Source organism: Neofelis nebulosa, chromosome 13 (assembly GCF_028018385.1).
Source record: "Neofelis nebulosa isolate mNeoNeb1 chromosome 13, mNeoNeb1.pri, whole genome shotgun sequence".
In the NCBI taxonomy this organism is placed as follows: domain Eukaryota; kingdom Metazoa; phylum Chordata; class Mammalia; order Carnivora; family Felidae; genus Neofelis; species Neofelis nebulosa.
This window is the reverse complement of record NC_080794.1, coordinates 13,169,234-13,313,412: the sequence shown is the minus strand read 5'-3', so window position 1 is coordinate 13,313,412 and position 144,179 is coordinate 13,169,234. Positions and strand designations below refer to the sequence as shown.

General features: G+C 43.1%; 2 protein-coding genes and 1 non-coding gene across 5 annotated transcripts in view; 2 read left to right on the top strand and 1 right to left on the bottom strand.

Moving 5' to 3' along the window:
* Positions 1–25,513: 25,513 nt before the first annotated feature.
* A1CF (APOBEC1 complementation factor) lies at positions 25,514–103,289 on the top strand. 2 transcript variants are annotated; one of them, XM_058696317.1, is made up of 12 exons: positions 25,514–25,621; positions 52,004–52,147; positions 67,881–68,015; positions 69,905–70,035; positions 75,366–75,604; positions 80,718–80,882; positions 88,313–88,410; positions 93,773–94,046; positions 96,016–96,197; positions 98,571–98,707; positions 99,709–99,851; positions 103,059–103,289. In XM_058696317.1, the coding sequence occupies exons 2-12, from the start codon at positions 52,049–52,051 to the stop codon at positions 103,208–103,210; spliced, it is 1,755 nt and encodes a 584-aa protein (XP_058552300.1). In that variant the 5' UTR covers positions 25,514–25,621; positions 52,004–52,048; the 3' UTR covers positions 103,211–103,289. The 2 variants fall into 2 exon arrangements, with proteins under 2 accessions (XP_058552300.1, XP_058552299.1); XM_058696316.1 differs by having other exon boundaries at positions 95,992–96,197.
* LOC131494207 (U6 spliceosomal RNA) lies at positions 93,330–93,436 on the top strand. The gene has a single exon (XR_009253254.1). It is a non-coding gene; the product is annotated as a U6 spliceosomal RNA (small nuclear RNA).
* Positions 103,290–138,861: 35,572 nt separating the features above from the next.
* ASAH2 (N-acylsphingosine amidohydrolase 2) overlaps positions 138,862–144,179 on the bottom strand; it is an 86,046-nt gene continuing 80,728 nt past the window's right edge. For both annotated transcript variants that reach the window (XM_058696320.1, XM_058696319.1), the window contains 2 exons: positions 142,712–142,800; positions 138,862–141,363 (listed from right to left, as the gene is read on the bottom strand). In XM_058696320.1, the coding sequence (XP_058552303.1) occupies positions 141,174–141,363; positions 142,712–142,800 (279 nt within the window). In that variant the 3' untranslated portion in view covers positions 138,862–141,173. The remainder of the gene's footprint in view (positions 141,364–142,711; positions 142,801–144,179) is intronic.

Genomic DNA, 144,179 nt, shown 5'->3' with positions numbered 1-144,179 from the left:
AGTGCTTTCAACAGTAGCTAAATTATGGAAAGAGCCTAAATGTCCATCAACTGATGAATGGATAAAGAAATTGTGGTTTATATACACAATGGACTACTACATGGCAATGAGAAAGAATGAAATATGGCCTTTTGTAGCAACGTGGATGGAACTGGAGAGTGTTATGCTAAGTGAAGTAAGGCAGTCAGAGAAAGACAGATACCATATGTTTTCACTCTTAATGTGGATCCCGAGAAACTTAACAGAAGACCAGGGGGGAGGGGAAGAGGGGGGAAAAAGTTACAGAGAGGGAAGGAGGCAAACCATAAGAGACTCTTAAATACTGAGAACAAAATGAGGGTGGATGGGGTGTGGGGGAGAAGGGAAAGTGGGTGATGGGCATTGAGGAGGGCACCTCTTGGGATCAGCACTGGGTGCTGTATGGAAACCAATTTGACAATAAATTTCATATTAAAAAATAAATAAATAACAGCACACTATACACACCATTCTGCCCTTGGCTTTTCTCACCTAATAGTGTCTTAGAGATTGTGCTCTATCAATACATATAGACAGATCACCTTTGTCGTTTTCAGCAGCTGGAGAATATTGCATTATAAAATTTATCGTCATTTCTTTAGCCAGCACTCCAATAAACAATTTGATTAGTGCAGTCTTTTGCTATGAACAGTTGTGCTAATGAACACACCCAGCTCTAAGCCGAGGCATGTTTACAATGAAGCTAATGAAACTCCAGTGTCCGTGTCCCTCCCCTGCCTGGGTCCTTCTGGTGTCGTTTTCTACCCCCCATAAAGAGGGAACCACAAAATCACACATGCTTCAAGACCCACAAGGCCCGGAGCAGCACCCGGGTAGTACACACCGTCTAGGAGACGCGAGTCTAAGGGCATGTTTTACATTTTGCAGAGTGTTGCTGAATTCCACAATCAAGCCTGTAATTCATGTGCTCTCACCACCTCCCTACAAAGCCCCGGCTTCTGCTGACACTTTGGGTCGGATACAACCCTTTGTACCTTTCATCAGGTGCCTGGCTTTTCTTCTTCCTGGGGCTACAAGCACTTGAAGTCAACCCTTAAGTCTTATGTCTCCTCTGCCCAGTGCCCAGCACCCACCAGAGTATCTTTACACGGCACTCAAGTATTTGTTCAATCTGCCAGAGCCCTTTCAGATGTGATGGATATACAATCAGTCGATAAAGTTCTTATTAGGTGAATATTATTATTCCACAGAACCTTAAGTGCAATGTGATTTTAGATTCTGTCCATGAGATACCAGCTCTGCTGACTTTAGAGATTTAATGACTGTGCTCTCCTTCTCATCATTAAAGTCGTGTAAAAATAGTATGTAGCCATGGCCCACGGCCAAAGACCTACAAAATATTAATTACATGTTCCTTTCTCCTCTTCAATATTAATAGTAAGCCATCGATATTGCAGTCTAAATAGAACCTTGCAAAGAAATTTAATTTGCAAATATGAAAAAGAAAAGCTCATTGAAGCTAAAGCACAAGCTGGTTATCTCGTTCTCAACATCTTCAATAAGGGCCCTATGACTTCGCCACAGATGCAAATTCCATTTGTTAAACAGAGTCTGTCCTTCACAAAACAGTGCCAGGTGTTAGAACACTCTCCCACTTGTTTGCAGAATTTGCCAATAAGTTCAGAGGAATTTGGGTTAAGGTGACCGGAAATATGCAGGCATTAAATTGGATGGGATATATAATTCCTCATTTTAAGCAATCCAAAGTTTAGCCAGGTTGGAATCTGCTGAAGGCATCATTTTGTTCTCAGTCTAATAAGAACTTATATGAGAGGATCCCAGAATTCCAGTTAAGCATTATTGTACATTAATCTTGGCCTCTTTGACTTGAGTCCAACCCAGCTGGTCCCTCTGGACTTCCTAAAATCTCTATCTTTCCTCTTTCATTAATCCCAGCATATTCTATAACTTTGATATGCCTCATAAGCATCTGGGAGGCTTACTAAAAATACAGCCCCCTGATTCCATCCCTATAGTGTCTGACTGAATAATTTCTCTAGAGCTTGACACGCAGAGTCTAGTCCCTACAGCGTAGCCTTGACATCACCAGGAAGTTTGTCAGAAATTCAGACTCTGAGGCCCCACCTCAGCCCCACTGAGTTAGCATCTGCCCTGTTGACAAGATTCCTACAACCCACACTTGTACGCACACTAAATTCACAAAAACACTGAGATACACCCCTCTTCCTTCCAGTCTTTTCCGTTTGTCTCCTTGAGTCCATCCCCTCTCGCCTATTCAGAACATTATACCTGGGCTGCCTGGGGGCTCAGTCAGTTAAGCGTCCAGCTTCTGGTGAAGTCATGATCTCACAGTTCACAAGTTCAAGCCCCCCGTCGGGCTCTGTGCTGACAGCTCAGAGCCTGGAGCCTGCTTTAGATTCTGTGTCTCCCTCTCCCTCTCTGCCCCTCCCCCACTAAAGCTCTCTCTCTCTCTCTCTCTCTCTCTCTCTCTCTCTCTCTCTCCAAAATAAATAAAACATTTAAAGAAAAAATTTTAAAAAGAAGTGAATTGAAACCCAAGTCTAACACCAGAGTCTACTGTCTTGAGGACTCTGTCAATATGTCTTCCTGGAAAACCAGGTGGGATTCATTCACATCCCCTTTTGGGTCACCAGTGAGATTTTGCTCTTATTTTCCTGGCATTTCTGATACCTCTGCTCCCAACTCTACAGTGGGGAACAAAAACGTCTAACCCATCACCCAGACCCCAGAAGTTCCAACTGTCCCTTCCAGGGATGAATAAGGAAATTGACCATTTTGTCCACAAATTTAAGATTCTATCGTCTCGGGGGCGGGAAAAAAAACCTGCTTCTCTCTACCTACAAATCACCAACAGTGTCTCCTTGAATCATTTTCCAGAAGTAAAACAGATAATAAGTGAAAACACACACCTCAGGTATAGAAGAGATCCCATCTCTTTTCTCCAATCCAGAAAATGGCAACTCTTCTCTCTCCCAGGTTAGAAAAACACTTGTCTGAGACCAGTCAACTTTAAGCAAACACCTTCCTAAAGAGCAGTGTTTCATTTTCCCAGGTACTAAGCTAAAATATCCTCACCCAACTCTGATTCTCTGAAATGCTGGTATCATTTGTGACACTATGGGAACATTCACATACTGGAATATTTTAAGAAACAAATCACAAATACCCTACGTGTTTGCTCCAAGAAAGCATTTTACAACTTTGCCGCTATTTAAACATGGTGACTACAAATAGACTTCATTGTGTACAGATACTTACCAGAATATTTGATGCTTGTTAAATCAGGTAATGGGAAGAGATTTTGGTTTCCACAATAGTATTTAACTTTAAAAGTGCACCTTGACAAAAAAAAAAAAAAAAGTGCGTCAGTGCTGTTGGTTTAACACAACTTGAAAGAAAACCTTGCAGTGGACGCCATAGCTGGCTTTCTACATTTTTCCACCTTTCCCCCATTGTGAGTGGTCCCATGTGGTTTTCAGATGCCCTGATTGCTCTTAAGTGAGAATGTAATTCTCCTTTGCCAATAATTGGCTTATGAAGCCAGACTTAAGCCAAGCATGGCTTTTCCCTACAGACAACGGTTGACTGAAGAATAGACCTATGAAGATCTTTCTCCCTCTGGATTTTGCTCTGTAGGGATGTGAGGCCTGAGTCAACCTTACAATAATGAGGCTGATGTAATATACCTGGAGTGTGGGCTGAAAAATGGAGCCAGAAGTTCTAAAACAAACCAAAAGCCTATGCTACCTGAGGACATCCAGCTGCCATATTTTATCAAACCTAATACACCAGCCATTGTAAGATATGCCACTATTTTATGCACTGTTAAGAAAAACCTCTATCCCCATGATATAATGCTTTCTTACATTTGGATTTAAGTTTCTTTACTTGAGAGAGAGAGAGAGAGAGAGAGAGAGAGAGAGAGCATAGGCAGGGGAGTGGCAGAGAAAGAGAGGGAGAGAATGAGAATCTCAAACAGGCTCCACACTGTCAGTGCAGAGCCCAATGCGGGGCTCAATCTGATAACCCCAATGGTGAGATCATGACCTGAACTGAGATCAAGAGTCGGATGCTTAACCGACTGAGCAACTCAGGGGCCTCACGTTTAGATTTTTTTGAAACTCTGTTATTGAAATAGGTCTTTTAGACTTATTTGGGCATAGATTTTTATTATATATCTTTTTTATACATAATAAAAGGGTTCAGGGAAGACAATTCAAGGTCATCTCAAAACTTCACCCTTAGTCTGGCTTTCCTTGGATCTAGTTTTTTCCATATATTATCTTCTACTGTAACATTAAGGCCACTGGTGATGGTGTTTTGTTTTGTTTTTTTTTTTAAAGGAATGGTCCACGACTACCTTCAGGACTTTCCTCCAGCCCCGTGACACCATTCTTCAAATACTGATACGTATGTACAGGCAATGACCACATCACCCTTACTGCCTGGCCAACAGTGATTGTTTAAGGCATGTTGAAGTATTAAAATGTAGAGAACAGGCATCTTAGAATCGCTGCAATACAGTGTATGGGCCGACACATGTCCCTATTGTTACAGTGCACCGTCCCAGCATCAACGTGTGAACATGACCGTGGGGAGGCCACCCTCCCTCCTGCTGTCACAGAATCATGTCAAACAACTGGAGAGGTAGGGCCAAGAACAGGATTCTGTAAGGCAACCGTGATTTGCTGCTTGAATGATGGATCATTGGTGACACTTTACACAGTACCAGAAAGCAATTCTTTTTTTTTTTTTTTTTAATTCTTTTTTTTTTTTTTCAACGTTTTTTTTTTAATTTATTTTTGGGACAGAGAGAGACAGAGCATGAACAGGGGAGGGGCAGAGAGAGAGGGAGACACAGAATCGGAAACAGGCTCCAGGCTCCGAGCCATCAGCCCAGAGCCTGATGCGGGGCTCGAACTCACGGACCGCGAGATCGTGACCTGGCTGAAGTCGGACGCTTAACCGACTGCGCCACCCAGGCGCCCCCAGAAAGCAATTCTTGAAGGACACAGAAACTGGTGGCAACAGGCATTATAGTCACATTATAATTCCCTCTCCAACACACCCAACCTGACTGAAGAGCATTTTCATTATCTGCCACCATACAAAGAGGAGTTTGATATCACTGGTTTAAAATACATGTTCTTCTCCCCCCCACCAAAACACTTATTTTCTTATATTTTTTTCCTTTCAAATTTTTATTTAAACTCTAGTTAGTTAACATACAGTGCCATATTGGTTTCAGGAGTTCAGTGGTTCACCACTAACACACAACGCCCAGTGCTCATCCCGACAGGTGTCCTCCTTAATACCGATCACCCATCTAGTCCATCCCCCATCACATCCTTCCATCAACCCTCCGTTTGTTCTCTGTCCCTTAGAAGGATTTTTATGGTTTTCTTCCCTCTTTTTCCCCCCTCCCTTGTGTTCATTCTGTTTTTTTTCCCTTGAATTCCTGGCTGGTTCAGTTGGTAGAGCATAAGACTCTTGATCTCAGGGTTGTGAGTTCAAGCCCCCCCCACCTTGAGTATAGAATACAATGTTCTCAAGTAAGTGCAGTAAAGGATGGTCTATGTTCAGGGTCACTTAAAAAGGCATGGGATGTGTTTATCACATAGTGTGAGGGGTGCCAGTTGAACAGAGCCTAGAAGCAATCTTTATAATTCAGATTACAATTTGAGAATAAATATATTCAAGCTAACAATATATTTTCAAGAAAAATAGAGGCTTATCTTGAAATTACACATCCTCCAAAATCAGTTGTGTGCAGTTAATGAGTCCTCAGCTTGTCTCTCTATATTCCCTACCAGTCCTCCATTAAAATAAAACACTTAAAAAAAACCACCCAAATATACTCTGATCTCCTGAGAAGAAAGAGAACAATAATGACAAAACAAAAAAACAAAAAAACAAAAAAATAGTGATCATGTGCTGAGTTCCCTGTGACAGGCACTGTATTATGCCCTTAATACCCAATGCCCCACTTAATCTTCACTTATGAGGTGACTACTTTAAATATCATTGGTTTATGAAAGGGAAAACTAAGGCTTGCAAGTGTTAGGGAACTTACATGAGGTCTCTGGCGGGACGATGGCAGAGCCATGTGTCAAACCTGGTCTTTCCATCCCCGAAGCCTATTTACTTTCCGTGATGCCTCACTGCCCACTGTCACTAACTTACAAAGTGACAAAATAAAGCCCGGGTCCCAACTGAGCCTTTCCGTGAAGGTCAGAAGGGTGCTTTATTCAACTCTCACCAGTATATCAGAGTCACTGGCATTGATTTACATATGTCGCTTAGTCAAAATTTGGAATTTCTCGGGGCGCCTGGGTGGCTCAGTCGGTTAAGCGGCCGACTTCGGCTCAGGTCATGATCTTGCGGTCCGTGAGTTCGAGCCCCGCGTCTGGCTCTGTGCTGACAGCTCAGAGCCTGGAGCCTGTTTCAGATTCTGTGTCTCCCTCTCTCTGACCCTCCCCCGTTCATGCTCTGTCTCTCTCTGTCTCAAAAATAAAATAAATAAATAAACGTTAAAAAAAAATTTGGAATTTTTCATGCAGACTGGGATATGTGAGAAATGGTTGGAGGATGCATCGTTTACACACTGAAGCAAGGATTGAAAAAATTTAAATACTTTCTTGAGATTTATACCAATTCTTTGGGTTCCATTGACAACAACAGACAGTACCTGGTTGTATATAAATATAAAGGAAGAGAAAGAGACAAGGAAAGAAATAATGATAATGGTAACAGACACATGAATATAACCTTGTAATTTGACTTTTTGGAGAGCCTTGACATTTTTCTCAGCAGCAATATTCAGGGCTGCCTATGTAAATAAAATGAGACAATCTTGGGTTCAAGCTCTTGCTTATGCGACCTTGGGCGTACTTATAAAATAGGGAATAATGCCTTCTCTTCAGAATTACTTTGAAGTTTAGGAATGGTGCATGTGATGTGCCTTGCACAGTGTCTGACACATTCTTTGACCCATTCATCGTTGTATCTCTCCACTCCATATCCATTGAGCACACACTATATTTCAGAAACATAGTATTCCTCTAAGTCCTAGGTATATAGCGGTAAACAATCAAAATTAGACACATACCCTGCCCTCATCAAGTTTCTAGTTTTGTGCGGAAAACTACATTAGATTAAAGAATTAACTGTGAAAACTATGCTTCGAAAGAGCAACTGACTCTTTGGAAAGGGTTTCCAACAGCCAAACCTGGAACAATTATGAGCAAGAAAATAGTATCAGATGATAACCCAAAGTTTAAATAAATATTCACGAGTCCATACGGATATAAATGAATGAATAAGTGAAAAGGGGAGCAGAGACAAATCTCCCATGCAGGATTCCAAACAAAGTAACCCTGAAGGAGAGGGAACATAATTCCTGATCCTTGAGTGTGGACTGTGTGTGGAGACCCTTCCCGAGAGTGCAATTTACAAAGGAGAAAATAAAGAGTAATTTACAGGGACCCCTGGGGGGCTCAGTCAGTAAGCGTCTGAACTCTTGATTTCCACTCAGTCATGATCTCCTGGTTCATGAGTTTGAGCCCCTCATTAGTTTCTGAGCTGACCTCAGGAGCCTGCTTGGGATTCTCTCTCTCTCTGCCCCTCGCCCTGCTCGTGCTATCTGTCTGTCTGTCTCTCTTAAAATAAATTAAAACAAAAAGAGTAACTTTACAGTACAGAAAACCTGTTGAACACACTTCAGCCAGGGAACCAACGTTAACACCTACAGTTGGAAATCATGCCGACAGCATGTATTCCTGAAACAATGCAATTCAAACAGCACGGTACCTCTGAGATCTTCCCCAAATCCATCACCCCGGTCTAATCATGAGAAAAACTTGAGATAAATTTTAACAAAAAGACATTCTACAAAATTCTTGATCCATACGCCTCAAGACTACCAAGGTCATCAAAAAACAAGGGAAGTCTGAGAAAACGTCCTAGCCAAGCACTGTAGGAGACATAATGAGTAAACGCAATATAGTATCCCCTGATGGGCCCCTGGGACGGACAGAACATTGGGTAAAATTTAAGGTCCGAATGAAGTACTGATTTTCATTAGAAACAACCTATCAATACTGGTTCATTAATTGTAATACATGTGCTAGATGAATAGATGTTAATAATAAGAAAACTGGGTGCCGGATATCTAGGAACATACTGTCTTCACAACCTTTCTGTACCTTTAAAACTGTTCTAAAAATAAAGTTTAAGGACACGTTTGTAAAAAAAAAAATCTGGAATGCACCCATTCTAAACTTTAATAAGTGTTCTTTTAAAAGCGTTTTATTTTCTTTTTTAATTTTTTTTTTAACGTTTATTTACTTTTGAGACAGAGAGACAGAGCATGAACAGGGGAGGGGCAGAGAGAGAGGGAGACACAGAATCTGAAACAGGCTCCAGGCTCTGAGCTGTCAGCACAGAGCCTGAGGCGGGGCTCGAACTCACGGACCATGAGATCATGACCTGAGCCAAAGTCGGACACTTAACCGACCGAGCCACCCAGGCACCCCTTAAAAGCGTTTTAAACAGGGCTCCTGAAGAGAGGTTGTATGGAAGTGGGTAGAGCAGGAAATTGCTCAATTTGACTTCTGACTTCTGTTTTTGCACATTTATAAATGGTTCTCCTGAGGCAGCATTGGAAGAGCTGAATCTGGGCTCATTAAAGAGCAGCTAATGCTTTAATTCTAAGATGTACTTTTCTTTTTTTTTCTTTTTTTTTTTAATTTTTTAACGTTTGTTTATTTTTGAGACAGAGAGAGACAGAGCATGAGCAGGGGAGGGTCAGAGAGAGAGGGAGACACAGAATCTGAAACGGGCTCCAGGCTCTGAGCCGTCAGCACAGAGCCCGACGCGGGGCTCGAACTCACGGACCGCGAGATCGTGACCTGAGCTGAAGTCGGCCGCTTAACCGACTGAGCCACCCAGGCGCCCCTCTTTTTTTTTTTTTTTTTTTTTTTTAAAGGATCTCCTTCCTTAGCGAAAAATCTGTACCACTCATTACTGGAGCCACTCATCTGAGTCAGGCTTGCCAAGGGCCATTGCCTGGGGGAGGGGATCATGTCCCACCCTGAGCATGACTGCTTCCTCCAAAATGCCACCCTTAGCGCATCAGCCTATGAAAGAAACTCACATGCATTAAATGCTAGTGTGTGCAGCGTGGCGGTAAGGTCCTCAGACAAAATCCTTACACCTTATAGCACTTCTGAAGGTAAGTACGCAAACTCCCACTTTACATATGAAGAAACTAAGGTTCAAAGATTCTGGAGCACACCTGCCAGAGCTGGCTCCCTGCTTTTTCTATCTAACCTAGAATCATTGTTTATTTTCTATGACACAGGATATTTCCTAACGGGTTGGAATCATTTTTAAAGGCCTCTACCGACACCTGCCTAAATAACCCAGAAAACCACCAGAAGACTAGCAGAACAGAGTCTCCGGAGCCAAGCGCAGACGAGAGGCCCACGGAAGAGGGGAGGAAGGGCGGCGAGGCAGTGCGCGCTCCACGGACTGGCGGGAGGGAGCCGGGACAGAGGGGCGGCCCGCCGGCCAAGCAGAGCCCCCGAGTCTGGCTGGCAAAAGCTGAGGGGCCGGACGGACTGTGTCCCGACAGCAAGCGCGACTTAGCATCTGGGAGGTCATAAGTGAACAGCTTTGCTAGGCAAGCAGGAAGGCTGGAGGACAAAAAGGGAGGGACAGTCGTTGAGCCCGGACGGCAGAGCTCAGCTTGGCGGGGAACAAAGGCGCTCGCCAGTGCCATCTCCCTCGCCCATCCCCCAGCCAGAATCCCAAAGGGAACTGGTTCCTGCCAGGGAACTTGCTTGCACTGTGCAAACACCCAACGCTGTGCTTCTGCGGATCCATCAATCCGATGGCGGATCTGACTCCCTGCTGCTGCCACAGGGCCCCTCCCAAAGCGGATTACCGAAGGAGAAGGGAGCTAAACCTGCCCCTGCTGACTCCGTGCACCTTGCCTATCCACCCCAGCTAATACACCAGATCCCCAGCACCACAAGCCTGGCAGTGTGCAAGTAGCCCAGACGGGCCACGCCACCCCACAGTGAATCCCAACCCTAGGAGAGGGGAAGAGAAGGCACACACCAGTCTGACTGTGGCCCCAGCGGTGGGCTGGGGGCAGACATCAGGTCTGACTATGGCCCTGCCCACCAACTCCAGTTATACACCACAGCACAGGGGAAGTGCCCTGCAGTCCCGCACCACTCCAGGGACTATCCAAAATGATGAAATGGAAGAATTCCCCTCAAAAGAACCTCCAGGAAATAACAACAGCTAATGAACTGATCAAAAAGGATTTAAACAATATAACACAAAGTGAATTTAGAATAATAGTCATAAAATTAATCGCTGGGCTTGAAAACAGTATAAAGGACAGCAGAGAATCTATTGCTACAGAGATCCAGGGACTAAGGAACAGCCAGGAGGAGCTTAAAAAATGCTATTAATGAGCTGCAAAATAACATGGAGATGACTACGGCTCGAATTGAAGAGGCAGAGAAGAGAATATGTGAACTAGAAGATAAAATTATGGAAAAAGAAGAAGCTGAGAAAAAGAGAGATAAAAAAATCCAGGAGTATGAGGGGAAAATTAGAGAACTAAGTGATGCACTAAAGAGAAATAATCTACGCATAATTGGTATTCCAGAGGAGGAAGAGAGAGGGAAAGGTACTGAAGGTGTACTTGAAGAAATAATAGCTGAGAACTTCCCTGAACTGGGGAAGGAAACAGGTATTGAAATCCAAGAGGCACAGAGAACTCCCTTCAGACGTAACTTGAATCGATCTTCTGCACCACATATCATAGTGAAACTGGCAAAATACAAGGATAAAGAGAAAATTCTGAAAGCAGCCAGGGATAAACGTGCTCTAACATATAAAGGGAGACCTATAAGACTCGTGATGGATCTCTCTACTGAAACTTGACAGGCCAGAAAGGAATGGCAGGAAATCTTCAATGTGATGAACAGAAAAAAATATGCAGCCGAGAATCCTCTATCCAGCAAATCTGTCATTTAGAATAGAAGGAGAGATAAAAGTCTTCCCACACAAACAAAAACTGAAAGAATTCACCACCACTAAACCAGCCCTACAAGAGATCCTAAGGGGGATCCTGTGAGACAAAGTACCAGAGACATCGCTACAAGCATGAAACCTACAGACATCACAATGACTCTAAACCATATCTTCTATAATAACACTGAATGGAAATGGACTAAATGCACCAACCAAAAGACATAGGGTATCATAATGGATAAAAAAACAAGACCCATCTATTTGCTATCTACAAGAGACTCATTTTAGACCTGCGGACACTTTCAGACTGAAAGTGAGGGGATGGAGAAGTACCTATCATGCTACTGGAAGTCAAAAGAAAGTTGGAATAGCCATACTTATATCAGACACACTAGACTTTAAATTAAAGGCTGTAACAAGAGATAAAGAAGGGCATTATATAATAATTACAGGGTCTATCCATCAAGAAGAACTAACAATTATAAATGTCTATGCACCGAATACAGAAGCACCCAGATATATAAAACAATTCATCACAAACATTAGCAACCTTATTGACAAGAATGTGGTAATTGCAGGGGACTTGAATACCCCACTTACAACAATGTGATCATCTAGACACATGGTCAATAAAGAAACAAGGGCCCTGAATGATACATTGGATCAGATGGATTTGACAGATATATTTAGAACTCTGCATCCCAAAGCAACAGAATATACTTTCTTCTCGAGTGCACACGGAACATTCTCCAAGATAGATCACATACTGGGTCACAAAACAGCCCTTCATAAGTATACAATAATTGAGATCATACCATGCATACTTTCAGAACACAACGCTATGAAGCTTGAAATCAACCACAGAACAAGTCTGGAAAACCTCCAAAAGCACGGAGGGAATACCCTACTGAAGAATGAATGGGTCAACCAGGCAATCAGAGAAGAAATTAAAAAATATATGGAAACAAATGAAAATGAAAATACAATAATCCAAATGCTTTGGGATGCAGTGAAGGCACTCCCGAGAGGAAAATACATTGCAATCCAGGCCTATCTCAAGAAATCAGAAAAATCCCAAATACAAAATCTAACAGCATACCTAAAGGAAATAGAATCAGAGCAGCAAAGACACCCCAAACCCAGCAGAAGAAGAGAAATAATAAAGATCAGAGCAGAAATAAACAATATAGAATCTAAAAAAACTGTAGAGCAGATCAATGAAACCAAGAGTTGGTTTTTGAAAAATAAACAAAATTGATAAACCTCTAGCCAGGCTTCTCAAATAGAAAAGGGAGATGACCCAAAAAGATAAAACCATGAATGAAAATGGAATTATTACAACCAATCCCTCAGAAATACAAACAATTATCAGGGAATACTATGAAAAATTATATGCCAAAAAACTGGACAACCTGGAAGAAATGGGCAAATTCCTAAGCATCCACACACTTCCAAAAGTCAAACAGGAGGAAATAGAAAGCTTGAACAGACCCATAACCAGCGAAGAAATTGAATCAGTTATCAAAAATCTCCCAACAAATAAGAGTCCAGGACCAGATGGCTTCCCAGGGGAAATCTACCAGATATTTAAAGCAGAGATAATACCTATCCTTCTCAAGCTATTCCAAAAAATAGAAAGGGAAGGAAAACTTCCAGACTCATTCTATGAAGCCAGCATTACTTTGATTCCTAAACCAGACAGAGACCCAGCAAAGAAAGAGACCTACAGGCCAATATCCCTGATGAATATGGATGCAAAAATTCTCAATAAGATACTAGCAAATTGAATTCAACAGCTTATAAAAAGAATTATTCACCATGATCAAGTGGGATTCATTCCTGGGATGCAGGGCTGGTTCAACATTTGCAAATCAATCAACGTGATACATCACATTAATAAAAGAAAAGAAAAGAACCATATGATCCTGTCAATCGATGCAGAAAAAGCATTTGACAAAATTCAGCATCCTTTCTTAATAAAAACCCTCGAGAAAGTCGGGATAGAAGGAACATACTTAAACATCATAAAAGCCATTTATGAAAAGCCCACAGCTAATATCATCCTCAATGGGGAAAAACTGAGAGCTTTCTCCCTGAGATCAGGAACACGACAGAGATGTCCACTCTCACCACTGTTGTTTAACATAGTGTGGGAAGTGCTAGCATCAGCAATCAGACAACAAAAAGAAATCAAAGGCATCAAAATTGGCAATGAGGAAGTCAGGCTTTCACTTTTTGCAGATGACATGATATACATGGGAAACCCGACAGACTCCACCAAAAGTCTGCTAGAACTGATCCATGAATTCAGCAAAGTCTCAGGATACAAAATTAATGTAGAGAAATCAGTTGCATTCTTATACACTAATAATGAAGCAACAGAAAGACAAATAAAGAAACTGATCCCATTCACAATTGCACCAAGAAGCATAAAATACCTAGGAATAAACCTAACCAAAGATGTAAGAGATCTGTATGCTGAAAACTATAGAAAGCTTATGAAGGAAATTGAAGAAGATACAAAGAAATGGAAAAACATTCCATGCTCATGGGTTGGAAGAATAAATATTGTCAAAATGTTAATACTACCCAAAGCTATCTGCACATTCAATGCAATCCCAATCAAAATTGCACCAGCATTCTTCTCGAAGCTAGAATAAGCAATCCTAAAATTCATATGGAACCACAAAAGGCCCCGAATAGCCAAAGTAATTTTGAAGAAGAAGACCAAAACAGGAGGCATCACAATCCCAGACTTTAGCCTCTACTACAAAGCTGTAATCATCAAGACAGCATGGTATTGGCACAAAAACAGACACATAGACCAATGGAATAGACTAGAAACCCCAGAACTAGACCCACAAAAGTATGGCCAACTAATCTTTGACAAAGCAGGAAAGAATACCCAATGGAAAAAAGACAGTCTCTTTATTTTTTTTATTTTTTTTTTTAACGTTTATTTATCCTTGAGACAGAGAGAGACAGAGCATGAACAGGGGAGGGGCAGAGAGAGAGGGAGACACAGAATCTGAAACAGGCTCCAGGCTCTGAGCTGTCAGCACAGAGCCTGACGCGGGGCTCGAACTCACGGACCGTGAGATCGTGACCTGAGCCGAAGTCAGACGCTTAACCAACCGAGCCACCCAGGCGCCCCAAAGACACTCTCTTTAACAAATGGTGCTGGGAGAACTGGACAGCAACATGCAGAAGGATGAAACTAGACCACTTTCTTACACCATTCACAAAAATAAACTCAAAATGGATAAAGGACCTGAATGTGAGACAGGAAACCATCAAAACACTAGAGGAGAAAGCAGGAAAAGACCTCTCTGACCTCAGCCGGAGCAATTTCTTACTTGACACATCCCCAAAGGCAAGAGAATTAAAAACAAAAATGAACTGTTGGGTCCTCATGAAGATAAAAAGCTTCTGCACTGCAAAGGAAACAATCAACAAAACTAAAAGGCAACCAACGGAATGGGAAAAGATATTTGCAAATGACATATCAGACAAAGGGCTAGTATCCAAAATCTATAAAGAACTCACCAAACTCCACACCCGAGAAACAATCCAGTCAAGAAATGGGCAGAAAACATGAATAGACACTTCTCTAAAGAAGACATCTGGATGGCTAACAGGCACATGAAAAGATGCTCAATGTCCCTCCTCATCAGGGAAATTCAAATCAAAACCACACTGAGTTATCACCTCACACCAGTCAGAGTGGTTAAAATGAACAAATCAGAAGACTACAGATGCTGGCGAGGATGTGGAGAAATGGGAACCCTCTTGCACTGCTGGCGGGAATGCAAACTGGTGCAGCCACTCTGGAAAACACTGTGGAAGTTCCTCAAAAAAATTAAAAATAGACCTACCCTATGACCCAGCAATAGCACTGCTAGGAATTTACCCAAGGGATACAGGAGTGCTGGTGCATAGGAACACTTTTACCCCAATGTTTATAGCAGCACTCTCAACAATAGCCAAATTGTGGGAAAAGCCTAAATGTCCATCAACTGATGAATGGATAAAGAAATTGTGGTTTATATACACAATGGAGTACTACGTGGCCATGAGAAAGAATGAAATATGGCCCTTTGTAGCAACGTGGATGGAACTGGAGAGTGTGATGCTAAGTGAAATAAGCCATACAGAGAAAGACAGATGCCATATGGTTTCACTCTTATGTGGATCCTGAGAAACTTAACAGAAACCTCTGGGGGAGGGGAAGGAAAAAATAAAAGAGGTTAGAGTGGGAGAGAGCCAAAGCATGAGAGGCTCTTAAAAACTGAGAACAAACTGAGGGTTGACAGGGGGTGGGAGGGAGGGTAGGGTAGGCGATGGGCATTGAAGAGGGCATCTTTTGGGATGAGCACTGGGTGTTGTATGGAAACTAATTTCACAATAAATTTCATATATTAAAAAAAATCTTAATAAAGGCCTGTACTAGCCAGTTATAGGAGAATGTAAAAAGTTCACAGGATGGTAAAAATCTCAATCTACTTTCCTTCTAAAAATTAAGAAAGAAAGAAAAAAAGAAAGAAGGAAGGAAGGAGAAAGGAAGGAGAAAGAAAAGAAAGGAAAAGAAAGGAAAGGATGAGAAATAAAAGAAAGAAGGGACATAGGGTGGGAAAGAAGGAAGGAAAGGAAAGGAAAGGAAAGGAAAGGAAAGGAAAGGAAAGGAAAGGAAAGGAAAGGAAAGGAAAGGAAGAAAAAATTAAAACAACTCTCAGGCACAGTTAGCAGTCAGATGTTTGAACTCAAAGGAACTCAGCAAAGTAGGTCTTGCCAAATTAAATGTGCCTTTAACTGGTGTTTTGGTTGAATGTCTCTTTTGCAGCAAACAAATCCAAAGTAACTGCCATTAACATGGAGCTCGTTTTCCAACTGAGTGAACAGTATTGGGGGAGGTTGTAAAATTTGGTCGTTCTATTTTCAGTGGTGCTCTGATGTGTGAAGTTAATGGGTTAGAAGTAATTTGTGTGGACAGGCCAAAATTTTTCCAGCAACAAAATCCCAAAATATTCTCACTGGCCAAAGCAAACACAACCTGTTCTGCATTTTATATCACAAGGCGCCTTCTCTCACGCCAGGGCTCAGGCATAATAGCACCTTCCTGAACACCAGGCACACTCTGTGTTTTGACACAAACTGTATATACCATGAGCCCTGACAGTGTCTCTTTTATATTTCTGTCAAACAACAGTATAAAGGAACCCTTCCCTTCCCACTTCACTAGTAAACCTTTCTGGAGGGTGAATTAAATCAATGGAGCTCACGTTTTACTTCAATGATCTAAAGCTAACATCCACTGAATACTTCAGAGTATGCCCGACGACGGTTAAACACTTCATATAATTTTTCTCAAAATGCCCCATTTCAGAGAGAAGGAAATTAAGCATCAAGAACTTATGTAATTTCACCAAGATTTCACAGCTAGCGAGTGAGAGAGCTCGATTTTATGGAGGCAGGACATCTGGCTCAGGAACTAGACCACCCTACCAGACATCAACAGTCCGCCATGTCATTCCCATGAGTCCCACCCAGACCCCCCAGCTGAAACCCAGAACCCGCTAGGTTCCGAAATAGGAATTCAAGTGTGGGAGTCGTTTTTCCTCCTACCAGCCTCCCCAGTCACCTCTTTCTCAATTTCCTCAGTTGTAAAAGGAGAGGTTCAGATTAAAGACTCTCCAGATTTCATGGCCTCTTTCGTCTTCCCGTGGATGGGGGCTTCTGACTCTGAGCTCCACCTGGAAGCCTACTCAGAGCTCCCCACTTGCCATGGCTTCAGCCCCACCTGCACGCTTGGCCTTCAGGAACTCAGATTACGGAAGAATCACAGAGTTCTGCTGCTGGAAGGGAAGTTACCAGTTTAATGGTATGATGACCACCCAGGTGGTAAAGGGGAATACCCTTCTTCCAGGCTCAGTAGAGACACTACCATTCCTGGGACCGGAACAAAATTTAAAGTAAGCACGACTGGGTGGTTCAGTCGGTCAAGTGTCTGACTCTTGATTTGGGCCCAGATCATGATCCCAGAGTCGTGGGATGGAGCCTTCCTCAGGCTCTGTACAGAGCGTGGAGTCTCCTTAGGATTCCCTCTCTCCCTCTCCCTCTGCCCCTCCCCTACTCATATTCTCTCTCTCTCACCCTCTCTCTCTCTCTCTCTCTCTCTCTCTCTTCCCTCCCCCCGCTCTCTTTCTCTCTCTCTCTCAAAAAATAAATACATAAAATAAGCACTCCTGTCCTTCTCTTTTCTTGACCCCATTCCATTCCAACACAACAAGTTCACTTTTAGTATTTCTTCAGCAATCTGTTTAGTGAACACTTTACCCAGAGCAGTATGTAGATTTTGCTTTAAAACTAATTACTATTATAAGTAATGCCTAAATACATTCTTATTATCAGAATGCAAGCAGTACTGAAATATTTCTAGCTGCCCATCATTTCTTTTTTTCATGGGAACCTATTTTCTCTGGTGAGTGCTAATTTCTATCAAGTACGTCTGAGGGTAATAATTCTTGGAAATTCTATATTCAAAATGTGGCTGCTTCAGCACGGAGTTGTCGCTTTTCAGATGCTTTTGGACCTCAGTTGTTTAATTTTTAACTTTATCATCTCTGTTTTATTATGATCAAATTTCTAAGGTAAGTTTCATATTAACCTGCCTCTGGTGTGTGTGTGTATGTGCATGAGTGTGGACATGTGAGCGTGTGGGTGTGCATGCACACGAGCGGGGGCGTTGTGTGAGGACGGGCTGGTGGTGCTTACCTAGCTTGTCCCCTGGATGCTGGGTTTCCTCACTCTCTAGTAATAAGGTGCCTGGCCCAGTTCCCTACTTTTCCAGTGCCTGCTCGCACTTGGTGAGGCTTCAGAGAACAGCGTGCATAGCTTTATCACTTCACCTTCTCTACCTCCGTACAACAGGATCTAGACCTCCTCTCACCTTGTGTATTCCATGATCTATAAAACTGTATCAGTCATGGTTCTGTTTCAGAGCCAATAAGATTGTGTGTGTGTGTGTGTGTGTGTGTGTATAAACATAATTAGAATTACATGTATATAATATACGTGTATACATGTATGTGTGTGTGCCCAAATATACATATACACAGAGAGAGAGATTTTAAGGAATTGGCTCATGTGATCTTGGAGCCATGGCAAGCCCATAGTCTGCAGGGGAAACCAGCAGGCAGGAGCCCCAGGGAGGAGCCTGAGGGAGGAGCCCCAGTGGGAGCCCACAAGCAGGCTGCATTATGGAGAGTGATCTGCTTTCCTCAAAGTCTACTGATTCAAATGCTCCTCTCACCTAAAAATATCCTCACAGTGACATCTAGAATAACGTTTGACCAAATACCTGGGGACCATAGCCTAGCCAAGTTGACATACGAAATTAACCATCACAACAGTCCCTAGGTGGATGCAGAGAAGAAAATGGAGACTCAGAGACATGAAATGTCTCCCTAGAGATGAAGTTATTATGTGTATGACAATATATCCCTTGGGATTAAAGTCCCACGAGAGCGGAGACCACGCCCGCCAGCTCCAATGACCCCAGTATCAAGTGTGATATAAGTATTCAATGAAAATCGTTCCTAGAGCCACAATCCTGTAGGCTAGACATCTTGAGAAACTTCTCATTATGGAAAAGACTGGTTGTCCACCTCGACTCGGTCCTCGTCGTAAAAGAACCTTATCTTACTTGGGGCAGCCTCGGAAGAAGAGTCCCCCCATATACAATCTGGGAGACCAGAAGACCAAATTTTGACCAGTGGGACGTGGCCAGAATTGTCAAGTGGGACTTTGAGGAGAGTCTCCCTTAAGAGAAGGACACGACCTCTAACCCCTCTCTTGACCCTACCCTCTGGATTTCATCTGTCCTGATGAGCTCAAGCAGGACCCCAGTGTATGAAAATGAGGGTCACATTGCAGCTGAGGACAGGAAGGAGTCCCTGATAAAATCCCATAGGCCCCCTGCTACCTCTCATTGCCTCCTTTGACTTATTTTACATAATGGGGCACCTGGGTGTCTCAGTTTGTTAAGCTTCTGACTCCTGATTTTGGCCCAGGTCATGATCTCATGAGTTTGAGTCCAGCACTGGGCTCTGTGCTGATGGTGTAGAGCCTGCTTGAGATTCTCTGTCTCCCTCTCTCTCTGCCTCTCCCCCATTCTCTCTCTCTCTCAAAATAAACATTTTTAAAAAATATATGTATATGGGGCACCTAGGTGGCTTAGTCGGTTAAGAATCTGACTTTGGCTCAGGTCATGATCTCACAGCTCAGGAGTTCGAGACCCGTGTCAGCTCTGTGCTGACAGCTCAGAGGCTGGAACCTGCTTCAGATGCTGTGTCTCCCTCTCTCTCCCTCTGCTCCTCCCCTACCTGCACTCTGTCTCTCCATCTCAAAAGTAAACAAACATTTTAGAAAAGAAATAAACTTTTATCCTGTTTATGTCACTGCTATTTGGGGCTTCCTATATAAGAATCAAAACTTAATTCAAATTAATTAATATATTCAAATTAATATAATTTCCACTAAAAGATGTGGAGATGCGGATAGAAAATAGAATGTTCACGTAAATGCCTAGCTGAACTCACAGGAAGGAATGTAAATTTAAGGAGTGTTAAAAAAAAAAAAATGTAAGGGAGCCAGGACTCTTAAATGAGCTGTACCACCCAAAATGAAATGTAAACTGGAAAATGTTTGCCCCCTGGCAAAGGGAAATGAAAATGGAATTTGTCTGTCTCATTCTTCCCTCTGAATGAGATCAAATTTCTCCTGTTTTTAACCACTGCCCTTTCCTTATGCCCATCTTAAGATAGCTATAAGGTGTATCTACATCTCTTTATAAAATATATATACTTACACACGAACACACACACACATCCACATGTCTCATCTATACCCTGCAGTCTCAGAAATCCCGAGGTAAGAAAGTCAAGACAGCAATGTGTCCCAGAGAAAGCCCACGTAGAGCCTCTCTGGAGTGACGCTCCCTCACCACCCAGCTGGCAAACTCAGATCCAGGATTCCCACATATAAAAAGCTTCTATTGCACATAACCCCACGACCTAAAGTGGCAAACTATGTGGACATGTGGCATCTTCAGAGAGGGTCCACAGAAACAACAAAGAGAAGAATTCGACTGCTAATCACTTCCTAGACTGTAATGATCACATACGGGCTATGAAAGAAATATGATCATCATGTTTATGAAATAAAAGATGGAACTTAAGACGAAGAAAAGTAACAAAACGGAAACAAAACGGAACTTCTATGGAGCGAAGGGTGGCTCAGTCAGTTGAGCATTCGACTTCGGCTCAGGTCATGATCTCACAGCTCGTGGGTTCAAGCCCCGCGTTGGGCTCTGTGCTGACAGCTCAGAGCCTGGAACCTGCTTCAGATTCTGTGTCTCCCTCTCTCTCTGCCTCTCCCCTGCTCACTCGTGTCTGAGCCAATCACCAATGATTGGTGTTTTCTGATATTAATAAAGAAAATCACCAGATTGGTGATCAAATTGTTTCTAAAATTGTTCTTTTACAAAAATTAATATTTGCTTTTGCTTTGGGGATGAACTCAACATTGCGTTAAAAAAAAACACAATGAGACATTTGGAAACTCTAATTTCAAGATCATTCATGAAACCTAAGACTGACTATGAGAAGAAACAGGGACTGACATAAGGAGGATACTCATGTTTATTTATTTTTTTAATGTTTATTTATTTATTTGGGGGGGGAGGGGCTGAGAGAGAGAGAGAGAGATGGAGAGAGAAAAACCCAAGCAGTCTCTGCACTGTCAGCACAGAGCCCAACACAGGGCTCAAACCCACGAACCATGAGATCATGACCTAAACTGAAATCAAGAGCCATCGCTTACCTGACTGGGCTGCCCAGGCGCCCCTCCACTCACGTGGAAAAGACAGAGTATGGAATATCCCACTTGCTTCCATGATTTTTAGAGGGAACCTAGACTTCAGATACTTTCTCGAGTCATTTCATCCTACAACTAGGGCACAGTGAAAATACCATTCAAAGGTGTCAGGAGAACCAAAAGCAATTTCCTAGAGCCCAAAACAAAGGAGTGTGAGTGTGTGTGTGTGTGTGTGTGTGTGTGTGTGTGTGTGTGTGCGCGCGCGTGCACCTCCATTCATGTGTGTGTATGTCCGCGAGCATGTGCATGTTTTAATCAATCAACACTAGATGGCTGTAGTTACAAAACCAATACGTTTCACAAGGTCTAAAATCCTGAGATGGGACGCTAGAGAACAGATGGATTCTAACCTTGTGAATTCAGTGCCACCCTCTTCCCGTCTTGCAGGCAGTAAGAATAAGCACCGAGCTTTTAGGTTCAAAGTGCCGTGCATCTCTGAAGGAGCAGGCTTACATTCTAGAAGTCCTTATTTCACAGATGAAGACGTTCCCCTGACACAGCCTTGAGGATGCAGGTTTAATTTTCTCCGTAATGATTCCACTCTGCTCTGACGGCACCCTGTTATTTTCAAATCAGTTTCACGCATGCCAACTCATCTGACCCTCTCCATAATCCTGAGGGAGATGCTGTCCTCATCAAAGGCGAGGACACGGAGACCCACACAAGGGGCAGAAGCTTGCTCAAGGTGACACAGCTCCCGAGGGATGACGTTAGCACTGGTTTCCCCAAGTACCAGCTCCTTGCTCAGAGCTCTTCCCACACATCGGACCAGGAAAGAGAATAAGACGCTTGCCCTGTGTAGTGTGTCTGGCATGGCCCTTTCATTTTCTAGAACACTCCATCCCAGTTCATTAAATACCCCCTTCCAAAATGTACTTGGAGTTCCTAGAAAGTTGACAACAGTAAAGAAATCTTTCACTGAGGTAGGAGAGGGAGGGGTTGTGGCCAGAAGGGAAACTTCTAGGTCTTGGTAATCTTTGGCTTTGAAGTTTTTGACAATTTTATGTTTTACCTACACCATCAATAAACAATCAGTGATTTTTACCTAAATATGCCAGCTCTGCTGGGTGGCCAAGACAGTTGGATATTACAGGCAAGATCAGTTAGAATCCACAAGCCAAGAAATTCACATGCAAATGATAACTACCATTTAATGAGCACCTACTACGGACCAATCTCAGACAGCTATGCACGTCTCTTCCTTCCTCTGTCCATTCTTGCTCTATTGCCCGCACCCTGATCAACCCCCATCACCAGCCACCTTCTCTCCAAATGGTCTGTCAGATGCTTCTCCTGCCTCGAATCCAAATCTCTCTTATTTGTATATATGAGTATTTATATTTATAATGTATATAATTTATACAAATATATATATATGTATGAATAATTCTAAGACAAACATATTTTGACTTAAAAAAAGGAGAGAGGCAGGCACTGTTATCCCCCAACAATTTGCTCTCAACTCTACACCCCAAATACACAAATCGATCACATGGTTCACTTTCTCAAAACCCTTCTAGGGACTCCCCCTTGCCCGGGGGTAGCACTGAAGGTCCCCGGTGCTGCTTACTGGGCTCCAGCCTCTTTCTCCCCCTCACACTTGGCCTCTATCAGTTATTTGTGCCAAAGTTATTCAAACTCATGGCATCCACTGTGTTGCTTCCACCTGCTCTAATGCCCACCTTCGTGCCCTCCCCCTTCTGGTCTCAGACATTCTGGAAGACTTTCCTCAGTCCCCCCTCCCCAGTTCCACCTGTGTCTAATGCTGCGTTTAGCATCCTGTACTCCTCCTTTGTAATACTTGTTCCAAGTATCCTTTAGTGGAGTGTTGTGGGGAGTATTTGCTTAATGAGTTTACTCTAGGGGCGCCTGGGTGGCTCAGTCGGTTGAGCGGCCGACTTCGGCTCAGGTCACGATCTCGCGGTCCGTGAGTTCGAGCCCCGTGTCGGGCTCTGTGCTGATGGCTCGGAGCCTGGAGCCTGTTTCAGATTCTGTGTCTCCCTCTCTCTGACCCTCCCCTGTTCATGCTCTGTCTCTCCCTGTCTCAAAAATAAATAAAACGTTAAAAAAAAACATTTTAATGAGTATACTCTACATCTGGTTGGTCAACCACTGAACCCCTGAAAACTAACATATTATTTTGAAGCTCTGAAAATTGTGCCTTAGTGTAAATTTTTCATCACAAGCAATACACACATGCCCATAAACACACGCACCTGAAACCAAAGTTTCATGAACGTACCCCTTCCGCGCACAATTCACCTGACAGTTTCTCTTCTGCTTTAATATTGGCCACAGCCCAGGTTGATGATTTGACAGCCTGCTAAGAGACTCAACCTGCATTTTAAATAACCACCCATGTAACACGATGCTTAGTAGGTCCTGGGTGACTGTAGAAGAGACAGATGACCAACTATTCACCAGCCACTACTGAAACCTATTTGCTTTTTGCTAACACCGTGTAACGGTTTATTTGCTTATGGCTTTGTCCCTCCTAGGAGAACGAGGGCCCAGAAGGGCTAACCCCCGCCATTCCGGGTACAGTTATTTCCCTTGGTTGCGCTGATGGGATCAGGGTCACAAGTGTGGCTTCCCTTGGTCCCAGGGCCACAGACTGTCCCCTTAAGTACCCTCCAGAAAGAGATTTTCTATGATTTCCCTCTTTGCTACAGACCGCGATATCCCTATCACAGCAAGGAGATAGGATTTAGGAAATACAAAAGGAAAAACTTTCCAGCAACATCCTAATGCCACCCAATTCATTACTGCCTTTGGTCTTCTGGCTAATATGTCAATTGGCCAATCTAATTATCAGATTTTAGGGCTCTTTTAACTGATTTTTCAAACCCTTTGGTCTCACATGAGCACAGCCCTGTCCTGTTGAATGCCAGGACCCCTCACATGAGAAGCCAATTTTTTTTTACAACTAGTTCATCAATGCCGTCTTTTACCTGCTGCGTTTTTCTGTTTCCACGAGATACCTGAAACCCCAGGGCTCTTCCCTCCACGTCTCCATTTTTCACCTACCTCAGGCACCTGCCACACAAAACAGTGAAGGAAACTGTCCCTGGACTGACATCTCCCCCACAGTTCTCCGCAAACGCATGGTAAGGATCCCCCACTCACTCGGGAACCGTGCAAACCCGGACTGAGCTTTCCCCGGGAAACCCCAGGGACACGGCTCAGAGGGGGTCCACCCCTAGGGTTGTCCAGGGATGTGTCCCTCGTGCAGCTGTGTGGCTTCCTGGAGCATGAGTGCTTCCCCCAGAGCCCAGTCCCAGGGCACAACTCCAGGGCAAAACTTGTGCTGTCACCCCAGAAAATTAGACTCCTCTTACTTGAACTGAAGCCAAGCAAGGGTAGCCTCTAAATCTGGTTTCGAGGTCTGTGGCTTATAAGCCAAATTTTACTCAAAATTCGGAAGGCTTTGGTTTTGTGGTGTTTTTGATTTTAATTGTTTTTTAAGTTTATTTATTTTGAGAGAGACAAAAAGAGGGGGAGGGGCAGAGAGAGGGAGAGAGGGAGAGAGAGAGAGAATCCCAAGCAGGCTCTGCTCTGTCAGCGCAGAGTCTGATGTGGGGCTCAAAGTCCTGAACCGTGAGACCATGACCTGAGCCAAAATCAAGAGTTAGATGCTTGGGGCACCCGGGTGGCTCAGTTGATTAAGCATCTGACTTCGGCTCAGGTCACGATGCCATGGTTCATCGGTTCGAGCCCCACATCCGCCTCCACGCTGGCAGCTGGGAGCCTGGAGCCTGCTTCGGATTCTGTGTCTCCCTCTCTCTCTCTCTGCCCCTCCCCGCTCATGCTTTGACCTTCTCTCAAAGAGAAAGAAACATTAAACAACTTTTTTTAATAAAAAAATTTCTTCAGAAAAGAAATGCAGTTACCACTGAGATTTCAAGCCATGAATAACAGCTTCAGATCCCATAGGACTCAGTACACGGCTCATCGCTGTGCGTCCGCAGTAACCGTGCCCTCTTAAGGTGGAGATGAGCAGCTATTGTAAAAAGAAGCGTGTTTCCCCAACCCATCGGACCCTACTTGCTTGGTTATACAAACGTTTTGTGTAGTTTCTCCTTGTAAGCCAACATGTATCTACATGCTTGACCCGAAATGCCACACTTTACTCCGTGTACCACAGTGGTATAAAAAGTGTAAAAAAAAAAAAAAAAAAAGTTTCTCCCAAATGTACCTTAGACTTAATGTCATTTTGATGCAACAGAAAGCAAGGGAGCTAACGTAAATAAAAGCCCCGTTACACACACTGCAGAGATTTCCACTCTTTTCAATACGCAACTCACGAAAACGGCCTCAAAATCATATTCACGCCACTGGTGTTTCGCGCAAAACGTATCTTGATGCTGTGAACAAATGCTCACGGTCATGTTGTCGACTCTGCTGGGCTGCAGTGACCCAATTATCCGGTCAAAGGGCTGCATGGATGCGAGGGACAGGGCGGGTTAAAGTTTAACTCCCAGCAATTGTAAACCAAACCTAAAGCCACTGAACCTTTGGAGTTTGATATGATGATTAGGGCATAACCAGAGTGACACGTTGAACTCGCCATAATCAAGGAAACCTTTTCCGGGTGGGGATCTCTGAAATCGCTCAGGTACGGTGCATGTGTTTTGCTTTTTCTGCTTCGGCTCTGGGAAACTGTGCAGGGTGGCTCCGTGGGAATGCAGTGAGAACAGCTTCTGCCCTCTTCGACCCTAGAGCCTAATTCAGGGTGCTTTCTGGCTGTTTTCATATGAATGGAGCAACCCGAAAACCAAAGAACAGATTGGGACCATCATATGATCTCAGAATGAAATGGCAGCCATCTTCCACTACTTGGTTTAATCAAATTCTGAAGCTGCAAAGTAGATTTACCGCTTTAGGTTCAAGTGCAGGGCTGATGTGTCGGAGAAGTATATTTAGCAGTAGCCAGACAGCTGGGAGAACTGTGGTGGGCTGTCCTGATCCTAGGACCCCCGGAAACATTAAAAAAAAAATGTAATTACAGGAGAAATAGCATTAATATCACCAGCAGATTCTGAGTTCTCTGTGTAGGTCACAATCCCTACTATACTTGAGATTTTGTATGTTCAAGTCTCTCCTTCCCTCTCTCTTATCCTTCACAACCACCGAAAACCAAAATCTAAAACGCAAAACTCCACAGAAAAGAAACCCACACAAAATCACCTTGGTCAATTCTCGCCGTGTCCTTTGCCAGGATCCTACCTCTCACCAAAGGAACAGCCTAAGCTATTTGCTTTTCATTCTAGCAAAACAGAAAAACCAAAAAACAAAACAAAAACAGTCATGGAAAATGATTGGCTTTGAGTGTGTTAAACCTCAGCCTTGGGGATAGCCGATTATTAGAGCTTTTCCTTTGGGGATGGTTTGGGCAAGTGCCACAGCAGATATATTTTCACATGATCATTCTGTTCACCCCAAAAAGATGATTCACAACCAAAATATGATGCAATTTTCTCTAAAGAAAGATGGCAGTCAGAGCACTTACCAGGAATATCCATTCCTACCAGAAATCTCTTAAACTCTGATGGAATTACTCTTGTGCCATGATGGTTAAAATAAATGCGAAGGAGAAATGGGGCTCCAAGTTAAACAGGTGTATTTGCAGTAGGACTTGTCAGATGTGCATTGGGTATCTCCCAGGAGGCGAGGAACAGAACATTTTTGTGCATGGTGCCCGATAAGTGTTTCGCAAAACACACATTGACGGACTCAGCTTTCGTTATGATTTCGAAGCTCCAAAGATGTGTTGGTCTGGTCTGAAGCATCCTTGGTAATATGTGCTGAAGTATAAACAGTAGGAATGTAGATCTGGAGATAACGAGAGGGCTTACTTGTTGAGGAGCTGAGGCCTTCCCCTGCCAAATACAGGCTAATAGACATGAGTGACTAGATGATTTTCAGGGCCATCTTTTCCAGAATCATGTTAGTACTGCCCATTGGAGACCATTCTCACGTTTTACTGTTCCAACTTACTATTTATCAGGTGTAAGGGAAGGGGGAAGAGAATTGTCAAAAAGAAAGGAAAAGAAAGAAAAACAGTGGGCAAATATGAACTGACATGATGGATAGGGAAACACTGAATAGTTGTTGTTGTTGTTTGTTGTTATTATTGAATATTTAGTTACTATTTTTCAGTGGGCAAATCCCAAGTTCACTCTGTGTTGTCTCAAATACAACATGTCCTACGCTGTATTCAGTGGATGTTAATAAATGTGCCCTCCCCCAGAAGTAGCCCCAATGTCAAGTTGAGGAAAGGTGGTTAGGTTAAAGCAGGTGAATGTTATCACATGAATGTTTGCAGTAATAATAATCGCAGACGTTTCTTAAGCACCGTATCACCCAGTCCACTCCTGTTTATCTACATTATTTTCAGAACAGCCATGGAAGGTAAGACACTATTATAACATTTTACTAATGAGAAAATTGAGCACAGATTAGTTACCTACCAGGTTTGACATCACCCAGTTAGTAAACCATTGTAATTGTACTTGCTGGGGGGCTAGGCATTTACTGCGCGTGTCAACGTATCCGTTTCTGGTGAGCATTTAGGGGTGGGTGGTATTTTGCTTCCTGAGCTTCATCTATAACAGAACATCACTCGGGAACATCTACTCACATATCTCAGCAATGGTATTCTTGAGAACACGGATTGAGAAAGAACAAACATTTTTGCAGCCCCTAAACCCGGAACCAGCTGAAACCATCCGAGGGACCTGAGAGCCTAGCAATATCCCAACAAACAAGACCATGCCTCTCTTCGAGATTTTCAAAATTCATTACAGAAAGAACACCAGACTCTTCCTCTGACAGAGCTCGCTCGGAAGGCCTGTTCCCAAGCTCCCCTCGCTGTGTGGCCTCGGGCCCACTACTTAACTTCCCTGGGCTCAGATTCCTCAAGTGTGCAAGGAGAGTAGGACCCACCCCAGAGAATTTAGCGAGGGTTTAACAAGATGACATAGCAAAACGGTTCAGGCGCCATCCGGGGCACACGGTAGGAATTCAGCAAAACGCGGTCCTCTTCCCGTGTCTCTGTTTGTAACAACCTCCAGCAAAATTTCCTGAAACTCGCCCCACTTACTGCTCTTTGTTTAGACTGTACTGATACGCTTTCGATCGAAACCTGTACACAAACAGTAAAGTTCTGATCAGCCACCAATGGTAACCATATTCTATCTATTCAGACAAAAAGACAAAAACAAACACACAAAAAAAAACCCTCTGGCTTTCTTTTATTCTACACAGACAGCAGCAATGGCAACAGAGCAGAGTATCCTTTTGTTTTAGAGAAGGTTGCTCAAGGAAACGCTCAGCTAAAAGCCCAGGGCCCTTGGCAGAGCAACCTACAGGGCATCCAGTCCCAAGCGGGTGTTCATTTCACCACACGGCCAGTCGATGTGACACGTCGGTTTTGGGAACTGGCTCTTAAAATACTGTCATCCCTCGGCAAGCGGGGTAGGATGCTGGGTACCATTGCGCAATCGTTTTCATTACCTTATGTGTCTCTAAGTGACTCAATCCGTTCAAACAAGACGGTATTGATCGACGGAGGGTAAACACCATTTGATCTTACTCATGGAAACAGTAACCAGGCTCCTCTAAAGTGTAGTTCTAACAGTCCCCACCCCCCCCTGGAAAGCATCCGGAGAAGGAGAAGCATCACTGTAGGGTCCAGGCAGCTGTAAAATGTCCTGCTGATGGGATCAGGAGAGCTCATTTAATCAGTTTAGCCCATCCACCCCAGTCCAACGAGGACCTCAGCTTTAAGAACTATGTAGAAGTCTTAATTTAACAAATTAAGGTTTTGTGTGGAGTATTTTTGATTCACCCAAACCGAAAATTTAGAGATCTCCTTTTATAAAAATGGCTGCCTTGACAAAAACATGCTGGTATCTTGAGTTTGTTAATTTGATGCTTTTTTTTAAGTTTATCTATCTATTTTGGGGGAAGGGGGCAGGGCAGAGAGGGATTGAGAGAGAGAGAAAATCTCAACAAGCCTCCCCACCACCAGTGCAGAGCCCGACATGGGGCTTGAACTCACGAACCATGAGATCATGACCTGCGTTAAAATCACGAGTCGTATGCTCAACCGACTGAGCCACCCTGGCACCCCTTTAATTTGATTTTTTTTAAGATACATAAACTTACCTTTTTTTTCCCCTTACACAGATAGGTACCTGGAATTTTATATGTGTAGGTATTAACAATCATATGGAAAGTATTTTCCAGGTTTGTTTATTCCAGTAGGGTTCCATCCCTGGTAATATTAAGAGGAAGGCAAGAATAAGGACTAACTTAACCCCCTCCAGTTTGCAAGGTTAGGTATAGGGCTGCGCCCCCGGCAATGACATGGCTACAACAGAGTGGCCAAACTGGTTTGCCATTCAGTAAAACCCCCGCCTTCAGTGATACAGTGATTCCTCCTCTTCCAGCAGTTAAAAAATGATCATTGTTTTGGGGTACCCAAATGATTCAAAGAACACTTAAATGGCAGAATTACCTACTGTAATACCTTATTTCTATAGAATATTCTAGTTTACAAAACACTTTATACAGAAGCATTTGGACTTTTTCTAGTGCCATATCTCTTCACCGTCAATTCAGCATGCCTGCTTTCTTCCAGGTCACCGAGTCATTGGTCATTTTTCCAGTTGTACAGAGCGAGGAGGCTGCAACATGGCCACTAGAGTTTAGCAGCCGAGCTGGGCTCCCGCAGCAGAGGGCAGATTACGTATGGAGGCTTCACCTCCGTACTGGACGTAACTGACCCGGTGCTGAGTTAACTAAGAGCCTAGATGAAACTAGGCAGAAAAGATAAGAATCCCCGTGGAAAGGTGGCACCTGGGTGGCTCAGTCAGTTGGGCATCCGACTTGGACTCAGGTCCTATCTCATGGTTGTGGGTTCGAGCCCCATGTCGGGCTCTGTGCTGACAGCTCAGTTCTGGAGCCTGCTTCGGATTCTGTGTCTCCCTCTCTCTCTCTCTGCCCCTCCTCTGCTTGTGCTCTCCCTCTCTCTCAAAAACAAATAAATAGGGCGCCTGGGTGGCTCAGTCAGTTACGCATCTGACTTCGGCTTAGGTCACGATCTCGCAGTTCGTGGGTTTGAACCCCGCGTCGGGTTCGGTGCCGACAGCTCCGTTCTGGAGCCTGCTGCGGATTCTGTGTCTCCCTCTCTCTCTGCCCCTCCCCCATTCGTGCTCTGGTTCTGTCTCAAAGATAAATAAACATAAAAAAAAGTAAAGAGAATCCCCGTGGAAGGTGAGAGGAATAACGGACATTGGCAGGACACTGGCAGGACATCATGCGTCAAGGTGACCGGTTTTCATTCCCCTCAACTCATCTTCCGCACTCTTCCATCCAGCTTTGATGCTGGGACTGAGTTGACTGCTCATCTTTCTAGCTGGGACCTTCTGCATGAAGCAGATTGGCTTCTTGGATTTATTTAAACCTAATAGTTTTGATTACTTGCCGTGGAAGTCAGAGAACAGACTCTGATACCATGGAGGGGGGACGTCAGCCCATCGAAGTGACTGTGTCGGGAACCCTCTTTCCTGAAGATCCCTAGCAGTGCCTCCCAAGGCGGGCATTTATGGCCAACCAGTCAGGACCGGCACCCTATCGTGATGGTAACAATGATATGAATAATAGCTCTTAGCTCCTGCCATGTGCTGGGCACATACACTAACTCATTCGACCCTGTGGAATTCTGTGCAATAGGTGCTATTGCTATGCGGTTCGTCCAATAAAGAAGCCAAGGCTTAGGAACGTGGAGAAACATACCCAAGGCTGCACAAGGCTAAAAAGCGGTGGAGGGGCACCTGGGGGGCTCAGTCGGTTGAGTGTCTGACTTCGGTTCAGGTCATGATCTCACGGTTCGTGGGTTCCAGCCCCAGGTCGGGCTCCACGCTGACAGCTCAGAGCCTGGAGCCTGCTTCGGATTCTGTGTCTCCTTCTCTCTCTGTCCCAACCCTGCTTGCTCTCTCTCTCTCTCTAAAACAAAATAAAAACATTAAAAAAATAAGTCAAATAAAATAAAATAAAACAAAAAGCGGTGGAAACAGGCGTGAGCTCCAACCGGCCAGCACGGAGCGCTCTGAAAACAGAGCATGAAGGGAGCACCGAGAAGCGCTGAATCTTGGAACTACAACTAAATTGTGGAGGTCCGTTATTGGACAGAGAAAAGCTAAAGGAGTTTCCCAAGGGTAAAAGACATTTTTCTGTTAGGGTAAGAACCCAAGTGCAGACCCCCAACCCTCAGGCAGGCCCTGCGCCTTATAGGAGTCCTCGCTGCACCGCCCCTGTATTCAGCCTGAGTCTCTCCACGAATCCTGGGAGGCAGACTAACAGGCCCCCGTGGTTGGGAGGAAAATGGCCTTCTCTCTGAGTCCCACCCTCCTCTCGAGGCCCAGACTCCCAGACGGACGCAGCCAGAGACTCAGTTGAAGGAGACCCCTTTCGTGACCTAGTGAGAGGGCCAGGCCCAGACCGCAGAAGAAATGCGCAGGCACGGGCACCAGGAGCGCAGCAAGGGGTTTGCATTACTGCAGGGTAATTGTCCTAATGACATGCCTGCCCGAGGCCCACATTCTGCTTGTGTCTCAAGACAGGCACCTCCCAGCTGGGGGACACACTCTTCTCCCCAGGGACAGAATAACTGGGCTGCTAGGTCTGTAAATGCTAAGGGAGTCCCATATTTAAACTGACCTAGTTTGGAGCTTTAAATTGAGACCAAATGTTCCCAAATAGCAGGCCCACCAGCCTCAATAGAATTATTCATTTAGGATAATAAGAGTATGTTTCCATAGTAGAATACAAATTACTCGGGATACAGGGTATGAATGATAGGGACACTTGGAGGTGTTCACATTCAGGAACACGTTAGCCTAAAATCACTTAGCAAATTAGCCCGGTAAAGCCTTGCAGGAACGGCATTTAGGACAAGTAGGTTGTGACGGTAGGAAAGGAGACATGTAGGTGAGAAATGGCCAAGTATGGAAGTGTCCTAGGGAACCAGAGGAGAACGTAAGTATTTGTAGGGCAGCTATTTGATCTTTGAGGAAGCATTTGTTTATTAATGTTGAATTATTATTACAGACATTTGAGCATCACGCTTACCAGATAGGAATTTCCCCCACGTCTCTCCCTCACTACAGAACAGATACGTAATACAGGGGCATTGACTAGAATTGGAATCTTCCAAGAATTGCTATTATGTGGCCCTTTAGGGTATTTTAAGGTAGGAGAAAAACCTGTCCTGTCTAGAAACTCTTATTTTCACTTGCCTTTCAAAACAAGCTGCAAAGCCAACTACTTCCTGTAATGATAATTTAGAACGTCAGTATTTCAAAGGATTCCCCGAAGCACGGTGGTCTAACGGACAGATTCGTGCACGGCATAGAGCAAAGAGAAGACAGTGGCACTGCTAAAGCCAGAGGCTGGAGACCCAGAGTGGCTGGGCTTGAATACTGGCCCCACCATTTCCCAGCAACGTGACCTGCAGCAAATGATTTAACTTCCCTGTGCCTGTTTCCTCTTCCTGTAAAATCACGGTTACCTTCGGGATGAGATCAGAAATTACACACGAAGTGCTTAGTACGATAGCAAACAGGTGCGCGCAAATCTGGGCTGTGTCATCTATAATAATCATCTCATTCCTGGGTTGATGACGCAGCGCTTTCCTAGAACAAAATGACTAGAGAGAGAGAGAGAGAGAGATGGGCCCTGGGGTCAACCTGTAGAGAGTTATTTAGACCAGAGGTCAGGCGGCTCAGAAATAACTCTCCTCGCCACTGGCCTGTGGAGCAAATTAGGGACAATTTCTCCCTGACACTGTTGCTGCTTCTCCAAGGCAGAGATGTTCTCCATCACAGGCAGGGGCTCCTAATTAAGTCAGTATAAAATGATTTGAAGGAACCTGGCTAATTATCAAGGAAGCGGAATGGAAATGTGGACTTCACACCAGAGTGTGAGCCTCTCGGCCTGTTTTATTTGCACCCTTACAACCAAGAACCCATCAGTGCTCAAAGCCACTCACGACGATGCAGATTGAAGAGTAGCGTGGTTATTAATGTGACAAAAATGCAGGCCTGAAAGAAGACAACCTGTTCCCAAATCAGTCACCCCACCCACTGGCATAGGCAGGGCAACAGAGAAAATTATGGGGGCAGGGGCCAAATGGAGCATCGGGACTGGTAAGGAGGGGGTTAGGGATTAGCATCTACCTTAAGAGGAATGGTGGGTTGGGGTACGTGGGTGGCTCAGTCAGTTGAGCATCCGACTTCAGCTCAGGTCATGATCTCACAGTTCACGAGTTTGATCCCCGCGTCAGGCTCTGTGCTGACAGCACAGAGCCTGGAGCCCGCTTCGAGTTCTGTGTCTCTCCCTCTCTCTCTGCCCCTCCCCTGCCCCTGCTCACACACACACACACTCTTTCTCTCTCTCTCTCTCCCAAAAATAAATAAATAAATAAATAAATAAATAAATAAATAAATAAATATAAATTAAAAAAATTAAAAATAAGTAAAAAATAAAGAGGAATGGTAGGTAGAGGGTCAGGAAGAGGTAATCCCTTGGGATTACTGTGTTACTCTGTCCACTGGGGCTGACTGGTTGACCCCTTGCTTGAGCTCAGCATTCTTCTAGATGCTGTGCTGGACACAAAGAAGTACTATTGTCCCTATCACTTCAAGGGACCCATGAAGGGTTTCCCTAGAGCTCCCATCCCAGGCCCCAGATTATTAATCTCTCCCTTCCCCACAGTCTCTCACTTTGCTGGAAAAATGAATACTATTTACTAGGGGGTCCTGAAAGGCAAGAAAGGTATCCTATTTATTTTTCAATTTGCAGACCAAACACATTGCTATGCACATAACAGATTCATAATATTGCCTGTGGAATAAAAGAGGCACCTGACTGGGGAGAGCAAGACAGTAGAAGAGGTAAAGAAAAACATCAGGGAGCGCCATGTACCAAAGTCTGTGCCGTGTACTTGTCCCAGCTTTTTGCCTCACTATAGCCACATGATGAGGTAGGCATCATGATCCCCAATTTCAAAATGAAGAAACTGGGTTCTGGTTAAACAACTTGACCAAAGTTTACAAAGCTCTTAAGGGTAGAGCTCTCAACATTGGAAACTGAGTTGGTCCAAACCCATGATCCCTTGGTTTGCCGACTATGCCACCCTCCAACCTGGGAATCGATAATAAATAACAAAGGGCAAAATACTGTGTATTTTGTCATCATGTGGTGAAACTAGAAAGTTAGGACAGAGAGAACAAAGTCTGGAGTAGTCGGAGAGGCTATAGGAAGTTTCCGTTCAGCTCAGCAGATACGTGTGATGAAGTGTTCTACTAAGTGTCAGGCTCGGTGCTCGGGCCTGGAGCTGAAAGATGCGTGTCCGTCCCTGGGAAGGCTCTGGTTCTCCATCTCTTCATCCTCACTGCCAGCCATAGCTGGACACTTCTTTTTTCCCCACAGGTCCCCAGACTACTCTTTCTGCCTCTAATACATTGTCCGCAACACTGGCAGAATCATCTTCCTAAAGTACACAGGGACCTGTTGGAATTCTTCCATGCCGAATTCATAAGAAGCCCAGAAAACTCCATCGTGCCAGTATTGGTTTCATTCTTGCCTGCCTCACTGGCCATACCTGTTGTCACTACCAAACCTGATCCCCTCCACACCACTTGCATTCAACGTTCCAACTACACTCAACTTTCAACATTCCAGCTACACTCAACTTTCAACATTCCAACTACACTCAACTTTCAACATTCCAGCTACACTCAACTTTCAACATCCCAGCTACACTCAACTTTCAACATTCCAACTATACTCAACTTCACCGTCTGTGCTGTTTTCCTGTATACCTCTGTCCCCTAGAGTCTCCATTCTTCTCCTGACTCCTAGGCTTCTGGGCTGGTCTGAGTAGAGAGAAGCTATACACTGGAAATATAAAGTTGGGTGCATTTGACAGGTGATGACATAGGTTGATAGAGTTGTAGAATAGGGACCATGGAAAGTGTTTTAGTAGGAAAATGTCATAACAAAATGGTTGAGAACATTAACGAGTGCTATACAGAGGATGTTAGAGTTAGAAAAAAGGCCAGAGGTCATGGTAAGACAAAATCCAGGTATGAAATGATGGTTGCATACATGCTAATTAATGGCCATGGGAATTAATTAATCAATTAATTAAGAGACAGAAAAATGTCAGTCCTCAGTGGTTGAATAGAAATAAGGACAAAGAACTTAGTACAATTTATACCATGGCATGTAAGTTGCCTAAAATCACAACTTCCATAATCTAATTTTTTGAAAGGAAACATAAGGCTATCTTTCATTACAAGCATCAGATTGCCTCAGGGTTACTGCCATATAGAGCTTTAGATAGTTGGATTTTTATAAGCTTCACTCAAGGACCAAACATATTTTATTAATCAGTGCTTGGCAGTCATGGTGAGAATTAAGTGTTCGACCTAATTGTTCCAAATTGGTCCGAGGAAACCAGATGCGGCAATTAAGTTCAAAAGGACAATCTCAACTGGAAAGAAGAGACATCATAACACAAGTCCAAGAATGAATGAAATATAGTGTTCACAGCTTGTCAGGCCCATATAATCTGCCGCACAAATAACTGGTCCCAGAGCTATTGAATAAACATCCGCTTTTAGGCTGAAAAACATCTACATCGCATGCTGTGATTACCGCTTTCCCAATGTGGACATCAACTTAGAAATTAAACATATGGGCAAATAAATTCTATTCTTCTAAGGCCACTCTAGAATTTCTAAAGTCTGCCTGCCGTCTTTCCTGGGGATCTTTAAGAGGGTCAGGCATGGTGGGAAGAGTTGGGTATCATTACTGAGTGAAGAGGACAGAACAGTCATCTGCAGCCTAATCTTACGGTTACTAGAAATGTGACAGCACTGAAACCATACGTGTATGTGCGTTAGCCAGCGTCCTCTGGAGAAACAGAGCTGGCATTCTGATTGGAATCTCAGCGCATATACAAAAATGGTTTTGTTCTTGTCATTATTCTGGTACCTTGAGATCCTAGTACTAGTTACTAGCACCTCTAAGATGTATCTATCTTCCACTTACTTGGAAGTGGTTGACTCGCATGATTATGGAGGCGGAGAAGCCCCAAGCCCTGAAGTTGGCAAGCTGGAGACCCAGGACAGATGATGTGTACTTCCAATCTGAAAGTCGGCAGGCATGAGACACAAGAGCCAGGGTTTCAGCTCAAGTCTGAAGTCCAGAAAAGATTGATGTCCCGGGAAGGTGGGGTTCCCTCTCTCTTAAGCTTTCTGTTCAATTCTGGTCTTCAACTGATTGGATGAGACCCACCACCAAATGGGGAGGGGCTTTACTCAGTCTACCATTTAAACTTAATCTCAACCAGAAAGACCTTTACAGACACACCCGGAATAATATTTGTCCAAATGTCAGGGCGCCCTATGGCCCCGTCCTGTTGGCGCGTAAAATCAGCCAATACAGTAGAAACTTAATGGCGTCAAGAGTTCCTATGTTGTCTGATTGCAAAGCTCTCCATTTCTTCCCCCATCACCCCCTCCTTCCTCTTGCACATGCAGTTCCCACCTACTATTCAAGTTTTCTCAGATCATTTTTGGATTGAAAGACTTGTTCATCTCTCAGCCTTCAGCATTACCAACCAGAGGTCATGTTGGAAGCTCTCTCTCAGAGTTTCTGATATTCTCATCCAAGCTGAGCCAAGACTGAAGGATCTGTAAAGAAGTGGTGGGCCCATGGGGTACCTGGGGGGGCTCAGTCAGTTACGCATCCATCTTCGGCTCAGGTCATGATCTCGTGGTCCGTGGGTTCGAGCCCGGCATTGGGCTCTGTGCTGACAGCTCAGAGCCTGGAGCTGCTTCGGATTCTGTGTCTCCCTCTCTCTCTCTGCCCCTCCCCCACTTGTTCTCTCTCTCCCTCTCTGTCTCTCTGTCTCTCTCTCTAAAATAAATAAAAAACAATAAAACAAAATGATGGGGTCAGAGTCAGTTACAAAAGGAAAGGGGCGTACGGAGAAGTCTCCTGTGCAATGCCACACTACCAACACTGGCAGCCAGGAGTTGAGTCACACTTGTGTGTATGTACACACCCATGTCTACACACACACATTTGTGCATTCATACACATATACCCATATAACGGCACACACTCAGAGGGAGCTTGGGTTTGTCTCGGCCAGGAAGACTGTGAAAGGAAGCGGGGAACTAGGCGCAAGGCAAATGGCAAAGAGGAACAAAGAACCTAAGAAGCAACTGGCGTGTGTGGGAGAAGCACAGAATAGATACTCTGGACTTGCCCTGGAACACGACCAGGAAAGTAGACTTAGGGCCAGGTTACAGCAGGCACAGAAGTCAGGCTGGGGGAATGGATTCTCCCTCTGTAGTCCGCAATGAGGCCAATGAGGGCTTTTGAGCAGGAGAATATTGCAACGGATCTTTCAAGAAGACTCAGGCAGCCAGAAAGAGGCGGGGCCTCGTGCATTGTACACCGTGAGCTCAGGTTGAGTCCAGTAACGGAACAAGGGGTGGGAGATGAGGGGAGGAGTACAAGACGAGCAACAGGTGAGAATATACATGTACTCAAGGCAGGAAAAAAGCTAAGATCAGACTTCCTGTTCCAGAGAAAGAGGCTTTCAGGGTATCAGCAGGAGTGATTCTGGACCTGCAGAGGGGGTTCCGCTGTTACCCTGGGTCAGCGCCTCCCTCCTCTGGTCTCCTCCCAGCCTCTTTCCTCATTGCCCACTCTCCATCCGTTCGGTCTCACTTCTGCTTCCTCTCCACATGTGAGCCACAGTGGGAATATAAGTACCTCATTGGCCAGTCCTCATGGAAACAGTTGAAAGCAAACCACTTGAGCCAGAATCTAGTAAGAACATAGTTTGGGGGAGGGGGGCATTTCAAAGGTTTTATTTCTAAATACTAGCTTAGGAAAAGATTTATTCATCAGAAAGGATGCAAATGTCAATGATTATTAGAGAAAATTTGGAACCATCCCCCTTTTATCTCCTATGATCTACTCTCTACCTTTCTTTTATAGGCTTTTTCTTCTCTTTAATACAATTGTCTTGATGTAACGTCTATCCCGTCTTTTTGCCAGGTGGGATAAATTCCATTGCTGCCCATGTTTTTGTTTTGACATTTAACATGGATGGACTAGAGCTTAATGCAACAGTTTCAAACTCAGAGGCCAATCAGTGTCACTTTGGAGGCTTACATCATCCCATTTCCGGGGCCCCGCTCCAGACCGGGTGAATCTGGTCCCTCCAGGGTGAGGAGGATGCATCCCAGGTACACGTGATTATAACGTCAAGCCAGAGGCAGGGAGTCCGTCTGTCCCTCCCCCAGCATGCCTTCTCTGTTGTCAGCTCAACCTGGCTAGAGCAATTCTCAAATGACTTTCTCTGGGCCAGTTTGGAGTATGTTGTATCGCGGTACAATATTTTAAGTCTGGGGCCCTCCTTCTCCAGTCACGATGAAGGAATTCATTCAAACCAGACACTTCCTCTGAGAAGATTACAGAGAAGCTGTTTCTCAGAGCATGATAAAAAATTGAGGAGGGCGAGATTTAAGGGAGCAAATAGGACTCGCTAAAATTCAGGAAAGTTGCAGTTCAATCTCAAAGTCCTATTTTGACAAAACATGCATAGGTTAATGCTTCCTCACCTGCATTTCCTTGTGTAATTTACAGTTTCAGGCTAAAGCCCGGGGATTTGATGGCTTCTTGTTGGTACTTGAAGGGCATCGTAAGCAAAGAAATGGGTAATGTGTTTTCAAGCAGATCAAATGTACCTCTATTATATCTCCTTAAGAATATGCTTTAAAAAAAAAACAAAAACAAAACAAAACAGGAGGTGTTTCCATTGGGGCACAAATTATGCAATTTCAAATGTACTTTTTAAGTGAAAATATATTGTCTATGTGCAATTACTTTTCCCTCAAACAAAACAAAAAAGAATATCTAGATGTCAGGACCGGTTTGGCAAGAATGATCAGCTGTGGACCAGATGGGCGCGCTTAACTTTCCCAAGAGTTTGGGGAACTTGTTCTTCTCAACTGAGATTGTGTCTGATTCCTGGTTTCGAATTAGTGCTTAAAAAAATAAAAAGAAGTGGGGCACCTGGGCAGCCCAGTCGGTTAAGCATCTGACTCTTGGTTTTGGCTCCGCTCATGGTCTCGAGGTTACTGAGTTTGAGACCCACATCAGGTCTCAAACTGACAGTGTGGAGCCTGCTTAGGATTCTCTCTCTTGCTCTCTCTCTCTGCCCCTCCCCTGTTCTCTCTCTCTCTCTCAAAAATAAAAAACTTTTTAAAAAAATTGAAAAAAAAAACATATCTTCTCACTCCATGCATATTTATAATGCTGAAATTCAGTCCAGGTGTGTATGTGTATAGATACATATCTATATACATATCTGTATAGACAAGGAACACACATAAATCACAGTATAATCATTTGACTATTGTATATCTCCTTATTGATTTTCTCTGATAATTTTAAATCACTCGTTCCAATTGAACTTTTTCTAGTATCGTTTCATTTTCCCCATAAATATTTTTACGACAGTACAATTTTCCCCCCGTATCTTAGGTTTTGCTGCTTTAAGTTACTCTATCTAGTATTTCAAATGACTCCAAATAAGATGATGGATAGATTTAAACATCAACAAACAATCATCAAAGTATCAGTTGGCCCGAAGCATCTTGGCAAAAATAACCGTCTCTTGACAAAGTAGCCTCCACCAGCACTGCCTCTCTACAGCTGTTAACACCTTGTCTTAAAAGCAGGATGTACCTGGGGTGCCTGGGGGGCTCAGTCAGTTGAGCATCTGACTCTTGATTTCGGCTCAGGTCTTTATCTCACAGTTTGTGGGATCACAAACCCATGCCGGGTCTGTGCTGACAGTGTGAGCCTGCTTGGAATCCTCTCTCTCTGCCCCTCCCCTGCTTACTTTCTATCCCTCTCTCTCTCAAAATAAATAAAAACATTTTTTTTTAAAGTAGGATGTACCTTCCAGGTGGAATCAGCAGTTTCTTTGGCCAGGGTTGTCACCAAAGAAGGAGAGAGAACAAAATAAAGGGATTAAAGAGAGAGTAAGGGATAGGAAAAGGAAAAGAGGACCCAGGTGGACATTTGAAGATGGAGACAGAGGGACAGAGAGGAGACCCTGCTCCCAAAATAGTTGTACTTGTGTCTGTTAACCATCGTCGGGCTACGTCAGACATGTGGCTCATATCCGACTCCCTCTGGCGGTCTACAACCCAGAAGAGTAAAGGTCAATGGGAAGAAGGAACCCACACTTTAAGAAGGGAAATTAACATGGAATTCACGTCACATCCTGCCAAGTGATACATCACCTGGTCATCTATGAAGGCTCCACGTTCTGCCCAGAAGCGTGAGGGATGAGGTTTTGGGGCAGGTATGTGTGACCAAGTGCATAGCAGAGAGCTGGCAATGACCATGTATCCATTTTGGACCATGTCCAAAGGAGATCGGATCCTGCATGTATCCAAGTGAATCATCACACAGTCTACCCACAGCACTACTTAGATGATAAAAGCTCCTTTTCTTTTCAGCAAACAGGCCAAGTTACCCTGGTGCTTTAGGTGACCAAAACCATCTGTCCCTGTGGAAGCGGAAGAAGACATAACCCCACAGTATCTGCCTCATCAGTTGCATTGTGGTGTCACCAGGTTTCTTACAAAGACTTTTTTTTTTTTTTTTTTTAATTTTTTTTCCAACGTTTTTTATTTATTTTTGGGACAGAGAGAGACAGAGCATGAACGGGGGAGGGGCAGAGAGAGAGGGAGACACAGAATCGGAAACAGGCTCCAGGCTCCGAGCCATCGGCCCAGAGCCTGACGCGGGGCTCGAACTCACGGACCGCGAGATCGTGACCTGGCTGAAGTCGGACGCTTAACCGACTGCGCCACCCAGGCGCCCCTCTTACAAAGACTTTTAAGGAGAAGCTGGAGAGGTTTTATAATCTCCCTCCTCCTTCTGCACCATTCACCTATTTTTTTTAAGGTGAATATAGTGATAAAGAGCCCAGACTCTGGCCCCAGAATATTCAAATGATGGGTCTGTCCCTTGTCACCTGGGTGACCTCGGATACATTAACTGATCTCTCTAACTTGGTTTATTACCCGTCATAGGAATGATACTACCTACCCCACTGAGTTTTTATGAGGAGTAAATGAATTCAGTTTAAAGTTTTTGAAACATAGAAGTGCTCAATACATGTTAGCTCTATTCATTATTTAAAATCTTTTCAAATTTTGCTACATAATAGGCAAAAAAAAGGTATCTTGTGTTTTTGTTTTATTTTATCGGCTCTGATGAGTATTTAAATAAGTTTACAAACGATTTTTCTTTTTTCTGTGAATTAACTGCTCCTGCCCTTTGCTTATTTGCCCACTGATGCGGGACTCTCTTTATTATTGAACTAAAAGCACTCTTTGTATATTAAAGATACTGATTCTCGGTCTATTGTATAAAAATAGCAATCATTTTCTTCCTGTCTATGGCTTTTTAACTTTCTCGTACCGTTACAGATATTTGTAATTTTTACATAGCCAAATCTGTTAGTCTTTTCATTTATGGCTGTTGATATGCCTGATTCAGAAGCCCTTCTGCATCACAAGAGTATAAAAATGTTCCATCTTGTCGTCTAGTAGTTATACAGTACTTTTAAAGGTTTTTTCATTAATCCACTTAAAATTTGGCTATATGCTGTTAGATGGTAAGCCAACTTTACTTTTTTCTCCAAGTGTCTACGATCTAGCCTTTGAAATAACACCTAGTGGCAAATTCAAATATAAAAAAAACCAAAGGTCTAGACTTTTTTTCTGCCACTCCATTCATCCATTTGTCTATTTCTGTGCCCGTTTTAATTTTAACTGTTAATTAAGGCTGGTCCCCAGGAATACTATACATTTAGTACATGTTGTGGTACCTCCTGGATGGTTTTCCTGCCCGATCAACGTTAGACTCAATGTGGCATATTTAAAAATAATTTTATTGGGTCTTAAATTGGTATCGCATTACATTAATAATTTGGGGAGAACGGATATCTTTCGAGAATAACACTTTCGTGTGTCCAGGTGTTAGATCCTTCGATGTAATTTTGTCATTTTCTTCATAACGATTGTGGATAGTCCACATTTTTACAAATTTTGTTTATATGGTTCAGATTCTCTCATTTCACTTGCCATCTCTGCTTCATTGAGGAACTCGTTTTTGTAACTGTTCTTGTAGTATGCCTTTGTTCTAACCGCCCTGCATAGTCAACTCACTTACTTTTGTTTTTTTTTTTTGTTTTTTTGTTTTTTTTTAAATTTTTTTTTTTCAACGTTTTTTATTTATTTTTGGGACAGAGAGAGACAGAGCATGAACAGGGAGGGGCAGAGAGAGAGGGAGACACAGAATCAGAAACAGGCTCCAGGCTCCGAGCCATCAGCCCAGAGCCTGACGCGGGGCTCGAACTCACGGACCGCGAGATCGTGACCTGGCTGAAGTCGGACGCTTAACCGACTGCGCCACCCAGGCGCCCCAACTCACTTACTTTTGATGAGGGTGAATGATTGCGGTGTTTCGCTATTCTGCATGTTTCTCATGCTCTCCATCAATTTAAGTATGTTTTATTTTACCGCTAACGTGAAGAGTTGGGTCATTTTTCTAAACCAATAGTGGGTGTTGAGTTTAAGGGAGTGCTAGTTTTACATTTACTGGGATGATCATGTTTTTTTCTTCATCACTGATGTGGATCAAACTAATAGAATCCCTGAGGTTGAACAGTCTTTGTGTTTTTGTAAGAAATCCATTGTGTCTATGGTATATTAGTATTTTGATGCTCTGCTGTTTGTAGTCCGTGTTTAGATTTATACGTGATGTTGGGGTCTAGAGCTTTCTATTTTGTGATATCTCTGGCTTTGTATCAGAGATATGAAATTATTGATGGATTTAGTATCAGTTTTGCATTATTTTCTGTTTTATAAGGCTTTATATAGTCAAAGAATCACTTGTTTCTTAAATGAGTTCTAAAACTTGCCCAAGAAAACCATCTGGATCTTGTATTATTTAGGAGGAAGACAGTGAATTTTTTCATTACAGCGTGTGGTTATCAGCCTATTCAAATTTTTATTTTACCCTTGAGTTTACTAGGTAATCGGCTACTTTACCATATTTGTCAGTGTATTGATAAAAACATTTTCTTCTTTAAAAGTCTCTCTGCCTGTGATTCTATCCATTTTTCCCTCCTGTTTTTAAAATATGGTTCTCCCTTTCACTTCATCAAGGTTGGCCAGAGGTGCTAATTTACCAACCTTTTCGATGAGCTCTTACATTTATCAAGTCTACAGATTTTTCTGTCTCACTGATTTCCTTTTACTTGGATTCCTTCTGATTTCATAAAGTCTACTTCGTTCTTTCTCTGGTCTCTTTAGTTGGACGCTTGTAGTAATTTCCAGTATTTTTTTTTTCCTAAATAATGATCACCAGTTTCCTCAGAATAGAATCTTGACTGCATCTTTATTTTTGATGATTTGTTTCCATTGACCTTCATTTAATTAGTGTCATTTATTTTTTAATTATTAGAGTAAGAGCTATATATTGTAGAAAGTTAAAAATAGTCAAATGAGAACGCTAAACCAATCTGTTAACCTACCACCCAAGCATAACCAGTTAGCCTTTTATAATTCCTTATGAATATGAAAGTTAGCACAAATGAAATCAGACTACACCTGCTGTTTTGTAGACTACTCAATTCTATTTCACAAATATCTGTCTAAAGTAAATATTGTACTAGAACATCAGTTTTATTAGCTGCACTGCACTATTTATTCAAATATTTCTTAATCACTGATATTTAAGTTGTGTCAAATTTTCATTATAACACTGACAAGCTGTATGACCACACACACACACACACTGAATACCTTAAGGATTTTTCCTACTGAGAAGTGACAATAAACACATGAAATAAGTAGATCAATTATTGGGACACCTGGGTGGCTCATCAGTTAAGCATCCGACTTCAGCTCAGGTCATGATCTTGTGGTGCATGAGTTCAAGCCCCATGTCGGGCTCCGTGCTGACAGCTCAGAGCCTGGAGCTTCCTTCAGATTCTGTGTCTCCCTCTCTCTGTGCCCCTCCACAACTTGTGTGCTGTCTCTCTCTCTCTCTCTCTCTCTCTCTCTCTCTCTCTCTGTCTCAAGTAAACATTAAAAAAAAAAGATCAACTACGAAAGCAACATGAAAGAGGTCAAGATAACACATTCAATACTGCATTCTCTTTACCTTGGACAATTTCTAGAGGGAGACTAGCCATGCAGAGGACCACAGATGATGCTGAGATAAGTCACCCAGAGCAGCAGAGAAGGAACGAGAAGGAAATATTCAGTGAGCATTTCCTGTATCCCCAGCACTCTACTAGGTGCCCCATATCCAATCTCTGAGATGTTTAAGCCTTTGCTAAAAGACAACTTTTAACTTCAAGTTAGGTATCCATGCTCCTGCTCTTAGAACAGGAACCAGGGCCTTAGAAAAGTTAAAATCATTGGTGGCAGGACAGCAATTGCCATGCAAGCTTGTCTTTCTCTGAAGACGTGTAACCTAATACATGAGGAGGACTTTTTCGATAATTCTAAGCTAATGTATCTATTATGAACAACTTTTATTTTTCTCTACTTTAAGCCTTGCCTCGGCCCAAATTGGCCAGGCCCAAATTAATGCATGATTCATTACTAATGCCTTAATAACCTAGAAGGGGTTCTGGTTTAATTTTTTAGCTGGTTTTTATTTTTATTGATTCTTAAAAATAAGACGCCACATCTTGGGACTTGGCAGGATGTTTTTATGGCTACATTTTGGAATTTGACATTTGCGCGTTCTCTATTAATTTTGCTCTGGTTTGGGATGCGTGGCCGACTAACGAGCTCTCACCTGAATCCACTTCCCAGTAAACCTAAGACCGATTGTAAGTATTTCCAAGGAGAATATGAGAACTAGTTTCTGTTTCGTTATCAAGTAATGCATGGTAACCTTAATGTAGCGTCATTAAGCAAATACATCAACTTTGGTCATCCCTCCGGCACAAACCATTTCGATACAGTCTGGGACTCCTTCTGTGTAAAATTCCCAGGAGATACTGAATGGCTGAAACTCACGATAAACCACGTGTCCAACTTGCATGCTGCGTAAGGGTCACGTCCAGCCTATGTCATGCGACCCGGGTGCGCAACCAAACGCTGGGGAGGCCTGGCGTGGGTCTGGAGAGGTCCCAGGGGAACCCACTGGCAGGAAATGCACACGGGGCACGTTGCTCGCACAGGTCCCAAGGAACACCTCTGACTCTGCTTACCAGGTCAGAAAGCGTCTGTCCTTCCACACAGTGTCCTTCTTCCTCCTCTTTGGAAAAAGTCCATGACATGCGTCCAGAAACTAGACCATTACCCAAACTACTCCATTTCCTGAGTAAACCGTCTAGCGTAGTGCCTGGCGTGAAGCGGATATGACGTTCATACCTGTTGCCCTTTTGGTTGAAATGGAGGATAATGACTTCGTTTAGTTTGCAAACCAAGAAACCCACTCACTTTAACCCCTGTCTTTATCCTTCTTCTCCATTTTGTTCTTCTCGGCCTCTAACTACCCTACCGCGGCTGCTTTTGCCTTTCCAAGCTACTCTTCCCGCGCGCTCAGTGCTCTCCACCATGCACTTCTTACCTTTGTCTTGCCTAACTTACTATTTCAAAAAACAAACTTGTTTTCCCCCTTTCTCTGTTGCCATAGCTGCCAACTCATGTTCCAAGAGGGTGCTTACCTCCAACACTGCGGGACCTTTGGGCGAATCGGACAACTGTCACCTCAAATCCCTTCGTGCTTTTTCCTTCCACAATTTGGTTCTCCATGTGAGCCGGATTGACGTGTTCAATCTTTACAGAGGCGTTTCTTCTTGAGAGATGAGGGTTATATAGAAAGGGCAGCCTGCTGTGTATGCCCCTCACAGCTGTAGATGCAGAAAAGTCAGATTTTGCTTCCCAACCTGCTTCTCTCATGCCTCTTTCTCCTTATCTTTGTCTCCTTGCCACCTTCCCTGAGCCAGGACCCACTGGCACCTGAGGCCACCAGGGTCAAGAGCCAGGGACAGCAAGCTCTGACCTTGCCCAACGGTGCACTCTGGAAATTTCTATTGAAAAATCTCAACCAAGTGAAGAGGGGAGGTGTTCATTCCAATCAACCTGTGACTTTCGGGAAGGCAGAAATCTTGAACCCTCAATAACTTCTAGGCCCCTCTTGTCTGGATCAAATCGTCACCAATGTTGCAAATATAAAACCAGAAAGGCATTGAAAAGAAGAAAAGTGAATTGAAATGCCAACTGTTTTTCAATCCCTTTGTACTCTTCTTCAGTTTTACTCTTCTGGTCTCTCTCCCAAAGATGATAACGTGTTCATAAATGCAGTGAAAACACTGACATCAATTTCTCACAAAAAGCAAATTTAGTCCAGGGTAAAACTTTCTGGAAGTGATGGGAACCAGAAGAATAATAAGTGGTAGGAGATTTGAGGCAGATTCATTTTACTTCAGATCAAGTGTAGGTCATTGCCATTTACAAAATGCTCACCCAAGGTCTTCCGTTGGTTCTACAAGTTATTTATTGAGCACTTAGCAAAGTGCCAGGCTGAGCCTTCTGGGCACAGAAAGGTGAATACAGCACAGTCTTTATGCTCAGGGCACTCACAATGTGGTGAGCAAGACAGCCATGTAAGTAGATAATTGCCAGATTATGTGCAACAGTACAGGGATATAGAGACTTTCTCGAGAGCATTAAGGGGGTGGTACTGAATGTTACCCAAGAGAGGGAGGGTATCAAAGGAAGGATCACATCAGACATTTCAATCCAGTCTGGAAGGATAACAGGGCCAATGCAGTGAAGCTTGGATGTGGGAAGGCAAGGGAAAGGAATGGCATTCCAAGCAGGGAGCCAGCAAATGTGAGAAAACATGGCAGCCCCCGGTGGCAGGTACATTAGGATGCCAGAAGGGAATCTAGTCCTGGAGGGACCATTAATCATGCTGAAGACCCAAGACTATATCTTCCCAGAAAGCGATTTTGAAATGCTACCCTGTAGAATTAGAGATTAATGATAATAACAATTAAAATAACATAATAGATAACTTATTGGGTGCTCTGCTGCTCTCCTCCAGCAGGAGTCATGGATGGTAATTGCAAGTCGTGTAGGAGCACTTGCCCCAGGCCAGGTGTAAACCAAGCCCTGGGCTGGCGTGTTCTCCCCTCGTGCTCCCTACCACACTGAGGCAGTGATGGGGACCCCCCCATTCTTGCCTGTAATGGTGACCTCTCTCCATCTGACTTCCATCCATTGCCCCGTTCTTCTCTCAGCTGTTAACATCTAGGTAACAATGCTTTTCCAAGAAACTGTGGAATGTCTTACTGCAGATCCTGAGAAGTTGAAGTGCCTGGTGACTATGCCATCTCTCCCTTTCTCATTTTTTAAAATCATAGATATCTGTGCCTGACGCTAATCTCATTCTCACTATGTGCCAGGAACTCTTCCAAAGCTCTTTCAACTTAATTACTCATGTAATACAACAACCCTGAGAGAAATACTATTGCTTTCTGAGTTGGGAACACATGGACACCAAGAGGTTAAAGAATTTTCCAGTTCTTTTCTTCCTCTCATAGTGAGAGGCAGAATGAGGATTTGACTCCAGATGTCTAGCTCCAGGGTCTACATCCCTATTTGGGCTTCACCCTACTTGACTTGGTAGGATGCAGACACCTCATCACTCATCTGTTCTCAAAATCCTTTCTTTTTTTGGCTTTCCATCCACCTCCTTCATCTGGTTCCCCTTCTGCCATTCTCTGTTCCAGGTCATTCTCCTTTGCAGGTTACCCCTGGTCTTCCTGACTGCCAAAAGTTGGAGTGCTCTAGAGATCAGTCCTTGGACCTACTTTCTACACTTAGCTTGTACATGATCTCACTCAACTTCACAGCTTCAGTATCACCTCTAGGGAGACAGCTTGCCAGCTGACGTCTCCTGCCTGGAACTCTCCCAGAAAATTCCGGCTCATGTATCTGACTGTCCACACAGCCTCTCCATGGGGCTGTCTAACGGGCATCTCCAGATGGGCATGCCTATGATGGAGTTCCTGCCCTTCCGCAGATCTGTTCTTCCCCATCTGAGCTGAGAACAGTTCTATTCTTCCGGTTGCCCAAGCCAGAACACTGGATGGCATCCTTGACTCATCTTGTTTTCCTCCCATGATGCGTCCAATGCACCTGTAAAATATATCCAAGACCTGGCCCCTCCTCACCACTCTCGGCTGAAGCCACGACTCCCTCTTGCCCTGAAGGTACAATGGTTTCTGACTGGTCTCCCTCCTCCTCCCCATGAGCCTTCTGCTGACAGGCGTGAGGTGATTCAGGCACTACCTCACATGCAACGTCAGAAAAACTCACGTGTCAGACCAAGTGATGTTTTTTTTTTAAACGTTTATTTATTTTTGAGACAGAGAGAGAGACAGAGCATGAACGGGGGAGGGGCAGGGAGAGGGGGAGACACATAATTGGAAGCAGGCTCCAGGCTCTGAGCCATCAGCCCAGAGCCCAACGCGGGGCTCAAACTCATGGACCGCGAGATCGTGACCTGAGTGAAGTCGGATGCTTAACCGACTGAGCCACCCAGGCGCCCCCCAAGTGATGTTTTAATGCAAGATCTTTTAAAATCAGAATCCGTGCCAAAAGCATCACAATGAACAAAATCACAAACACGTTCATAAAAACAGGACTAACATGTTTGCATTACCCAGCTCAGTCCCAGCCCTGCCCGACTCCCTTCCATGTTGGAACGACCCTGTTAAACATCTTGTTGATCCTCTGGCTTCACATCTTAGAGCAAAAGCCAAAGTCCTCCCTGTGACCTACAAAATCCTTTGTGGCCTGGGCCACCATCGTCTCTCTCATAACTCCCATTTCTGCTCTCATTCACTCAGCCCCAGCCTCTCCTCTTCTCCGCCAACAAGCTCCCACCTCAGGGTCCTTATGCTCACAGGCCTTCCGCCTGGAATGGTCTCCCCCAAACACATCCCTCACGTCACCAGGTGTCTCCCCAAATTCCCCCCGTCAGGATCACGCTAACATTTCACCTTCTCCACCAACACACACACACTTTGTATCCCTTTTCCCTTTTTTTTTTCTCCTCAGAAATTAGCACCAGCACACTGCGTGTGTTACTTGTTTATGACCTCTCTCACCCTCTAGAAAACTCTGTGAAGTTTTGAGGGGAGATGGGTTTGTTTTGTTCTCTGCTATTTTCCTAGTGTCTCAAAAAATTCTTGCATGATAGTAGGTACTCAGTAAACATTTTAATAAATAAGCAATTCTTACTTATTGAGAAGTATATTCATATACTTAGTACTCATGAGTGCTCTCCTTTGCTGCAATGTTCCTCATGCCTGCCATGTATAGGTTTTAATCCTCTCGCATCTATAAATTACTTGGGGAAATACTCTTTCAAAATTCAGTGGTCTCAGATCGGAACAGTTACAAGATGTTAATTAGAAAATGCACTGTGCCATCTCTCTTCCAAATTGACCAGATTTAACAGAAGTTTGACTTGCTTAAAGAAATATTTATCTGGGCTCCAAGTTCAGCCTTCAGGTTAGGTCAGTGTTGGGAAAGGGGATTGTTTTTGGGAAATAAACATGGAAGACTGGATGTCTCTTGTAGCAAATTCTGAATTCTATTTCTGCGCCCTGACCTGACTTCCAAAGTCATGACACTATATTGCGATGTTCTACAGATTTTCTTAATCATGTCAGAGTGAGTTCACGTGACCAAAAGACCTTTGTGACAGAAAAGTGTCTTCAATTATCTTGACTAATAATTAACCAAACTAAAGGTAGGCTTTGCAAATAAAACTTGTCATTTCACCACAAACTGTTATTTTTTGCTGGAAAACATGAAGGTCGGCAAAGAGCAAATCTACAAATCCACAAGACTGTAGGCTTGGCCTTCAGACATCCGTAAGATATGATGACAAATGTGGCTGACATCACCGGACCCCAGTCCACCCGTGGGCCTCTCTGCTTTTGTGGGTTCAATCCAGCACAGGGGGGCAGTTGTGGGGGGGGGGGGTTGTTGAGAGTATCCTGAAGAAAAGACAGTTAACATAACTGTAGTCAGCATTCAGGTAGAATTATAAAGCAAATACCGGTCTCCTTTTATCCCCACCGTGTAGCATCTCTAGAACGGTTATATGATAAAAGTGTCAGGAAAGCTACATGTCCCAAATCAGCACTATTAGAAAACTAGTTTCTAATTTGTCTTTGCCATGATACAAAGTTAGGACTGCAGGGGTCGGCGGGGGGAGGGGGGAACACTGCCTTTCACGAAGGATCTCGACGGAAACTGGTACGTTAACTTAACGCACTTCACTAACACAAGGGCCCTTAAAGCTGGGCAGGGCGTGAAGCTGGTGTGCAGACAGAACTGACTAAATACTGCTTGAGAGAATGAAAAAGTAAAATTGGGGTTAACCCGGGTTAGACACAAGCAAGAATTACTAGAAGAGTCCAGGGCAGCAATGGCCATGCTTTTATGTGAAGCATGAAATTGCTTTGTCCCTGTAATAGCTGATGAATAGTCGCTCTGGGATCTCATTTTTCCTTTGGCTTTCTACATTTTCTTGCAAGTATTGCTTTCTAGAAGCTGCTAGATGATGCTTGTCTATTAGTTATTACCTTAAGAGAATTCTGTGAATCTGTAGTTTATCGACATGATGCCTGCAGCTTCCCTTTTCACCCAATTTTGTACTCGTTCCATATGTTATCAACGGCGCCTTCATTCTGAACCCTTAAATGACGACCCAAAGTAGTGTAGGCAATCTCAGTGCATAGCACAGAAAAGTTTTTGAAGGGCCCATAGCGAAATGCATTCAGTCTGCATGTGATTCAAATCACTGTAAAGCACACTTCTTCCGTCCCCGTTGGCAAAGCCCAGTAAGCAGAGGGAAAGCCCAGCGCGGAACCTTCACTGAGCCCTCACGCCAAGCCAGCAGATCAGCATATGGCCCTCAGCACACGGGAGCCTCCAGGGCCTCCTGCTACCACAGCCTGGACCATTCGAGATGGCCACACCCTTACCCCGTGAACCTCTAACGATGAGCAATTATCACATTTGGAATGGAGTTCAAACTTGGTTCCCAAATAAAAAGTATAGACAATAAAAGTCTGAAATTCCACCTTCACACCTACATAAGCATGCACATATGTAGGCTTTCATAATCTCTTAGATTTTTCGCAAAGGGCTTCGTGTCCTCTCCCGGGTGGTCTAAGCGATAGATGATCTGCAAGGACCATTCTGCATATTTAATTTTTTAAATTTATTCATTCTTAAGAGACAAAGAGAGAGAGAGAGAGAGCATGAGGGGGGAAGGGGCAGAGAAAGAGGAGGAGACACAGAATCCAAAGCAGGCTCCAGGCTCCGAGCTGTCAGCACAGAGCCCAACGCGGGGCTTGAGCCCACGAACTGTGAGATCATTACCTGAGCCAAAGTCGGACGTTTAACCCACTGAGTCACCCAGTCACCCAGGCACCCCCATTCTGCGTATTTTTAATTGACATAATAATTTGTTTTTGAGCATATGGTGACATTCTAAAATAATTGCATTGAGATCTACTGTTCTCATTGGAGAAGGGTTTTACTCGTTTGCGACTTCTAAATTCCAACTAAAATTGAATATTTAAAAAAAAAACAAAACTCTTTAAGGAGGACATCTAACCAGCCGTGTTCGTGTGTGGCTGTTTGTGGCTCTAACCTTAATGGCTTATTTACAGAGAATGTTTCCTGAAGATGTCCTTCATGAGAAGGACAAGTTTGGACTTGGTAACAGTAATTTACTTAATTTATCTTAAATTTGGTTTCAGTGAGCAACCCTAATTAACCTGATTTTTTGCCGATAATCACTCTCAATGGAATCAAATCACAAATCCGGGGATGGATTGAGCGGAACCCAGAAGGAAGCAGCCCTTCGCGCATTGGTCCAGCGCACAGGATATAGCTTGGTCCAGGTAGGAGCTTCTCGTGATATCTGCTGAGACCTACAACTGAATCCACTGAATGGTGGGAATATCCGTGGTCCTAAGGTGCAAAATGTGAACGGTCAGTCATGTAACTGTTGACGGATATTCCTTCCTGCGGGGGAAGAAGCCACGTCATTTCAGGGTTGTAGGTCACCCTGGATGGTGATGGTCTTTTCTACTCTGGGTTATCAGCTTAACCTTCACCGGTCATTTGAAGGCAGAATCCGGGTTCACAGTCAGAGAGACTATCGCAGCTTTGAAAGATCGCTTTGGTCTCTGAAAAGGCCATTGGTGTCTACCACCCAATGCTTTCTGTGAAGCAGACCCACACCAGTGATTCAAGAATCAGCAGAGAGCAAACTCTCCCAGGACTAGCCTGTTTCCAGAGAAGCTCCCTACTGGGGATGCGGGAAGATGTAGATGTGGGGTCCCAGGACTGACCGTTGGGTCATCCTAGCTGTTCCATGATGTTTTCTCATAACAGCTACCCAACCAAGTTCACGATATGTAATAATTTCTCCCCATCTCCAGCAGAAGGAAAAACAAAAAAGTCCTAGAACTGGTTGTTTACAGACAGTGATCATTAAGAATTATCTATAGATCATGGTTTCTATGAAAGCCTCCTTCAGAGAGGTTATGACAGATTGAAAACTACTGTTAGGGATATTAATTATTTGAAGAAAAAACGTTGCCATTTTTACCATCAGATAACGCATTTTCATTCCCAGCTGTACTCTATCACCCACATGCTTTTCTAACTTAACCAAACCCACGTGCTTTCACGGAATACAAATTTCATATGGATAACAATTAAATATGCTGCGTCCTTTTATTACATATTCCTTTGTCAGATTGTTGCCAAGTGTACTACGTGTAGTTATGTTGAAATGTTACCAAAAATATTTAAGTTTTTCTTTTTACTTTCTTTGTATCTGGAATACTCATGCAAAGAGAGTGGTAGTACCCTTTTGAAAGCAAGTTCTTTTTTTGTAGTGTTTATTTTTATTTTTGAGAGAGAGAGAGAGAGAGAGACAGTGTGAGCAGGGCAGGGGCAGAGAGAGAGAGAGGGAGACACAGAATCCGAAGCAGGCACCAGGCTCTGAGTTGTCAGCACAGAGCCCAACGTGGGGCTCAAACTCATAAACCGCAGAATCATGACCCGACCCAAAGTCTGACGCTTAACCAACTGAGCCCCCCAAGCACCCCAATTTCTTAATATTTATGTATAAGGATGTTCCTCTTCTGGAAGTGAATCTGTACAGGTCCAAATATAATGCTACGAATGTCTATAAACCTGTCGAGGGTGGCATTATTTACAACACCTCAACATCGTAAACCTAAATGCGTTGAAGAAAATTATTAAATAAAACGATGAATATATAATCATTACATTCAACAAGCAGAACTTGATGAAAACTGATCACAAAACAATGTACATTGTCTGTTCAATGTTATTCTAAGCCCTGGTCCGTCCTTTTCCCCCAAGTGAAATTCAGGGCAAGCCTCATGACTTCTCTGGTAACTTGCAGGTAATAAAAAAAGTTCCACTCAATAATAATAGGTCTGGTGCAGTATGAGAGAAACTTCCAAGTTATAGCTACTTCCCTTCGCAAGCATGTCAGGGTACAGGGTGCTTCCCGTTTTCTTCCTCTGTGCATTCCGAAGCCTAACTTCCCATGCCAGTCTGCGAACTACACCTGCTGACTCTGAGCTGGAGCAGGAGGAAGGAATCAAAGCGGAGGGGAGGGGGCAGGTGGGTGCTTACAAAGACACTGTGATCATCTCCAGTGTCCAGATAAGGAAAACAAGGCACGATTGATTCTGTAGCTTGCCCACGATTTATAGGCTATAATTCTATGGCTATTAGCCAGAATTTCTGGCAAGATTATACAGAACTAAGAGCTGTTATAATATTATCTTTATGATTGAGATTTTAGTGATTAGCATGCCAACGCATGCAAACAATATTTGGTTGAGCCTAAACTTGGTAACATGATTCACTCTAGGTAATGCTATTTCTGTGTTAGCAGAATGACTCTTGGGTCAGAAATTCTTCCGTAATGTAAAACCTAGAATTGCCAAGTCGAGCTCTCCCAATCAAAAGCCCCTGATCAGGGTCTAAATACGTACATGACAACTGTGTTGAGTGAATTGGAAGAGCTCTCCCGATTTTGGCTGCAAAGTGCAGGAAGCCAGCCACTCAAGACCTCAAGTTGGAAACCTATGGTTTAACCTATTCTTGGCCACATAGCAGGTATACGATCTTCCACATGTCCCTGAATTACTCTTGGCCTTAATTTCCAGAATACTGGCTAGGTCTTACCCCAAAGCTGCTGGTCACGATGCTGCAATCCTGGTATCTGTTCAATCCAGTCGCTGGTAAGCAGACTGGAGTAAGTGACTGGAAGAGGAGAACAGCACATTGGAGGCACAGCCTTGGCACTTTGGGACTTAGGCGAGACCCTCCAACCTTCTCCGTACTTCCGCCTTCAAAAACAGAGGGCAACATCAAGTTTCTTTATTTTTTTAAGATGAAATTTATTGTCAAACTGGTTTCCATACAACGCCCAGTGCTCATCCCAACAGGTGCCCTCCTCAATGCCCGTCACCCACCCATCTCTCCCTCCCACCCCCCATCAACCCTCAGTTTATTCTGTTTTTCAGAGTCTCTTATGGTTTGGCTCCCTCCCTAACTATTTTTTCCCTTCCCCTCCCCCATGGTCTTCTGTTAAGTTTCTCAGGATCCACACAAGAGTGAACAGGTTTCCTTTTTTAAGTCTCTGCACGGGGTGCCGTCTCTGGGTGGCTCAGTTGGTTAAACATCTGACTTCGGCTCAGGCCATGATCTTGCAGTTTGTGGGTTTGAGCCCCCACGTCAGCCTCTTTGCTGTTAGCATGGAGCCTGCTTTGGATCCTCTGCCCCCCTCTCTCACTCTGCCCCTCACCCGCTTACTCTCTCTCACACACTCTCTCTCTCAAAAATAAATGTTTTAGAAAATAATAAAAAATGACAATAAAAATCCCTGCACAAGAACTTAAGATAAAGAAACATCTGACTACAATTCAGGGAGCATACCCACAAAAGGGCCATTTAAAATTTTATGGTGCCTGCCAGTTAGATTATTGGAGGATTTCTTTTTGTTGGATCTTTGCAGCCTATGGGATGGAACGTTGAATACTTGCAAAACAAGAACTCAAAAGCCAGGGGGTGACTAATTGGTGCTCTCTTATCACTGGCAGGACAAATACAGCTGTCAAAAATAGAATTTTGCAGGTTACTTAGTAACACGAGCCAGTCTTTTCTATCCCAACTGATACAACACCTTGCGCCTTTGAGGGTTTGAAAACACCCGCTTGTTTAAAACAAAAAAAGATATCGTAAAGCACATCTTTGGATATCGATAGCTGAAAATTTTATCAAAGTATCTCAGAGAATACAAGGAAGTTCACGCGGTCCCCTGCATTTAGTAGACGTTCAATAAGTGTGGCTAAAGTCTGTGTGATGGTGACGAGTCAAACTCTCAACTTCACACTTGCGTTAGGGCCGAGTGGAAATATTTTGGAAGAAAGGATGCTGGCTGTTTCCTTGCAGGCACCCTGTGTCCCCAGACGACGGAATTACATGAGGTGCTTTCTACCCCCCTACTTTTTCATTCTTAACTGAACTTGCCAAATTTCCCAAAACAAATATGTTTTTGAGAGTCAAGAAAAGAAATCAGATTATGATGACCCTTTCTTCAAGATTGCATTAATAATGTGGGTCATAAACTCTGGCATGTGATGGTCCTCCCACCTGGAATTTTCTCTATAACACCAGAAAGATATTATGTTTTCATAGATGAGCATTTACAGAAAACTTCCTGCCCAAGGTGCAATCAGTTTACATCAATTTTAATTCTATTAAAACTAAAATAGATTTAATAAAGATTGCCCTCGAGTAGTCTGAATATTTTTTAATTTTTTTAAGTGTTTATTATTTTTGAGAGAAAGAGAGAGACAGAGTGTGAGCGGGGGAGGGCAGGGAGAGAGGGGGTACACAGACTCCAAAGCAGGCTCCAGGCTCCGAGCCATCAGCACAGAGCCCCACGCAGGGCTCGAATTCACAAACCACACGATCATGACCTGAGCTAAAGCCTGACGCTTAACCCACTGAGACACCCAGGCACCCCTGAATATTTTTTAAAGTAGGATACTTGATATGATATTACTTATAAATACTTACATTTATCATGTATTCCCATACTTTTATATTATTTTTAAATAGTTCAAAATTAGCACTATTTGTTCAACTACCCTATTGATAGTGGATTAGCACTGTTTGTTCAACTACCCTATTGATAATCTGTTTTCTTTTTTTAATGTTTACTTATATTTGAGACAGAGAATGCGCAGGAGGGGCAGAGAGAGAAAGAGACAGAGAGAGAGTGAGAGAGAGAGAGAGAGAGAGAGAGAGAGGAAGAGAGAGAATCTCAAGCAGGCTCCGCACCAGCAGTGCTGAACCCAACATGCGGCTTGAACCCCCAAACTGTGAGGTCATGACCTGAGTTGAAACCACAAATTGGATGCCTCACTGAGCCACTGGTCGTCCCCCCATCACATTCCTAATCTAATGGTTGTTTTTAGCACACATAAAGCATTTTATTTGTTGTTAGTTTTTGTTTCCTTAGTCCCTACTATTGAATACAATGTGCAAGTGGAAGGCCTTGGGGTTACAGAAGTATAAGATGTAGTGTCTGACCTAAAATGCGTAGAATGTTGTTGCAATGAAAGTTTATCCAAAATTAAAAATGCATTGAGTGAGGAATACAGCTGTGGGCATTACTTTTCTGTACAGAGCGATAAAACAGACCATCCTCTGACCTAATGAGTGAGGATCAATATTTACACATAGGGATGTTCCTCATAGTGAAATTTATAATGTTGAAAGTTAGATATATCCTAAATGTCCAATAAAATATTACCACTCACAGAAAATATGATCACCCTTCCATTTACCAGTTATATAGTCATGTAAAACTACGCTTTCAAAGAAAGTCTTGGAGAAATGTCCAAACATGAATGTTTACCTAAAAATCAGAATGCAAAACTGTATACAGCTTCCAAACAATATTCTGAGAGATTATTTACACATGGTAAAAACCCTGAAAAGTAATAAAATGTAATCTCTGATTAGGGTAAATTTTTCTTGCCTGATGTTCTTCCCCCCCCCCTCCAAACTTTCTATAGTGGGTATGGACTATTTTTATTATAAGGGGAAAAAATCTCATGAAGTGGGGAAATGTTCTAAGCAGCATTCCGTTAGCAGTAGAAAAATTGGGGAAATTTCATGGAGAAAACCTCATTATTAAAGGTGCAGGATAGTAGTACCTGGGTTCATCAGGCTGGTCTTTCAAATCTTTGTATGTTTGAAATTGGCTTAATATTGATATAGTCCAACCCTTTCATTTTGCAGTCAGAAAACAAGCCCCAGGGTTATACAATTCAGTAGAGACATGACCCAGAGGTCAGCAAACTGGACCCATGACTCAAATTTGGCTCCTGCCTGTTTTTGCCATAATCTCAGCCTACAAATGATTTTTCACATTTTTAAAGAGTTGTCTTTTAAAAAGCCAAAAATATCAACTATCTGGCCCTTGACAGAAAAAGTTTGCTGCCCCTGACTCTAATGCTTACTCTAGTACTTTGTTTTAGAGGCAAATCCGTTGTTTTTAAAGAAAATTCCCCATAACACAGATGAGTGTCTAAACGTCCTGAAAGGAAGCAGGTGGCCCCTATTTCTCCTACCCAACCCCGCCAGCTCCAGCTTGAGCCCTCATTCGCTCATTGACTCCACAAAGAGGGACATGGGTCCTGCCTTCATAAAGGTTATTCTCAAGGGACAGGCAGAAAATAACTGAGAAACCAAATAATCACAGATCACGTTAAGAGCCACAGGTATCATAAACCGGTCGTGTGCCAGAGAATGGCAGGTGACCCTCTTCAAGCAAGAGGACACTGATGCCGGGACTTGGAAGACGTGTGCCAACAAAAACAAACCTTGCAAGGAACCAGAGAAAATAGCATCCTTGGCAGAGGGGACCACTTGGGCAGGACGACTGAACCAAAACATTTATAAAATGCACAGCACTTTTGAACAGCCAAGACATCAGTGCATCTTACTTTCAAAGACCCAGTAAGATTACACCAGATAAATTAGAGAAATGAGTGGACTCCGTCCTTCTCCTCTGTTAATCAGCCATGAGCCTGGGTTCCTGGGAACAGGTCCCTCAGACTAGGGACAAAATACAGCTTAATTCCCACCCCTCGAACCTTGCTCATGGTGCATATTCTCTTACATGGACTTTCAATACAGCTGTATATCTTAATTACAATTTGTTCACCTCCTCAACAAAACTCATGTAAAGGTACAAGTCCTAAGTCAGAAAGGATAGTGTTAGATCAAATATAAATAGGATTGGGATACCATCCCTCTCTAAGAGTGCCCCCAAAATAACTCCCTTCATCTCTCTGGTTTTGTATGACGTACTTTAGTCCTTTTACTTGGGTAGTTCTTAAGTTGCAATTTTTTTCTTATGAATAATGCTATGGAAATAAGCAACTCAGGATCCCAGTGTTTACAATTGGCTTCATCCAGATTAGCACCAAGAGGGGCAGCTGGGAAAACACTGTGGCATTGGCATTCCTTCCCAGCCACCACACAAAGTCCTGCGGACAGGAATAGGAATTTGACTTCATGGTAAAATATAGCTCCCAGGTCCTGCTTTTTCCTTCCAGTGCCTGTGACCACCTGCTCATGTCCCGGCTATCCAAGGACATAAGTCATTCACCAAGTGTGTTAATACTAATTCTTGAAATAGGGAGACTAAGCCTGAGAACAGGATGGGGCCAGTTTATCATCACAGACACACATTTCCCTAAGCTTCTCACCCCAGCCACCCACAGACCAACTTTGAAACTCCTAAGAAGCTTTGCTTCTACGAGCCACAAGTGCCACAGCATGGTATGGCAGACTCCAAATGACACAATAGTCCCATGAATCTTTCTGAGGGAAACGTATGCCTGACAGGTGACGGGAACCTCAGGATTCTGAGAAATAGAAATGCATTCCCGAAGCTGTTTGCAGACATCAATGAAATTCTCCTCAAATAGCTTCAAAGAGGATTGGTTATTTATGAGCTCTTCAATATAAGGTTCAAAATCTTTGGAAACTACGTCTGATGGTGTTTTTCCTTAAACTACAAGCACATGGGGTTTTCCATGTAAAAATAGGTGCGAACTTCATGACTCAAATATATAGAAGCATGGACAGCTCTTTGGGACTATGGACTTCGCTTATAGGCAACTTCAGGACTTCTCAAATTATTGTTTCTTTAATACTGATCAAAACAAGTATTAAGGGTTATCAAAATAAATATTTTAAAATTATTTTTAATGTTTATTTATTTTTGAGAGAGAGAAAGAGACAGAGTGCAAGTAGGGAAGGGTAGAGAGAGAGGGAAACACAGAATCCGAAGTAAGCTCCAGGCTCCGAGGCATCAGCACAGAGCCTGATGCAGGGCTTGATCTCATACACCGTGATATCGTGACCTGAGCCAAAGTCAGACACTTTGCCAACTGATCCACCCAGGTGCTCCTCAAAATAAGTATGTTTAATAGTGAACCAAAAATAAGTGACTCTTCACTTAAAGAAACTGAGAGTTTGTCATGAGATTCAAAGATAGCTTTCCAACATAGGCAATGACTAAAAAAGGCAGCTCACACAACATGCAGTCATGAATCTGTGTAGGATTTCATACTTGCGATTCTTTTTCAACATTGTTTCAGAGGTGCAGGGGAGAGAGCAGAGATGATGTTAAATGGAGCCTTGACACAGCATTACGTGACTGAATCTCAGAGTAGGAATTATTCTACAGCTGATGCTTGAACAGTGTGGGGGTTGAGTGCTGACCCCCGACACACAGTCAAAACTCTGTCTATAACTTTTAACTCCCCCAAACTTAATCACTAACAGCCTACTGCTGACCATAAAAGGTCAATTAACACCGATTAATATGATATATATATATATATATATATATATATATATATATAGTACTCTTACAATAAAGCTAGACAGAAGATGTTAAGAAAATCATAAGGAAGAGAACATATACTTACAGAACCATAAAAAATCTGCACCTAAGTGGACTGGCGCAGTTCAAACCCCCAGTAGTCCAAGGTCAACTGTAGTTTCCGTCCTCCTTCAGGCTTTCTGATAGGAAGAGTTAGTTGTTGGAGGTACGTCTTAAACCCCTCCCCAGCCCCTGCTGATCTTTTCTTAAACACCGAGGACAGGACTCGGGCTCAGAGGTTTTAGACAACAAGCCGAGCGACACTGTGATCATGATTTCCCTCGTGTATGGTTGTTTTCATAATTACCTTCCAGTTGTGCGAAAGGATCTTGCTATTTCACTTATAAGAATGATTTAGGTTTTCTTTTTTGCCTAGAAAGACATTGGTTCTTTAAATTTCCACAGCATTCCCTTTAAGGGTCCTTTTGACTAACTCACAAAACATCCTCTGGACATTGTCCCACATTGAACTGTGGAGTCAGGGTAGCCTCCTTTCAGGAGCATTCTATCACCCTCACAAGACTTTTGGCATCACCCAGTCAGCCCTGTTCTTTTATAAACAAAGACTTTAAAGTCAGGAAAGGCTACGTGTCTTCTCAAATCCCTCAGCTTGCCAGAAATTAAAATTCGTGGGGAATTTGGTAAGGAGAATAATTACTGTATAAAATTCCTCTCGTGCCAAAAAACAAATGCATTAGGTGACATTCTTGGCATACGTTGAACCAGGTAGGACAGGATAAGAGGTCGGTCACTCAAACCAACGTTCTTCACCTGCATGTGGACCAATGTCTTTATCTGTAATGTGGACAGCTTTGTATAATGTAACCAGATCTCCGTCTACTGGAATATTACTCAATTCAAAAAGGCAAACTGAATCTATAATTGGGCCTATTGAATAAATCACACGTTCTGAAAGGTAAAAGCCCAAAAATGATAAAGGAATCACCAAAGCTGTCACCCAGTTATTTCTTGGATGGGATCAAGAGGTTCTTATAGATTTCAGCCATGTGTCCACGCACGTGCCTGGAGCCAGATGAAGGCATGAGCACAGTGAATCTGGTGTCACACAAACAAATGCTGTGGGATCCATCGTTAGGTGGATTTTGTTGCAAAATGTGAACGCAGGGTCTTAGAAGTGAGTTGGCGTTTTACTTTTCCTCTTAGTAAAGGCAGACACACTCCAAAAAGTTTTTCTGATTTTGAAATTTTCATAAGGATGTTCTTGAATTGACTATTCCCATGAAATTGGCCAGAAATGTATATTATGAAAAGCTTTACAAGATACAAGGTATGTTTAAAGGGCTGTTGGCTTTTGAATGCTTCAAATAGCGAGTTGCTGAATTCCAAAAGAATGGTTTGCCACACATAATCCTTCAAGGGAAAAGGAAATTATTACAGGTTGTTAAATGCAGCACTTGATAATGTCAATTAGTTCTGCCTCCGTAAGACGACAAGTAACCTGAGATGACATTAGGAATGTTTTGCTAGGCAACAGGCCTTCAAAAGTCAGCTTTCCAAAGTGAAACAAGAACGTGATTCCTAATTTGCTAAAAAAGTCATTTTCATGGGAGAACTGTAGCATATATTTTTTTTGTACGATCAAACATAAGGACTCTGTGGAGAGTGAAGTAAGTTTGCAAGAGCCAAAATCGATTTGTGATTCTTTTTGTGATCTTTGCCATGAATGCACACCAGCAAGAATATTATTCAGAATTTATTGAATCAGCCATTTCTATTCAAGTTAAGTTTAGAAGTAAACTTTCTCTCACTTACGTAAACAGAAAAGCCACAGGTTTCATATAATTACATGTTTTCTCATGTATAATAAAGTGCCTCCTGAGATAAAACATCGGCCTGTAAACTACGTAATATCCCACACACCACATTTTCAGAAACACAAAGCTGTGTGAGGAGAAAGTTCAATTTGTACTTGCTTATTATATCCCTGCTTTAGCTTTTCCTCTCGGTTTCCAGATGTGGTTTCGCTTTCTGTCAATTGCCACATCCCATTTATTCAGCCCTTACATCACAATTATTATTGCTCTATTTGTAGAAAAGTAATACCTGACATTCATATCGAGCATTCTTTTAAAGGGCTGTAAAAAATTTAGCTAATAATTGGTGGGGGGCGGGGGGACACCTGGATAGCTCAGTCGGTGAAGCATCAACTCTTGATTTCTGCTCAGGTCATGATCTCACGGTCATGAGATAGAGCCCCAAATCGGGCTCTGTGCTAACAGCATGGAGCCTGCTTGGGATTCTCTCTCCCACTCTCTGCCCCTCCCCCATTCACACTCTTTCTCTCAAAAAAAAAGGATTAAAAAATTAAGAACCAATATGTAACTAATAAGGGTCATGTCAAATTCAACGGTATATAAATTTAAAAAACTCTGCTCCCTAAAATTTCTCAGCCTAAAATAGATTTTACCAACCTGAAGTCACTGATGTTAAGTTGTGAGAGTGAATAATTAAAACACAGATGATTATCTTTATATAGAATCAACAAAATGAGTGCTCCCTACATCACCATCTGCTGTCCTCAGACAACAGAAAGGTCATAAGCAGACCAAAAGTGAAATCACATCTAAGAGGATCCTTTGGGTGCATCTCATTTAAGTACTCTTACATTTGCCTTGAACCCTATGACATAAGAGATATATAGGTGGTATATAGGTGGGAATAGAAATAATGCCTAATAACTTTATTCAATCTTACAAATAACTGGGAACACACGGTATTAAGTCATAAACTTCAAAAGACACAGTCCCAAAAGATGTTCTTGATACACTGACATTGACTGTTGAGAACAGTCTACAAGAGTCTGGCCTCTGAACCAGTGCTCTGGCCATGCCCCCGGTGACTGGCATGCTTGCAAAGGCTACAAATGCCACCAAGCCTGAGTGGACCATCCAGCACCTGAGCTAACAGGAACAGAAATAAATATAAACATCAGCAATTGGAAAGTGGGCAAGAGAACATCTGAAAATAGTTTAGTAAGGGACCGTACACAATTTCTTCCCCTTGGCAAGAAAAAACAAAGGACTAAAGGCAACCACGATGAGGATTACAGATCATTTCCAAAGAATCATTCAAGGAATTAAAATTCCTGTTCAGGAAATTAAAAAAAAGAAGAAGAAGGCTGTAAGAGGGTTTATTAATTAATCTCCCTCCAGTTTATAAATGGGCTCACTAAGAGGAGACAACAAACCATCTGGTCTCTAGGTCTGGTGAAGCTGAATGAAAAAAGTAGGCACAGTGCAACATGAAGAATTATGAGAAAAAGGCTTTCGTGACTGTTAACAGTATATGTCCCATGAAATTCACCAGATTGAGAATTATTGGACCCTCAGACTAGTGTTTTCTGCAAGAAATTAAACCAGTGTGACTTTAGGTGAGCCCTGTAATATCTCTGGTCTCAATTTCCTCATCTGCAAAATGAGCATATTGGGTTAATATAAAAACCAAGGAAAAATATCATCACAGGCATAGGGCTTAGGATTCAAATTTTGTCTTTGTAACTTCCAGCTTGAGTGACTTGGGACACAGTCTGTGCCTTGGATTTTTCATCTCTAAGATGAATGCTATCATCCTGTTGGGTTTGTTGAGATTAAGCGAGTTAATACATGGAAAGCCCATACTTAGCACAGTAACTCAATTAGGGTTAAGTGTTGTGGGATTTTTTTTTCCTGCTACTATTGTGTGTAAATAACAGAAGTCAACTCCTGCCGATTATGCAGGAAAGAAGTTTACTAAAAGAGTGTTTGTTTATAAATTTGGAGAACTAGATTTAAGAGTAAGCTTTCAGGGGGGGTTTTAAGGTTTTTAGGAAGTATGGTTTTAGGAAACCACAACACAAATCTGGAATAATAAGAAAATATATCATGGGTGCTCGACATTATAAGTTTGCACCAGTATGATTCCTACACCAGAATTCAAGTTCACTTTATTGTAACCATGACTGTCCCAGCTGCAAAAGAATTTGGAATGACAAGTATCTGGCCTTTCTTAACTCTTGTAGGAAAATGCAATTTTGCTCAGATTCCCCAGATGTACGAAAAGAGCAGATGCCAGGTGGTCAAAATGAACTCAGCCCATTTGACCTCATGCTAAGATTCATTGCCTACAATCATTTATGAAAGTGTGAGTGGTTTCACTCAAGATAGTATACATCATTTCTTAAAGACTCTATGGTTCCATAATGAAAGATTTAAAATCTGTGACAGAGGAACTTTCAAATACTCTTGATATACAAACTGAATGACTAGGTAGGCTCAGCATCCAATATGTGAATTCAACCCCCTGGATTTATAGTTAGAATTAGGTCTTCAATTTGTCATTTACCTAGTTGAAGGTTTCTATGTATGTATGCGTTATAACAGACAGTAAGTGGTTTCTAGATCTTCCATTAGAAACGTACAGGTTCCCAGAGTTTAATGAACATCCTCTCAAGAAAAACAAAAACCTATATTCTCTCTCTCGGAACTATTAATACTTTTGTGCTGAGGGAATGTGTCCCCTGTGAAGGACATCAGTCAGTCAGGGAAAGAGCCATTATAAGCGGGCTTTATCTATTTTAAACTCCTTAACTATAAAAACAGTGCCAAAAATACCGACAATACAGCTCCCAACTGTCCTTTCTGAGTAATGGACAGCTATTCTAATACCATGACTAACGCCCAGCATGGTCTTAAATTGGTCTAGACTTCCAGCCTGGTGTAGTCCAAGTCCAGTGGGTGGTGGGTAGAACAGATCTCCCCCAGGCATGAACTTTGAGGTGTCTCTGAGCCAGCCAGACTCTGTGATCCCCAAAAATATCCTTGGGGAATTTTTTTCAAGTGTTCATAGAAACCATAGAAAGACAATAAGCTCTCCTGTGCAGTCATCTTGGCTCATAAGCAGATGAAGCCTCCCATGCACGTGATGTCCACAAAATAGTTCAGTGATATTTTTAGCAATTATAGCAAGAAAGAAAGTTGAAGGGAAAATTTTAAAGGTCAATCTGTTGGTTGCCTATTTATTTTCCAACTGTCAGACAAAGCCTGCCAGATCAGAAATTCTGGAATCGCTACTTTAGTATTATGGGATAAAAGTTGGGTTTCTTCAACCTGAAGAATAAAAATACTACCAAATTTATGCTGTGTATTCCAATAATCCATCGACTAGACCTCTAGGCATTTAACATACACAGAAATCGCCCCCAAGGGATCATCATCAACCAAATGGTGAGGGCAAACCAAGAAGGTGGATTTTACTTTGGTGAAAGAAATATGCCTCCTTATAGGCAACAGATATTAGATATGTCCTTCCAAAATTTGTGTAATAAAATGATTGGAAATTGGAAAGGATTTTAAATGCAGCAGAGAGCTTGCAATTTAACAGCATGCTGATTTTTTTTTCTTAAATGAGTGTTTAAAGGTATGGATCTGTTATAAATGATTAAGCTTCCATATAACAAGGCAAAATGTGGGGATAAGGCTGATGGTCTCTGAAACCAGACTGCCTGGGTTCAAATCCCAGCTTTGCCTCTTCCCAACCATGTGACCTCAGCAAATTACTTAATCTGCCTAGGCTTCAGTGTTTTGGGTAAAACGAGGAGAGCCATGGTCCTGAACCTGTGACGTTCTTTAAGGGTTACGACAGTGTCTGGTATATAGCAAGTGCCGTATAGGTTTCTGTTAGACAAGAAATAAATAGAAGTTTTTAATATATCTCTGAAAATATCAACTTCGTATTTTTCAATAAATTCTTGGTTAAGATACAGCTCACTGAATTCTGAAGGAGTTTTTTCCCCCTATAAGTATAAAACATTTCATTTCTCAGTGATGTAAATGTTTTGCTGCTAGATGATTCTGCAAAAATATAGGGGAAGGAAAAAAGGATAAGAACTCTTGAGGCAAATGTTTAAATACTTAGTAAAAGAAACACCCAGTTGTCGGAAGCATAAAATAATCAAGGCAAAGGTAGAACACCCATCCGATGCCCCTTTTTTTAATTGAAAGCAACATGATATAAATTAGGAATAAAAAAGTGATCACAACCAGAGACGTAATTTACGTTGTGATCCAAAAGCCTTTGTGCTAATACTTATAAAATAGTTGAGGAAGTCTCAAGTTGGGATACAGAAAGATTTAATGGTGAAACTAGCAGCCACTTTACTTTTGATTTTAAACAATCCTGTAAAACAAGGTCTTTAAACAACTAACATCTGACTTTTAAGAATCTACGTGGAAAAATATTTGGACACGCAAAAAACACTAACTGCCTCTATAGATGGTTAGGGTGATGCACTGGGAAATGTTTCTTTTCACCTTATATATTTACCATGTTTTTCCTCTTCTACGTTACTGTTTTCTCCAACAACGTATGTCATTTTATAGTTTAAAACTTCTTATAGTTTAAAACTTCTTAACGTATCACTTGTAGAAGTTAGCAATGAATACTGTCATTCTGTCCCCTATATTCACCTTTCTCCAAAAATCATAATAAGGTGTAAAGACAAAGATCTCTGGCTTTGCCTAAGTGGGAATAAGAAGACCCTCCCCAGCAAATACACTATCCCAGGTCAACAGTGGTGGACCAGGCCCACACTTCACATGGGGCCCCTGAAGTTGCTTTCCAGTCTTTAACTTCTGGAAAAATAAAGACAGTAATGCTATCTTTAATATCTAATGTCTAGTAAAGAAAAGAACCAGAACTACTCCTTCCCAAAGAAGGCCAAGTGTTGGTTGGTTTCACCAACGGTTAGTTAAGACAAAGCCAAAAGAAGGAGGAAGAGGAGGAGGAAGAGGAGGAGGAGGAGGAGGAGGAGGAGGGAGAGGAGGAGGAAGAGGAGGGAGGAGGAGGAGGAGGAAATTCTATTTGGACTGAGAACAGCACTGTTCCCCACAAAGAGATCCAACATTAGTAAACCCCTCTCACCATCCTGTCAGCTTTGAAAACAGATTTAAGTTTCTCACTAGCTACCCCCAAAATTAGCCAATCCACACCTTCAAACGTTAATCCACAATGTTTCTATGTAGGGGCTCCCATGGCCTCCCTCCCTTGGCCCACGAGAGGGCCCGAATTCAGGGAGACGAGAAGAGAATTCATCAATATTGGCTATGAGATGCCGAGAACGGTGCCACGCATATTTGATGTATTATCTCCCTTAATCAAAAAGCCAATATTATCCCCACTTTGTATATGAGAAAACTGAGGTTCCAAGAAGTTAAGCCATTTGCCCAAAGCCCTATAGCTAGTGAGTCATAGAGCCAGGCAGCCCAACTCCAGAACCCTTACCGCCACCCCACAGACTCCAGGTTACAGCAGAGCCTCAGATTGAAATTATTGTCCAATCCTTCGATGGTCAGGCATTGGTGAGTGTGAACAGCAATAATAATATCTGTCCAGCACTTGACACATTTTCATGACGCTTATTGCAAGCAAGTTGCTGAAGCACAGAGCATGGTATTAAAATCCACGTAAAGGACCTTGATTTTATCCTCTGACCAGCTATTACTTGTCAATGATAAATCTGTTCCTTATCATGACTTTGAGAATAACTGAGGCACTCAAACTAAAGGTCTTCTTGTTTTCTTCTTTCCCTCGTACAATCCACCCTGGATTTGCAGGAAAATGGGCAAAGAAAATATGGTGGACCTCCACCTGGCTGGGATGCTGCACCCCCAGAAAGGGGCTGTGAGATTTTTATTGGGAAACTTCCACGAGACCTTTTTGAGGATGAACTTATACCATTATGTGAAAAAGTGAGTCCAAATTTAATTTTTTTTTTTTATCTTTCAAGGGGAAAATACTCCACACTTTGTTTCACACTTGTTCTTGGTCAGTGATGGTGTCTCTTCCAACTGCTGTTCCTCAACATGGACAAAGTTAAGACCTTCCTGTGAGTGGTTGTCCCCTTATTGCCACTGACTTGATGTAGCTCTTCCTTGACTGACAGCTTGAACTGCTGCTGCTAACTTTCAAATTCTGATCTTTGATCTGAAATGGCACAGACATATGGAGTTCACAGCAAGATAGCTATCAGTCTATAATAATACTACAACAACCTTCCAGAATAAGATACTTCTCCAACTTGACATTTTAATCCGGTTTTAAAAAGTATACCCTTTGCGTTTAAAGAATGCGTGCACTTGTCATGGCTCAAAGGTGTATCCATACATAGGGATTCAGAACGAAATTTCCTTCTACAGGTTTGAATTTGTCTGCCCTAAGGCATCAACAAGATTAATAATGTAGTTTCTCAAAGTCATTATATAGTTAAGGAATACATTTCCTCAGTTTTAATTCCAAGCGATATGCTGTTACTAACCCCAAACTTACAGGGAGGACACAAAATTAAATTTTATTTTTATTATTTTACCAAGTGGTGTTTCAACAGCCCCATTCCTAGAAAAGTTAAAATTTTTTTAATGTTTGTTTATTTTTGAGAGGGAGAAGACAAAGTGCAAGTTGAGGAGGGGCAGAGAGAGGGGGAGACACAGAATCCGAAGCAGGCTCCAGGCTCTGAGCCGTCAGCACAGAGCCCGGCGTGGGGCTCAAACTCATGCTGTGAGATCATGACCCGAGCCAAAGTCGGACACTTAACCGACTGAGCCACCCAGGTGCCCCATATAAAATTTAGAAAAAATTTCTTTCTCTAAATGCCAAAATTGCTTGGATGTATAAGTCAGCCTCAGTTTCAGAACCATTCCTAATTTTGTACAAAAAATCTCATTTGGAATGTGCACAAACTATGGGTATTTAATCCGGTAAGAATCTTAGATACTGAACCTGAAAATGGGGAGGAGGCAGTTCCAAGGGGTAACCAACCACCAGGGTATTCACACACATTTAATGACACCTCTTCTCCCTGTATATGCCTGACCTGTTAGGGTCACTCATCGTACAGCGGCCAGCAATAATAAATTACTGAGCCTGGCTTGCCAGAGAAGATTTGTGGTAGCAAGAAGGAATAGTTTATAGGCAAAGCAAAAGATCTGAGGCCAGAGGGATACGGTGAGTGTCCTCCTACTATGGAAGTCCTGACATTGGACCAGTCACGTAAGACTAGCACCGATCTTCAGCCTACAGATGAAAAAAACAACAGGAATCCCCAGATTGTCCTCTAAATCACATCTTCCCTGTACATCTTGAGATCATGGTGGCAGAAAGACAGCTAAGAAATCAGCTCAGCAAGGTTTCAAATGAGCATCCGGGTTTTTGTTTTAAACATCAGTGGTGGAGTATGACCAAGGAAAGACAAAACTATGGAAACTTCAGAGGCAATGTAGAGGGCAAGGACAAATCTGTCAAGACATTGTCCTTCTGAAGACAAACGCGTTTTCAGGTCCCTGGGATGGGGGATAGATCCACAGATAACTGAATGATGAAAGGCCATTTACTCCGTTGAAAACATACTCTGTTAAGTCAGGCTGAAATGCCATGTGTACACGTTTTCTTTATGTAACTTGACTTTGCCCGTGAGTCAGATAGCAGATCCGAACCCAGAATGAAACTATGCAAAGCGTTCCACACGGGATGCAAATGTCAAACATAGCAGAGGTAAGACTTCAGAAAACGTTGTGTGGGTGTGTTTTCACTTGGAAGGACAAATAGACAAACTGGACTCTCTCTCTCTCTCTTTTCCCTGCAGATGGGTAAAATTTATGAAATGCGGATGATGATGGATTTTAATGGCAACAATCGAGGGTATGCATTTGTAACTTTCTCAAATAGACAAGAAGCCAAGGACGCCATCAAACAACTTAACAACTACGAAATTAGGTAAGACCCGCCTCTCCTGATGGAAAATGAAACAGACAACGGATCTGCATAAATATGTGCTGGGCACTGTTCAACACATTGGAAATATCAGGATACCTTTCCCTGTAAGCAAATGGATACAGATTGTTTAAGAGTAGGACAGTCCTAAGTGGACTCGAAGAAAGCAAACGCAACAAACAAAAAGCAGAACCAGACCTACCAACACAGAGAGCAAAGTGATGGTTGCCGGGGTTGGGGGAGCTGAACAAAATGGGTGATAGGCGGGGGGAGACACAGGCTTCCAGTCACGGAGTGAATAAGTCACAGGGGTGAAGGTCACAGCATAGGATACGATGGTACTATAATGGCATCTTACAGTGACAGACGGTAGCTATGCTTGTGGTGAGCACGGCACTCTGGGCTTTCATAGCACTTGAATGCCACGTCACATTGTGTGTCAACTATACTTGAAAGATAAATTAAGAGTGAAAAAATAAAGCCACCTGCGAGGAAATGGCTACTCTAACTTGGTGTCCTTAAGAACCTGCCCTCCGGGAAAAGTAAAACTGTACACGCAACTTGAATGCAAAGAGTCAGCCGTCACAGCCAGACCTGGAGGAAGATGATTCCAGAGAATAAGAACACCAAGGGCAACGTTTCCCAAGTGGGAACAAGCTCAGTGTGTTAGAGAACAGCACCGAGGAGGTGGAAACAGACGGGAGAGTTGAAGCCGATGCAGTTGGAGAGCCTTATACACCGCGATTCAAAATTTAGCTTTTATTCTAATAAAAAGGGGAAAACATTTCACTAGGTCCGTGCTTTTTAAACCAGAACTCTGGCTGTTGGGTGAAGTAACAGGGAGGGAAAGATGGAAAGGGGGAAGCTGCAGTGGGAGACTCATTTAGGTCTGGACGACAGATGATGGCAGGTGTACAGGGGCCGGCAGTGCAGGTGCTCAGAGAAGCCGAATCTGGGATGCCTTCTGGAGGTCGCACAGACAAGACGGGCTCCATATTGGATTGAGAGTGCAAGCAATTTTCGAATTCAGGGAAGAAAGCTAAGATGTGGGTCCCAGTATCTGTAGATGAGATAGAGTCACTGAGATGGGAAAGAATGAGAGAATAGCCTGCTGGACACATGAAGAGCTGAGTTGGGGTGGATTTACATTCGAGATTCACGCGAGATGTCTCGGGGGAGAGGTTGAAGAGGTGATCATCTGCATGACATCAGAGTCAGGACAGAGGTCACAGAGCCAGCCAAACATAGGTGATGTTGCAAATCATGGGACCAGTGGAAGGTTCCAGGGCACAATTGGCCCTGTGCAATCAATAACTGGCTTTTATCGGCTGGAAATATGACTAGCATCACGAAACGGAGTTCTAACACCTTCACATAGAGAGGGAACTGTCCTGAATCCTCTCATAAAGGAAGTCCTGGGCCACCTGGAAGAAAGATTAGTGGAACCGTTGAAAAGTAATAGCTTTGGGGTCAGACGGGCTTTGCCTGAGTGCCGGCAAGTGACATAACCTCTCCGAGCCTCAATGTCCTCCTCCCTAAAGTGGTGATATGAGTCCTCATTTCACAGGTGTTATTGTGGGGATGCTCTAAAGATTTTTCAATGTTTACCCCAGTGTGTGGAACTTGGTAATAGGTCAATAAATGACAGAACTCTTACATATTAGCACATTCATCAATTCCAAGATGCAGTTTTCATTGATTTCCTCTCTGCCTCTGAAAATTATTGTCATCCTAGACGTGAATAGAGAGTAGATTTCCTACTATTATCTTTTCCCTCACTTCCTTCCTCTACGCCCCAAATAAGTCATGTATTATCCTCATAATTCTGTAAAATCAATCAATTACTGGGTCACTTTTCTTAAAACCCTCCAGCCATCGAGAGATTGACTGGATTGGCAACTGTAACAGCCCAGCCACCCCATCCCAAGGTCAGAGCCTGGAACCGGGGTTTGGAGGAAGGTATCCAGGAAGTTCCGCACATGCCTCCACGGATCCCAAAGAGTTCTGTCTGGAATGTGGAGGGTTGTCTGGCACGGGAACCAGGCGATCAGAACACAGGTGCCTTCGGAGAAATCCTGGAACCTCGTGCAGCAAGTTTTACCCTCGGCACATAATTACTCACGTGTTCTCGGCATCTGTCGCGGAAAATAATGCACCCCTGAACTGTTTTGGACAGGACCACAGCAAGCTCTATTTTAGTGTAACTTTTAAATATTCCAGCCACAGGGATCCGGGGATCGGAAGAGTCCCCACTCCTTGGTCTTTCATGGAGCCTAGACACCTTAAGAGCAAGAGTTATCCCCAAAATAGCTTTGAAGTTGAGGCAGATGTTGACTCAGCTACGTAGGGAATCAGCACAGGTCTCAACACGTTGTTACACCCTGGGGCCTGTCCGTGCTTTGGGAAGAAGAGAGGCTATGAATAATGAACACAATCGATCCATTACAGTCCCTGACCCGTAATAGAATTCTCTGTGACTTTCAGGGCCTTCAACTATAAAAGAGGTAAAACGATACTTACCCCGTGGGGGCATCGTGAAACATAAATAGACCACGCAGCGAAGCTCAGTGCCTGGCACAGATCACATGCTCTATGAGTGTTTGCTGATGATTACAGCAGACAGGAGGAGGAGGGAGAGGAGAGGGAGGAGGAGGGGGTGGAGGAGGGGGAGGAGGAAGAGGAATATTATAAAGCATCGGGAAAGAGAAAGCTGGTGAAAGTCAAAGTTCAGGTTGGATGCCAGAAGCAAGGGGAAGGCACAGAGGTACTTTAAAAATCACGGTGTGGGATAAATAGAATATGAAGCCGAAGAATAGATACCCTAGAGCCGTCCTCACCTGCTCCCGCTCTGCCTTGGATCAGTCCTGCCAGAGAGAGAACCTTTCTTGCAGAGAAGGATAAACTTCAACTGGCTCTTAGCCACCCTTTCTCAGGGGATCGATAAGGTTCTTTATGCGGAAAAGACCCACAATTGTCATATCATCCTCCTCCTCAGCAAATATTCACGGAGATTTGTCTCATGCCTGGCTTCTAGAGACATGAAAGCCGTGCCCTCAGCTTGTGAGAGGTGGCTTTTCATCTCTAAGCAGCGCTGGGAAAGTGCAGGACAAACCACACAGATTTAAAACTAGGACACGGAGGCTCCAGGCTCCACCTGTTGGCCACTGACACCTGACTGGCCCTCCCTCAAAAAGAAGAGACTTTCTAAAGAAATAGTATCTTGGAATAGAGGGGGGTTGAAGGTAAGCAAGCTAAACAAAAACAAAAATCCCAAAGATTACTTTATCTACCCTTCCCTCCCCCCCCCACCCCCGGGAAAAACCACATTCCTGGGGCAATGTCCACCAGACTGTAATGGACCTGTCACACCTCTGATACTGGGTCCCCAGCTCTTCAGCAAAGCATGGAGGACAGCGGGGCAGGGCCCCCGTCCCGGTGACAGCACCTGCACAGGACTCAACACCACCAGCTCCCAGAGAGCAGAGCAACCCCCCTGCTCACCCAGCTGAGCACCTCTGCTCATGACACACAAGTCATTTCTGTTAAAGGAACTTTACCCATTTTTAATAACTTCCTGTTATTAGAAAAGTCACACAGCCTGATATACAACAAATAGCAAAAGCCAAAATGAAAAAAAAAAACATTAACGTGCAAACCATTCCTCCATAACCCCGTTGCCCCGAGATAATCACTATGTTGGCTCTTTATTGCCTTCCTAGGTTTTCAGCACCGTGTCCATCAAAATAGTCTCCTCATACATGTATTTTGCCATCTATTTTGAAGCCAGAAGCATATTGTGAGCCGTTTTTTTAACCAATAAATACCCTTCTACATTACTACCCATAATGACTTTCGAGCATTCTACGGTATAAATGCCCGTCTCTTGTTCACCAGTGATTCTCAGCCAGGAGCAGAAGCATTCACCCAAAGGGACATTTAGAAAGATGAAGAGGCATTTTTAGACTGCCTAACGGTGGTCATTAGGATTTAGTGAGGAAGAACCCAGGGTGACAAGCCTGTTATGGTGCACAAGGAGGAAACGTCCAACCTCAGATTCGATATCGTCTCAGCCAAGAGGCCTTACACCGGTCCTGGATGCTGGGATATTTTGATTATTTCCAATCTGGGGACTATTTTAAGTAATAGCAGTGAATATCCTTACACAAAAATGTTGGTGTTCAACTCTTCCCTAAAGACACTCCCAGAAGGGGCACTATGTGCCCCCAAATCATACACAAAAGATTTCTGACACATTTCCCCAAATGTCCCCCCAGAAAAGCTTAATCTGCACTCTGCCGGTGGAGATGAACATTAACTTGCTAATCAGCAACACCATAGAGAAGAAACAGGAACTGAACAGAGAGTCCGGAGGCCAATTTCCTCCCTTAAGATCTCTACCATCTTAAGCAAACCACTTAATTTCTTGGAGCCTCGAGTTTTTCATCTGGAAAATGGAAACAGCACCTGTTATGCCCATATCACAGGTTTAGCGTAGGCCAAGTAAGATGCTATGTGAAAATTTCTAAGGCATGTCAGAATAGCTTCCCTGTTGGGCTGGCGAGGACAGGGAGCAGCCAGGTTTGCAATTTCATGACCGTCCCCACCCAGGCAGGCAGTGTGAGCAACGTGGGCCAAGGTGCAGCAGCCCCAGTATCGGGAATTATCCTGGGTGGTGAGAAAACACTATGAAGACCAAACATGTCACATCTGCAGGACTTAATCAGGTTCACAGTCACGTGTCTTCAACTTCTTTTTTTTTTTTTTTTTTTTGGAAAAAATTTGAATGATTATTTATTTTTGAGAGAGGGAGAGAGAGAGCGAGCACAAATGGGGGAGGGGAAGAGAGAGAGGGAGACACGGAATTGGAAGCAGTCTCCAGGCCCCGAGCCGTCAGCACAGAGCCCGACGCGGGGCTCCAACTCACAGACTGGGAGATCATGACCTGAGCCGAAGTTGGACGCTCAACCAACTAAGCCACCCAGGCACCCCAAGGTGGACTTAGCTTTTAAAGAGCTATTTATATTTAAAAAAAATTTTTTTAACATTTATTTATTTTTGAGAGACAGAGCATGAGCAGGAGAAGGGCAGAGAGAGAGAGAGAATGGGAGACACAGAATCCGACACAGGCTCCAGGCTCTGAGCTGTCAGCACAGAGCCCAACATGGGGCTTAAACCCACAAATCGTGAGATCATGACCTGAGCCGAAGTCGGATGCTTAACCGACTGAGCCACCCAGGGGCCCCTCGTGTCTTCAACTTCTTAAACCTCAATCACACAGGATTCTTGCCAAGCAGAATGTCATTCATTCATTCATTCATTCATTGTTTTTGCAGAAACGGGCGTCTCTTAGGGGTGTGTGCCAGTGTGGACAACTGCCGGTTGTTTGTTGGGGGGATCCCCAAGACCAAAAAGCGGGAAGAGATCTTAGCAGAGATGAAAAAGGTCACCGAGGGAGTCGTCGATGTCATTGTCTACCCGAGCGCCGCAGATAAAACCAGAAACCGGGGCTTTGCCTTCGTGGAGTACGAGAGTCATCGGACAGCTGCCATGGCCCGAAGGAAGCTGCTGCCAGGTTGGCATCCCCTCCCCAAAGAGAAGGTTCCTCCGCTCTGCCTCAGGCTGCTGCAGAGGAGGAGGTACCTGCTGGGTGTGGTTGGCTTGCTCTGGAGCTTTGTTTCTGCGCTATCCTAACTCCCTTCCCCTTCTTATCTATGTTACCGTAGACTAAGCTCCCTGAAGTTTTCACAGAATGGGTTCTGGAAAACATGCCCTTAGTCTAATGTACTTGCCCTGGGGACTTCCAGACCTAAGAGCTGCAGCAGCCCTGTAACAAGGTGTTAAAGTGAGGAATCTTCTCAAAAGTGAATATATACATTATTTTTCTATACAGATGCTGTTGTCAGGCTTACTAGAAATGGAGGAGGTTGTCCATTACAATGTAGAATAAGCCTGCAAGCGACACATTAGCCTGATGGCAATTAAGTGAAATGAACTCATACCATGACTCCTCAGTATCTAATGTGGGGCTGGGGGGCGGGGTAGAAATAACAGCCCTCCACAGAAAGGTAGCTAGTAGGTGCTACAACCACAGGGTGGGTCCTGTTTGGGCAACAGCCACCAATTCCAGAGATTAAAAGACTCCAACAAGGCCCTCCCTCAGTCAGATCAGCTTAGGGTAAATTGTTGAAAGTCCTCTGCTCATTCTAAAATAGTCACCAAAATTTACACAGAGTAAGGTATTAAGAGGAATCGATACTAAAATGAGAGGATTTCAAGAATGCCAGAGTGGACACATTGGAATCAACTCTTCTCTTGAACACCATGGAAAAGCCATGAGAATTAAAGACAAAACAACCACCACCTAGATTTACATTGTCCACATACACATCCTTACAAAAAAGCCATGATGAAGTCACAGGGATGGAAGGTACAGAGTCAGAATGTAGTCAATGGTACTGTAACGACGTTGTAGTCAATGGTATTGTATGGGGCCGTGATAGCGACACTTGTGGTGAGCGCAACGTCAACATGTAGAGTTGTCCGGTCACTATGTTTTGCCCCTGGCACTAGGGTAACATGTGTATCAACTATACTTCAGAACATAAACAAGTGTTAACTCAATGAGAGCATTCACCCTCTAGAAGTTTGCAAAATTGGAAGACGGCTTCTGATCTTGGGGAAGACTTTTTATCCATATTTTCATGGAGGCAGCTTATAAGGGAAAAGATAGGAAACAGCCCCCAAATTTGCTGAGTCCTTTAGAGAGCTGGGCATTTTTAATGTCGATGCTTCCTTTCACTACTCCGTCACCACCCGATGGTCAGACCTGGGCCACCCAGGCACAGAGAATCACGGGCCCTCCTCATGAGGCACCCTTAGCCTTTTGGTGACCTGAACTTCATCTCTGGTGTCTTCTTCAACTCTTCTCTGTTCAACAGTTCTGCCACGAAAAAGTTCCTTGTATCCATACTGACCTCAGACTACCCGTAGAGTCTCACAACATTTATTCCCAAACATAGACTGTTTTAAAACACTCGAGATTATTCTTCCCACTCTGTTCTTCTCTGGACGTACCCCACCAACTGCCTACTCCATCCTGAACATTACCCTCAGGTCACTGTTTCCAAATACCAGATCATCTTTTCTACAATTCTTGTCAACAGTAGGAATTTGATCTCTATGTGTGGAGAGACTGAATGGTGCCACTCTGTCCCAAGGGGGTTGGGGAGCACAGCAGTGAAAGATGGTCCAAAATGGGAGAAAGATAGTTTTCAGGGGCCAGTGTTCCTAAAGAACTAGAATATCCCCTCAACTTCCTGTCTTCAAAGAAAAGAGCATATCAGCCCATGAAAGTGCTTCTCTCTACCTGCACAATCTACTGCCCCTTTGGACACTCTACCTATTACCTCACCATACAGTCAACAACAGAGGATTTCGGTCACTGACCGTCCTCTGGAGGGCCTACTCTGAAAGAAGGAGATCTTTACTAAAAGTGATAAGCAAGGACCGCAAGAAGCTTTTCCTTCTTCGTTGATCCAGACTTGGAGACAGACAGAAAATTGCTGTCGAACACAATGTATTGCCTCCCAGCCACCTACCTTCCCAGGTGACAGCGGCAGCCCTCTCTGGATGTTGCATGTTTGCGGAGGCATGTGTCGAACAAAGTCATTGCATCCAACTGAGAGGCCAACAGAACATTCAAAGGATACTCTGAAGAAAGCCCTAGTGTCAGCCTGCACGGGGACCACCTGGAGGGTTTGTCAAAGTGCAGCTAGCCAGGCCCCACCTCCAGGGTTCCGGAGTCAGAAGGTCAGGTATGGCGTCTGCCAATTTGCCTTTGTAACAAGTTCCCAAGATGCTATTCTTCTGAGACCATGAGTCTGAGAACCTGCAATCTAAGTCAATGACTGTCTCTCACGGGCCGCAGACCTGAATAACCTGAGGACACTTTTAAACAGTACCAGAAACCAAATCAATCTCTCCTCAGCTGAATCTGCTTCTCTGGGACACTGGTGTTTTCAGTTTTCCAGATGATCTTGTAGTGGAGCTAGTTTTACGATCCACTGCTAAATCCTCCAACTAAGGGTTCTGGCCATCACCTGCATGGGAGGTCAACAAGTACACGTGGGGACCACTCAGCATGGGAGCATTTACTAAAACTCTACAATGTGCTTTGCTCTCTTCCAAAGGAAATTCTTAAAAAAAAAATCAAGCCTAACTATTGCACTCAAAGAGTGCACACTCGGAGAAAACTAGACACACAAGAAAAGAGACCAAATAAAAAAGTCCCTTAGGTGTATCATCTTTTATTTTTGCAACAGCACTGGGTAGTGACTTTTATTATCCCAATTTTATCAATGAGGAGATTGATGGTTAGGAAGGTGGTGTCCTAGCCAGGATGGCGATCTGATATTCGAACTTGTCTGGCTTCAGAGGCCATGTTTCCAAATCCCCCGCAACACTGACTTTCAGGGGGATGTTTGAGATCACTGCTTACCATACCTCCTCTCATTTCTGTCCACTTCAGCCTTCTGCAGATTTTCAGGCTGGCTGAAGGCAGACTGTGGTTCCAGGCCAGGAAGGCTAGAGCAGTGTTCTCAACTTTGGCTGAATTAACTGAGATGATTTTAAGAATCCTGAAACCCGGACCACTCATATCAAATTTGGGAAGAAGAGTCCTGGGGTCAGTGATGAGCTGGTCAATCTTTTTTTTTTTAACTTCGGTTTATTTATTTTGAGAGAGAGAGAGAGTGCAAGCAGAGGAGGGGCAGAGAGAGAGAGAGAGAGAGAGAGTCCCAAGCTAATAGCACTAACAGGGTGGAAGCCAATGCGGGGCTTGATCTCACAAATCATGAAATCATGACCCAAGCTGAAATCAAGAGTCAGATGCTCAACCAACTGAGCCACCCAGGCGCCCCTGAGCTGGTCAATCTTTAACAGGCAACTCCCAGAGAAAATCCAAAGTCCTGCCTTGTAGTATGTGTAGATTCCCATGGTATTAACAGTCCCTCTGTGGCTGATTTCAAACTACCAAGATGGCATCCACTGGCTCACACAATTCTGAAAACTTAACAGTCCAGTGTTGCAAGTGGAAAGGAATTGGGTCCAGCTCAACAATGAGTGAGACTCAGGTTGGGTATTTCTCAAAGCTCTTACAGTCTGAGGCCAACGCTGAGAAGCCCTCAGCTACAGAAACCAGAGGCATCTTGGGGATCTTGGGCTAGGACAGTCAGCAAGGACTATGTAAAGCACAGAAAAGAAAGGGAAGGAAAACAAAGCAAAAGGAATGAAAGGAAAAGGAAGGGGAAGGAATAGAAGGGAGCAGAGGGAAGAAGAGGGAAGAGAGGGATGAAGAAAACTATCCCCTGGGATGCAGGGCAGGTAGCTAGCCACTGGGGTCCACAAGAACCAGCCCCTCTGGGATTAGCTAACTCATGTAAACGTGCCTCTTTTTTGTTCGGGTTTCAGGGAGTCAGTGCAACAGATGGTTTCACTAACTGCTTTCCAAAGAATAAAAAGATGCCTTTTGATTGAAAATGATTGCCTCCCATGTGGAATAATACTTGAACAACTGAACCCTTACCAACACTGAGAATTTCTGATTGTGTTCTCTCAAGCTTTTTATTGCTTCCAGGCTGTAGCTTGTTCCAAAACAACTAATAAAAAACACACAAGACTTCCAATCAAATTTAGAAGTTGAGTTGACCCCCCATCACTTCAGCTGGGCTCTGCCCTGTGTAGGGGTCCAGGGCTGGGTAGTCCCAAAACACAAAGGAGCCATGAAGAAGTGAAGTGGGTCTGGGCAAGTTACTCATCCCTCTAAAGCTCATTTCCTCTTCCGTAAAATCGAGACAGTCACTCCCCTCCCCCAGAGAGTTACTGTGAGCGGGAACCAAGGTAGCATATGGAAAACACAGTATATAGTGCAAGACACTCAATAAATTGCAACTGTAGAAATACAAAAATATACGTAGTCATGGGGAACAACTACCCCTTTAAAAAGAGTTCAGTTTCTCATCATAGACCCTTCCATTACTCTTTGTCTTCTCAATCGGGATCAAGAATGTTTCTGCCAATTCCCAAGTTGCCCATGTGCAGCCAGAGAACTAGGCATGAACACAGCTGATTGGAGCCCTGACCAAGCATAAGGGACAGAGAACAAACCAGGGTTGCCTGAACCCTGCTCACTCCTGCCCACACACCACGGGTTTTTAGACTGCTCGGTGGTGGCACCTGGTCACGCAGATTCTAGAAGCAGCAGACATACTCCCTAATGACCTTAATGCTTCATGAAGTCAGACTCTATGTCCAAGCCCTAAATCCATTGTTTCCCTTCTCTCCTTCTGCCATCTCACTTTCAAAGACTTACTTTCCCCGTGAGAGCTGTTCAAAGACCCAAACCTGCCCATCGTGGCCTCATTTCTGCCCCATTTCAAACCACATCCCGGTTCCCTTTGTATGCAATTATTACCATAAACCATCTGTCACACAGAAGTCCCTTCTAGTCAGCTCTTCCATTTATTTGAAATGTTTCTTGAAATCAGTATCCACCTCTTTTAATATTTGTCTTCGTGCTCAGTCAAGACCATAAGCATCCGCTGAAGTTAAAAGGCCATCTCAGTGAACCGAGATGGCATTGTCCTGGCTTCTATATAACTAATCATACCTGTGATCCTTTTGAACAGGAAGAATTCAGTTATGGGGACATCCTATCGCAGTAGACTGGGCAGAACCAGAAGTAGAAGTTGACGAAGACACAATGTCTTCGGTGAAAATCCTGTATGTGAGAAACCTGATGCTGTCTACTTCTGAAGAGATGATTGAGAAAGAATTCAACAATATTAAACCAGGTGGGACATACCATACAAGATGACTGTTTTTGAAATGTGCTCTGAAAACACTTAGGCTTGAGATGACTTCCCATAACTTTAAACAGGGCAGGCTTCGTGTGGCACTCTCATAACTGCATGAGGACTACAAACACCATATTTCAACCTTGGATCAGAAAATAGGGACATGTGGTCCATAACATTGATCAACATTATAATTTTACAATTATCTGTGTGATTCCTTAATTAACACACATTGCCTTCACTAAACTATAAATTCCAAGAGAGTTTTTTAGCTTCTATTGTCTCCTCAGCCCTTATCTCTGTGCCCGGTCATAGTAGACACTCACTAAATATTGACTGTGTTGATGAATGCATGGCCATAACTCTGGATCTGAGGCAGGGCTTCTTGGCCTCAGTACTCTTGATGGTTTAGGCCATATAATTCTTGGTCATGGGACTCTGTCCTGCACATTATAGGAATTTTAACAGCATCCCACACCTCTATCCACTAGATGCCAGTCGCAAGATGTAATAATCAAAAATGTCTCCAGACATGTACCCTGGAGGGAAAAATTGCCCCCAGTGGAGGACCACTGGTCTAATGCAACATGATTGTGACTTTAGGTACATAAGGAGGGAGGTAAGAATTAATTCTAGGAGACGCATTTGGGTGAAGAGGAGGAGGAAGGAACTGAACCATGAGATTCAGTCCTTATCACTTTTTTCTCATATGGGAACTATAACAGTGAGACAGTAAAACATCTCACCAAACAATGTCCAAATAATCATTTCCCAAAGCCAGCTCTGTGGAACATTAATTCTATGGACTGTTAGTAGATGCTACTGATAAAAGAGACCCATGGTCAAATAAATTTGTAAACAACAACTTCACCAACATAAAACAGATTTTTTTTTCATTGTGGGACTTATCAGAGTCCTTAACCTTCTAATATGCTTTGAAAGTATCCAAAAGAAGAGATATAGGATGCCTCATTTCCCAAATTTTTGGAGTACAGATCTCGTTTTTTTGGCTAATCATCTTGTGGAATTAGCATGTTTTGGGACATGCTCTGGCTAAGTTTATCACTGTGGGAACACCTTTCCATAAATTAAAATGTTTCTGTCTCCAGGTAGTAATTCTCTACTTTGTTGATAAGCATGAGCCATGGTGCCATCATGTTAAGTCTGCTGGGGAATGTTCCCCTCGTGTGTTCCTATTGCCAACTTTGGGTGCCATGTCAGGTGTAATAGAATAAGCTGATGATTTGTTCTGAAGATAATTAGTAAGGATGCCACTTCTCGCTTTTGAAAGATTCACCAGATTCTTCATTTGCCAGCCTTCGGGAATTCTGCCAACTTCCTACCAATCTAGTATAATGGTGTGGCCCCATACCACCAGCTGTGAGTCCATTACTAACATAGAGACTGCAAGTGGTTGGTTACTGACTGCTCACTTATGCTCCAGGCATTGCCACGGGCACTTTCCCAGCACGTGTCATTTATTTGGCACCATGACTCCAGGATATAGGTTACTCTGTCACTCCCATCGTAAAAATGAGAAAACCGGAACCCAGAGCTGTTAGGTAGCATGCTCAAGGTCATACAACTAGCAAGGGGCAAATCCCAGATTAGAGTCCAGGTCTGGCCAAGACCATGTTCTTCGCAACTCTGTGACCTCCATGCCCCATCCTTACTGCATTCATTCACTCATTCATTCAACTGTCATTACTTCAGTAGCTCCTATGTGCCAGGCACTGTGGGAGGAGTGAACAGGTGTGAGGTGTGTGTGGGAGGAGTTCAAGATACTCCAGAAGAATAACAGCAATGACAGCCCACCCTTGTGGCACAAAGAGATTCGTGTTTAAGAGGAGTAAAGCGTGAGCTGAGATACGAAAGTTGATGCATTTGTGGGCAGAGGAATGAGATGTGCGTGTGTAGATGCTGCTCCCGCTTTGTGTTGACTTCCGACCTTCTTATTTTTATTCAATACTTTTTTTCCCAATCTTTTCAATAAATTGTATTGAGAGAATGGCGCGTCCACATGCAAATAACACAGTTGGACTGGATTGATATGAGGTATAAAGTTAAATCAAAAGGGATCAGAGACTGATCAAAACAAAGCTAGTATTATAAAAACACTAGAGGAACATACAGGGCAAAGCTTCATGGAAATTGGATTTGGCAATAAATTCTTGGATGGTATTAAAAGTAGAGGTGACAAAGAAAAATAGATTAAATGAACTATATACAAATTAAAAAGTGCATCAAGGGATACTTTCAACACTGCAAAAGCAACCCACAGAATAAGAGAAGACACCCGCAAACAATATAGCCGATAAAAGATCGACATCCCAAGTATATCAAGTGTGCCAATAAGTCAACAGCTAAAAATTAAGACAAGTAAAACTTCAACTATATATTTGTCCACAAAACACTATTGTCCAATTACCACATACACATAGCCCATAAGCCCATTAAAAGATGCTCAACATCCCTCGCTATGCACTGGGAAAATGTAATCCAAAGCCATTTCCTGCCTCCCAAGATAGCAAGAGTAGCAGTAGTAATCAAACAACAAGAAGAAGACACAGAAACGTCGGGGAGTTTGTGGGGCAATTATAACCATGTGCCCTGTAGCTGGAAATACAAAACTGGTGCCACCTCTGTGGAAAACTACACGCTGGGTACTAACGAACATACGATTACCAGCAGCGGAACAACACCCAGACCTAAACCGTACGGGAGTGTTGAAACACGCAACTTGAATGAACCTCAGAGACCTTATCCCAGTGAAACAAGACAGTCCAAAGGACGTACGCCGTCTGATGCCAGTTATATGAGGTACCTAAAGTCGTCACATTCATAGAGACAGAGTGCAGAATGGTGGTTACCCAGGGACAGGGGACAAAGGATTCAGAAATAATTATTTCATAGACACAGCGTTTCAGTCGGGGTTCATAAGACGGCTCTAGAAATGGACGGTGATGATAGCTGTACATGGTATTTTTTTATCTAATTAAAACACGACCTTTTTTTGTTTGCTTTTTTGTCCTACTAGTTATAATGAAGATAATAAATGCTAGCGCTCTCTCCCTCTCCACCTCTCTCCCTCTGATGGCACAACTCAGGGCTCTATAATGATGTGTGGCGGCTTCTTGGCACTCCACAAGAGAATATGAATTATACGGGATGGATAACTAGCAGACATCTGCGGTGTTAGGAATAAAAAGTCAGAGCTGAACTGGTTTATTTTCCAGTGGAAAGGGTGTGTTTATACTTCTCTTGGAAAATGTATGGGGAGAAACAGGAAAATAACGCTTTAAAAATCCTATTTAAAGTTTGGGTCCCTCGGAAAAGCCCGAATATTCCTGGCAAATATTTGACCATCTTGTTTTAACCCTGATTAGCCTGGAAATATTGTACTGCCACTCAGAGAGATCAATGACAATCAGAACAGGAACTGGGGCTGAAAATGTATGTTCTTCCCCAGCGTAGCCTAAGGGTATGCGCGGAAATTCCAATTATAGTCATTCTACAAAATCTGATTTCTCTAAAACAGTTTAGTGTCAGAATCCGCAGGTGGGGCTTGTGAAAACAGACTGCTGGCCACCTCGCCCCATCCCCACTCCCCCACCCCATGGTTTCTGAGTTATGGGTCCAGGGTGGACCCAGGCTGATACTTGCTGGTCAGAAGACCACACTTGGAGAACCACACCCCTCTGATAATCTTCCTTGGGATCCCAGGTGTGTTTCTCTTCAGGTACTCGATGTGCTGGTCTTCAGAGTACTATTTCTCTAATTCCCCATATTAGGACTTCAGAGTCTTTTAACCATTGCTGACGATGACCACGGGCATTTTGTTTTCCTCCACCCTCTGCCAGATGATGATCAATCAGTAAACAAACTCCTCTACACTAAAGAAGGGGCATACGATAATAAGCCAGGTGGTCAATACCATTGTAGAGAAAACCAAGCTCACACGCTCAAATTTGTTCCATGGGGCTACATTTTCATACAGTAACATTTCCAAAATCAGGTGTAGCTGAACAGTATTGGTCAAAAATGCCAGTCTGTTTCCTTGTCTACGAACAGAATTTGAGGACATTTAGATCCATTGCCATCTGAAATGCCACCTAACTAATATGAACGACGGAAGCTGGCATGCGAATTGACTGGTAATATTCATTCGTCCCATGTCTATTTACAGAGCAGCCTCTGTACACGAGGGAGGAGGTAGGACCTAGGTGAAGACAGTACCGAGATGGCCCCAAGGAGATCTTGTTCTCGGGGGGCTACCAGTCTAGTGCAGCCCAGATGAAGGACAGCACTGGAGAACGCACAGAGCAAAGACTGGAAAGACAGAGGTCCTTATCAGCCCATCTTTGACTTCTTAGTCACCAGGACAAGCCATGGGGTTATGTCGTGAAAATTACCCTCCCCGACCCTGGAGGAATGAAGACAGTGTGCTGGAAATTCAGGGAATTACGTGTCCCATGCTTCGTGGTCTCAACTGCTTTTATGTACGTTCTCCGCCGAGCCAGACAATTCTGCTCTCTACACCCTTTGCCAGAAGAAGTCAAGTGCTGGATGCAGAGGGAAGAGAGAGGGCCACGATGGTTTTACATCATCCTGACAATACAGCCCTACCATTGTTCCAAAAGAAGATAACATATAGCCGTTGAACCACGTGGCAGAGTAAAACGTCTAACTGTCTTTGTGACCTTGAATCTGATAGGATAGATGACTGAGCTTTGATAGGGAGGCAACAAAAGGAGAGCCCTCGTGTCCTCTTCTGGACCCCCCTGGGAAAGTGTCCCATCCTATGTGATGTCTGGGAACTTAAGGAGAGGAGAAGAAACTGCATCTCTCAAGACACACCCACGTGAGTGTCACTGAAAGAGGACAGTCGTCACGCTAAACTACTAACAAGTTAATGTCAAAGAAGTTTCCATTTTACCTTCACTCTAGGTGAAACTTCTATTTAAAATTTTTTTTAATGTTTATTTATTTTTGAGAGACAGAGTGCAAGTGGGGAAGGGGCAGAGAGAGGGAGACACAGACTCTGAAGCAGGCTCCAGACTCCGAGCTGTCAGCACGGAGCCCGACACGGGGCTTGAACTCACGAACCGCAAGATCATGGCCTGAGCCGAAGTCACACGCTTAACTGACTGAGCCACCCAGGCGCCCCGAAACTTCTATTTTTTTGCCATTAGCATCTGCAGCAGTCTGTCTACATTAAAATAGGTCAGGTCGGGGCGCCTAGGTGGCGCAGTCGGTTAAGCGTCCGACTTCAGCCAGGTCACGATCTCGCGGTCCGTGAGTTCGAGCCCCGCGTCAGGCTGTGGGCTGATGGCTCGGAGCCTGGAGCCTCTTTCCGATTCTGTGTCTCCCTCTCTCTCTGCCCCTCCCCCGTTCATGCTCTATCTCTCTCTGTCCCAAAAATAAATTAAAAATGTTGAAAAAAAATTAAAAAAAAATAAAATAAAATAGGTCAGTTCGATTTGTTATTTTTTTATTACACAAACAATAGAAATAAACATTGCACATCTTTGGAAAATACCAAAGAATATAAATTAACATGTGAAAGTCCCCTTTATTCTCTGCAAATTTTCTCCCCATTCCTTACATAACCTGTATTAACAGTTTGGTCTCTATGTTTCCAGCTCTCTTTCTCTCTCTCTCTGTGTGTGTGTGTGTGTGTGTGTGTGTGTGTGTGTGTGTGTATCCATATTTCTCTGTACATATATATGGGTTGGGATTTTGAAAACATAAATGTTACAAAATTATACTCACTATTTTACAAATTTTTTTTTTCAACGTTTTTTATTTATTTTTGGGACAGAGAGAGAGCATGAACGGGGAAGGGACAGAGAGAGAGGGAGACACACAGAATTGGAAACAGGCTCCAGGCTCCGAGCCATCAGCCCAGAGCCCGACGCGGGGCTCGAACTCACAGACCGCGAGATCGTGACCTGGCTGAAGTCGGACGCTTAACCGACTGCGCCACCCAGGCGCCCCAACTATTTTACAAATTTTTGAATTTCACAATAGGTCTTAAATCTTTCTGTGTAAGCATACATAGGTCTATCTTTTCTCTTTGAAGACTCATTTCTTTTTTTTTTTTTTATTTGTTTGAGAGAGAAGGTTGGGGGAGGGGCAGAGAGAAAGGGAGAGACAGAATCCCAAGCAGCCTCCACACCGTCAGCACAGACAGTGGGATGCGGGCTCCATCCTGCAAACTGCGGGATCACGACCTGAGCCGAAACCAAGAGCTGGACGCTTAACCAACTGAGCCGCCCAGGCGCCCCTAAAGACTTATTTCATTTGATATGAATGTACCAGATTTAATCACTCTCAGGAGAATGGACTTTAAGTTGTTTTATTTTTGCTACCACAACAGTGAGAGCTAACGTCCTCATATATGATCCTTTTGCATATAGGAGTGCTTCTGTAAAAGATGTTCCTCAAGGGAGAATTCTTGGATATCTACATCGTTTCCAACATGTAGATATTATGAACAGCAGGGAAAGAACTATCTTGGTTTTCAAATGTTCTTTCAGAAACTACCTTTTTTTTTTAATCAAAAGACTATCAGATCTCAGTTAAGAGATCTGAGTTCCAGTTCCTAGCTGTGTGAACCCTTACAAGCTCACCTTCCTTGTTAGAACCTTAGATTCCTAATCTTTAAGTTAAAAATAAATTAAGGTCAAGTGAATTATTATTTTTTTTAATTTTTTAATTTTATTTATTTTGAGAGACAGAGAGCAAGGGGGGAAGGGAAGAGAGAGACAGAGAGAGAGAATCCCAAGCAGGCTCCACACTGTCAGCACAAAGCCTGATGCAGGGCTCGAACCCACAAACTGCAAGATCGTGATCTGAGCCAAAACCAAGAGTTGGACACTTAACTGACTGAGCCACCCAGGCACCCAAGGTCAAGTGAATCTCTAAAAGCTTAAAGTAAAGCATTGCTAAAGTCTCTCCTAATTCTAAAGTTGTACTACATAAATCAAAAGAAATAAAATATTTGTCTGGGGGAAAAGCCATAAAATTTTATAAGGTAATTGCCTAAATATATATTTATAGGATGACCAATAGTTCAAAACAATTGAAAAAATATTTTACCAAGTATAAGTTACTATTGTTTACATTATATAGAGACAAAATAAGATAATGCTTCTACTCTTAAAGGTCTTATAATCTAGGAAGTGGAAAACACAAATCTATAATAATATGGAAGAATATAGGTGACATAAAAAAATTACAAACAAAAGCTTCTACTGAATGTGTACAATTGCAAACCTGGACATAGCAAACATTCTCAAGGAGAACTTAACCTAAATAGTAAGTCTGAAAAAAAAAATCAAATACTCTTGGAAGCCAAATGCTAAAATGTGCCATTCTCGGTGTTGTCTCAAGGTTGCTAATGGGGCTACTTTCTCTGCTTACAGGTGCTGTGGAGAGGGTAAAGAAAATCCGCGACTATGCTTTTGTGCATTTCAGCAGTCGAGAGGATGCAGTTGAGGCAATGAAAGCTTTAAATGGAAAGGTAATATAGGACAATGCGCGTGCGCGTGCACACACACACACACACACACACACACAAGTTCCACCCAAGTTTGGCGTGGAAATTTTATTCAAAAGAATGATCCCGCAAGTCTGTGTCACTCAGGCTTTCTCTACCTCTAACATGACTGTCTCGATCCATTGAAGATGAACAGAAGAGTCAGCGACAGAAAACACCATGGAGATGTGGCTCCTGTGTCCGGTCCTGTCTCTAATTTGGGCTGATTTGAACAAGTCACTGCCCCTCAACTTCCTTCCCAAGTGGGGGATTGGAGTATTGGCGTAGGTTATTTCAAGGTGTTTTTCTCAGGTGAAACTTTCTGTCATTACTTTGAGAGATTATCACCTCAGTAGTGCAATATTTTGGAGGCTGATGACCAGAAAAGATGTCAAGGTCACTGCTGTCAGTCCGCCCTCAGAGTTTTGATCTCCCTACTCTGGAAGGCTTTGGGTCTCTTCACCTTGCCAAGAATAAGGTCCAGGAAAAAGCTAGTTTCTAAGTCCTTTCTCCTGACTTGTAAATAGAAACCAATATAATATTTACTTATCAATGCAAAAAACATTAAAACCCTTTGGGGCACCTGGGTGGCTCAGCCAGTTGAGCGTCCGACTCCAGCTCAGGTCATGATCTCGCAGTTTGTGATTCAAGCCCCGCGTTGGGCTCTGTGCTGACAGCTCAGCACCTGGAGCCTGCTTTGGATTCTGTGTCTCCCCCTCTCTCTTTCCCTCCCCTGCTCACACTCTCTCTCTCTCTCTCTCAAAAATAAATAAAAATTTAAAAATATTTAAAAAAAACACTAAAACGTTTCTATAGACCACTTATCTTGCTGAATAATGTCTGGGATACAAAAAAAACCCAAAGATACTTGTCAGCAAGCTAAAAGTCTACCAGAGGAATAAGTACACACACATCTTTCATAGTTCAGCCAAATAAGTTTCATGTATATATTATATATGTGTGTAAATATGTGTATATGTGTATATATATGTATATGTGTATATGTATATGTGTATACATATGTATATGTTTATATATGTATACACATGTATGTATACACATGTATGTGTATATATATGTATATGTATATAAGATAAGTACACACACATCTTTCATAGTTCAGCCAAATAAGTTTCATATATATATTATATATATGTGTATATATATGTATATGTATATATATATGTATATGTGTATATATGTATACACATATATGTATACACATGTATGTGTATGTATATGTATATGTATATAAGTACACACACATCTTTCATAGTTCAGCCAAATAAGTTTCATATATATATTATATATATGTGTATATATATGTATATGTGTATATATATATGTATATGTGTATATATGTATACACATATATGTATACACATGTATGTGTATGTATATGTATATGTATATAAGTACACACACATCTTTCATAGTTCAGCCAAATAAGTTTCATATATATATTATATATATGTGTATATATATGTATATGTGTATATATATATATGTATATGTGTATATATGTATACACATATATGTATACACATGTATGTGTATGTATATGTATATGTATATAAGTACACACACATCTTTCATAGTTCAGCCAAATAAGTTTCATATATATATTATATATGTGTATATATGCGTATATATATGTATATGTGTATATATGTGTGTATATATGTATGTGTATATGTGTGTATATATGTGTATATATGTATATATATGTATACACACACACACACACACATATATATATATATATATATATTATATATATATACATAAAAAGTGGTGAGTATATCCAAAGGAAGGAGGAATGAGCCATTCAGAATCAGAAAATCTTCGTGGAGATGAGAAGATGGTAACTATAAGAAGCCATAAAAATTGGGCAGATTTCCCAAATCAAAACACATGGAAATGGAGAGGCAGTTTCCGAGGCACAGAATTTGGAAAGCGCAAGAAGTGACTAAGGAAGGTGAAAGCAGAGCGATTCAGTTAGAACATGATGCACGCAGGGCTGTGTCGCCTGTCAGGCTTTGCACCAGTCAGTCCTCACAGCAGCCAGCTGGCAAAGGGGCTAAGTACAGAAGTGTGAGTGCAGGGAAGGGGAAGCAAAAGAGTGGAGGAGCTGAGGGTCACCGCACCCCTGGGGTCAAGGCAACAAGGGGCGGGAGACATCACAGGAAACCTCAGAGAGAGAGGACTGGGCAGAGCAGTTCTCCTTGGGAGAAAGAAGCAGGGGTATTTGGCCGAAGGACATGGCCAGCAGCTAAGGGAGTACCTCCCAGAGCAGGTTCATCAGTCACAGGGGGCTGGGCTCAGGGGACAATCTGGGGTCCACAGACATGCTTGAGTCCTGGAGGAGAGAAAGTACTGACTCCGAAATGCAAAAACTGCAAAGCAGAAATTCGTGCAGATTTAAATACACGTCCATGAAGCAAATCACCACCTCATCTTTATCGACGATCACATTTAGTGCCATAAAGCTGTTATTACTCTGAAAACAATTCATAGGTCAGTTTCTCCATTTGAGAACATTCCTGAGGATACATGATGAATGCTGAGAAGAGACGGTCATAAATTAAACGCTAATAATTACATTGAAATAATTACGATGGAAAAATGCTCAAATTGTTCCCAAATTTTACAGCTAGATAAGCTAGGTATATTTTTTAAAGATGTTATGTTTGGGGCCCCTGGGTGGCTCAGTCAGTTGAGCATCCAACTCTTGATTTCAGCTCAGGTCATGATCCCGGGGTCATGGGATCAAGTCCCACATTGGGCTCCACGCTGACAATGGAACCTGCTGAAGGTTCTCTCTCTCTTTCTCTCTCTCTCTCTCTCTCTCTCTCTCTCTCCCTTCGCTGTCCTTCCCTCCCTCATTCTCTCTCTCTCTCATTTTGAATAAGGGCTTGAAGGAGGGCGGGAAAGGAAAGTAGGAGAAATCTCTATGTAGGGCTATAGGGCACGAATTGAAAACATCCGGGAACTGACTGGATGTCGGAGTGAGCAGGAGCCATTGGCTGGTTTTCAATATGGGGGATCAGGATGATACTGTGGGGGAAGCCAGGAAAGGAAACCTATTTAGAGAGAAAGGGGATGAACTGAGCTTTGCATGTGGTTCTCTATTCTAGAAATACTTGTGGGTGTCTGTGATGTGTAAGGAATTTTTCGGGGCTTGGGAATATACCAATGAATAATATATCACCCTAGGTCTTGAAACATCTAGAGCAAATCACTAAAAGACAGTCCTGAGTTTAAAACACTCAAGGGGCGCCTGGGTGGCTCAGTCAGTTAAGTGTCTGCCTTTGGCTCAGGCCATGATCTCACAGTGCAGGAGTTCAAGCCCCACATCAGGCTCTGTGCTGACAGCTCAGAGCCTGGAGCCTGCTTCAGATAATCTGTCCTCCTCTCTCTGTTCCCCTCCCCCACTCATGCTCTCTCTCTTTCTCTCTCAAAAATAAATAAGTGTTAAAAAAAATTTTTAAAACCACTCCTATGGGGACAATGAAGCACAAATTCTATTACAATATGGAACCTGACTTTGCAGTAAAGAATCATTCCATTAAAAATGTCTCTTGATAGGAAGGTCTATAAGCAGAGACCTATTTGGGTCTCTCTTACCTTCCTCAAGACAGGACTGAAGATAAAGAATCTTATTACCAAGACCACCCCCTTCCTTTGATACTCTGATCTGTTGCTTCTAATTACATCAACACCATTGTAAAGATAGGTGAATATCATCAGGATTCTTTCTCAGTATATTCCAACTAACATACTCGAGACTGGCTCTTGCTGCTAAAAAGTAGGGCAGATATCGGAAACTAAGAACAAGTTGCCCCAAGGTTGACCAAAATGGTCATAACAACCATGAAGCACAACTTTGTCCGGCCAACCTCAATGACCCCAGAATGGACTGAGGCTCTCACCAAATGGCGAGCTGCTATGACAGAGAATCCTTGCAGGAACACTTCATATCATTCCTTTCCTTTATAAAAAATAGAGGCTCACAACATTCTTATTCGGAGGAAGCTACAAATGCTTCCTCGCAACACCTTGTCCCATTGATAAGAAATACGTCAATCCGTCAAGCATTTGTTGAGAGCCATCTTTGTCTCGTGTTGGCAAGCAAGAGAGAAAAGCGAGTGGCACACATAGATCTGCACACATCCATTATCTTCCACGTCGGGATCTGTTTGCAAAATGTTAGAAACTTGTGGCAGAAGCAAACACCACTCCAATAATTCTTGAGGACACATTTTAAGAAGTGTGTGACTTGAGAAATCACGGGGCTTCCCCTGGCTTCTCTGCCAGTTCCCAGCTGTGCAACAGATCAAAAGGTTGCTTCACGGGTACCGGGGGGGAAAGTACAGTGGCCTCCTTGATCCCTCTTCCCTGAATAAGGCCCCATTTTTAAGTCTCTTTTCTTTTCTAGTAAAAACTTACCTATTGTGTAGCCGCTCTACGAAGTAAGCCATTTAGGGGCACCTGGGTGGCTCAGTCATTTGAGCGTCCGACTTCAGCTCAGGTCATGATCTCACGTTTCGTGAGTTCAAGCCCCACGTCAGACTCACTATGATCAGCGTGTCAGCGCAGAGCCCGCGTTAGATCCTCTGTCCCCCTTTCTCTGCCCCTCCCCCAGTCAGGCTCTCACTGTCTCTCTCTCTCTCAAAAATAAACAAAACGTTAAAAAAATAAGAAGTAAGCTATTTAACTGGCTGGCAGCTAGAACGACCTGACTAGGCTACCCATGCCAACGTGCTAACAAGCGGTAAGATTTCTTTATTGGTGTCCTTTCACCTTCTTTGTGCTGTGCTAAGTAGTAAAGATTACGTTCCACCCATTATTAACCTAAAATGTCTTAGAATTACATAACGTGTAATTTAAAACATATATATCTCGTGCTCGCTTCGGCAGCACATATACTAAAATTGGAACGATACAGAGAAGATTAGCATGACCCCTGCACAAGGATGACACGCAAATTCGTGAAGCGTTCCATATAAAAAATAAAACAAAAAAATAAAACATATATATCTCATAAAAATATCACATAACTCTCTGTTGCAATGACTGTATTTGCATAATTTATAACCCGTATGTCAGCAGACAGTGGTCAGTTTGTCACTGTGAAACCTGGTGCATATTATGTGCAATGTACCAACAAAATGACTCAGGAAAACTCAACTGACCCACAAACGTGAACCGATAAAGAGACAAGATATGTGTAAGCGAAACAGTGAACAGAGCAGCAAATTGACTAACGCTCAGGAGACTAGGGCTCAGCCGCACTAGGTTGCCTTCATATCTTCTGATGTTGTTTCTTCTTTGCTCTCTACAACAGGTGCTAGATGGTTCCCCCATTGAAGTGACCCTAGCCAAACCAGTGGACAAGGACAGTTACGTTAGGTACACCCGAGGCACGGGCGGAAGAGGCGCCATGCTGCAAGGAGATTACACCTATTCTTTGGGCCATGTTTATGATCCCACCACAACCTACCTTGGAGCTCCTGTCTTCTATGCCCCTCAGGCCTATACAGCAATTCCCAGCCTTCATTTCCCAGCCACTAAAGGACATCTTGGCAACCGGGCCATTATCCGAGCCCCTTCTGTTAGAGGTAATGCTCATCAGCTCTTGCCCTGGAATAATTCTACAATTTCAAATGATTTGTATTGCAATAGCCTTAGACAAATTGGATGGGTCCACCGGGAGAAAAGGACTGGAAAATTGTTCATGAAAAATCAAATATTATTATATCAATAGTTGTCCTTTCATAAAAATCTTTTTTCACATTACAACTGGTTATTGGAAAAACTTGGTCAGGACATAGCACAAAGGAGTCTAATGCATACATTTGGTCTTCGCATGGGTGCATAAAGTTTGCACAGACTAAATAGTTAGCTTCTCCCTTATCATTGGACCACCGCCATATTGCAGTCATTTGTGACTCATTAGAAAATTTACAAATGAAAGCAAGGATGGGCCAATGAAAACCAGTTATGTCAAATAGCAAAAACACGTCAAGGCACATGTGCCTTTGAGGGCGACTCAGGGGCCTATTCGTATATAAATCAAATTATCATAAACATGTTCTAAGAGACACATGACATGCTTTCATTTGACCTCCTCCCAGGATTATGCGCTATGCCTTGTAAAAAGCCACACTAGTGAGGAAATAAATTTATTTCTCCAGGATATGGGGAACTAAATAGTAAAGTCCAAATAGAAAAAAGACTAACTACTAAATGATAAATCTTTCCTATGTAATCCTATAAGAGTTCCAAATGTTCAAGCAGTGTTCTGGGCTCAGTTCAAGCAAGATAGATGAAAAGGAAAGCATTTTTTTTTTAATTTCTAGTAAACTAGTTTGTCTCTGCCTAATGGGATCCTTCAGAATGGTCCTGCTAGGATGTAGTTAATGCCAAAAGAATCCCAGTTCTGTCTTCCAAATATAAAACCATTCTGGGCAACTTGACAACAAACTGTGTATTTAAATCCCATCCTTGGGTTTTAGTTAGAAGCAAAGGGGCATGTCAGATTACTGTGGAAACTATCCTCTTACTGTGTTTTACTATTTTTCAGGAAAACTGAGTTGGCCATCCTAAGATCTCTAGTCTTCAACAGCCTTAAAATTTCCATAATCATCATAAAATCACTCTACCCAAGATTATAATGCTAAAGAAATCATCAGGTTTTCCTCTGGTATAATCTGTCTATGTGGTGGCAAATTATGTCATTAAAATATTACACATTTGTAATCTGAAATCATATTATTAAATAATGCATACGTTAAATATAAATTGGCAACCAGTTGTAATGTAGGAAAAAAACAAACTCCACTCCAAGGGGAAAAAAATACCTTATAACAAGAAAGGAAATCAATGAATGAGATTCATGGATGAAGGGTAATCAATTTAATTTTTTTATCAACTTTATGCCATCAGTAGGAAATCAAAGTGGTAACACAGCAAAGCAAAAAATCAAAAGGAATCTATTAATGAAACTCAATGGGAATTTAAGCCTCACATTGACAGGCCATGAAACAGAAAATAGTGAACTTAAAAACCTGTATTCTCAATGTTCCATTTCCCGACTGATCACTGGGGACGGAACTATTGGGGAAGCTAGAATTCATTTCTGATTTCCTGATTGAAGATAAAAATGCAACTCTTATTTTAATACATGTGGTCATAACACGCTGGGATCTTGAAATAAATGCCTTCCCAACATTTATTAGCCTATAGAAAAATATCAACAAAAGGTTAACTGCAGACAGAAGTTGCAAAATTTTTCTCTGTACCAAAGTTTTAAAGTTGCTCGTGTACTTAGTGATGATGGCTTTGATAGGATTGCTTTCTTCCCCAGTCAAAAAGAAAACACACAAAAACACACCTGTGGCGACCCCTACCTTTTGTTGAGTTTCATTACATCAGAATCCTAGAGTTTTCTGTGCATCGTCAGGGCGGTAATCAATGGGACTTGGGCTAACTTTTCCATTTCAGTAAGATTCAGGGTGATTTTCTGGTGGTTTGATTCAGTTTAATGCCTTCTTACATTCCTAGAAATTTACATGAATGTACCTGTAGGGGCTGCGGGAGTAAGAAGACTAGGTGGCCGTGGCTATTTGACCTACACAGGCCTGGGTCGTGGATACCAGGTCAAGGGAGACAAGAGAGAAGACAAACTCTACGACCTTTTACCTGGGATGGAGCTCACCCCAATGAATCCTGTCACTTTAAAACCCCAGGGAATTAAACTTGCTCCCCAGGTAGGTAATGTTATTCCGGAGATAGTTTCCTTAAGTTAGGCCAAAGACCTTGGTACACCTTTAGTCAAATGATTTGACTTGATCCCTACTCGGGCCACTGCTCGTTTTGTTTTGTTTACATAGATAAAGCGGCCAATCGACACAATGAGAGAATGCCCCACTGTTGAGTGTCACTGTCCCATTTCACTCTTCTTCTTAAAAATGAAGTTTGACACCCTAAATAATCTGAACAACTGGAAAACGAAGATCCTACTAAGAATTATTAACCAATACCTTAAATGCAAATAAAGTGCAGCAAAGACCCTGACTCAAAATAAATGCCTACCGTGGGGGAGTAGGCTAATGGAGAGTATTCGTGACAGGGAATGAATAGACCACTCTTATGTGCCAATAAAGGACATCCTTTATTGGAAACACTGTGGGGTTCTTTAATGTTTATTTATTTTTGAGACAGAGAGAGAGAGAGAGAGAGGTGAGTGGGAGAGGGGCAGGGAGAGAAGGAGACACAGAATCCAAAGCAGGCTCCAAGCTCTGAACTGTCAGCATAGAGCCCGATGCGGGCTTGAACCCACAAACCGTGAGATCGTGACCTGAGCCAAAGTTGGACACTTAACCTACTGAGCCACCCAGATGCCCCATAAACACTATGTTTAAGAGATAAAAACCACGCTACCGATGGTGATATCATTACCCATATTAACTATGAGATGCCATCACTCTTATCCAATTAAGTCTTCTACAATAATTATAGTTGGGCAGTGATTATGGGGAATTTTTAATGTTCTCATTCCACAGCTCCATGTTTCTGCTTGAGGCTGTGGTTTTTATTATTGGAAAATTAAAAGTTATAAAAGCTGTTCCAGTATGGAAAATGAATTAACAGGGGTAAAAATAAAACAAAACAGGATGCGTTAACCCTTAGCCCGTGGGTGTGCAGTACCTCTGATGGCCTCCCCGTAGAGACACTGGCTAAAGAACCAGTAACCGGTCGTTCAGAGGTACAGTCTGTGGACCCTAAAGGAAACATTCCTACTCCAGGCCCAAAGGTATAAGCCCCCAGGTTTATGGAAGTAGGCCTTATGATTGCAAGCAAATAGAAAACTTGGTTTTCTAACAGCTCATCCTGAGTACTATTTTTGCAGGATTGATGGTTGTCTTACACATACACATTAGTTCATCTAAGGTTGCTGCTATCCTTACCCAGGCAATTAAAAATAAAGATGCCTATCAGAGTGGTGAACAGCAACCATTTGTTTATTCAAAAACCATTTATTGGCCATGTATCACGCACCACGTATTGCGTTAGGTGCTGGGGATGGAAAAGAGAATATAACACGGTCTTTGCCATCAAAACTCATATGGCAATCCAGTAAGAGACAGCTGACACATAAGCCAATTAATTGTAATAAAATTAATTGTAATAAAATCATGATGAAGCCTTGCTCAGAAAACACTAAAGCTTGTCATCCAATCTATCTTGGGTTAAAATTTAAAATAAGGCACCTTATTAAAGAACTAAGATACTTGGAAATCTTTTAAGAAAATAAAAATTGTTATAAATTCCATGTCATAATTCTATGAGCTGCCATAGCGTGAGGGACAATCTCTCCTTCTTGTATTCAACCCAGATCAGAAGTTGGTCGTGGTTTATAGTAATATGTAAGGAACCATCTCTAGCAACTATTGAAAGTTCTTTAATTTGTCTCTGAATCTCTACAACTACAGCTTAGACACTGAAGGCTGTGCCAACCCAAACCAACAGAGTTGGAGCCTTAACAGTTCTGCGGTGGAGTCATGAACGCCCGCCAGGAGCAGAGAGACAAGGACTGTCCCGTACAGTCAGCAGTTGTAACCCCAGTAACTAGTAACCCATTAAACTTTTTACCTTGATTTTTACGAAAATGTAAAGTTAAAACCCTATGACAAATGACATGAAGTAGGAATATATTCTTAGGTTATTTTCTCTAAACCACTGTAGACAGAAGGATTGAGGGTAATGAGGAAATCCAGCCACACAGTGCTGAAATGTCAGTTTTTCTTTAATGGAATAAATACATCCAACAAATCATAGAATTAAGCTATGGGTAAAAAAAAAAGAAGAAGAAAAAGTTACGGCTAATGGACTGAACTAAAAACATTAGAATAAATGGCGTGAAAACGATTTTTGTGAATTAATAGATGTAACATTTTAAATGGAGTTCAAGTTGAGTTTGTCTTAAAATTGTATGAGTCATTAAACCATGTGGCGTTTTATATTTTCTTACATTAGCTTCAACACTGAAGATTAGAGTTTAAAACCCTGAAAGTTGATGAAATAGTGCAAATACGACAATTGGAAGGAAAATCACTTTTTTTTTGTTTTAATTCTCATAGTTATTAGAAGAAATTTGTCAGAAAAATAACTGGGGACAACCGGTATATCAGCTACACTCGGCCATTGGACAAGATCAACGGCAACTATTCTTATACAAAATAACCATTCCTGCCCTGGCCAGCCAGAATCCTGCCATGTGCGTAACATCTCCAAATTCCTAATTTTCTAAGATTTTTAGAGTAAGAGTCTCCAGTAAATTGAGTGTATTTTGTCACTATCTTTTTTTGAAAATGTTTATTTATTTTGAGAGAGACAGAAGGTGTGCGTGAGCAGGAGAGGGGGAGAGGGGGAGAGGGGGAGAGGGGGAGAGGGGAGAGAGAGAGAGAGAGAGAGAGAGAGAGAGAGAGAGAGAGAGAATCCCAAGCAGGCTCCATGCGGTCAGCGCAGAGCCTGACACGGGGCTTGATCCCACGAACTGTGAGATCACGACCTGAGCCAATGTCAAGATTTGGACGCTGAACCCACTAGGCAACTCAGGTGCCCCTACGTTGTCACTATCTATATAAGCTAAATATTTCAGTCTACTGCCTACTCAATTTTCATTAAACACAAACGTCCAGTCGTGTAGCGGGATAGAGGTGCCAGCCTCTCAAAGGCCCCATGTTTCAAACAGACGATGAAGACTGCATAGCATCATCCACCAATGAAGAACTTCAGATGTAAAATGTAACGGAAATGAAAACTGTCGCCCGTCTTTTACCTGTGCAGCGTTCAGGCTGAACCACGGGAAATCGCCACGTTGTACATCATGACACCGTGCGCGGTCACTTAAATTTTGGATCAAAGATCGTCTCTGGGAGTGGGTATCCCCGCCTCAAGCCCGCGTCTCTGCACGTTTTAGGAACTTTCCTGATTCACGTGCGCAGTAGAACAGCCATGCGGTGCGTTAGGCATGTGCCCCAGGAATATCGTATCCACCGCTGAGGTCCTGGGTCAGGTCACAAATCTCCCTGCACACACACGCACACACACACACACACACACGTACAAGTCTTAAATGCAAAGAGAATGAAAACCACGCACACAAAACCCCACTATCCGCTCATCTGCAAACACTAACAGCAACGGACTTTGCTCCCATCTCAGCCCTCAGCACCCCAAATTTAAATGCCTGCCCCGACTGGATATGTCTTGCAGCCACCCCTTCACGCCTCCGAAGCTAAGTGCCTACGTGGACGAAGCCAAGACCTACGCGGCGGAGCACACCCTCCACACCCTGGGCATCCCCACCGACGGGGCCGAGGCCCCCACCGCCCCCGCAGCCGCCGCTGCTTTCCCAGGTACGGAAAATTGTGCCGGGCACGGCAGCCCACCCAGCGTGTTTGGGAAACCCTCCCTTGAGACCATGGGCCCTTAGAGCTCTTTATGACCCCCACCCACAAGAAATCTGACTTACACCATCTGTGACCAAAGACGCTCCCCAGGTGAGTGGACCATCCAGGTAGGACAGAGAGGAGTGAGGGGGGAGGGTGGGAGGAGCAGGGGGCCAGGCTCGGCTCAGCTTGAGTAGCAGCATGATCTCGAAAGAGCCAGCCTCTGCATCTGGTTGGCTTGGGTTTTCACTTTTAATGAGAGAGGTTGGAACTGCCTATTAAGAGTTGATGTTCACTCGAATGCTCAGGGCACGCCAGGTGCTCGCCTAAATGCTCCGCATGCTTTATGCTGTATCAGTGACGCTCAGGACCCCGCAAGAGGTAGGTTGTGGCATAATGCCCATTGTGAGCTGAAGGAACCAAGGACAGGGATGATGAAGTAATTTGGCCAAGGTCAACTGGCTTTTAAGGAGCCCTTGGAGTATCTGCACTTTTCTCATCTTCAACTCAACTTGACTTTCATTGCTTTGCTTTCTGGAAGAATCGTGTAGACCACGCATTTCTTAAGTTATTTTAAGTCGAAAACTCTGTGTGCAAGAGAGAGTCAGAGACAGATCGAGATCCTTTCAATATGTGAATAATCAGCCCTCATTTTATCTGCTCTATAATTTTGGTCTGGAGCGCACTGTTTGCTCAGAATAAAGCCTGTCTGTAGATCGACACGCCTCCAGGGTCACATTTAAAAGACTCTTATTTATTATTATGTACCTACAACCAATGCTAACAATTAAAAAGTGAACCCTCTAGAGATTCAAAGAAACCAGATGACAAATTTGTTCTGGAAATGTTTCCTTAACAGTTAGGTTAAGTAACTCCGTTCAGTTTTAGCAAATAAAAGTTCATTTCTTTTGAAGAAATTGGTCATGAGTCACTGCATTGGCATACCTCCCTTAAGACAAATTAAGAGATCTGACTGGACCCAGAAATAGGGCATTTCTGTCAACCCATGCATTCATTCGTATATTGGGCACATACAGGCGTGAGAACTGTCTGTTGCTCACGAACATAACACCTGGGCCCATTCTGATTTTCTTTTGTTTCTCAAAAGTTGCGAATGTGTTTTCCATTCTGGCAAGCAAGGTTGCAACCGGTGAATGTGACCTCAATGCCAGCTTTGTTCTGTAGAACGTGGAGAGGATGTGTGGCGTGCCCCCATGAGGTTGCCAAGACCACAGCTGCCAATGCACAGGGCAGGTCCCCTGGGCTGTGCTGGGGCCATCACAGTGAGCTGTGTGCGAGCTGTGTGCTCGCTTCCCACACAACAGGGTGTTGACATGTCAGTCTCCTGGGGGTCCTGTGCCACGGCTTCTCGGTTCTGGGAGAAGTTTCAGCCCCTGTCTTGTGGACAGCTGCACCCCAAAGCCACTTAAATAATGTACTGTAAAAACAAATGAGCCACTGTCAGAATTTTCCAGTTGCACATTGCAAAGGATTTGCTTTTACCTAAGAACGTTTGCTCTTGTCCTCACTTCTGTTTGCTCCCACAAGAAGTAAAAAATATTTAGGGCATGAGAGTTGTCTTGGGGACGCCTGAGAATCTGAGAGCCTCTCTTATAACTTTGCTGTGGAGTCAAGCAAAGAATAATGGGTCACAAGGGAAGAATCTGTTTAAATTCCAAATACTCTTGCACTTGGGAAATTAGCCAAGTTGAAGAAGAAAATTCAAAGTCCCTAAAATAGAAATACACCACACACACACACATGCACATGCTCTCTTCACACATGTGTATTTCTTACTCACTTATTTAGAAATACTATTTCCAAAGTCAGGGAAGTAATCGGTAACACATTTCTCATCTCGTTGGAAAACAGACTGGACTTCAGTCGTGCCTTAGTCAGCATTACTGGCCAAAGTGTTCAAGCCAAGGAGTGGATTTAATTTTTAAAAAAACGGTCCAGCCAGTTTCCTGCCACCACTTCCTGAGAAGCCACCAGAAAGAAATCAATGTGTCTGGGGTTGGGATGATGGCCACCGCACATAAACCAAATGGGCTTTTTCTTTTTCTTTTCTTTTTTTCTTTTCAGGTCCCCGTTTGTTGCTTAAGTATATTTTTCCCTTTTTCTTGTCACCTGCACACTTTTTGGGTCGTCTCAGAAACGGTTTAATTTTGATCTAAAACGTTAACAGAGAAACATTGCTTTTAGGTAATAGCTGTTTTCTCTAAACGTGGATGTCAATCAGCCAGACGTGATATTAATGTGACTGCCCGTGATGGCCTCCTCACCACTCAAACCCCTTAGTTGTCTGAGGGTGAGGACAAGCATCGTGGCCTCCAGACAGCTTGCTGGTGAGGCAAGATGATCTTTGCCCTTCACGGTCGGGTCTAAATGTAAACAGCCCACGTATTTGCTTTCATGGTGCTACGTAGAAATACGCGAAAACGCTCAGTATTTTTTCCACCAGTCTACCTACTCCCTATACGTCCTTCTTGGACAAAAGCAATGAGTTTTTAACATTTCACTCAGATGGGAGTGGGGGCACAAAATCAGACCCACAGAGCCCCCACTCCTGCAGCCCTGCCAACCTCTCAATCACCTCTCCTCCTTTGTAAATTTTGCGACCCTCTGATAAAGACCCAAGTCTCAAGTGTAATTAACTCAGCATCCTGTTAAGTTTCTGTTTCTCCGACTCGATCTCTGGTGTTTCCGATTCTGCAAGCATGAAGTGGATAGGGCACACATAGTTGACCTCGCTTTGAGGAACACTGTCCCCTAAGTCACTGAGTCTAGATATTATGTCTCCTGAGTTCCCTTTTTAATTTCTTTTAATGTGGATTTGTGAGAGAGAGAGAGAGAGAGAGAGAGAGAGAGAGAGAGAGTGGGGGAGGGGCAGAGGGAAGGGGGACAGAGGATCCAAAGCAGGCTCTGGGCTGACAGCAGACAGCCTGGCGCGGGACTTGAGCTCACACACCGCGAGGTCAAGACCGGAGCCCAAGTCGGACGCGTAACCGACTGAGCCACCCGGGTGCCCCAGGAGTTCACTTTTTTAGAGGGACGTATTAAACTTTTGGCTTTAAGCGACGTCAAACTTTCATATCCCAAAAAGAAGACAGTTAACCAAAAGGGAGGACACCCGGATGCCTTTGCTGAAGCTCTCTCTGCCTCCTTCTCCAGGATACGCTGTCCCTAACGCAAGTGCACCTGTGTCCGCGGCCCAGCTCAAGCAAGCGGTGACCCTTGGACAAGACTTAGCAGCATATACGACGTATGAGGTCTACCCCACTTTTGCAGTGACTGCCCGAGGGGATGGATATGGAGCCTTCTGAAGATATCTTTCTTTTAATTTAAGAATAAGACACACACAACTCTATCCGGAAGAAATAAACCTCTCACTCAGTTTCCTTACGATCACAAGTAATACTTTTCCTAAAGCGATGCCTTGCCCGAGACTGGTTAGTGTATACTAATTGTAGAATCATGATAGGAGGCTGTATTCCCAGTGAAATCAAATGTCGAGCAGGCTTTTGTCTAACAGAAAGCTAAAGAACCATTGCCCCAACAGTCATTTCTCCCAGGCTCCTAAGGGACCTGGTGACGGGTTTCTGAACCCTGACAGTGTAAAGAGAGACCTGTTAACCAGCAAGCGTTCAGGGGTCAGCAGACCTGGGCCAGAAACAACAAAGAGAGCCATGTGAATTCCAGAGTCTTAACCTGGGCTCACAGCTGCTTCTGTGACACAGAGAGTCACAAACAGGCAGGGTGGGGGCCGGGGAGGACGCTCTTTGAAAGGCGTTCGCATTGCCCGCTGCGTGGGGTATGTCCTCAGGCTGGGGTCTGTGAAAGACTGCCCAAGGTCTGATGGGGTCAGCATCACTTCCGTCCAAAAAATGCCCCAGGTCAGTCTGTCCTAGGTCAGCATCTTTGTGGCCCCCGTGACCCCTGGGGACCTCCTGGAAGTCAGCGTGATGTGCTGCAGGTAACGATAAAATGAACCCGGGCCCGCTGTTTACTAAACTCATCAGCCCGCACCTCTCCTTCCCTGGAACCCCCATCCTTGCCAATGGTCCCCCAACACAGTAATCACCCTGGCGTAAAAGGACTTCTCCTTGTAAACTTTTCGCTTGTTCACATTGATTTGTTTTCATATCTGTCTCACATGGCTCGTGCCTGATACCATAAAAAGGTGCATCAGATCTACTGATCATCACTTGTGACGCTTTTTCCTACTCAGCAAAGGGGCTGTGAAGTCTTTTCAAACAGAGGAGTGAAGATCCACTCTCATTTCTTTGGACTTTTTGCAGCATCCAGTCCACCGTCCGGCATTCAGAGACTGTTATATTAACGTGGGGTCAGCCTTGGACTGTCTCACCCACTCGCATGAAATCTGCCCACAAATTCTCTACCTTTCCTCCCTTCTGTTTTCAACAAGTATCGGACAGCTTTACCGTGTCTGAGCCCTTTGGTCTTGAACTCAGCACAGAAACCTTACACCCACCACTGCCGATTGATCAGAAGCTGATTCTTAGACACCCAGCCAGGGTGCTGTTTACCAAAATCCTCGAGGGCTTCAGGCCTCTCTCCAGGAACATCTTCTAGGGATACGGGTGCTACGAAAAACCAGGATGGAGGGAGCAGAAAGCTCTACTTTCTTGCCATACATGTAAATGACTGCGTCTGTATCAAAATAGAAATAACCCAGGTCTGAACTCCAAACACCTATCACTACTGTTTCAGTCTCATTAGTGGTTTAAGACCTACACTACCAGAATTTCCATTTAAAAAAATCCTTTGGCCCTGGTAAAAATTCTACAGGACTCAAAGGAAGACATACACATGAAAACATAGAACCATTAGTCAACTCTTGAATGGGATCCTGGGATCCAAAATCAGCCCAGATTCCAATCAAAATCAGCTAAATTCCAATAAGAGTTAAAAGTCCTTGTAACCTTTCATTCTGTTAATTCTAATCAGGTATCAAAGGCCTCAAGGCTAAGCTCACTCAGAAAGACCCGGTGCTTTCAGCTTTACATTTTGATCCTCATATTCCCTAGGATAGTGGCTCCCAAACTTAACTGCACATCAGAAATACCCGGAAGGCTTTTCAGAATGCCTTTACCAAGATGGCGCCTCATATGGATTACATTAGAATACCACGGGGTGATATTCTCGGTACTTTTTAAAAATCTCAGGTGATTTCAATGTGCAACTAACTTTGGGAATGGCCATAATCTTTCCATTTCAACCCTGTCTTCAACCCTTAATGTCTTCCTTTTTTATTTCTTTTTCATTAAATAGAAAAATGCAAGAAAAATTTCTCTAAATAGCCAAATCATATTTTTACACATATTCGTCTCATAAAAAGTACAAATTTGAATATAATTCATACTGGCTTCAAACTAACTTTTGGACCAAACTAGTTTTAAAAATGAGGAAGTGAAAAATTCCTCCATAAGCAATTTTGAGGTCCAAATCTACATTCCTGGACAGACCTGCTTTTATACTCAAAAAGAGTAATTACATTGAGGCAGGCAAATTCCCACTGAGTCCAAAAAAGCATTCCAAACTCCAAGAGCAAAAGCTTTAGTGTTCTTTAAAATCTCTGGAAATAGAAAAGATTCCTTCTACATGTCTCGTCAATGCAAAATAGAAGGTTTCATCCAGAGGAGTTTTAAATTTAATCAAAATGAACAGTTAGTTAACCACAGGAATCTTTTTATGAGAAAAATCATTATTCTGGGTGAAATCATAATGAGTTTTTTAAAGGCTAAGAAGAGAAGCCTAAACATACAAAAATAGCAAAGTATCGAGAATTGCCACTTGAACACCAAAGAAACACAGGTATTCGTACATTTACCTCGTAAGGATGGATTGTATTCAAGCAAGTAACTATGGTTTTACTTTTTGCTGAAATTTTACTTCATTCTAGTAAAATCGAGAGAATACTTTGAATTCCATTAGAACCTATTCGTAGAAAGTATCAATGTGTCTGTAGTGCCATATGTATTGACTTTGCCCAAATTGAGTCATGTAGACCAGCTCCAGCTATAATGAGTTTGGAACTTTAAAAAAAATGAGACGTTTAAAAATCAAGTGTGGGACCACAGGTTTACTTCACATGATGTTGATGTTTTTGGACGTCAGAAACTAGCACCTGTTTAATACCTATCGTACCTTGTGCATCAAATCTATTTTTTGTTACTTCTTGCTTTCTTATTTCCTAGAAAAGACTCTTCACAGAAGAAACTAACATGAGTAAACCAACCAAATGATAACAGAGTGCCAAACCAATCATTTAGGAGCATCTAGTAAATTAGAATTGAGTTTCTAAGTTTTGGTACTTAATAGCTTAGTGAAAATTAAAATTAACCACCGTTACTCACGAGAAATGGTACAGTAGTGAGATTAGATATCTATTCTCTTACCCGTAAGAGTGCTGCTTATTCTCCAATTGCTATATTTCTCTCCCACGCCATTTACTGTAACAAGAAGACCATCTTTACCTGTAGTAAGATACAGTTTTCCTACAGAGCCAGTTCTTGCCTCCCACCTGTGCCCAAACCTGGTATCATGCCAGACCACACTGTGTTGGCGTAAAAGCACCCAAAATGCTGCTAGAAAGCTACCTCATGTTAAAAAAAACATTGACTTCAAAAAATATCTAACAAACCACAGGTCCTGGACTTTTTAATGGTGAATGGAGATCAAATTATAGCTATGTATTAATAGCTATGTAATTTAATAGCTATTGTGGCTATGTAATCGTTATGCAGGAAATTAGGTTTAGTTTTACTTAAAAGTTTTTGTAAACACAACCTCCCATTCACATTGATTAGCTTTTCATAAATATTGCCTCAATGTAATTTTTGATTTATGTCCATTTTCACGATATGTTTTAAATGACTGTTTTCTAGTTCTGCCTTGGACAACTGGGTCACAGTTTGAATCCATGGGGACAGGGAGATTCTCCAGGGTGGCTTTTCAAGAAGAAGAGTCAGTAAAGACAGTAATTGGAGTAAATTGTTTTTGTATCCAAAGCTACAAAGTTTGGTAAAATATAGTAATGTTGCGTAGCTCCAGGACCAGCCAAGATTTCCCCCAAATAACTTACAACTAACAGTGAGCAGTGTGCCCCAGGGTTCACACAAGGCCATGGTCATTCATCGCCTCCTTGACTTCATTCGTACAGAAATACCCAGGAGACGAAACAACTTATATCTTTTACATCTTGGGGATACATTTTTACCTATATATAAATACCTCTGTCCAAGACAAAACCGAGCTTCAAGTATGACACTTACAGTAAACTTTGTGGTAAATACTTTTACAAGAAAACATTAACGGCAAAATTTGGGAATTTCAATGTACTTCTTGGAAGACAGAGAAACTAGGGACCCAATATTCCTACCTGACATGGAATAGTTACCTACTGCTTTTTGTTGAACTGATCACCAAATATGATGTTGAAATTCTACTTCATTCTAGTGATGTCTTGAAAATGCTTCAAGCTTTACAAGAACATAGTCATAGAAAATGTCATGTATCCACCAGGATCGATGTTTGCCTTTGCCAATGTTAGGACTAAGCCAAGCATGTCCTGCTGTAATGAGTAAAAAACCATCAGAGAAATGAGACTTTCTGACCTCCATGCCAGATCACTTTGCTTATGGACTAGAACATACAAAAACTTTTTTCAACAGAAAATTCATACAGAATATTCTACCGAATTCTACAGAAAATTCTACAGAGAATGTCCATTTTACAAGCCAGGTTTTTCTTACAATATTTCTACAAGAAATAGAATGTGTGAGTTTAATAGGGAGAACAGTGCATATCTTGAACACATACACTCACTGATGGGAGAATGTGAACTTTAGGCATTCCCAGGTCACCTCAGTTTTGTAGAAAAGAGAAAAAGAAAGCCTTATACTTCAGCTAATAGTGAAAAGAAACTGGTAAACAATCTGGAAGTGAAAAATAATTCACTCATTTGCCTAGAAACCAGAAGCCCCCATTCATTCGAACATGCCTGGAATGAGATCTAGAACCCTTCTACACCTCCCTCCTCCCACTGTTCTCCCGTTTGGGGAGAGAAATCAAGAAGAATATTCCTTGCATTTTCCTTACTTTGTCTAATGGAAGGGGAGGTGCCAAGAAACAGCACTTTAAAGAAAATAAGCTGCCTTCAGAGACTTCTTGGAGACTGAAGAACATCAACCCCACTCGGGGTTAACTATGTCCCTCTGGGATGACAGTATGTTCTGTTTGCCGGGACAGCCCTGTTTATCAATATTAACAATAACCCTTCAGACTCACAAATGTGTCCCAGTTTAGACAACAAATTATACAGTGACCTCATCTTCTTGGCTCCTTTTCTTTTCTTGTCGTTCCTTTTTTTTTTTTTTTTTTAATCTTATAGAATTGGCTTTATCCTCTCCAGAACAGGTGCACGTTAAAGGAAAATGCCCAACTGACTTCTTTCTGACGGAGGTAGGAGCAGAGAGAAACCAAGAGAAATGTGTCGTCCTCTCATTTATGATTACCCTCAATCTCCTCCCCACCCAGTGACCCCACCACCAACCCTTCTGGTCCTGGTCGTCCTCCCCAAGCCCCTGGGCTCTGGGTCCTGAGCTCTGCCACTGGGGCCAGATGGGACAGGGAACAAGATGAAAGGTAGGGCATTGGGAGGGTTTTGGAGGATTTGGCGGTTCCTTTCTTCCTTAAACCAAGCTCCTTATGCTGCAAACCAGGAAGGACTTCCAACATCAGCCTTCCTCGTAAAAGGGACGCTGCTTTTTCCCTTCCGTGTTTTACAGATTTGCTCAAATATCTGCCTCTCACGTCGACATTACTGTTGCTCATGAACTATCCTCATATAATCTCATATAAAGTGTTGAATATTTCTTAATGGAGAAGAGTATTGACAGATACTTTCCTTTTTATAGAACTTCCTTTTACTCTCTCATTATTTTCTCCGCTGATAGTAAGAATTAAATTATAATCTCTATTGCTATAAACCAGAGGCCTCTATTTCATAGAATGGATGATTCGTCTGTATTTATTATGCACCTTCTCCTCTGCCGGAAACTATGAACGGGTGTGTGTGTATTTCCACAGCACAGTACACGGTCCCGTGATGCATCCTCTGCATTTTTGCAAACTGAGTGTAATTGCACTGAAGTTCACCAGTTCGTAGCTTTTTTCACTTAGTCGGAATCCCCCAAATTAAATCAACCCTGTTCTCAATTTTAAGTTTCAGCCATTAGTGTCAAATACAAGGTGGGTGCTGTAAGCCTTGGCAAAGATGACTTTCACCCTGGACCTGTTATTATTGTGATTTAAGTAAAATGAGTTTTCAAAGCCCTTTCCCAGGAGAAATAGCAAAGATAGTGCAAAAAAACAAGAGGAAACAATCTTCGTTAGCAGTGCAGATTTAAAACAGACGTCAGCAAGGGCACCTGGCTATCTTAGTCAGTGAAACACATGATTCTTGATCTCAGGGTTGTGAGTTCAAGCCCCACTTTGGGTGTAGAAATTACTTAAAAATAGAATCTTAAAAAAAAAAAAAAAGAGTTCTAGTTGCTGTACATCCTCACCAGCACATGACACGGGCAGTTTTATAAAACACAAAACAAAACAAAAACACATGCTTTGAAACGTGGAATTGCCAAGTTCACCCACTGATTTATGATGCTAAAGAACAGGTAGCCAGACTTTGTTATTCACTTGAAAACAGTTTGTTATTAAGTATTTCTGGATTCTAAACATACTCGTGTTTAGACAATTCAAAAACCTTTTGAACAAGCCTAGCTACACCTGTATGGTTTGTAAGAAATGATTTGCAATGCAGGATACATGCTCTTTTCAAATGGCAATTTTATTTTGAAATTTGGCACTTTTTCCTGTAATTCCTAAGAGATTTGGGGGATCTTGGGACAAGAGCCACAGATGAGTCTCTTTACATCAATCCATCATTATCACTGGTTTAAATATTTAGTGTAATTGTTGGTATTTTTGTTTCTATTCCTTCCCGAGTTCTTGCTTTCTCATTTCTCTGACTGCATTACAGCCAGATATCGTTACCTCCTCCCAACAAAGAGAATGCCGTCAGCAAACTGTGTTTCTAGTTTCCAGGTGTTACACAATCTCTTGCTTCTTTTCCTTTTTGGTACTATCGACCTGATTTATGTGACGTTAGTTAGCTGAGGCACCAAAGAAAAGGAGAAACAGAAACAGTATTAAAGAATGTGCATAGAGGGGCACCTGGGTGGCTCAGTCGGTTGAGCGTCTGACTTCAGCTCAGGTCACGATCTCGCGGTCTGTGAGTTCGAGCCCCGCGTCGGGCTCTGTGCTGACGGCTCAGAGCCTGGAGCCTGCTTCCGATTCTGTGTCTCCCTCTCTCTCTGCCCCTCCCCCGTTCATGCTGTGTCTCTCTCTGTCTCAAAAATAAATAAATGTTAAAAAAAAAAAAAAACAGAATGTGCATAGAGCGCTTGTTTTTGTACTTTGAGTACCATATCCTATAGGACCCGGGTCTATCTGAATATACTAAGTAAAATGACAACATCCATTCATCAGGACAGTGATCATTGGCTTCGAAGATGTAAATGCAATGGAGCCGGTGCCTTACAATCGTGAACGACAGGAACTAAGAAGTAATGCAGTATTGTGATGACTAGTGTACCTTCAAGATGACAAGATGATTTCGATTGAATTTTCATGTAACCTCATAAAGTTTTAATAAGTACCAGCCTGAGTCGCCGATTTATTTTCTCTTTCCTGAAAACTACGGCTTTACTCTTTTTGAGTCAATACCTAAACAGTAATGACCTATAAAAGCGGGTATCCTTTTGGTGACTTCCTTACATTTGCATCTCTGATAAAAGTTCCCTCTGCTATATCTTCTGAGGGTAAAGGGAACTTTCAACAATTAAGTGCATTATTTTCCGATCAATAAAGAAAACAAGAGAAATACCCAGAAACTACAAATGATAAGAAAACGTGACTCCAGAAAGGTCAGTGGGCTCTGAGGTCAACATTTGCCCTGGGGGCAGGTGCTGATCCCTAATGGAAAAGAACAGAGGTCACAAACTATCCTTCAAAGGCCAGATCCAGGAACCTGGTTTTTTTGTTGTTGTTGTTGGTCCTTGAGCTAAGAACGGTTGTTATCTTTTTAAAGGACTGAGCCAAGACATTTTTTACACTTTAAAAGGTTGCTTAAATATAAAGGGAAAATCTGTGACAAGACCCTAGGTGGCTCACTGAGCCTAAAATAGTTACCATCTGTCCCTTTATGACAAGTTTGCCAACCCTGCCCTAAGCCAACACCGCGTATTTTGACTTTTGTTACAGGTAGCACCCCGCTTCTAAGTACGAAATTCCAAATTAGCTGGGACTGGGTTTGGCTGCCAGTGACAGTATCCAAAATGGCAGCGATTTAAATAAGGCAACAACTTGTTGTCACTGGCCCCAAAAGTCCCAAAAGTAGTACAAAGCTGGCAGAAGACTTCACAGGGTTATGAACAGAAAGTCTTTCTTCTTGTCTCCTTACTTGTAGGATCTCCATCTCATGGTCTAAGATGATGGCACATACATCCCGGTAGAAGGAAAGAAGAAGATAGAAACAAGGAGAGGAAAGGACAGCTAAGCAGCTTTCCCTTAAGGAGATGCACTGGAAGTTGCCACGCTTCACGCTGGCTTACATCCCATTGGGCAGAGCTTAGGCACATGAGAGGATGTGAAATGTAGTCCTTATCTGGGCCACCATAAAGAGGTATTTTGCTATGAAAGAATGGAATGATGAACGCTGAGGAGAACCAACAGAGCTTGCCACAAGTATTTACAACACAGGAAAGGTGTGAGGGTGAAACGAAGTATGGCACATGAGATCTTCTGGCACTGGGCTTGGAACCCCTCCCTTCCCAAATGAAAGGGGAACTGTTCGTTTAGCTCAGAATTTCTCAAAGTCTCGTAACCCGTTGAAGGTACATCTGTGGTGGGGATGGTTCCACGGGTCCCATCTTCACACCACTGTATAATCTTCTTCTGTAAAGACAGGCCGGAGCTGGCCGTGACTGCCTCTAATGACTAGAATGCGGGACATCTCTTCTAAGATCAGGTTGTAACAGATGATGCTCCCCATCTCACTGGCCTCTCTCTGGGTCTCGCTCACTCACTCTGGTCAAGCCAGCTGCCACGCCAGGAGCCGTGCTATGGAAAAGGCCATGGGGCAGGAACTGGAAGCAACCTGCAGCCGACAGGCTGTGAACCAAGGGCTGCCCACAACTGCATGACTGGGCTTTGGAAGCAGGTATTTTAAATTTGCTAAGCTTCAGGATAATCTGCTGTGAACAGCAGATAATGGCTACAACAGCAAAAAAGCTATAAAGTTACAGCAAATGCCAACGTGTTTATCAGCAGAGTCACCGAGGCTCTTATGCAAAGTCAGAGGAACCAACCCAATTTTTTTAAGTTTTTATTTTAATTCCAGTCAGTTAAGATACAGTGTTAGACTAGTTTCAGGTGTATAATAGAGTCGTTCAACGTTGGCGTGCATCACCCTGCGAAACCAACCCAATTTTTGAGCTTATGAATAACTTGCTGTTGTCAGTATGCAGGAGCATATGCTCGATGCTGAGGAGAATAAAAGCTAAGGAAGTTGTACATACCTCGCAGGAGGTGCTCACAAATGCTAATGGGGTGGGAAGAAGAAAGGAAGGGAGGGAGGGATGAAGCGAGACAGTGAAGGACCCAGGGAAGCAGAAGAGGAGGGAGGGATGGGAAGAGGGAGAAAAGGGAGGGAGAGAAGGGAGGGAGGGAAGGAGGGAGAGAGGAAATGAAGAAGGGGAAGGGAAGGCATGGAAAGAGAAAGAAAGATATCAACTTACTTCTATTCTCACTGTATTTTCCTCTTTCCTCAGCAAGCCCATCTATCACTGTTTCAATGAAAGTATCTGGCCAAACATCAAACAGAGTCCACACAAGCCTTTCTGGCTCTGGTCTTCCAAATGCCTTAGCAATTCAAAGAATTTACAGGGTTTGGGGAGGAAGCGAAAGACTGGGAGAAAGTGATTTATGGTAGAGACAGAGTACCGTGGAAAAGCGAGGGGAAGAAGGCATGCCCTCATCCCCCAAATAGAATGCGGACAGGGAGAGAGAGAAGAAGGAGATCTGAAAAACTAAGAACGCAGGGAATCTCGATTCATCCCCACCAGTCTGTAGGACACCAATGATTGTTGCACAATCTCAACAATGGAAGGACGAATTTGGGCGAGTTTTTGCTTGGACCTGCCCCCCCGGAGATGGGAGCTCAGGAAAAAATCAAGTTAGGTTACAGAAAAATAATTTTTTTTCTTTCATGCTTGCATTTGTGTACTGAGACCTGCTGCTCTGCCGTTCAGAGTCCAGCTTCACATAGTTCCAATTGTTCTTTTTAATCCCATGCAAACTTGCAGACTGGCTAAGAGCACAGGCTTTGCAGCCAGTCAAAATGGAGTCTGCTCTGCCAACTACCAACTGTTGAGAACATGGGAAAAACTTAATCTACTTGATTCTCTTTCCTCGTCCATTAAAGAGAAGCTACAATATCTCTTTCATAGGGTTATGATACGAATTTTTTGAGATAATGTACATTAGGATACTCATCACAGTGTTTGACATGGTAAGAACCAAATAAATAGAAGTCATTATCATTACAAAACTCTACACATAGGACATAGGATTCTGATGGAAATGTCTGGGTTCCCTTCTCTAAGGAACAAGTAAAAATCAGGCTCACAGACTTCTGGTGCTGTACAAACAAGCAATCCAACTGCAGTTGATTTCTCCCACTGATGACAATAGAAAATTCTAGCAGGCAGCTTGAGGTGAAAAGTCAAAACTTGAAGATCAATCCATAATGATAGTGAGCTTTCCTGGTGGGTTTTTTTTTTTCTCCTTTATCTCTTAGGATTTAACCTCAGGGTAATGAAATTTTACAAGTATGAACACTAAAACGTGTAAGAGAAATCTCCTTTTTTGGCCAGAGGCCCAGGAAAGGAAGAACCCAGCAGGGCGGGGGAGGGTGGAGGACTGTCTTTATTTTTTCCTTTTTTAGCCTCCTTTTCTCTCTCCCTGTCTTGCCCACCCCTGACCTCCTTACAAGGGGGCAGCGGCAGTGGCAACAGCAGCACAGAGACCCCCAGAGAAGATTCTAGTATCCAGGCAGAAGAGGAAGAGTGTGGAAAGAATCCTCATTTTCACTCTTTTCCCTTGCCACTTCACCCAGAGAGCAGACCCAGCCATGCAGAGCTGCATGAGAACACAGGAAGACAGAACTCTGAGAGAAACACATCCTGTTAGCCAAAGAGACCAGGCAAAGGAGTCCCAGGAGACAGAACATAAGAGAAATCTCAGAAAGTAGAGCGGGGAAGGGAAATTGCTAAATGTGTGTATTAATGGACATAAATTCCACTTTCACCCCAGGCTGCACGTACTCAGAAAACAACAACAACAACAACAACAACAACAAAACTCAAAAAGACATGTTAAAGATCATGGCCAGGAATAAAGAAGTCTATTTCCTAATGATAAAGGAGCTAATTTGAAGAAGACAGAACAATCTTAAACGTTTGTACGCTTAATAATAGAACTTCAAAATACATGAAGCAAAAACTGAGGGAATTAAAAGGAGAATAAAAAAATGCCTGATTATGGCTGGAGATTGGAATACTATTCTCAATAATTTATGAAGCAAATATTCCTTTCAAATGTACAAAGAATACTTACCAAGATAGACCTTATTTGGGGCCGTAAAGGAAATCTCAGAGAATTTAAAAGAATCCTAGCCATACAGAGTATATTCTGATCACAATAGAATCAAACTGAAAACCAGTAACAGAAAGACTATCTGGAAAAGGGTGCCTGGTTGGCGCAGTCAAAGAAAAAATTTAGAACATATGTTGAACTGAACGTAAAGGAAAACTCAGTGTATCAAAATATCCAGGATACCACAAAGGAGTACTTATAGAGCTTAATATATATATTAGAAAGAAAGTCTCAAATCTTTTTTTAATATAGAAAAAGAGGGCAGGGGCGCCTGGGTGGCGCAGTCGGTTAAGCGTCCGACTTCAGCCAGGTCACGATCTCGCGGTCCGTGAGTTCGAGCCCCGCGTCAGGCTCTGGGCTGATGGCTCGGAGCCTGGAGCCTGTTTCCCATTCTGTGTCTCCCTCTCTCTCTGCCCCTCCCCCGTTCATGCTCTGTCTCTCTCTGTCCCAAAAATAAATAAAAAATGTTGAAAAAAAAAAAAAAAAAAAAGAAAAAGAGGGCAAATGAAAACATGCAGAAGAAAAGAAATAATAAAGATAAGCATGAAAATCAATGAAATAAAACCCAGGAAAACAACAAAGAAAATCAATGAAACCAAAGTTATTTCTTTGATAAATCAAAGATTAGTAAGATTAGTAAGCCTCGAGCCAAACTGATCAGAAAAAGAGGAGAAAAGACAAGTTACTAATACACCACACATTATATAGATATTAAAAAGATAACAAAGGAAAATTATGAACAAATATATTAAAAGAAACTGAGCAGTTTACAAAATGGGTAAGTTCCTTGAAAGACACAAATTGTCAAAGTCTAATCAAGAAGAATAGATAGCATCAATAGTCCAATGGCTTTTAAACAAATTAAGCTTGTAGATAAAAACATCCCCACAAAGAAAACATCATGTCTCAATGGCTATACTGATGAATTCTACCAGATATTTAAGGAAGAAATATCAATTCTATATAAACTCATCTAGAAAATTGAAAAGGAAGGAATATTTTTAGACAAAGAAACTTTAAAACCTTATGCTCATGGGGCACCTGGGTGGCTCAGTTAGCGAAACGTCCGACTTTGGCTCAGGTCACGATCTCGCACTCTGCGAGTTCAAGCCCTACAGCAGGCTCTGTGCTGACAGCTCAGACCCTGGAGCCTGCTTCAAGTTCTGTGTCTCCCTCTCTCTCAGCTCTTCCCCTGCTTGTGCTCTGGCTCTGTCTCAAAAATAAGTAGACAGTAAAAAATAAAAATATTTCTGGCAATAAATAAATTAATAAGGGAAAAATTTTGTGACCCTAGGATAAGCAAATATTTCTTAGATACAATACCAAAAGCATAGTCCATAAAAGAACAAATTGATAAATTGAATCTCAAAATCAAAAACTTCTGGTCTACAAGAGAAGGTGAAATAAGCCACAGACAAGGAGAAAATCTTTGCAAAGCAGGTATCTTACAAAGGACATGTGTCCCAGAATATGTAAAGAATTCTCAAAACTTAACACAAAGAAAACAATCCGATAAAAAATAAGCAAAAGACGTTAATGGACACTTGACCAAAGCATGTACAGATGGCAAATAAACACATTTAAAAATACCCAATATCATTATCGATACTCAATATCATTTCCCCATCAGGGAAATGCAAAGACCATGAGAGAGAGCTCCGTACACATAGGAGAATAGCTGAGATTAAGGACAGACCATCCCGGGGCGCCTGGGTGGCTCAGTCGGTTAATCGTCCGACTTCAGCTCAGGTCATGATCTCACGGTCCGTGAGTTCGAGCCCCGTGTTGGGCTCTGTGCTGCCAGCTCAGAGCCTGGAGCCTGCTTTGGATTCTGTGTCTCCCTCTTTCTCTGCCCCTCCCCTGCTCATGCTCTGTCTCTGTCTCAAAGATAAATAAAAACATTTAAAAAAAATTAAAAAAAAAAAAGACAGACCATACCAAGTGTGGAAAGCATGTGCACGAGTTGCAACACACTCACCAAATGACCCGCCAGAGAGAAATGAAAGCTTCTTTTCATACAAAAACTTGTACATGACTGTTCCTACCGGCTTTCTCTGTCACAGCCAAAAACCCACCCATTTAATGGGATGCGACTTATCAAGAAAGAAGAATGATGGGTCACCCAGGTGGCTCAGTCTGCTAAGCCACCTGACTCTGGATTTTGGCTCAGGCCATGGTCTCACGGTTTGTAAGCCCCGCATCGGGTTCTGTGCTGACAAGCCTGCGTGGGATTCTCTCTCCCTCCCTCTCTATCCCTCCCCTGCTCACTCTCTCGCTCTCTCAAAATAATTTTTTTTTTAAAAAAGGAATGAACTATTTATTTGCTACAACATGGATGAATTTAAAAATAATTATATTGGATGAAAGATGCCAAACACAGAATAGCACACACTATATTACTCCATTCTCTAAAATTCTAGAAAATACAAACTACTCTCTTTTGACAGAAAACAGGTCAGAGGTTGCCTGGGTTTGAGGTTGGGAAGGGAAGGAGGATTACAAAGGAGCACCAGGAAATGTTTCTGAGTGATCAATATGTTTACTATCTTAAATGTGGTGATGCTTTCACAGGTACATAAATACGCTGAAACTTGTCGAACTTTGTCATTTAAATATGCCCAGTGTACTATATATCCAATATAACTCCATAAAGCTGTTTTTTTTAAGTTAAATACATGCCTATCATATGATCTAGCTATTCTATACCTAGGTATTTCTTTAACGTTTATTTGTTTATTGTGAGAGAGAAAGAGAGCACAAGCAGGGGAGGGGCAGAGAGAAAGGGAGAGAGAGAATCCCAAGCAGGCTCCACGCTGTCAGCACAGTGCCCAACATGGGGTTCAAACTCAAACTGTGAGATCATGACCTGAGCAGAAATCAGGAGTTGGGACACTTAACGGACTGAGCCACCCAGGCGCCCCTCTCTCCCCCACTATTGACCCAAGAGAAACAAAAGCCTATACCCATAGGAAGACCTAAACGTGAATGTTCATAGCAGCTTTATTTGTAGTAGCTGATAACTGGAAAAAGCCCATTTATTAACAAGGTGAATAAACGGATAAAGAAATTATGGCTCATTTATACAAGGAATGTTGCCCAGCAGTAAGTAGGATGAATTATTGATAAGTGTTACGACAGAGGCATCTCGAAGGAAGTATGCCATGTGAAGGAAGCCAAACGAAAAGAGAGTACACACTGTGTGCTTCTTCCATTTATGTAAGGTTCCAGAATATGGAGACCCTTGTACAGTGAGAGAAAGCAGATCCGTGGCTGCCTGGGGGAGAGAAGACGGATGGATGGCCAGACAGCAGCAGAAAACGTTGAAGGGGGGTGGCTGTGTTCATCATCTTGGCTGCAGTGGTTGGCTTTGTGAATATGATCTGTGATCTGAAGTGATTGGACGTGACGCTCTTTAATATTTGTTCCCCTTCTAAAGGCTACACTATGCTCTTTACTCCTTGACATCGAGATTCTGCAAACCAGACTTTAAAGAGACTGCCAGCGTGCTTTCTTGTGAACCTTCAAAATTCCCACCAACTGAAGACACAGGCATGGCCCACCGTCCGTATCTCTGGTCCCCAAGGAAGGGACCATAAACTCCCGACACTTAGCAGAATCAAGGGACAGGTGCCCTGGGCGGTGAAACATTTTCAGGGCAAGCCTGATTTACTCTTATGTCAATAGTCCTGCAGGCTTGCAGTTCTGCTGAGATAATCCCAGAAATAACCTTCTGCTCTTCTAACGAGAACACGACCGGGGAAGTCGAACTTTGAGGGATCGTGACCCTCTCTGACCTGCTCTTTCCAAAGGCAATGGGTAGAATGTGAGCAACATTAGCCTATCCTCCCTCTGGTAGTTATGAAAATCTAAACGTGTGTGTGCGGTTACATTGTAACTTATTAGTACTCAGAGTGAGAGGTCTGTTGGCTTGCTTTTTCCGATAAGAGCTGGGATAAATCGTGACCCTTGACTTGTCTTACTGGTTTCCTGTTAGAGGCTGTGGACTTTATTGTTAGCCTGATGTATCTCTGCTAAGTGCCCTGGGAAACACGTTCCAATGTCCAACCACAGCCCCAACCCCCAATAAAATGCACGAGAGAAAACATCCGATAGAGTGCCAATGTGACAGCCAAAGTTTTCTGAAGCTTGTGGATTGGACAGAGGTTAGGAGAGAGCTTCAGCTACATAATGATCTCATCTGCTTCTGCACTATAAAAATATCCTAAAGGTGCATAATCTTGATATATCTCTCAAGCGCCAGGCTCAATGCCAGAGGCCAACCTGGGAGTCGAGTGACAGCAGTTCCCGTCCCACGTTTACTATGAATTTAACCTGTGTCCTCGGTCAAACTGTGAAGGTGTCTTGGGGGTCAGTCACCTTCCCTGTAAAGTGAGACCGGGTGCTCCCCCCTTTATTGCCTTGAGGAACCTGCTGGGTAATAACCCAAGTGAGTTTAGGGCCCAAGGAGGACTCTGGAGAATAGGACAGAGTCTTAACGAATTCAAGTTCCATTGAAGCTGAAAAACAATAAAGCATACTCGAAATAAAACTTGCCAGGCGCCGGCCACTGACTCTGGTTTCAAAGATCACTAAGGTCTACTCAACTCCTAAAAGCCTGAGAGTGTCCAAGCCAACGTGCACAGGACGTTGTGTGTGTGGCAACTTAGATCAAGTGTGACATCCAGTGGTCACCTTGGCTAATGACACTTAGACACTTTGGACCAGCCTGGGGAATTCTGACCTGGAGGCCCTTTGTCTTGCTGAACAGACTTCAATTGAAGAAAGGGAATCGGAAGTAACAAGTGTTGTCCATCAGGTGGAAATTAGGGTGAGGAAGTTACATGATGCCAAAAATAAAATAACTATTTGGGGACAGGGCTGAGGCTAGAAGCCACATCTTACAGAAGATCCACCAATTAATCTTTCCATAATTAACTGACCATAATAGAAATGCCCTTTATCAAGAGTCGGCAGCAGAAAGGAGGCAAAAGAAGAATTAATAAGGGGGGCACCTGTCTCAGTCGGTTGAGCATCCGACTTCGGCTCCGGTCATGATCTCGTGGTCCGTGAGTTCGAGCCCCGCGTCGGGCTCTGTGCTGACAGCTCAGAGCCTGGAGCCTGCTTAGGAGCCAAAATCAAGAGTCAGACACTTAACTCTGATGGAGCCACCCAGGCGACCCAGTCTGACGCACTTTAAACTCTAAATGTTTTACTCCATACAGCCCAGCATCATAATTAATGCCTGCCATGACGATCCTGAGGCATTAACGATTAAATTATTCTTACAGTCCTATGCTTAACCAAGTAAAGAAATGTGGAATCTAACTTAGCAAGATTTAACATCGAAAATGAGGACAGTGAACATTTTTTGTGCAGTAAGATAGCTTATCTTGAAGACCGGCTTGGGTTTGCCACATCCTAAACCCATGAACATAGTCCATCGGAGGAGGCGGATGGCATCTCCCATCTGGCCAGGGATTCTCCCACCTTCCATCTGTAGTTTATGCTACAAACGGGGGAAGCGTTTCCAGACAAGAACTATGTCCAGCACCCCCTTGCCTGTTCTTCCCTGATAAAACCCAACTCTTCAATTCACTCCCACAGCCATTCAAGAAACAGCTTCTAAGGAATTCATTTGTTGTATCTCCCCAGTGACTTTGAAGGGCATTCAAATAGAAAGTCCACAGTGATCTTGGCGAAAGGTGTCTTCTGTCCTATTTTCTTTGCTCCCACGCTGCACTTGCTCTAGGACTCACCTCTTCAAAACCCCCAGGACAAGCTTCTTCTGCTTCTCCACCAGCCACATCTTCTGGCTCGAGTGTCTCCCCCACGTCTACCTCCCTTCCCATCCCTCTTATCTTTTTAGCTATTCCCACTTTTCGAAAGTTACGTCCCACTTTAGGGTGCAACTCAAATACAGTAAAGTCTCCCCTTTAAAGGACTCCCTGATCCCGTCATTGGGAGAATGCCTTCCTCTTACTACCTCGGCATGTTTCATTCCCCCTTTGCTCATTCTCTCCATCTTGCCTTGCACTGTGATTATTCTTCCTACGGTTGTGTGTCCCCATTAGAATCCGAGTTCCCGGACACAAGGGGAATGCGGTGAAAGGGACCGTGCGGTAACCACACCTGTCAAGCTTGTGAGGCTTGCGGAGAATTCACAGAACACTCCTGAGTGAAGGTGGCATCCCAAGGTCAGCCAAGTGTTATGGGGGTGCCTAGGGGCCTCTTACTAATCATTTGTCACGTGTATCAAGAGGAAAGGGTGCACACCCTACAGCATTTCCTAACGCAGTAGGTAGGCTCAAACGGGAAAACAGGTTCTCCAGCCACCGTCCTGGTTTGTTGATTTGTTCAGCTACCGTTTCTGATGTCCCTTCTGTGTGCCCACTGGTGTGCGACCCATTTCACGCGTAGTCACCCACTCCAGCCTCATAGCTCGCCCATGACATAGTTGTTATGAACTCACGATTTCGGACATGACAACGAGGGCTTACGGAAATTGATCCTATAGCTAATAAGCAGCTCTGTCAAGTTTCAAACGTTCGCAGCTTCACTCAGGAACTGACGTTATCGACCGTTCTAAGGCCACGGAGGGGTGCCACTCACACCTCCTTTAAGGGAGGACCCACCACAGTTGGGTCTACCACACAGTTCACGGCAAGCCACACTTTCTCTGGGTGTCACCCTCACAGCGAGCACAGCAGGGGCACTGGGACAGGACCGTCCCTGCCCAGCGTGGATGTCACCTACCAAGCAAGCTTTGCTCAGAGATCCCCCATCAGCCCTACCTAGACTTTCTCAGGAAGGCACTGGGTCTGTGAATCCTCAGCTGCTCTCCCTTCACCAATGCCAGATCCACCCTGCAACCTGAAGCTTCTCCAACCTGCTTCCGCGTCCTCCCTGCATCCTCAAGGGATGATCTCTTGCCTGTCTAATCTTTGGCCATCTGCCTCTCAGATGACACAGGTGACACCAGAAGTGTCTGAGAAAAGAGGCTATGTGGTCAGGTTTCAGGACGGCTCTCTCATGATCCCGCCGGCAGGGACGACCCCATCCTTAATGCAACGGAGTCCTTTGCACCGCCGGCAGCCTAATCCCTAAAGATGCCACCGGGGTTAAGCGGGGGGAAAGCCCTGGTGGAAGGGAATGCCTTCAACATACAAGGACTCGGGTGTTTGGGGCAAAACTCTTGCAAAGACTAGGGGAGTGGCTTGGTCATTCCCAGGCTGTATTAAGGCCTCACGGGTGGTATGAAAGGGCTCCAGGCTCAGTGAGAGAACCCGAGGGCCTCTGCAGGTGGCTTCTATCTTGCAGCGGAAAAGCCAAACAGCAGAGGGCCATATTCAGAACCTGATAGCGAAAGCTGCAGGACTCCAGCCGCCTTTCCATACTCACATTTAAATACTCAGCCAAGGGGCGCCTGGGTGGCTCAGTCGGTTGAGCGTCCGACTTCGGCTCACGTCATGATCCCGCGGTTCGCGAGTTCGAGCCCCGCATCGGGCTCTGTGCTGAAGGCTCAGAGCCTGGAGCCTGCTTCGGATTCTGTGTCTCCCTCTCTTTCTGCCCCTCCCCTGTTCATGCTCTGTCTCTGTCTCAAAATAAATAAAAACATTAAGGAAAAAAAAATAAATACTCAGCCAAAATAGGGCAGTTAAGCTACAACCATGGCTCTGGCTGGGAAAACACAGGACCCCGGAATATGGAATGGATCCCCCCAAGGATCTTGGCTCTGCAGACACCCCACCACCCCCACCAAAAGCTTGCTGAAGCGGCCCGCCCCTCTGCAGGAGAACTAGCATCTCCCCAGGATGGGAAGACGCTGGGGAAGTTTCTCCACAAGGCAACAGAAGTCCCCCTAAGGCAGTGCTCCACCTCCTTTCCTGACTGCCTGGCCGACAAGGACGTCCACTCCAGCATAACTCATGCTTCGCGCATGCTGGGGCTGATAAGAGAGGATAGAAGTTATATCCCCAGCAGGCATGGCAAAAATGACCCGGCAGACAGAGGCAGACACGAAGGGGGACCCGTGGGGTTGGATTGATCCCTCAGGAAGGGGCACACTCACCGGCATGGGCTGTATTCGTTCTCTGCTGCTGCAAATTATCACGAGCTCTAGTGGCTTAAAACAACACACATTTCGGGTCTTGCAGCTGTGGAGGTCAGGAGGCCAAAACGGATCTTGCTAAAATCCAGACGTTGGCAAAGCTGTGTTCCTTCTGGAGACAGGGCGGAAATCTGCTTCCTCGTCTTCTCCAGCTTCTAGAAGCTGCTGGCCTTCTTTGGCTTGTGCCCCCGCTCCCTCCTCGTATGGTACCTTGAGTCTCGCTCCCTGAACGCCCCCTTCCGTCTTTCCCTAATAGGGACCGTTGTGATTACACGGAGGTACACCTGGATAGCTGAGGACCGCTTCCCCCCCATCCTTGATCTTAATTACATTAAGGTCCTTGGTCACAGCTGCCAAGTTCCTTTTGCAGAGTAAGGTAACATACTTGCGGGTTCCAGGGATGAGGACACAGCCATCTTTGGGGCTGGGGCGGGGCATTATTCTGCCTGATTCCGACGACATTTTTCTTGACACGCCACATTGCATTACTTTAAGGCCCACGCCATGAATTGACGCTTGTTCACATCGTGACAGGATCACACGGGAAGCCTGGTTTCACATCCATCGCCTCCCATCCTTCCAATGTTTTTCTCGCAGCGAGAACCTTGAAGATCAAACCTCTTGGCAACTTTGAAATCTGCGACACGGTGTGGCTAACCAGGGTCACCATGCCGCGCTCGACGCTTACCTCTCTCCCAAGTGGAACTCTGTGCCTTTCCACCACATCCACTCATTCAGCCCAGCCCCCTCCCTCCAGCCCTCGCAACCGCCAGTCTGCTCTCTGTGTCTGTAAGTCCCTTTCTGTGTGTGTGTGTGGATTCCGTATAGAAATGAGATCTAGCAGCGTTTGTCTTTCTCTTGTCTGGCTCATCTCGCTTAGCATAAAACCCTCCAGCTCCATCCATGTTGTGGCAAAGAGCAGGATTCTCTGCCTTTTTTTTTTTTTTTTTTTTTTTTTGGTTTTTTGACTGGATAATATCCCCGTGCACGTAACAGGTGACTCTTGAGGGCCTGGAGAAAATGATGGCCCGCTCTGATTGAAGCAGAAATGCCTGAGTTACCCTGAAAAATGGTAGAGGAAATTAAAAGGTACAGACAGGCAGCATGCCCGCTGGAGAGACTGTGCGTCCAAAAGCCCCGGCAGTGGACGGCCCAGAGCACACGCCGTAAAGAATGTACTCGTGGCTCTCCCCCACAGGCCAGGGCTGACATAGGAGAGGCGGTCACAGAGCTGCACGCGCTAGGATATGCGAGGGTGACAGGTCCCAGAGCGACAGAGGCCAACGGACTGCGCTCACACACCAGAAGCCAGGGAGCTGCGTTTACCTTATTAACCAGCAACGTCGGGGGCAGCTAAGGAGTCCTCAACCACACGGAGTCATGGAATGGTTACTAGAATATTCTCTCTACTCAAATATCTTACTGCGTCTCTACAAACAGAGTAAAGAGGAGGCTTAGGTTTGGTGTTTCAATGACTCCCCTGGGGCGCCTGGGTGGCTCAGTCAGTTGAGCGTCCGACTTCAGCTCAGGTCATGGTCTCAAGGTTTGTGAGTTCGAGCCCCACGTCAGGCCCTGGGCCTCCCTCTCTCTCTGCCCCTCCCCTGCTCGTGCTCTGTCTCTCTCAAAAATAAACGTTAAAAAAAATTACATGGCTCCCCTAAAACTGAGAGGGGTCCTGTGGAGAAGCCAAATTCCAAGAGTTAATTTTCTCTTCCTCTGAGCTCCTGGTCTCCTCACGCAAAGAGACCTGGGCAGGCTTGCCCTCCAGCCCTGGAGCTTTGACCTTGGTTTGGGGGCTCCCAGGGCAGTTCACTACTCTGCTGTCCAATGTATGGACGTCCAATGCAATGATCATATTTCTTTTTTTTTTTATGTTTTTATTTATTTTTGAGAGAGAGAGAGACAGAGCATGAGTGGTGAAGGGGCAGAGAGTGAGGGAGACACAGAACCCGAAGCAGGCTCCAGGCTCCGAGCTGTCAGCACAGAGCCCGACGCGGGGCTCGAACCCACAAACCATGAGATCACGACCCGAGCCGAAGTCGGACACTCAACCGACTGAGCCACCCAGGCGCCCCATGTCGTAATCATATTTCTGATCCACGTAAAAAGTCTGAGATTTCCCCCTGTGTCCTCAAACTTCCTAAATTCGCCTTCTTTTGAATCCATCATTTGAAGTCAGGGGGAGGGAATCCAAAATATTTTCTAAAACATGGGTCAGACACAGAGGTTTCCTCTACCACGTCGACAAATGGTCAGCTGTGTTTTATGCGGTGGTGTTTGTTGAGTATCATGGGCTGACAACAATTTGGAATGAGAGAATGAAGGCCTTTGAGATCCCCTTTGGGACTCAGTCCAGCCTGAGGAACGAGGTACGTTTGCTTCCTCTGCACGTGTGAGGACACAGAGATCGAAAGGCCTTCTCTCATTCAACTTTCATATATAAAGCACCCAAAATAGTCTGCCTCAAAATAGCTTCTGGACAGGTGACCTTCTGGAACTGTCTGTTCTCTCCCAACCGCGCCTTGTTGGTAACGTGCAAAATCCATGATCCCCGCAGGGGATGTCTTTGAACTCTGAATCTCGGAGAATTCAGCTATAAATTCTTCTTTCAGGGCTACGAAACCCAAGCCCAGTACAGTCCTGGGAAGGAACCAGAGCCGATGCATGGTGTGCAAACTACCAATCCCCTAGAGACATCCTTTCTCACCAGGTATCCTGCAAAATGAGGCCAGCTTTGGAAAGAGCCGGCTGAGTTCGTGAGGAGTGAACTCACGTTTGTCACAGGCAGGCTGCGATGTCTAATGTCCAGGAGAAGCAAATCATTTGCTTCTCCAAGAGGACCGTTTCAAGTGCTCACCCCAGAGAAAGACCAGCTGAAAATGGGGGCTCTTGTGACCACCCCACCCCTTGCCAAGCAGAAGAGCCTGCCCTCGGCCATGTGAAACCACAATGTTGTGTCAAGAGGCCATGTGGCAACATTGGGGACAGCCTCCGCTCAGGTGTCAGGCAGGCCTGGGTTTCAGTTCCTGTACTGCCGCTAAAAATGTGCACTGCAAAAGTCCCCTCGGCCCTCAGCATCTTCCTCTCTGTCAAATCACAGGCTGTAATGAGATGTAAATCAGCTAATGTATACCAAGCACCTAGCACTGTATCTGGCACGTGAGAGCCCCAAATCGGAAATGCTTTAAAATAAAGAAGTCATGGTCTACTAAGTTTAGGAAACATTGAATTAGTGTTAAACAGAGTTCTTGCCTTCAGAGAATCTAAAAACCTCTACTATTCTAATGTGCCCTGTGAGTCAGTGAGAAAGGGATTAGTACACAGTAGTTCCCAAACTTACCAGATCATGGGACTCTTTCCTGACACTGATAGAAACAGTCCTGGGAACAGCACTTTGGAGCAAAACCCAATAGACCCTTGACAAACGTCACTTGCCTTTTTCTTCTCCCTCCCAGACTTGCTTACCTCCTAAAACCAACATCCTTGTGATTAGAAGGGCATCAGAAGTACACTTTGGGGTTGGGGGTTTGGGGTTCTTATCTTCAACTCTATCACTTAAAATAATAATTTACAAAAATGAAACCATGATTCAACATGTATTGACAACCTACTCATGATTCTTGTTCATATTAGATTAAAAATGGTGTAAGAGCTTCTCAAAAGGCTTCACCTATTAAAATATCATAAGGTAAGGGGCGTCTGGGTGGCTCAGTCAATTGAGTGTCTGACTCTTGATTTCGGCTTAGGTCACGATCTCACGTTTCATGAGTTCGAGCCCCGCATCAGGGCAGTGAAGAGCCTGCTTGGGATTTTCTCTCTCTCTGCCCTTGTCTCTCTGCCCCTCCTCCACTCGTGATTTCTCTCACAAAAAAAAAAAATATATATCATCAGGTAAGTGCAGCTAAATTATGCAGTTAAATTATGTGGTCTTAAGTAAAAAGCAAAAGATTTCCTCCGTGTGTCATGGGACATACTTTTACGGGCTTTACACTGTTTCCTGTCTTTCCCAGTAGGTGGCACTGCGGACCTACTGTCCAGGAAATCCTGCTTTGTTGGCCCAGAATGGCCCAGTCTTCCAGATGCTCTTGCCCCAAAGCCATTACCTGCACGTGCCAAGGCTTTTTACCCCTTGGCTTTGAAGACAATCAGGTACCAATTTCTAGTTCAATGGCAGGTCCCGTCATTAATATTGCTTTTTCGGGAATTTTCTATGGTTTTTCTATGTTCTTCCCCCCACCCCCAACCCCTGGGTTTTTCAGCTTCTAATTTGTCGCTCTAAAAGTGCTTCAGGAAAAGCTGAGGTGAAACCCTTAAACAACATCCTGCTACTTTTCTTCTCCAAACTACCGATAATGTCAGAATGAGCATTTCCAGTGGGCTTTGGGGCACCTGTAGATGAAACCCAGCCAGAATTTTAAATATCATGCGCTCAACGGGGCACCTGGGTGGTTCAGTCTGTTGAGGATCCGGCTCTTGATTTCAGCTTGGGTCATGATCCCTGGGTCGTGGGATCGAGCCCCACGTTGGGCTCGGCACTGAGCGCGGAGCCCGGTTGAGATTCTGCCTCTCCCCCACTCGTACGCTGTCTTACTCTCTCTCTCTCTCTCTCTCTTTCTCGCTCTCAAATAAAAAATAAATAAATAAATATTATGGACCCAGAAGTGCTGCTGTCATCCACCAGCTCATCCCTGATTCTCACGTGGCAAGTGCACTGTCACCCAAATCTGAAGTCTTACTTTGAGTCCCTCCTTCCCTCCCCCCATCCTCACGGTCACGCTAACCTCCGCCTGTTGCGCTCTTCTTAAAAATGTCAGTGAAGTACCGAAAACATCTAGAAAAAATCAAAACAATAATAACATAATGGATACCTATGTATCCAGCATTAACCACCAGCAGATGTGTGTGTTTTCCCATAATTACTTCATGGGTCTTTTTTTTTTTTTTAATTCCAGTTAACATACAGTGTAATAGTAGTTTCAGGTGTACAAAATAGTGATTCAACACTTCCCTACATCACCCGGTGCTCATCACGACAGGTGCCCTCCTTCATCCCCATCACCTGTTTCCCCCATCCCCCTGAACTCTGGTAACCTGGTTCCTGGAATCTGGTAACCATCAGTTTCTTCTCTGTAGTTGAGAGTCTGTTTTGTGGTTTGCCCCTCTCTTTTGTTCCCTGTGCTCATTTGTTTTATTTCTTCAATTCCACGTATGAGTGAAATCATATGGTATTTGTCTTTCTCTGACTTAATTCGCTTAGCGTAATACGCCCTAGGTCCATCCATGTTGTTGCAAATGGCAAGATTTCATTCGTTTTGATGGCTGAATAATGTTCCCTTGTGTATATACACCACATCTTCTTTATCCATTCTCAATTGATGGACACTTGGGCTGCTTCCATATCTTGGCTATTGTAAATAATGCTACTATAAAGATCAGGGTGCATGTATGCCTTTGAATTAGTGTTTTGTATTTTTTGGATAAATACCTAGTAGTGCAATTGCTGGATTGTAGGGTAGGTTCTATTTTTAACTGTTTGAGGAACCGCCATCCTGTTGTCCAGAGTGGCTACACCAGTTTGCCTTCCCACCGACAGTGCATGAGGGTTCCTTTTCCTCTCCATCCTCACCAACACCTGTTTTTTCTTGTGTTGTTGACTTTAGCCATTCTGACAGGTGTGAGGTGATATCTCATTGTGGTTTTGATTTGCATTTCCCTGAGGGTAAGTGACAATGAACATCTTGTCACACATCTGTTGCCCATCTGAATGCCTTCTTTGGAGAAATGCCTGTTCATGTCTTCTGCCCTTTTTTAATTGGATTATTCACTTGGGGAGGTGTTCTGTTTTATAGGTTGTTTATATATTTTGGGTACTAACCCTTTATCAGATACGTCATTTGAAAGCCCTTCTCCCATTCCTCAGGTGGCCTTTGAGTGTTGTTGATTATTTCTTTCACTGTGCAAAAGCTTTTTATTTTGACGAAGCTCCAGTAGTTTCTTTTCGCTTTTACTTCCCTTGCCCGAGGAGACCTATCTAGAAAGAAGTTGCTATGGCCAATGTCAAAGAAGTTACTGCTTGGGTTCTTTCCTAGGATTTTTATGGTTTTAGGTCTCACATTCAGGTCTTTAATCCATTTTGGTTTTGTTTTGTGTTTGGTGTAAGAAAGGGGTCCAGTTTCATTCTGCATTCTTCAACCATTTGTTGAAGAGGTTATCCTCTTCCCACTGCTTTCCTGCTTTGTTGAAGATTAATTGACCATATAGTTGTGGGACCATTTCTGGGTTTTCTATTCTATTCCATTGATCTATGTGTCTATTTTTGTGCCAGTACCATACTGTTTCCATCACTATAGATTTGTAGTATAACTTGAAGTCTGGAATTGTGATGTCTCTAACCTAGCTTTTCTTTTTCAGGATTTCTTTGGCTATTCATGCTCTTTTGTGGTTTCACACAAATTTTAGAATGGCTTGCTCTAGTTCTGTGAAAAACGCTGGAGGTATTTTGATAGGGATTGCATTAAATGTGTAGATTGTTTTGAGTAGTACAGACATTTTAACAATATTTGTTCTAAGCCATGAGCATGGGATTTTTTTCCATTTCTTTGTGTTATCTTCAATTTCTTTCATCAGTGTTTTATATTTTTCAGAGCATACGTCTTTCACCTCTTTGGTTATGTTTATTCCTAGGTATCGTATTATTTTTGGTGCAATTGTAAATGGGATTATTTTCTTAAATTTTCTTTCTACTGCTTCATTATTGGTGTATAAAAATGCAACATATTGGCAACAAGCTCTTTGACATCAGTCTTGGCAATGATTTTTTTGGATCTGAACCCAAATGCAAAGGCACAAAAATGAGAATAAATATGTGGAATTGCATCAAACTGCTCCTACACAGCAAAAGAAACTATCAAGAAAAGGAAAGGGCAACATACTGAATGGGAGAAAATATTTACAAACCATATATCTGATGAAGGGTTAATAATCCAAAATATATAAACATTTATACAACTTATCAACAACAACAAAAAAGAAAACAATTTAATTTAAAAATGGGTAGAGGAATCGAGTCGATTTTTTTTCCAAAGAAGACATGTAAATGGCCAACAGGTACATGAAAAGAAGTTCAACATCACTAATTATCAAGGAAATGCAAATCAAAACCACAAAAAGATATCACCTCACACCAGTCAGAATGGCTAGCCTCAAAAAGACAAGAGAGAACGTGGTAACAAGGATGTGCGGAAAAGGGAATCCTTACACACTTGTAGTGGGAATGTAAACTAGTGGGGCCACTATGGAAAACAGTATGGAAGTTCCTCAGCAAATCAAACATGGACCTACCGTATGATCCAGCAATCATGCTTCTGAGTATATATCTAAAAGAAATGAAAACGTGATATCACAAAGATAGGTGACCTCTCATATTTATTGTCTTATTCACAACAGCCAAGATATGGAAGAATATTGAAGTGTCCATCAATGGATGAATGGATGAAAAGATGTGGTTTAAATATACAATGGGATATTGTTCAACCATGAGAAAGAAGGAAATCCTGCCATTGACGACAACATGAATGGACCTGGAGGGCATTATTTTAAGTGAAATAGGCCAAAGACAAATACCACACGGTATCACTTCTACATGGAATCTTTTCTTTTTTTAATTTATAATGTTTATTCATTTTTGAGAGACAGAGAGACAGGGTGCAAGTGGGGGGAGGGGCAGAGAGAGAGAGACACAGAATCTGAAGCAGGCTCCAGGCTCTGAGCCATAAGCACAGAACCCTACGTGGGGCTCAAACCTATGAACCATGAGATCATGACCTGAGTCAAAGTTGGACACTTAACCGACTGAGCCACCAGGGCGCCCCAACATGGAGTCTTAAAAAAAAAAAAAGTCAAACACAGAAACAGGGAGTAGAATGGTAATTATAAGTTATACACAAGGATCCAGTGAAAAACACGGTGACTATAGTTGATGGTACTGTGTGGCATAGTCGAAATTTGCTAAGAGTAGAACTTGTGTCCTCACCAAAAAAGAAAAAAAAAGTACATATGTGAGGTGATGTGTGTTAATGAACTCAATCCTGGGGATCTTTTCAGAATATATACATACATCGGGGCGCCTGGGTGGCGCAGTCGGTTAAGCGTCCGACTTCAGCCAGGTCACGATCTCGCGGTCCGTGAGTTCGAGCCCCGCGTCAGGCTCTGGGCTGATGGCTCGGAGCCTGGAGCCTGTTTCCGATTCTGTGTCTCCCTCTCTCTCTGACCCTCCCCCGTTCATGCTCTGTCTCTCTCTGTCCCAAAAATAAATAAAAAACGTTGAAAAAAAAAATTAAAAAAAAAAGAATATATACATACACCAAATCATCACGTTAGACATTTTTTTTTTAACATTTTTTATTTTTATTTTTGGGACAGAGAGAGACAGAGCATGAACGGGGGAGGGGCAGAGAGAGAGGAAGACACAGAATCGGAAACAGGCTCCAGGCTCCGAGCCATCAGCCCAGAGCCTGACGCGGGGCTCGAACTCACGGACCGCGAGATCGTGACCTGGCTGAAGTCGGACGCTTAACCGACTGCGCCACCCAGGCGCCCCTAGACATTTTTAATATATTACAAGTTTACTTGTCAATTATATCTCAATAAAGTTATCAAAAAAAAAAAAGAAAACTACTATTTTGTAATCCCTAAAGAAATAATGGATCTGATTAACAATGATTTTTGCCTGTGGAAACCCAAAGCTCAAAGGTTGACAGGGACTTTTATAATGAATGGATCAGCCTGACGACTCCTGAAAGTCAGGTCAATCCTAACTTGAACGAGACACCCAGACGTTATATATCTCCTGTTTTAGGAACTAGGAAATAAAGAGCCCACCCAACAAAGTATTCTTGCCTAAAGAAAAAAAAATTAATTTGAATCTAGTCAAGCATTTAGAGCTAATGTTTCCAGGAAACAGTAAGGGTAGAGGAATAAGTTAAAACACATCATAAAGATGCAAAAGGTCATAATGTAGGAAAATCTATTAGATACCATGGTTTCTTAAACAGCTCTTAAAGAGGATGGTATGAAGAGAGATGTTATATATTAAGTGTGACTGAAGAGATTAATAAATGCTATGTGCAGAACTTGCTTGGGCCCTGATTAAACAAACCCACCATAAAAAGGGATTTTTTTATTCCTTTTTATAATGTTTATTTTTGAGGGAGAAAGAGCACGCAGGCAAGGGAGGGGCAGAGAGAGAGGGAGAGAACAGAATCCAAAGCAGGCTCCAGGCTCTGAGCTGTCAGCATAGAGCCCGACACAGGGTTTGAACCCACAAACCATGAGATCATGACCTGAGCTGAAGTCTGCTGCTTAACTGACTGGCACCCTTAAAAGGGTATTTTTTAGACAGGAACATTTGACCACGGACTATTAGCTGAAATTAAGAGGTTATTGTCAACTTTGTGAAGATAGGAGAGTGACCTTCTGGTTAAGTAAATGAAAAAAATATATTTGTTGGAGAAATATGCTAAAATTTTATAAGGAAAATAGTCCAGCTCGACCCCAGTCCCACCCAGAAAAATGTGAAGGGAGAAATAAAACACAAAGAGCAAGCTGTTTATAATTTCTGAAGCCAAATGCTGAAATATATGGGGTATTAATGTACTATTCTCTGTATTTGTACGTTTCAAATTTTCCATAATATTTTGTCCTAAGGTCTCAAAAAGTTCAATGACAGTCTAACCTTTTTTTTTAATTTTTAATGTTTATTTTTGAGAGAGAGAGAGAGAGAGAGTGCAAATGTGGGAAGGGGAGAGAGAGAGGGAAAGACAGAATCCGAAGCAGGTTCCAGGCTCTGAGCTGTCAGCATAGAGTCCGATGCGGGGCCTGAACCCATGAACCATGAGATCATGACCTGAGCCGAAGTCAGATGCTTAACCACCTGAGCCACCCAGGCACCCCTATGACAGTCTGAGCTTGTAATCATGACGGCATTCTCACGATGTTCCTACCATGGCGGAGATTATCAGACTCCTATGGGTGGGTTTCATGGCACCCAACCAGGAGGAAACTTCCCAACGGGTCCCAGTTGATTTTATGTAAAACGTGGATGTTGAGATACTACTTTGTTAAGTCCAAGAAAATAAGATCCCTCCAAACATGAGATTTCTCTTCAGTAATCTTCAAAGCATTCTCTCGTTTATAAAAGGATTTCTTAAAAGAGGAAATATTTACGTAAACATTAAGTCAATTATTCATTGAGAATAAAAATTCACGGCCGCTACTTTTTGCAACACCTCTCTAATACATGGCAAAGATCATCTTCTGCCTTGATTTAAAACTAGCACTGCCAAATTCCTAAAGCATGTTATGATTCCTTGCTAGCTTTGCCACCATGTAAACAGAAAGACGCTCTACTGACGTGTCCTTCATTTGCTTTAGAGCTAATGACACTTGCATGATAAATTGGAGAGGGGAAAAAACCAATGTAGTTCAATAAGAAGTGAGAATAAACATGCGTAATTATATTTGTCCTGATTCTGTCATCTTATATAATAGATATTCATGGTCTCATCCACAACCCATAAAAGATCAATTTCCAAAAATATGGAATGTTTATTCTCCATCAAATTTTAGTTAGAGCTGCATCATAGCTGAGTCATTTGGCTTTTTATGATATGTAAATTAGTTTCAGAATTTACTATATAGTCTTTGATGGTGACGGTGACAGGTGACACTCGCAGGCAACCAATGAGAGATGAGACCAGTTGCCATAAAATGACCATATTGTCCCAAAGAGTAAAGAACAGACATAATGACCATGTCCTCTAAACTGGAAGGCACCCAAGGATCTCATCTGGCAGGTGTCTATAGGGTGCAAACTAATCCATTGGCCAGTGCACTTGTCTCCTAGGACTGACATAACAAAACGCCAGGTGTTGGGTGGTTTAAACAACACTAATTTGTTGGCTCACTGTTCTGGAGGCTAGAAGTCCAAGATCAAAGTGTCAGCAGGTTGATTTGTTCTGAGGGATGTGAGGGGGAATCTGCTTCATGCCTCTCAACTGGATTCTGGCGGTTTACTTGCAATCTTCTGGGATTCCTTGGCTTGTAGACACAACACTCAAATCTCTGCCTTCGCGTTCATGCTGCGTTCTCCTGTGTGTATCCCTTTATGTGACATATTTTTTTTAAAGATACACATTGTTTGGGGGGCCATGATTCAACCCATAACAGAGAGTCAAAAAATAGAAAGAGGTCACCATACCATGTCCCCCAGGCCAGCCAGTAAAGATCTGCTTTCTGATTTTACACAAATATGTTGATATTTATCTTAGCCACAGTAGAAGAAAGTGTCTAAATCATAGCCTTTGTGGAGTCTATCATCAGTATAGTACTTAGAATACAGGTTTCTGCTGTTCTAACAATGACATGGATAGTAAACATGAGGTGGGAATTTATTTCCCCCTCAATCATCTGAAATGAAGGAGTCAAGGGATGATTTGACTATCAAGGACTATCAAGGACCCAATGTCTTTTATAAGATTGCCATCTTTGACATGGAGCTTCAGTCTGTGGGCTCAAGGTGGCTGCCCCAGCTCTGTCCACCATGTCTGTTACACAGCTACTAGGAAGGGAACCAGAAAAAGGAAAGTATGACTATCCCTTCTGAGTGCACAAATGGGGAAATAGGACATCTCACATCTCCCACCCCACTGAACAGAACTGAGTCAGATGGTTATTCCCAGCTGCCAGACACAGTCCTAGGACACACCCAGCCTGAAAATGGAGTCCTGTCCCTGTGACCAATGCAAACTCTCACTATGGATGGGAGAGCAGATACGGAATGGCCACTGCCTTTGCCACATCCCATCAACCCTGTAGTACCCCCACTGTCTCCGGCATATGCCTTCTACCATTCTTAAGAAAGTGTTCACGCTCAAGTTACAAAGCCTTAACTCAATTCTTAACCATTTTAGTATGTCTACAACCTTTATATAATTGATCTTCTTGGAGTTCTCTCTTCCTACTCTCCTAATTCTTCTAATTCTTCTTCTTCTTAGTAACAGTCTTTTCTGGGCCTCCTTCCTTTGTCCCTTCCTAAAAGTAGGTGTTCCCCATGGGCCTGTCATCCAGGCTTATTCTTGCTCTTTGCTCTCCTTCTTGTAACTCATCAAATTCCTTGATTTCTGCTATTGGACCAAAACGGGCACTTCCTGTATCTCTCTGTTTTGCCCTACTTCTCTGCAAAACCTGAGCTCCCCATTTCTCACTGTGCACTAGACTTTGCCACCTGGATGTCTTGTCAAGTCTCAGCCATCCAAACCCAGATTTGCCTTCATGCCTCTCAAAATCTCTTCCTTTCATTCTGGCACTTGTTTTTACTGTTATTGTCACCCAAAGTTTTAGGGTTTTAATTTTTTTAAACTGTCTTTGTCCCCCTCCCCGCCCCATCAATCAGTAACTCAAGAGCATTTTGTGTGTAGAGTATTATACGCTCCCACCTTCTGACCCATTTCTGAAGTGGTTCTGGTTCTGACCTCCATTGCCTCTCAGTCTAGACCACTCTCATAGCCTCAGTTGTCACCCATTCCAATTCTTCCTACACTAATATTGGAGATGTCAAAAGATCGGGAAAAGCATAATGTCTCTGGAGCAAGTTATGGATTCAGTTCACAATGGAGAAATTTTTTTATTTCCTACTCTCTTCCTGACATTTATATGCTTCATCTTACATAAAACTCAGTGACTGCTAAGTTAATTAACAGCTAAATAAATAAATTAAGCATATCCCATATGCCAGACACTCTGCCAACAACTTTACCTTATTCTAATTTCACAAACTAAAACTGTAAGTGCTTTTATTATTCTCATTGATATAGTAAGAAGTTGAGATGCATTAAGAAACTGTGGCTTTAAGAAATTAATTTACTCAGGGCTGGACACTGAATAAATGGGAGAACCAAGATTTGAACCAACTAGTTTTCCTGCTAGTTTCCAATTAGCTTTCTCTCTTAGCCTTTAAATTATATGACCCCATATCAATCATACAAGGTTATTATTGTTACACCATTTTATCAGCCAGGGGTGCTCAGTAACCCTCCCAAGGTCACAGACATAATTCAATCCAAGTTGACCAGATTGCAAAACCTAGATTCTTTCTTTCACTTTATACAACTTATGTCCCATGGTTAAAAGCTATCCCTCAGTCCTCATAAAATATTTTGAATCTGTGGACTTGAGGCTAAGAGACACTGATAAAAGAGTTGCAATAGGTCAGCACAACACCATCCACAGTTTCAGAAGGACATTCAAAGTACATACTCTCCTCATTGTAGTGTCATCAAATTTATCTATAAAATCATCATGTTAGTTTATTGAAATGCCATTTAAGAATGTTGTGGGTCCATGTTGGACTTTTCTGCAAGGTTGTAATTGCTGAGATGTTAAGTTCTTAGGTTCGTTTAGCTTACCCTGGTCTTATATTGAATAAGGAAGCGCCAATAAAACAGGCAATATGGTCAAGTCAATCTTTCCAGAAAGTGGGCTGGTAGACTTGTTCTCTTCTGCTAGTGTTAAGCCAATATCCCAGGTCTCTGGATTGCTCATTATCCTAAAACACAGCCAGAAAAAGGTCAACACAGCCTGGATCTCCAATAACTTGAAGTTATGTACACCGAGGTACTTTGAAGTTTATGTGGGTCAGTTTTTTTAGTATTAATAAGTACTTAAAAGATGTAGGCTGGAACTCTGGACTCCATCTAAAGGGAGAGAGTGGTCTTTGTTGGCTGTAATATCCCACTTCATAGGCACAAAAAAGCAAAAGGAAATCAAGATTTGGAAACATGAGATGGACAGAAGCAAAAGAAATGTCAATAAATCCAATTCCATGAAACACAGACTATGAAGACAGAAGGGTGATGCCCAATGTCACTGGAGACTGGGAAAATCAGTTGCCTTAGTTATAAAAGATGTGTTTTATTAGTTTAGCAAAAGGAAAATACATTCAAGCACATGCATATAATAAATGAAGGGTCTTAAGGGAGAAAATGCTAATATGAACGTAAAACCAAATTGCTATTAATGAAGGTGAAGTTCAGTGCTACCTCTCTGGCCATTCCTCCCTTGCATGAGAACTACAGACGTGATTAGCTATTTGATATTCCCCTTACCTGAAATAGTCTAGTCATCCTGCATCCATGCATGGAAAGGAGCGTGCGCGCACACACACACACACACACACACACCCCATTAGCTTTCTTCTAGCTAATATTCTTTGGGTCTTAGCTTAGACGTTATTTACTCCAGGAAGCCTCCCGGATTCTCCCCAAGACCATATAAGGTCCCATCTCTAACACCCTAAACTGCAGCAGTATGAGTCACTCTGTACAGAATCGCCTGTTTACTTGTCTGCTTCTTCCATTAAAAGTCTGAGTTCCTTGATGGCAAGAACTTGGTCTGCTTTGATCGTTACTGTATCGCCAGGGGGTAGCACAATGCCCACAAAGTATACAGTCGCTCAGTGTGAACTTGCTGAATGAATGCATATATTTCACAATGTAGAAAACAAGCCCTGTCACCATTAAGCCCCAGGGTGTGTTCTTTCCTAAAACAGATTTGCTATCAGAACTTGTCTCCCTCTCTAGAGGCAGAAAATGCCAAATATTCTCTTTCTCAGGCTCCCTTAAAGCTATGTGACACAATTCCAGACTAGGAAATGGAAAGGGAATTCTACTCGGGTTCCCACTAAATATTTTTCACCTTCCAAAAAGAGATTCCAAGAACTCTCCCCTTCCTTCTTGCTGTTGCACACAATGGCATGAAGACACAAGGTAGGTCTCTTTAGACTGAGGCGACAGCCAAAAAATTAAAGTTAATAGGTTAAGAAAAAAGAAAAAAAGCAGTGACATCATTGAGTGGTTGCACCAAACCTGAACTGGTCACCGTAAGACATTGCTATGTGCGACTGTCAATGTCTTTAGCGCTTGGACCCGTTGATCAGGAATATGCTGTTACAGCTGAACACATTCTAATTATGTAAGGAACATGCAAATTTTCCTCTGTGGCCTCATGTAAGGCATGATGTTCCAAAAGCCACTATAAACCAGCAGGTGGCATTGGGATACCAGAAGCAAAATCATTATTTGAAGAGCTAAAGGCATGAAAAGGATCGTCTAATGACGAAGTTGGTTGGCTAAAGATGAAACCCAGGCGCCAACGTTAGAAAAGGGCGGTGTGTTGGGGCGCCTGGGTGGCTCAGTCGGTTGAGCATCCAACTTCGACTCAGGTCACGATCTTGTGGTCCGTGGGTTCGAGCCCCACGTCAGGCTCTGGGCTGATGGCTCAGAGCCTGGAGCCTGCTTCGGATTCTGTGTCTCCCTCTCTCTCTGCCCCTCCCCCATTCATGCTCTGTCTCTCTCTGTCTCAAAAATAAATGTTAAAAAAAATTTTTTTTAAAAAGGGAGGTGTGTCTTCCCATGCTGGAGATGTATGAGGAGGCAACCTGGAGAAACATATTCACAAATATAGTCATTCTTAGCATCTTCAGAATTAGCTCATGAGACAATTTTACAGATAACTACCTGCCTAGGAAACTCTCGGTTGCCCTAGTCCTAAAATACGTTCAACTGTATGTATTTTTCCAGCAATACATCTTTGGAGCACAGGAATGGACGAAGCGGACCCTTTATGTTTGGGTGGTTACCTACAGAGACCATCCATATCACTTTTCAACCTGACCCACATGGAATCCAGCACTGTTCAGTCCATCTCTTAAAAACAACAAAGGGCACCTGGGTGGCTCAGTCGGTTGAGCGTCTGACTTCTGCTCAGGTCATGATCTCACGGCTTGTGAGTTGGAGCCCTGTGATGGTCATGAGTTTGAGCCCCGGGTCGCATCAGGCTTTGTGCCGACAGCTCGGAGCCTGAAGCCTGCTTCTGATTCTGTGTCTCCCTCTCTCTCTGCCCCTCCCCCACCCACACTCTGTTTCTCTCTCTCTCAAAAATAATACACATTAAAAAAATGTTTTTAAAAAGAAAAACAAGTGTTCCACTTCTCCATAGACCATACATTCACAATTGTATTCAGTGATTTATTATTAAGTCTTATATTGAGTATTAGCAATTGATATAATACTCATCGAAAATTGTAGGGGGATCAGTCAGTGCTTTTTTAGGAAGTCACAGCATTCTTAAAACCAGAGAAGGCAGAATACAACAAACAAAATGCAGACACTTTGACATGAGACACAAAATCTTCTGCAGAAGCGTTCTCACCCCCCCCAACCAGCCCCCTTTTCCCCATATTCGCCGCCAATTTCAGGGGCTTTCTCCCCATAGTCTGGCTCCAATGACATAGCTTGGATCTAAGTTTGTACGTTAACAGATCACCGCCTCTTTTGTGGTGTTCTTTTACGCACACGTGAATAGCTATGGTTTCTACAGCGGCAGGAGATCCGGTCTTATTTTTACATACAAAATGCAGAAAATGGAATTGGATTGGAAGAGAGGGCAGCGGGCATGCAGACAGGTTTCTACGGGTTTTTGGGGGGCAGGAGTCCTGGTGGACAGAGGGCTGGTGCAGAAGCATCAGTACGAGGCAATGCAGTGTCTGGCTTGGCACAGGTCCAAGTGAACGACAGGGACTCACAGGTCCACTGAGAAAAGCTGCAGTGGGAGGCATGGAGGTAGTGGGAAAAAATTCAGTACGCTTCTGAGTCATGAGAACAATTTTATCATCAGTTGTGATATAATTTATCTAAGGTCAACTACTTTCAGAATTCCTTTCTCTTGGGAAGACTCTGAACTGTGATAGCAAACAGTCATTAGGAAAAATGATCGCTACCCTTTGGAATCCTGATGAGCTAATTCTCCAGCCGTGAACTCGCATAGAACCAGAGCCCTGGGTCATCAAAAAGTGTTCCGGGTTTGTCCCAATGCAATACGGCATGTTGAGTCACGGCTAGATGAATGTCAGTCTCATCGTGATTAGCATCATTACTATTTTCAAGCTGTAAAGTTTGTTTTTGAAATTAAGGTTGATTTTTCCCTAAAATGCTAAAGCTCTGACATTCATACAAAAAGCATGATTTGGGTTTGGGAAATTTCCTTTGTAGCCTGGGAGCTAGCTCCAGTTAACTTGGATAATTTTAAATGGAATTGGTACTTTCAGGCAATCAATGTCGGATTGTCCTATCTCATTCTTCGGGACGTTGGACTGGGAATTTCATAAGGCCCTCGAATTACTTTTGAACCAACTTTGTCCAAATTGTCTGGAGCCTCTTTCCCCCAAAATTCGAGCACCCAACACAGATTACACGTGAGATAGGACTTGAAGATTACTGCTTTTTAAATGCCTTCCAAAATTGATATCCTCAGTTGAGTATTTTCTTCTTCACAATGGTCCCCTTTTGACACACATTCATCTCAGATATGATAACTAATTATCAAGGCCCTAATAAATACTGTGTGATTGAATGGGTCCACGAGTAAGTGAGTGATAAAAGAACAGATAAATGAATTTTAGATCTTGCTCTTTGAGGACTGACTTCCAATCCACTAACACTTTTGTTTTAATATCTACACCAACGGCAAGTCTTAGGTTTTGGGGATGAATTTGATTAGTGAAAACAGTCAAAATCACTTAGAGCCAGTCTTGAGGAGAGGAGACACAATTCAGAGGGATAAGGACACTTAGGGAAACACAGGGCATGATCAAAATATTCTAAGTCTGACTTTCCTGTACTTGGCCTCTGAAGGCCAGAAATAATTTAACAATATCAACAACTCTGGACCAGGTACATCAAGTCCAGGGTAATCTCTTTGAGAGGCTATGCTAAATAGAGAAAAGCTGACATGCTCATTTCCACACCAATTGCCTCTAATTGGACTTATACATTTATGGTCGATGTTTATATATTATTTTTTTTAAAGTGTGATGGGGGGAGAGGTCCTGTAGCCTTTGTGAATCTTAAATCCATGAAACTTCATCATTCCCATCTGCAAAATGAAGACTCCAACTACATGAGCTCTTTAAACTTTCCCAGCCTAACACTCAATAATTCTATAAATAAATACTTGAACCACTGTTCACACATCTTCAGCCACTCTTACTAACTTTTCAGAGGTTTTATATCGAGGGGAACTGTCCCTTCAAACAGTTGCAAGGCCCCGAGGAAAATCATGTGTTAGGCTCTAGACCACCAGTCTCACACACACACACACACACACACACACACACACACACACACACCTCTGTCCCATTCACAGGAAACTATCTGTCCTCAAACAGGGACAATTATAGAAGTCATCCTAATTGTTTACATTCGTGTGAAATCATTTTTATAAATTAGGGAGGACAGCCACGTGTCAAATTATTCGTCAACTTTTCATTAACTAGTTACAACTTCAAAGGCTGAGGAAGTGCTTTCAAATGGAAGTATGACGGCCGGCTTGAGAAAGTCCTGTTTCCGATGGTGTCCGAAGTATCTCATTCTGTAGATTCCAGGCTGGGCAGTACCCGGAATATGCCATTGTATCGTCGCATTGCTGTGACCCAGCAATCCCTTGTGCCAATAGAAACTGTTGGTAGGAAACAAACAAACAAACCAAGTTTTACTCTTAAAAAGGTGTGATTCGACAAAGGTAGGACTGGTCATTATACGATCATTCAGGGAGTACCGACAGTAAGCCAGGCACTGTCCTAGATACTGAGAGTGTAGCAATGAACAAAACAGGGACAAATACTTTCTAGAAGGGAACCTTTAGTTAATAGCCATTTGTAGAAATTGTCTTACCTGTTCTACCTTTATAACCACCCAAACCTTGTCCATCCCCAAAAAGCCTCACCCGATACTCAGAACACGGGATGTCTCCTGTTTGAGAACGGCTGTGGCACTGTTTCTGCCCTTACTGTCCTCTGCTTCAACTGACACTTCCTCTCCCAGCCAGATTCATTTGTTAAAAATATCTACTTCACGAGTGCATGTGCTAGACTCTTTTCTAGAGGCACGAGGATATGGCCGTAAGCAAGACAGACATGGCTCCAAGTTCCATGGAGCTTGTGTTCTACCAGGGCAAGGGGGGAAGAAAGGCAGTGAACGGGTAAACCGAGGAAAACTGAGGCTGAGATTTATGTCTGGCTATCACAGGGGCCCCAGCACGGTCCCATCTCTATTTTCAGTTAACCACGTGAAGGAAACCAACACGCAACTAATGACCTAATCTAGGGTGATGTGAGTCAGGTACAAGTTGCCAAAATTTTTGCCCACTCCCCTGCCACTGTCCTGCGGTGTGAAATGGATGCGCTCGGGAACAAAAACATTTTCTTATCTCAGATGCCACTTGCAAATCTCCAAAATGTTTATTCGGCTCAGGGATTTGGTAACGAAAACACAGAGATACGCCTCTCCGAGGAAACTCCAGAAGCAAATTCCTTTCTCACTGGAGTCAGGAAAAGATAAACACTCAAGCTTCTCATGTGTTAGTAATTCCAATGAAGAATCATTGGCCACGTATAAACATGTAATCATTTTGCCCATAGACTCTTGTTATTTTCCCAGAAGGAACTGTCAGGCTCTACAGAGGCCCGTGTGCCTCGCGACCCATTTGCAAGAATGGCTGAGGCTAGCCAGCCTTCAGGGGTAATGTCCGTGGCCGTGGAAAAGAACAAAATTAACAGATGTTTACAAAAATGGAGGCCACAACGTCATTAGCACCTCTCCTGACAGTAGCACATGTCCCACTGTTTCGCAGGGAAAGAGAATCCAAATGGAGTCGAATAAATCCACTAAATATGGCCAGAAGGCTCCATGGGAATTTGATAGCAGTAATTTCCGGCCTGGAGCCCGTGTTCCCATTTGTCTTCCCCGCTTCACTGACCGACTGTTCTCATGGCTTGAAAGACAAAATGTCCAACAGGCGAGCTCACCGTGTCTCCCAGGAGGCGTCGTTATGTACTATCCGCCACGTTGCTGATGTGGCCTCGTATTTCTCGACAGTGAGGAAGGTCTGATGGGTCTGAAACGCAATTGACACATTTGATGAGACCCCGCACGGTCATAAAAGGTGCCTGCCTGTAAGTACGTCCTTGTGGTCTGTAGGCTGAGCTGCCGATACCTTGTGTAAAAACGTATTAGAATTTCGTCCATATTCTCAGGTGCATCTCTCTCTACATTCCGTGCTAGGTCTTCAGAATGTCACTTTACCCATGCTATTACACACCATGACTTTCTTTTTTTTTTTTTTTTAAGAAAAGTGAATGGAGCATAATTTTAGAGCTGATAGCAAATTTTGCAAACCGGGGCAGAGAAGAGACCGAATAAAACTCGAGATTCTAAAAAAGGCCTAAGTCAAGCCTTTTCAAGACATGTTTATTGATCTATATTCCAAGACTTTCTCTTGTCATTTCAAGACGTAGGAGGGAAAATGGGAATGTTTCTTCATCTTTCCATCTCTGGGTAAATGAATTATTAGTAAATATGTCTCCCAAGTGAAAAGAATTGAAAATGATGCATAAACCTTCCCCGTCTTAGATGCTGAAAGCAATCCCTATATTTTGTCATAATGGATTCCTAGAAAGCACATCACGAGCAGGTTTCATTCCCCCATTGGAAAATTGTGATAATAATTCATTTCAGACCAACAATTCAGCTTCAAATACAGTGCAGATTTGATATAACAAATTAAAAGATACAGAGGCCATAATCTCTAATTTTCCTCAAAAATCTTTAGATTGTGGCCCTTAAGGGCAGGACCTGTGTCTAATTCATTTTTATCCATTACAGTCCTTTACACCTGTCACGTGTAGATGTTCAAATAACATTCTGGTGAATGGATCACTTATTTACAACTGGGCCATGGGATTATCTAAAATATTACTCAGCTGATGGGTTATATTCAATGAAGAAGTTTTCACTATGATGGTCACTTGTAAAGAGAATGGCTTCTGGCCATTTAGGGCAGAGTGACATTGGGGAGGCTGTTGATGGAGTAGGAGATAGGGTGATCCCCGGCGCACAGGTCTAGAGTGGGGACCAGAGAACGAGGGTAGGCCACTGACTATGTGAACTATGTGACTACCATTTCCCACCTCCCAACACACAACTCCTGACACACAACTCCTCCTGACACACAACTGCTTCATACAAGTTACTGGATCTTTCTCTAGGCCTCAGTTTCTTCGTCTGTAACATGGGGATAATAAAATGTAACCCAATGCACAGAAGTAAGGATTGAATTAGACCGAGGTGACAACGTACACAGAGCACTTCACGTAGCACCTGTAAAGAATAAGCAGAGGTGAGGAGGTCCCGATTACCAACAAAAGAGGGGAGTGGAAACTGTCGTGTGCTGAGTCCCAGTGCCTTCTTAGAAATTAATTCTAGGGGAGCCTGGGT

Coding starts and splice junctions, on each gene's coding strand:
- A1CF (XM_058696316.1), top strand. CDS start 52,049: ATGGAATCAAATCACAAATCCGGGGATGGATTGAGCGGAACCCAGAAG. Junction 70,036..75,365: donor CTTAACAACTACGAAATTAG/GTAAGACCCGCC, acceptor TTGTTTTTGCAG/AAACGGGCGTCTCTTAGGGG. Junction 96,198..98,570: donor GAATTAAACTTGCTCCCCAG/GTAGGTAATGTT, acceptor TAATTCTCATAG/TTATTAGAAGAAATTTGTCA.